This window comes from Pecten maximus, chromosome 18, assembly GCF_902652985.1.
Source record: "Pecten maximus chromosome 18, xPecMax1.1, whole genome shotgun sequence".
NCBI lineage: Eukaryota > Metazoa > Mollusca > Bivalvia > Pectinida > Pectinidae > Pecten > Pecten maximus.
The window spans coordinates 595,798-739,976 of record NC_047032.1 but is presented as its reverse complement, the minus strand read 5'-3'; the positions used below and the strand labels follow the sequence as shown (position 1 = coordinate 739,976).

The 144,179-nt window shown below is 36.7% G+C and overlaps 4 protein-coding genes across 4 annotated transcripts; 3 read left to right on the top strand and 1 right to left on the bottom strand.

Moving 5' to 3' along the window:
• Positions 1-37,606: 37,606 nt before the first annotated feature.
• On the top strand, positions 37,607-89,973 carry LOC117316940 (cadherin-23-like). The gene is made up of 18 exons (XM_033871718.1): positions 37,607-37,732; positions 55,755-55,832; positions 63,275-63,454; positions 64,417-64,498; positions 66,367-66,533; positions 67,260-67,424; positions 68,127-68,239; positions 69,243-69,411; positions 70,416-70,577; positions 70,938-71,075; positions 71,960-72,082; positions 72,809-73,000; positions 73,440-73,633; positions 83,546-83,903; positions 85,535-85,693; positions 86,345-86,567; positions 87,405-87,445; positions 88,660-89,973. Exons 1-18 carry the CDS (start codon positions 37,633-37,635, stop codon positions 88,737-88,739), a joined length of 2,724 nt encoding a protein of 907 aa, XP_033727609.1. The 5' UTR covers positions 37,607-37,632; the 3' UTR covers positions 88,740-89,973.
• On the top strand, positions 88,881-96,475 carry LOC117316939 (axoneme-associated protein mst101(2)-like). Its single transcript, XM_033871717.1, has 5 exons — positions 88,881-88,946; positions 92,264-93,024; positions 93,126-93,873; positions 94,041-94,351; positions 96,103-96,475. The coding sequence occupies exons 1-5, from the start codon at positions 88,881-88,883 to the stop codon at positions 96,473-96,475; spliced, it is 2,259 nt and encodes a 752-aa protein (XP_033727608.1).
• A 1,443-nt stretch (positions 96,476-97,918) lies between these two features.
• Positions 97,919-99,181, bottom strand: LOC117316938. Its single transcript, XM_033871716.1, has one exon. The coding sequence runs from the start codon at positions 99,179-99,181 to the stop codon at positions 97,919-97,921; it is 1,263 nt and encodes a 420-aa protein (XP_033727607.1).
• A 2,657-nt stretch (positions 99,182-101,838) lies between these two features.
• On the top strand, positions 101,839-123,160 carry LOC117317073. Its single transcript, XM_033871860.1, has 4 exons — positions 101,839-102,006; positions 108,522-108,593; positions 109,681-109,779; positions 123,011-123,160. The coding sequence occupies exons 1-4, from the start codon at positions 101,847-101,849 to the stop codon at positions 123,016-123,018; spliced, it is 339 nt and encodes a 112-aa protein (XP_033727751.1). The 5' UTR covers positions 101,839-101,846; the 3' UTR covers positions 123,019-123,160.
• The last annotated feature ends 21,019 nt before the right edge of the window (positions 123,161-144,179 follow it).

Here is a 144,179-nt window from a genome sequence, read left to right as displayed (position 1 = left end):
ATGTTAATGTATACTGTGAGGAGACGTAGAGAGTTGGTATAACTTGTACCTAATACTTGTTATAAGTTTAACAGTAAATGTGTCTTAGTAATGTTAATATTGATACTTAGATGACACGTTTTGTTAATTAATACGTTTAGAATGTTAATATTGATACTTAGATGACACGTTTTGTTAATTAATACGTTTAGAATATTAATATTTATACTTAGGTGACACGTTTTATTTCTATCTGCTGCAGTTAACAGTTTATATATGAACGCCAGACGCGGAAATGGAGTATCAACCGTTTACTGGGACGACGGCACGGAGCTTCCGATTTACCCGAAAAGCATGGTTAATCATTATTTTTTTAGACATGAACGTCGGAAATTGCATAGTTACAATTGCAAGTGGAGTCATTAGATTCAAGGACGTCCTTTGTTCAGGACTGCATTCTTCAAAATGTGAAAGACAATTGTAAAACATTCTTGAAAACATAGATATACGTTCGTGTTGTTTCATCTGTTACCGTACACCAAATGTTGTTGGGTTGTACAGATATTTCATTTTCTCCCGTTTGTTTTCATAGAATAAAACGATTTCTTTTCACTTTACTCAAGGTTTTTCCAGTTAAAGTTTCGTAACGATGCACAATCTAAGAACTTTTATCACGTGAAAAAAAAATCGTCCTTTGGTTTTAAATTGTATAGATTAACGCAATGTTGCGTCTGTCGATAGAAGAGAGTGAACGGGCTATTGTGGTATTCCAGGTCGAAGTAAAGTAACTAACGCGAGGTAGCAAGACGGTATGGCCAAAAACACACTATGTCACTTATGAAAACGTTTAACGCTACCAATTCAACATCCGACCGTCAACAGAGCGACCGACCACGAGTTTTCACTCCTCGTGACGACCGTCCAATAAGCGACCGACCACGACTTTCCACTCCTCGTGACGACCGTCCAATGAGCGACCGACTACGAGTTTCCACTCCTCGTGACGACCGTCCAATGAGCGACCGACTACGAGTTTCCACTCCTCGTGACGACCGTCCAATGAGCGACCGACCACGACTTTCCACTCCTCGTGACGACCGTCTAGTACAGTTGATCTTCGGGATCGCTTTCTCCCTACAATTGTAAGAGCAAGGAGTTTGCTTAGTCGACTGGTATTAAGTAGTCAGACCATCTGTAACAGGCTCCGACGTCACCGAATGTTTGCGTGGAGACAGCGGGTATGGCGACGTCAGAAATAACGCCTTATAGACCGCTGTATAGTCCAGTGTGGCAGATTTGTAGGATATATGTGCCCCGGACTGAGCTTAGAAAGGACAATTTCCTCTCTACGATCTTTCCGACTTGGAATTGATGTTCTATGTTTCGGTTATACTATAAAAAGTTTGTTGCTCGTCTCGAGAGACCAGCGTTGCTGCCATTTACTTTGAATGGCAGTGCAAGTGACAGGTTTGAAATCTGTTACTGGTATTTTGATATTTGTTTGCTGCAGATTAAAACATGTTGATTGCCGGTGAACAAGTTCGTTGCCTTTAATTCCGACATGGCTCGGAATCCAAAGTAATGCTAGTAATTTCAAGATATGAAATGTTCGAAAGACAAGGTTTTGCATGAGTGTATTTTTATAATCTCTTCGTAATTGTAAACTCTGAAGGACAGGCAGAGAGTCGGAACAAATGATTGTCTTTTTATGCTAAACAAACAAACTGAAGTGACAATGGGCATTGTTTAGGAACTGTTGTAAATGGACAAATGACACTTACACTTACAAAAGTATGTTTACAGCAAATGACAACTTTACATCAAGTGGCTCTCACACGTCTTTAACATATACACATGGATCCCTAACACAGACCTGGGTCCTAATTCTTCTCCATTCCATTTGTAAATTGGTTTGTCATAGGACTCCTAGATTTGACCCTCGAGAGCTACTTTTAAACAATCTACCATTGTGTATAGACTCTAAAAGAACAGTTTAAGTACTCAAAACCTAACAATCAGCTGATGATGTAAACAATACGAAAGTTCGGCAAACACCGCCACATTACATTTCCCACGTAAACACAGACAGTTCACAGTTCTGCTTTAGTTCTTCCTATACTGTACAAAAGTTCTGCAAGGCAGACACTGCACGTGATGAACTCCACAAAACCTGTCTACTGAAGTTGTCCAGCCGTCCGAGGACGAGTCATCATCTGAGCTTCCGACGAGGAATTACAAGAGAGAATACTGGAACACCGCTGGTTATCGGACGCCTTTGCCTCCCTTAGAAACTGGCGTCGAGGCTATATATTACCACGAGCCACATGACTGGATCGCCATGGCCATCTTATCGAACTAAATGAAATACAACAATAAAACCCCTTACTACTGTGTCCAGGCGAGTATATTCAGCGTGCCAGGTTCGGCACTTTTCACTGCCAACGTGGCCCGCTCAACTTTACACTTAAATTATATAGCCGGTGACATAGACTCTTTCTTATAGTCTTTCTTAAGTATATCCACTTATTTTCATTTACAAACTTTTCAAAGAGTACATAAAGATCAATTGTTTCCTACCACAGAGCATTACCGCTGCCGTCTCGCCAACTATTTATATGGAAAAATATGTATAATATGGTATTGACAACTGGAAATACTGATTTTATCATAGTCTTAAATACATGTGGATTCTCCCCTAGGAAGGTTCTATCTTGTTATTTCTTTACATATTTGCGGTTTTTGTAGCGCCCAATAACAACGGCCCTTCTGCCTCGCCGTGCCACCCTCCATGTGGCCTCTCACAAAACGACACGAGAGGTCTGATTGGTTGAGACACAGAACACTACCTAATCAGCATTGTCGATACAAGAGCTGACTATGACTTGACAGCCCTGTTACATAATATCTTTTCACGTCCGGGAATTGCTTTGATTGTCATTCGAAATGGCTGTAGAATTAAGGCCCATCACATGATTCGGTTGTTGGGCAACTTTTCGTTGGAAAGGCATGTTAACGGTTGATGATCGGTTTCTACATGAAACTCTCTTCCGACGAGATATTGTGCGAATTTGTCGATTCCCAAGACCAATGCTAAGCACTCTTTCTTCATCACAGAGTAACGACGTTCTCGTGAAAATGATTTACGGCTAGTATTGGCGATTGTATGCTGTTGATCATCAGTCTCCAGGAACAAGATGGCGCCTATTTACAGGACTGAAGCATCAGTTCGTAAAGTGAACGTCCGGTAGACGAAGAATAGGTTCTGACGTCAGGTGTTTCTCCGGCTTCATAAAAACACTCTCCTGAACATCCGTTCATTGTACGTGATATGACATCCCCTTTTTAGTCAAGTCTGTTAGGGGTACAGCTATCGTAGAAAAGTTCGGGATGAACTGCAAATAGTAATTGACTACGCCGATAAAGGATCTCACTTGTTTTATCGTAATTTGCCGTGGTGCTACTTGGTTGCCGCATTTTATTTCCCCTGTCTTCTCCGACGATGTGTCCCAAACATTTTTAACCCTGAAATTCTACAAAGCACTTTGACGGTCTCGCAGTCTTATTCGCTGTGCAGTCTATCCGGAAATCCATACTGACAGATGAACTGGTTAAACAGCGCCCTAGCAGTTGTCCGTGCTGACTGATTGCATGTTGGGATGGCCTGAGCGTACCTAATAAAAATGGTCCGTAATCAGGAGTATATTCTCGAATAGCGCCCTTCAAACGATCGACAGAGATAGGGTGAAGCGCGTGGTGGTCACATTTGACGATGAAGTGGGTGCCAGGGACATAAGAAGCACAATAAGTCACATAAACATGTTCCACTTGTTAAGTCCCTTATATCCAAAACAGATTGTTTGTGGTGTGCCGTCCTTATGAATCTGATAAAGCATGAAACCCACAACTTTACTTTAAGTGTCAACTGTAATACGGAACGATTATCAAAACGTGGAAATGCGAGGGCGTCGGAGTTCGCTAGCAAGTGCTTCAGAGTCTCAAAGGCATCACCTTGTTCGCTGGTCCACCAAAACTTTGCGTCCTTTTTTCAAAAGCGTATAGACAGGCGCGGCCATTGTGCTATAGTTTGGAATAAACTTCTTGAACCAGTTCATACATGTAAGTCCATGTCTTGTATTAAAAAAAAAAAAAAAAAACGGGTACTACAAAGTTCTAGGATAAAGATAGATAGCACGTTTGACCTCGTTGTTATTGGTAGGATGAGGGTTGTTACGGATACATTCGACTCTATCTCGAGAAGGGCGAACCCCTGCGTTTGATATCTCATGACCTAAGAATATGCATTTGTTTACAGTAAACCTACACTTTTAAGGACCAATCTTTAGGCCTGCAGTACGAAACCTGTGAAGTACCACCTGAATGTCAAGTAATTATCCAATGACGCCTCGGTTTTTCTTTGATCTTTTGTTGGCGATATATTGCATACTATGTGATATTTCAAATATCACATATGTGATATCTGAAATATCACATGGCATTTCTGATTGGTCCATGCCTCAGTCTTGAGGCGGGGCCAATTTCAAATGTGGGCGTGACAAATGAACAAAGACAGGAAATACATTTTAAACAAAATTTAAGAAATACGATTGCCGTTTAGAAATGTTCTTTGTTGTCTTCTTTCTTCACCTTGTATGAACGTACAGCCGTGCTGCGATGTTCCGTCCTGTCCATATTGAGTTGTTCATCAAAACCTGACGAAACAGAATATAAAACCCTGTTCAGTATATTTTAACAGATCAGTATAAAAAACCGCATTCCTGATTACATATAAAATTTCAGTCATTTAAAAAAAAATGGTTATACAGATTACGCCAAATATAATCATACATTTTCGTTGCACAAAAATCTTATCATAAACAAAATAGTGATGAAAATAATAACAGGACGAGTGGATAAAAATACCGATTAACCGATTCATCGATGTATTTAAACAATTTCATGGACTTTGAAAGATTCGTGACATCGTGAACGTCGAAATTTACGAAAAAATTATTTCATTTCACAATTTGTTCAAACAATATGATTTTAGACTTACCTGCTTGGTAAAGGGAAGTAGTGCAGGTCCTCTTTCCGGAGCAGTTACCGTTTGTGTAATTTCCCTCGAATCTTGCAGTCTTTCACATGTTTTTCACATTACCATTCAGTTTATTTACAATTGGTTGCATTAATTCCTTGGTATCAAATAATCCAATGTCAGTAGCTACCGTGTCACTATCTTCCAGTTCCTACTCATACTTGGTCGAGGTCGGTAAACACATCGACATCAATGATCAGTACCTGATCCTCCATGGTTGACAGTCTCACTAGAAATGAATAGGCTACTGTGACAGAATGAAACGTGTCAGAAATTGGCGGGAAACATATCACAGTGACAGGTTTTTATCAATTTTATAGCTCCACCCCTAGGCACGTGGGTGACAAAACCTCGGCTGTCATTGGATAAAACAGATACAAAATGGGTACTCGTGACGTATCGCATATATCACACTCGTGCTACGCACTCGTGTGATATATCCGATACATCACTCGTACCCATTATGTATCTATTACATATTCGTCAGAGTAAACAATTAGGCCATCATCGTGGTAACATAGTACAGATTTACAAATATATACCTTGTAACACTTTGTCCATTGATAGCTGAAAACTGTTGGGAACTGTTTTTAAACCCATAGGTAGACGTAGAAAATTGTATGTACCAAAACATGTATTAAAGACAGCATAATTTGATGATTTCTCTGATATGCCCATTTGAAATAAACCTGAACTCAAATAAATGGATGTTATAAAACTGGGCTTGGTTTCACTAAGGGACTTTGTAAGTTCCTATTAATCTGGTATATTATATCGAAAACCCCCAGTCTGAGAATTCCAGTACCTGAATTCACAGCAAAATCTATAGCTATGTAAATGACTCTCTTTTTATCTCTTCCTTCTCTACGCTTTCACTCTCGAACACAGCCACAACCAACTCCACAACTCATGTACCCAACACCTCTTTCTTTTATCTGGAGGAAGCCTTATGGCGCCTGTTGTTTACCAGGAAAATGTTTCTTTAGATGAAATTCATGTTTAACAACGGTTGTGTAACCTAAAAATAAATTCATAAGTGTAACAAGAACATCTGTGATGCCATATAGACATTTCTTAGTCTCAATTCTCTGTTTATTAGTCAAGGAAGACCAGTTGTGAAAAAAAATCACAAAAAGTAGGCTCTGTGGTACATTCAATACTCTCAGAACTTTGACATGATTTAGCAATTTTTAGAAAACAAAATACAATTAGTGGTGCTATCTGGTTTATCAGTATTCCCAGTACTGTTACATAGCTTAACATGATTACATACATTTTCATTCTTCGTTGTCGGTAATGGTATTATCTCATAGGAGCCATCAAACATTGCGAATTTAGCCAACACTATACCCTTAAGGGCATTGGCAGGGTTACATGATTTCAAAGGTATAATGCGAGGGACACTGACAACCGACTTAGCAACCAATAATTCTTAATATAACAATCTCCGATGGATGGTACAAATACCTTGGATATCAGTGAAAACAATCTTGCCCTCAATAGTGATTTCAACATTGAGAAGTAAGGTGAGGAATGACATTCATTGTACATTTGACCTTGACCTTCCCTGTCATACCCTTTACAGAGTGTACACCTGCACTAAACCCTTAGACACCTTGTAATCAATACCAACAATGAATGGTTGTGAGGTGTGTTCTAATAAATAACCCAAAAAATTATGTTTATAATTTGGTATGCACCTTTGACCTTCGCTGTGCCCATGACCTTTACATATTGATCATCTACGAACACAATAGACTTTTCTGAGGGTTTGAAACCACTTTTTACATTTTTCAGACAGCAAGTAAAAATTTCAACACCCATCACAGTAATACCAGAGCCAGTAAATCAGCAACCGTAATAGACTTAAAGTTAACAGTGTAATATATAAATTTAGTTTTCGTGGTACACTTCCAATTTATGGGAAAGTCACCACTCTCATCTGTCTTAGTAGCACTATCAACAGAAGTGTCGCTGTTAAACATAGTTTTTCTCTCCAATGTAAGTCTCTACTGATGATGACAGACAGTGAGAATGAGATGCGCGTTCACTGCTTGCCCGGAGGATGTCGCGTGAGTTTCCCGCGGATGATAGACAGCTGGCAGGAAATGGTACGATGGATAGGTAGCGTCGTAGGACTGATGCGGATGGACTGGTCCCTATTGCTTGCAAAGATACGCACACTCTGTAGATCCATGACTCATCTGAATACAGAGTTGACACTGCATAGAGGGGTTAGGTGGTGAATTAGATGTTTTAGGGTAGGTCGTCCTCACATAAAACTTCAGAGTATCAGGTAAACTGTCTATCAATTAAAGCAGCAATTTCTCATCTCCAATATCTTGGCTGTTGAGGTTCATATCAAAAACAGGGAGATAACTCAAACAGACTCATTACATGATCATACGCCTAGCCAAATCATAACCAACTTAAACACACAAGTAAATTACAAACGATCACATACAGACATAGAACATGGAACAGTTACACAGGTAAATTACAAACGATCACATACAGACATAGAACATGGAACAGTTACACAGGTAAATTACAAACGATCACATATAGACATAGAACATGGAACAGTTACACAGGTAAATTACAAACGATCACATATAGACATAGAACATGGAACAGTTACACAAGTAAATTACAAACGATCACATACAGATATAGAACATGGAACAGTCACACAAGTAAATTACAAACGATCACATATAGACATAGAACATGGAACAGTTACACAGGTAAATTACCAACGATCACATATAGACATAAAACATGGAACAGTCACACAGGTAAATAACAAACGATCACATACAGATATAGAACATGGAACAGTTACACAGGTAAATTACAAACGATCACATATAGACATAGAACATGGAACAGTCAATCAAGTAAATTACAAACGATCACATATAGACATAGAACATGGAACAGTCACACAAGTAAATTACAAACGATCACATGTAGACATAGAACATGGAACAGTCACACAAGTAAATTACAAACGATCACATATAGACATAGAACATGGAACAGTCACACAAGTAAATTACAAACGATCACATATAGACATAGAACATGGAACAGTCACACAAGAAAATTACAAACGATCACATATAGACATAGAACATGGAACAGTCACGCAGGTAAATTACAAACGATCACATATAGACATAGAACATTGAACAGTTACACAGGTAAATTACAAACGATCACATAATTATAGACAAAGAACATGAAACAGTTACACAGGTAAATTACAAACGATCAAATATAGATATAGAACATGGAACAGTTACACAGGTAAATTACAAACGATCACATATAGATATAGAACATGGAACAGTTACACAAGTAAATTACAAACGATCACATATAGACATAGAACACGGAACAGTTACACAAGTAAATTACAAACGATCACATATAGACATAGAACATGGAACAGTCACACAGGTAAATTACAAACGACCACATATAGATATAGAACATGGAACAGTCATACAGGTAAATTACAAACGATCACATATAGACATAGGACATGGAACAGTCACACAAGTAAATTACAAACGATCACATATAGACATCGAACATGGAACAGTTACACAAGTAAATTACAAACGATCACATATAGACAAAGAACATGAAACAGTTACACAGGTAAATTACAAACGATCACATACAGACATAGAACATGGAACAGTTACACAAGTAAATTACAAACGATCACGTATAGACATAGAACATGGAACAGTTACACAAGTAAATTACAAACGATCATATAATTATAGACAAAGAACATGAAACAGTTACACAGGTAAATAACAAACGATCACATACAGACATAGAACATGGAACAGTTACACAAGTAAATTACAAACGAACACGTATAGACATAGAACATGGAACAGTTACACAAGTAAATTACAAACGATCACATATAGACATAGAACATGGAACAATTACACAAGTAAATTACAAACAATCACATACAGACATAGAACATGGAACAGTTACACAAGTAAATTACAAACAATCACATACAGACATAGAACATGGAACAGTTACACAAGTAAATTACAAACGATCACATATAGACATAGAACATGGAACAGTCACGCAGGTAAATTACAAACAATCACATACAGACATAGAACATGGAACAGTCACGCAGGTAAATTACAAACGATCACATATAGACATAGAACATGGAACAGTTACACAAGTAAATTACAAACGATCACATATAGATATAGAACATGGAACAGTCACGCAGGTAAATTACAAACGATCACATACAGACATAGAACATGTAACAGTTACACAAGTAAATTACAAACGATCACATATAGATATAGAACATGGAACAGTCACACAAGTAAATTACAAACAATCACATATAGACATAGAACATGGAACAATTACACAGGTAAATTACAAACGATCACATATAGACATAGAACATGGAACAGTTACACAAGTAAATTACAAACAATCACATATAGACATAGAACATGGAACAATTACACAGGTAAATTACAAACGATCACATATAGACATAGAACATGGAACAGTCACATATAGACATAAGAACATGGAACAGTTACCAGGTAAATTACAAACGATCACATCATGACATAGAACATGGAACAGTTACACAGGTAAATTACAAAACGATCACATATAGATATAGAAATGGAACAGTTACACAAGTATAATTACAAAACGATCACATATAGACATAGAACATGGAACAGTTACACAGGTAAATTACAAACGATCACATATAGACATAGAACATGGAACAGTCACACAAGTAAATTACCAAACGATCACATATAGACATAGAACATGGAACAGTTACACAGGTAAATTACACACGATCACATATAGACATAGAACATGGAACAGTCACACAAGTAAATTACAAACGATCACATATAGACATAGAACATGGAACAGTTACACAAGTAAATTACAAACGATCACATATAGACATAGAACATGGAACAGTCACACAAGTAAATTACAAACGATCACATACAGACATAGAACATGGAACAGTTCACACAAGGTAAATTACAAACGATCACATATAGACATAGAACATGGAACAGTCACACAGGTAAATTACAAACGATCACATATAGACATAGAACATGGAACAGTTACACAGGTAAATTACAAACGATCACATATAGACATAGAACATGGAACAGTTACACAGGTAAATTACAAACGATCACATATAGACATAGAACATGGAACAGTACACAGGTAAATTACAAACGATCACATATAGACATAGAACATGGAACAGTTACACAGGTAAATTACAAACGATCACATATAGACATAGAACATGGAACAGTTACACAAGTAAATTACAAACGATCACATATAGACATAGAACATGGAACAGTTACACAAGTAAATTACAAACGATCACATATAGACATAGAACATGGAACAGTTACACAAGATCACATATATACATAGAACATGGAACAGTTACACAAGTAAATTACAACGATCACATATAGACTATAGAACATGGAACAGTTTACACAAGTAAATTACAAAACGATCACATATAGACATAGAACATGGAACAGTCACACAGGTAAATTACAAAACGATCACATATAGACATTAGAACATGGAACAGTACACAAGGTAAATTACAAACGATCACATATAGATATAGAACATGGAAACAGTCACACAAGGTAAATTACAAACGAATCACATATAGACATAGAACATGAACAGTCACACAAGGTAAATTACAAACGATCACATATAGACATAGAACATGGAACAGTTACACAAGTAAATTACAAACGATCACATATAGACATAGAACATGGAACAGTCACACAGGTAAATTACAAACGATCACATATAGACATAGAACATGGAACAGTCACACAAGTAAATTACAAACGATCACATATAGACATAGAACATGGAACAATTTACACAGGTAAATTACAAACGATCACATATAGACATAGAACATGGAACAGTTACACAGGTAAATTACAAACGATCACATATAGACATAGAACATGGAACAGTTACACAAGTAAATTACAAACGATCACATATAGACATAGAACATGGAACAGTTACACAGGTAAATTACAAACGATCACATATAGACATAGAACATGGAACAGTCACACAGGTAAATTACAAACGATCACATATAGACATAGAACATGGAACAGTCACACAGGTAAATTACAAACGATCACATATAGACATAGAACATGGAACAGTTACACAAGTAAATTACAAACGATCACATATAGACATAGAACATGGAACAGTTCACACAAGGTAAATTACAAACGATCACATATAGACATAGAACATGGAACAGTTACACAAGGTAAATTACAAACGATCACATATAGACATAGAACATGGAACAGTCACACAAGGTAAATTACAAACGATCACATATAGACATAGAACATGGAACAGTTACACAGGTAAATTACAAACGATCACATATAGACATAGAACATGGAACAGTTGCACAAGGTAAATTACAAACGATCACATATAGACATAGAACATGGAACAGTTACACAGGTAAATTACAAACGATCACATATAGACATAGAACATGGAACAGTTACACAGGTAAATTACAAACGATCACATATAGACATAGAACATGGAACAGTTACACAAGTAAATTACAAACGATCACATATAGACATAGAACATGGAACAGTCACACAGGTAAATTACAAACGATCACATATAGACATAGAACATGGAACAGTTACACAGGTAAATTACAAACGATCACATATAGACATAGAACATGGAACAGTTACACAGGTAAATTACAAACGATCACATATAGACATAGAACATGGAACAGTTACACAAGGTAAATTACAAACGATCACATATAGACATAGAACATGGAACAGTTACACAGGTAAATTACAAACGATCACATATAGACATAGAACATGGAACAGTTACACAGGTAAATTACAAACGATCACATATAGACATAGAACATGGAACAGTTACACAGGTAAATTACAAACGATCACATATAGACATAGAACATGGAACAGTCACACAGGTAAATTACAAACGATCACATATAGACATAGAACATGGAACAGTTACACAGGTAAATTACAAACGATCACATATAGACATAGAACATGGAACAGTTACACAAGTAAATTACAAACGATCACATATAGACATAGAACATGGAACAGTTACACAGGTAAATTACAAACGATCACATATAGACATAGAACATGGAACAGTTACACAAGTAAATTACAAACGATCACATATAGACATAGAACATGGAACAGTCACACAAGTAAATTACAAACGATCACATATAGATATAGAACATGGAACAGTTACACAAGTAAATTACAAACGATCACATATAAGACATAGAACACGGAACAGTACACAAGTAAATTACAAACGATCACATATAGACATAGAACATGGAACAGTTACAAAAGTAAATTACAAACAATCACATATAGACATAGAACATGGAACAGTCACGCAGGTAAATTACAAACGATCACATATAGACATAGAACATGGAACAGTTACACAGGTAAATTACAAACGATCACATATAGACATAGAACATGGAACAGTTACACAGGTAAATTACAAACGATCACATATAGACATAGAACATGGAACAGTTCACAAGGTAAATTACAAACGATCACATATAGACATAGAACATGGAACAGTTACACAGGTAAATTACAAACGATCACATATAGACATAGAACATGGAACAGTTACACAGGTAAATTACAAACGATCACATATAGACATAGAACATGGAACAGTCACACAGGTAAATTACAAACGATCACATATAGACATAGAACATGGAACAGTTACACAGGTAAATTACAAACGATCACATATAGACATAGAACATGGAAACAGTTACACAAGTAAATTACAAACGATCACATACAGACATAGAACATGGAACAGTCACACAAGGTAAATTACAAACGATCACATATAGACATAGAACATGGAACAGTTACACAAGGTAAATACAAACGATCACATATAGACATAGAACATGGAACAGTTACACAGGTAAATTACAAACGATCACATATAGCATAGAACATGGAACAGTTACAACAAGTAAATTACAAACGATCACATATAGACATAGAACATGGAACAGTCACACAGGTAAATTACAAACGATCACATAAGACATAGAACATGGAACAGTTACACAGGTAAATTACAAACGATCACATAGACATAGAACATGGAACAGTTACACGAGGTAAATTACAAACGATCACATATAGACATAGAACATGGAACAGTTACACAAGTAAATTACAAACGATCACATACTAGACATAGATACATGGAACAGTTACACACGGTAAATTACAACGATCACATATAGACATAGAACATGGAACAGTTACACAGGTAAATTACAAACGATCACATATAGACATAGAACATGGAACAGCAATAGAACATGTAACAGTCTACAGTAAATTACAAACGATCACATATAGACATAGAACATGGAACAGTACACAAGTAATTACAAACGATCACATACTAGATATAGAACATGGAACAGTCACGCAGGTAAAATTACAAACGATCACATATAGAATAGAACATGGAACAGTTACACAAGTAAATACAAAACGAATCACATATAGACATAGAACATGGAACAGTACACAGCAGGTAAATTACAACGATCACATATAGACATAGAACATGGAAACAGTTCACACAAGGTAAATTACAAACGATCACATATAGATATAGAACATGGAACAGTTACACAAGTAAATTACAAACGAATCACATATAGACATAGAACATGGAACAGTTACACAAGGTAAATTACAAACGATCACATACTAGACATAGAACATGGAACAGTTTACACAAGTAAATTACAAACGATCACATATAGGACATAGAACATGGAACAGTTCACACAAGGGTAAATTACAAACGATCACATATAGACATAGAACATGGAACAGTTACACAGGTAAATTACAAACGATCACATAATTATAGACAAAGAACATGAAACAGTTACACAGGTAAATTACAAACGATCAAATATAGACATAGAACATGGAACAGTTATACAGGTAAATAACAAACGATCACATATAGACATAGAACATGGAACAGTTACACAAGTAAATTACAAACGATCACATATAGACATAGAACATGGAACAGTCACACAGGTAAATTACAAACGATCATATATAGATATAGAACACGGAACAGTTACACAAGTAAATTACAAACGATCACATACAGACATAGAACATGGAACCGTTACACAGGTAAATTACAAACGATCACATATAGACATAGAACATGGAACAGTTTCACAAGTAAATTACAAACGATCACATACAGACATAGAACATGGAACAGTCACACAAGTAAATTACAAACGATCACATATAGACATAGAACATGGAACAGTTACACAAGTAAATTACAAACGATCACATCTAGATATAGAACATGGAACAGTCACGCAGGTAAATTGCAAACGATCACATATAGACATAGAACATGGAACAGTTACACAAGTAAATTACAAACGATCACATATAGATATAGAACATGGAACAGTCACGCAGGTAAATTACAAACGATCACATATAGACATAGAACATGGAACAGTCACACAAGTAAATTACAAACCATCACATATAGACATAGAACATGGAACAGTCACACAAGTAAATTACAAACGATCACATATAGACATAGAACATGGAACAGTCACACAAGTAAATTACAAACGATCACATACAGACATAGAACACGGAACAGTTACACAAGTAAATTACAAACGATCACATGTAGACATAGAACATGGAACAGTCATACAGGTAAATTACAAACGATCACATATAGACATAGAACATGGAACAGTTACACAAGTAAATTACAAACGATCACATATAGACATAGAACATGGAACAGTCACGCAGGTAAATTACAAACAATCACATACAGACATAGAACATGGAACAGTTACACAAGTAAATTACAAACGATCACATATAGACATAGAACATGGAACAGTCACGGAGGTAAATTACAAACAATCACATACAGACATAGAACATGGAACAGTTACACAAGTAAATTACAAACGATCACATATAGATATAGTACATGGAAAAGTTACACAGGTAAATTACAAACGATCACATATAGACATAGAACATGGAACAGTTACACAGGTAAATTACAAACAATCACATATAGACATAGAACATGGAACAGTTTCACAAGTAAATTACAAACGATCACATACAGACATAGAACATGGAACAGTCACACAAGTAAATTACAAACGATCACATATAGACATAGAACATGGAACAGTTACACAAGTAAATTACAAACGATCACATCTAGATATAGAACATGGAACAGTCACGCAGGTAAATTGCAAACGATCACATATAGACATAGAACATGGAACAGTTACACAAGTAAATTACAAACGATCACATATAGATATAGAACATGGAACAGTCACGCAGGTAAATTACAAACGATCACATATAGACATAGAACATGGAACAGTCACACAAGTAAATTACAAACCATCACATATAGACATAGAACATGGAACAGTCACACAAGTAAATTACAAACGATCACATATAGACATAGAACATGGAACAGTCACACAAGTAAATTACAAACGATCACATACAGACATAGAACACGGAACAGTTACACAAGTAAATTACAAACGATCACATGTAGACATAGAACATGGAACAGTCATACAGGTAAATTACAAACGATCACATATAGACATAGAACATGGAACAGTTACACAAGTAAATTACAAACGATCACATATAGACATAGAACATGGAACAGTCACGCAGGTAAATTACAAACAATCACATACAGACATAGAACATGGAACAGTTACACAAGTAAATTACAAACGATCACATATAGACATAGAACATGGAACAGTCACGGAGGTAAATTACAAACAATCACATACAGACATAGAACATGGAACAGTTACACAAGTAAATTACAAACGATCACATATAGATATAGTACATGGAAAAGTTACACAGGTAAATTACAAACGATCACATATAGACATAGAACATGGAACAGTTACACAGGTAAATTACAAACAATCACATATAGACATAGAACATGGAACAGTTACACAGGTAAATTACAAACGATCACATATAGACATAGAACATGGAACAGTCATACAAGTAAATTACAAACGATCACATATAGACATAGAACATGGAACAGTTACACAGGTAAATTACAAACAATCACATATAGACATAGAACATGGAACAGTTACACAGGTAAATTACAAATTATCACATATAGACATAGAACACGGAACAGTTACACAAGTAAATTACAAACGTGCACATATAGATATAGAACACGGAACAGTTACACAAGTAAATTACAAACGATCACATATAGACATAGAACATGGAACAGTCACACAAGTAAATTACAAACTATCACATATAGATATAGAACACGGAACAGTTACACAAGTAAATTACAAACGATCACATATAGACATAGAACATGGAACAGTTACACAAGTAAATTACAAACGATCAGATATAGACATAGAACATGGAACAGTCACGGAGGTAAATTACAAACAATCACATACAGACATAGAACATGGAACAGTTACACAAGTAAATTACAAACGATCACATATAGACATAGAACATGGAACAGTCACGCAGGTAAATTACAAACAATCACATATAGATATAGTACATGGAAAAGTTACACAGGTAAATTACAAACGATCACATATAGACATAGAACATGGAACAGTTACACAGGTAAATTACAAACAATCACATATAGACATAGAACATGGAACAGTTACACAGGTAAATTACAAACGATCACATATAGACATAGAACATGGAACAGTTAAACAAGTAAATTACAAACGATCACGTATAGATATACAACACGGAACAGTTACACAAGTAAATTACAAACGATCACATATAGACATAGAACATGGAACAGTCACACAAGTAAATTACAAACGTGCACATATAGATATAGAACACGGAACAGTTACACAAGTAAATTACAAACGATCACATACAGACATAGAACATGGAACCGTTACACAGGTAAATTACAAACGATCACATATAGACATAGAACATGGAACAGTTTCACAAGTAAATTCCAAACGATCACATACAGACATAGAACATGGAACAGTCACACAAGTAAATTACAAACGATCACATATAGACATAGAACATGGAACAGTTACACAAGTAAATTACAAACGATCACATATAGATATAGAACATGGAACAGTCACGCAGGTAAATTACAAACGATCACATATAGACATAGAACATGGAACAGTTACACAAGTAAATTACAAAAGATCACATATAGATATAGAACATGGAACAGTCACGTAGGTAAATTACAAACGATCACATATAGACATAGAACATGGAACAGTCACACAAGTAAATTACAAACGATCACATATAGACATAGAACATGGAACAGTCACACAAGTAAATTACAAACGATCACATACAGACATAGAACATGGAACAGTCACACAAGTAAATTACAAACGATCACATATAGACATAGAACATTGAACAGTTACACAAGTAAATTACAAACGATCACATATAGACATAGAACATGGAACAATCACACAGGTAAATTACAAACGATCACATATAGACATAGAACATGGAACAGTCACACAAGTAAATTACAAACGTGCACATATAGGTATAGAACACGGAACAGTTACACAAGTAAATTACAAACGATCACATACAGACATAGAACACGGAACAGTTACACAAGTAAATTACAAACGATCACATATAGATATAGAACATGGAACAGTTACACAAGTAAATTACAAACGATCACATACAGACATAGAACACGGAACAGTTACACAAGTAAATTACAAACGATCACATATAGACATAGAACATGGAACAGTTACACAAGTAAATTACAAACGATCACATATAGACATAGAACACGGAACAGTTACACAAGTAAATTACAAACGATCACATATAGACATAGAACATGGAACAGTCACACAAGTAAATTACAAACGATCACATATAGACATAGAACATGGAACAGTTACACAGGTAAATTACAAACGATCACATACAGACATAGAACATGGAACAGTCACACAAGTAAATTACAAACGATCACATATAGACATAGAACATGGAACAGTCACACAAGTAAATTACAAACGATCACATCATTATAGATAAAGAACATGAAACAGTTACACAGGTAAATTACAAACGATCACATATAGACATAGAACATGGAACAGTTTCACAAGTAAATTCCAAACGATCACATATAGATATAGAACATGGAACAGTCAATAAGTAAATTACAAACGATCACATATAGATATAGAACATGGAACAGTCACGTAGGTAAATTACAAACGATCACATATAGACATAGAACATGGAACAGTCACACAAGTAAATTACAAACGATCACATATAGACATAGAACATGGAACAGTCACACAAGTAAATTACAAACGATCACATACAGACATAGAACATGGAACAGTCACACAAGTAAATTACAAACGATCACATATAGACATAGAACATTGAACAGTTACACAAGTAAATTACAAACGATCACATATAGACATAGAACATGGAACAATCACACAGGTAAATTACAAACGATCACATATAGACATAGAACATGGAACAGTCACACAAGTAAATTACAAAACGTGCACATATAGGTATAGAACACGGAACAGTTACACAAGTAAATTACAAACGATCACATACAGACATAGAACACGGAACAGTTACACAAGTAAATTACAAACGATCACATATAGATATAGAACATGGAATAGTTACACAAGTAAATTACAAACGATCACATACAGACATAGAACACGGAACAGTTACACAAGTAAATTACAAACGATCACATATAGACATAGAACATGGAACAGTTACACAAGTAAATTACAAACGATCACATATAGACATAGAACACGGAACAGTTACACAAGTAAATTACAAACGATCACATATAGACATAGAACATGGAACAGTCACACAAGTAAATTACAAACGATCACATATAGACATAGAACATGGAACAGTTACACAGGTAAATTACAAACGATCACATACAGACATAGAACATGGAACAGTCACACAAGTAAATTACAAACGATCACATATAGACATAGAACATGGAACAGTTAAACAAGTAAATTACAAACGATCACATATAGACATAGAACACGGAACAGTTACACAAGTAAATTACAAACTATCACATATAGACATAGAACATGGAACAGTCACACAGGTAAATTACAAACGATCACATACAGACATAGAACATGGAACAGTTACACAAGTAAATTACAAACGATCACATATAGACATAGAACATGGAACAGTCACACAAGTAAATTACAAACGTGCACATATAGATATAGAACACGGAACAGTTACACAAGTAAATTACAAACGATCACATATAGACATAGAACACGGAACAGTTACACAAGTAAATTACAAACGATCACATCATTATAGATAAAGAACATGAAACAGTTACACAGGTAAATTACAAACGATCACATATAGACATAGAACATGGAACAGTTTCACAAGTAAATTCCAAACGATCACATATAGATATAGAATATGGAACAGTCAATAAGTAAATTACAAACGATCACATATAGATATAGAACATGGAACAGTCATACAGGTAAATTACAAACGATCACATACAGACATAGAACATGGAACAGTCACACAAGTAAATTACAAACGATCACATATAGACATAGAACACGGAACAGTTACACAAGTAAATTACAAACGATCACATATAGACATAGAACATGGAACAGTTACACAAGTAAATTACAAACGATCACATATAGATATAGAACATGGAACAGTCACGCAGGTAAATTACAAACGATCACATATAGACATAGAACATGGAACAGTTAAACAAGTAAATTACAAACGATCACATATAGACATAGAACACGGAACAGTTACACAAGTAAATTACAAACGATCACATATAGACATAGAACATGGAACAGTTACACAAGTAAATTACAAAAGATCACATATAGATATAGAACATGGAACAGTCACGTAGGTAAATTACAAACGATCACATATAGACATAGAACATGGAACAGTCACACAAGTAAATTACAAACGATCACATATAGACATAGAACATGGAACAGTCACACAAGTAAATTACAAACGATCACATACAGACATAGAACATGGAACAGTCACACAAGTAAATTACAAACGATCACATATAGACATAGAACATTGAACAGTTACACAAGTAAATTACAAACGATCACATATAGACATAGAACATGGAACAATCACACAGGTAAATTACAAACGATCACATATAGACATAGAACATGGAACAGTCACACAAGTAAATTACAAACGTGCACATATAGGTATAGAACACGGAACAGTTACACAAGTAAATTACAAACGATCACATACAGACATAGAACACGGAACAGTTACACAAGTAAATTACAAACGATCACATATAGATATAGAACATGGAATAGTTACACAAGTAAATTACAAACGATCACATACAGACATAGAACACGGAACAGTTACACAAGTAAATTACAAACGATCACATATAGACATAGAACATGGAACAGTTACACAAGTAAATTACAAACGATCACATATAGACATAGAACACGGAACAGTTACACAAGTAAATTACAAACGATCACATATAGACATAGAACATGGAACAGTCACACAAGTAAATTACAAACGATCACATATAGACATAGAACATGGAACAGTTACACAGGTAAATTACAAACGATCACATACAGACATAGAACATGGAACAGTCACACAAGTAAATTACAAACGATCACATATAGACATAGAACATGGAACAGTTAAACAAGTAAATTACAAACGATCACATATAGACATAGAACACGGAACAGTTACACAAGTAAATTACAAACTATCACATATAGACATAGAACATGGAACAGTCACACAGGTAAATTACAAACGATCACATACAGACATAGAACATGGAACAGTTACACAAGTAAATTACAAACGATCACATATAGACATAGAACATGGAACAGTCACACAAGTAAATTACAAACGTGCACATATAGATATAGAACACGGAACAGTTACACAAGTAAATTACAAACGATCACATATAGACATAGAACACGGAACAGTTACACAAGTAAATTACAAACGATCACATCATTATAGATAAAGAACATGAAACAGTTACACAGGTAAATTACAAACGATCACATATAGACATAGAACATGGAACAGTTTCACAAGTAAATTCCAAACGATCACATATAGATATAGAACATGGAACAGTCAATAAGTAAATTACAAACGATCACATATAGATATAGAACATGGAACAGTCATACAGGTAAATTACAAACGATCACATACAGACATAGAACATGGAACAGTCACACAAGTAAATTACAAACGATCACATATAGACATAGGACATGGAACAGTTACACAGGTAAATTACAAACGATCACATATAGACATAGAACATGGAACAGTCACACAAGTAAATTACAAACGATCACATATAGACATAGAACATGGAACAGTTACACAAGTAAATTACAAACGATCACATATAGATATAGAACATGGAACAGTCACGCAGGTAAATTACAAACGATCACATATAGACATAGAACATGGAACAGTTAAACAAGTAAATTACAAACGATCACATATAGACATAGAACACGGAACAGTTACACAAGTAAATTACAAACGATCACATATAGACATAGAACATGGAACAGTCACACAGGTAAATTACAAACGATCACATATAGACATAGAACATGGAACAGTTACACAAGTAAATTACAAACGATCACATATAGACATAGAACATGGAACAGTCACACGAGTAAATTACAAACGTGCACATATAGATATAGAACACGGAACAGTTACACAAGTAAATTACAAACGATCACATACAGACATAGAACACGGAACAGTTACACAAGTAAATTACAAACGATCACATATAGACATAGAACATGGAACAGTCACACAAGTAAATTACAAACGATCACATATAGACATAGAACATGGAACAGTCACACAAGTAAATTACAAACGATCACATATAGACATAGAACATGGAACAGTCACGCAGGTAAATTACAAACGATCACATATAGACATAGAACATGGAACAGTCACACAAGTAAATTACAAACGTGCACATATAGATATAGAACACGGAACAGTTACACAAGTAAATTACAAACGATCACATACAGACATAGAACATGGAACCGTTACACAGGTAAATTACAAACGATCACATATAGACATAGAACATGGAACAGTTTCACAAGTAAATTCCAAACGATCACATACAGACATAGAACATGGAACAGTCACACAAGTAAATTACAAACGATCACATATAGACATAGAACATGGAACAGTTACACAAGTAAATTACAAACGATCACATATAGATATAGAACATGGAACAGTCACGCAGGTAAATTACAAACGATCACATATAGACATAGAACATGGAACAGTTACACAAGTAAATTACAAAAGATCACATATAGATATAGAACATGGAACAGTCACGCAGGTAAATTACAAACGATCACATATAGACATAGAACATGGAACAGTCAAATAGGTAAATTACAAACGATCACATATAGATATAGAACATGGAACAGTCACACAATTTTGTCGATGGACTTCAGCTGGGAAAATTACAGGCTGTTGCCTATCATAACTACAAACTAAATTGCCGAGGTCTTAATGCAAATCATTTCAATATTGTTCGTCGCAAAAAAATCACGATCTTTTGCATGCTGCTACCCACTTTCTTAGCGTTACCCCCATTTGGCCCCATTTCGCTGGATTGATACAAATGTGATTTAAGGTGGTGAACGATACATAGTCAATCTACAATCAATACACGTAGATATCACGAAAGAAACCCTAACCATTGATTCAATCACATCATATACTTACAGATTTCAGTTAAGATAACAACAGTTCGAACGTCACAGTACGTACGTGTGTACGTTACACACTTGCCTCTCCAACAAAAACTGTGTTTTTTCCGCATGAGTTCCGATTCAATTGTTTTTTTTATGTACAATTCCAATTGTCTATGCAGTCTCCGATAGAAATAGTTCCCTTTATTCTTTCATAATCTAATTTACCCTTATTTCCTTCCTTTTCTGGAGGTGTTCATACTTGATGCCTTCCTCCCTTCTGAGTGCGATCGCCATTACTCGTTTGTGTTTGTGTTTTCGGTACATGCCAGTAAATAAACCATTCAATATGGAGGCGCAGCGAGATGGAATTTCTTCGGGACGCAATAAAGGATAACTTATATCTTTTTATCTTAAAGATAAATAAAAAATTGTCAATTACCGAGGGTGGTAAAAGTGTAAAGTCTGTATTTTGTTTTGCTGAAGAAAAATACATACGAGTCTATTCGTGTTTTTAATTGATAATAAATATTTGTCGCGGGTGTAGCACCTTTAAACAAAATAACAGCCGAGTTGAATCGATGTGATGGCAGTGCATACTGTATGTAGCGAATGTTTTTGCTTTTTGTTTATCTTCGCAGTTGGTTCATTTCGTCCCACAAAACTCTGCCCACACTGCGGGCATTGGGTGGCACTGACAATTATGGATGGCATTTCCCATATCACAGACTAAAATAGTTTGTTTAACATAAAGTGAATAGATATCTAAATAATTCAAATAAATTTATATAGAAAAGCATAACTGAAAGTGTGGTCGAAATGTCTGATCTAAGGTCACGATATCCGGCTGTGTATGCCAGGACGACTCGTCCTAAAGCGATTACTTGTACAATCAGCTCTTGTTTCGTACGGACCAATAAAGAGAGTGTGTTTCTGGGAAAAGGCGGGGATTTTCGATAACAAATTTTTTCAAACTATATATTCATCACAGTACAACTACGACAGGAAAATCAATATTTACTTCGGATCAACAACACATAGTGCATACGATACATTGTGCTGATTATTTGATATATAACATAGTAACACAATTGCCGGGCCTCGAACTCAAGATCTACGGCACCCAATCGCCTAGCCAGAAATACCCGCAGCTTATACCGCTGCGCCACACCCACGTTCTAAAAAGAACGTTTCAATGGCGCAGTGATGGTCGGTCCGATACCCTGACATGATCATTGTGGAAGTCGTCTATAAGATGATATGAATACCTGGATCGCAATGTTTTTACATACATGGATGCGAATTGTACATATATTATAAACATTCATCAAAGTACAACTACGACATGAAATTCAAATCTTCATATTCGGATCAACACACATAGTGCATATGATAAATTGTGCTAATAATTAGATGTATAAGGAACGTGGACTTTTAATCTTTTAAATAAATATAGCAAATTCCATGTTAACAGGTGAGAAAGGACGAGTTACTTTGTACTTCTCTATTTCATAATCCTTATTATTGAAGCTATTCCATTATATTTCCAAACATCAGTCTCTATTTACGAATAAATTCATCAAAATAATGTGTTCGTATCAGAATCCTTGATTAAGTCTCCTATTAAATACATACCTTTCGCATACCATTGTTTTAGAATACTGGTCTGCCACCAATAGTTAAACTGTTATTGCGCCATATAGGTGTTTGCAAGAGTGACTTCCCTTTAAGTGGTTTCATATCAGTTAAGTTATTTAGGCTATATCGAGCCCGTAGAAGATCGTTCCAGAAGTATCATTACAACATTCTTACATCACCTTACATAGTTACCTCCAATATTCATCAGTCTACTTAAGTTCATTAACTTAACCAGTATAACTTTCTATTTGACTGGAAACTGATTAAATCTCTTAATCCAACATAATTTTAAAGCATCAACAACGTTACAATATTTAACATTTTTAAACCACCATCAGCACATTCTTGAACACTAATCTCCCTTTTAACTTTATTAACCTTTCTGTGCTATGTAATTTATATATTATACAGTTTAGTACCCGAAGTTATTATTTTTCATATTCATTAATGTGTTACTAGTTTCCTCAATTGATATATGTCCTTCTAAATGTCTAGAATCAGAATCATTCAGCTGTGGAATATTTTCAAAATCAAGAAAAAAGTTTCGAGGGTAACATCTTCTAAATTGTCATATTTTCATAAAAACACTAGTTCACTAGCGAATTTGATTTTTTTTCACTTTTGAAAAAATATCACTTTTTTCTGATTTGACCAATCAGAACACTGCTTACAAACGACAATGGTGAAAATTAAGACTTGCTTAGAGTTCTCCGTCTTGTTATATGGCGTCATAATGCAAGATAGAAAACATGACGTCACGATTCTGCGTACATTTGTGAGCCGTTGACAGGGGACCGTAATGAATTCTGGGAGAGATTGAGCTGCCTCGGTATATTTTGCTATCAAATGTAATAAACGGCACATCTAACAGTATCTTCACTAATATCAAATATATTTCATTCATGTGGAAAGTATTTTGTTATTTTTCACTCGATACGCTCTCGCGAAAAATATCAAAATATTAGCCCCACTCATGAAAAATATTTGGTATTACTGAAGACACTGTTGTATATCCTCTTTATATTCTGTTTCATGTAATAAGGAATTATTAAGCTTCCATAGTTCTTTACCTTTAATTCTTAAATTCATCTAGGTATACTTATTTATCATCAGACTTTGTTTAAAAAGGATTTGACCAAATATACAGGTGTTCGGTAAATAAAGAAACATTCCCGGTGGGTGACAATGTTCGGTAAATAAAGAAACATTACCGGTGGGTGGCAATGTTCGGTAAATAAAGAAACACTACCGGTGGGTGACAATGTTCGGTAAATAAAGAAACATTACCGGTGGGTGGCAATGTTCGGTAAATAAAGAAACATTACCGGTGGGTGACAATGTTCGGTAAATAAAGAAACATTACCGGTGGGTGACAATGTTCGGTAAATAAAGAAACATTACCGGTGGGTGGCAATGTTCGGTAAATAAAGAAACACTACCGGTGGGTGACAATGTTCGGTAAATAAAGAAACATTACCGGTGGGTGACAATGTTCGGTAAATAAAGAAACATTACCGGTGGGTGACAATGTTCGGTAAATAAAGAAACATTACCGGTGGGTGACAATGTTCGGTAAATAAAGAAACATTACCGGTGGGTGACAATGTTCGGTAAATAAAGAAACACTACCGGTGGGTGACAATGTTCGGTAAATAAAGAAACACTACCGGTGGGTGACAATGTTCGGTAAATAAAGAAACATTACCGGTGGGTGACAATGTTCGGTAAATAAAGAAACATTACCGGTGGGTGACAATGTTCGGTAAATAAAGAAACATTACCGGTGGGTGACAATGTTCGGTAAATAAAGAAACATTACCGGTGGGTGACAATGTTCGGTAAATAAAGAAACACTACCGGTGGGTGACAATGTTCGGTAAATAAAGAAACATTACCGGTGGGTGGCAATGTTCGGTAAATAAAGAAACATTACCGGTGGGTGACAATGTTCGGTAAATAAAGAAACATTATGGGGACCCAAGGGGTAGAGGACTCCTAATGATAGCGTGAGTGTCTTATGGGGACCCAAGGGGTAGAGGACTCCTAATGATAGCGTGAGTGTCTTATTGTGACCCAAGGGACAGAGGACTCTTAATGATAGCGTGGGTGTCTTATTGTCACCCAAGGGGTAGAGGACTCCTTATGATAGCGTGAGTGTCTTATTGTGACCCAAGGGGTAGAGGACTCCTAATGATAGCGTGGGTGTCTTATTGTGACCCAAGGGGTAGAGGACTCCTAATGATAGCGTGGGTGTCTTATTGTCACCCAAGGGGTAGAGGACTCCTAATGATAGCGTGGGTGTCTTATTGTCACCCAAGGGGTAGAGGACTCCTAATGATACATGATACATGATATATGGAACATTCTCACCACACGTCTAAATACAGAAGGACAGTTACCAGTTACTTAAATCAAAAGTCTTAATATCATTTGTCAGCGAAATTTCTCATTTAAAAGATTTTATACCGATATCAGTTGAATTGAAACATAGAAACAATACAGTTGATACATCTCTATCAGTAAACGTTGACTCAATACATCATTTTACAACAATGATGATTCACATGGTATTCTAGACGTAGATATTTTAGTAGCTATGCTTTTAATTATGAAACATTCAGTAAAATTTTGATTGTGTTAATTGCTGTTTCAGTGATGTGCGCCAAATCATCGCTACACCAGTTATGTGCTGTGCTAAAAAGAACGCAACATTGTGTGCGTTTGTAGTAAATTGCTGAAGCATTCAAGCATGAATGATGTGTAAATTGTCGAAGCATTCAAGCATACATGATGTGTAAATTGTTGAAGCAGTCAAGAATGCATGATGTGTGGTACCATGGTTATACCATTATGAATACCTCTTGTATCAAACCGCAGCAAATGTTCCATTTATTATTTTTCCCGAAAACAACTACTAGTTCATCACCTTTAAACGGCAAGATTAAACTCTATTATATAACAACTACTATGATTTAATCACTGGTATGCGATGTATCAGCCTTAGGGGATCTAAAAATACGACAGAGGGCTGGCATTCGGAACACCTCGCCCCGATTACAGTACCTTTCATCAAAGATGACCGCAGCGAATCGGTCGAGGTGTTCCGATTGAGAGGGCTGGTAGCTTTTTCGAATTCCGAATGCTTTTCGACTGATTGAATATTAACGGGAATCTTGCCTGTCATAATGGATAACATTTCCCGCTGTTCTGCTTACTTCTGCTTTTTTGTCAATTTTATATCATTATCGAGATGATTGAAAGGGATCCTGGCACAAGAACCTCTTCCTTCAGCCCTTTCTCTTATTTTCACAGCATTTCGATACATGACCTATTCATTTCAATTGTACTAGTTATATATTACGCTTTTCATTCCCTCTGACGTCATAACGCTCGATATCAGTGTGCTTTGTCGGCCATTTTGTCCGATTTCTGGCTCAGTGTATTAGATGACTAATCGGACCCATTCAGCTTTTTGATATTGATACAAGGTTTGAATTATAACTATTTTCGGTGCTGTTCTTCAAAGAATTCGTTTTATTTCTTATATTATGTTGATGCCCAATACAAGACTGTGTACGTTTTTTTTATTATAGCAAATGCTTACTTGTTTTTGTGTAAACATTAGGCTTACAGCGTAATCTATTTAAGTATTGTCATCAACAAACTTGAGGTTTCTACAACCGTATGTTCTAGGCAAACAATTCATTATGTAGGTATTTACATGGGAAGAGTAACCAAACAATTTCGTTTATATTGTGATTCTAAATATAATCCATTAGATGATTTCTTTTAAGACTACACATATAAACTGATATTAACATTCAGTTTTGTATGTGCCTATATGTCGTAAGTAAAACAAATTGTATTCATGAGACTGTATACTATAATTTACAGTGATTCGGTCAGTGTAGGAATACTGTCGGTTAAAACAATGGCCACCATTTACTTCCGGCCGGGAGAGCTTTTGAATGCTAGAATTTATCTACATAAGCCACGCCAAAAAAAAAAGAAAAAAAAAAAGCAATTTCACAAGTAATGAAAGAAAACTTTTATAATGAAAAAAAGGAAGTCGACACAAAATTATCTTAAGCGCTATTTTTTATCTATACGAAAATCAAATTGTCAATGTCGTCACACTCACAGGGGCTCGTTTTCGAATTTTCAAATTGCTAGATACGACAACATTTAAAATCCAGCAATTATTTAAAAAAATCAGTATCGACATGGTTTCTGGTTGTGTAGGAATACTTGATTTTAGTTTTGTGGTTATTCACTGTTATCAAAGGTCTACATTACCTAACGGACGACATTCTCTTTATCTGTCACCCAAATTGTATTCATATCGACTGTATACTAGCATTTGGTAACAGTTCAATGCTTAAATATTTCACTCTTTAAGGAGTCAATTGTATTTTCATTCAATTAGAAGAATAGATAAATGCGCTTGCTAAATTCAGGTGGACCTCTGGGAGCCTTTTACCGACATTCTAACACATAAAATATGCTTCATCAGGCAGACGCTATGTTACAACCGAACACGAAATGACCGTTTTTGTGAACATGAAATTATATTTTGAATTAATCGGTTGAGACATCGATTTCACAGCACTCAACATGACCGGGCGAGTGTCTGCTATCTCGGGCGGTTTATTTGGTCCGATTTCTAGCTCAGATATTTCTTTATGGACGAATTTAAACGGCCTATTCAGCTATTGATGTTGAAGAAACTTTGATTTATTATTTACAGTAATTTGAGTTGAGTTATTGACGTCAGCAATTGATGTTAGTGGGTAAACGGCTACTTTCACGGTCATTTTTATTTTGTCCGATTTCTAGCGCATATGTTTTTAACATTTCAAGGTCGAATCAACATTCAGCTTTCTTGAACATTTTTTTTTATTTATTAATATTTTCATTACTGTCTGTTAGAAAACACGTTATGGTAATAATTGGATCAGGACTACACCCAATACAATAAATTGTTTATTATCATCAATTATTTTACCTCTTAAATAAATCATTTACTTTCCCGAATCGTTAAGCTTACAATGCAGGAAAAAAGACAATTTTCTTAAAAGTGTTCTGTTCCAAACAGGAGCGGGTGTTTGTTAAGGACTTGGTAAATATCTGAATCAATACAGATTCAATGTAAATGTGAATTAAATATCTGCTATTGTTCAAAATACAGAGATCACTTGATATAGTAGTGCGAACATAAAATACACACAAATTGCTTCTGGGTAGCGACGCCAAGACAACAAAAAGCAAATGTGACCTGTAGCCTTAATTGTTGTCAATATTTGGATGTTATGGTTCCATTCAACAAAACTATACCAGATGTCTATAACACTACACGACGCTGTTAGATAGACGTCTCCGTCGTAATATCTCTCACAAACGAACAGAATATTAAGAACAGTTACATAAAGCTCATCTTAGGGAAGTATGTTGTGTTCAAATTCGCATCTCTTACTTTCAAATGTTCCAGTTCCCAGTTTTGGTCACGGTCAAACTTTGTGGAGTATATCTATGTTTCACCTCGGAGTTGACACCTTGGAGTTGACGCCTTGGAGTTGACACCTTGGAGTTAACGCCTTAATGTTGACACCTTGGATTTGACACGGTGGAGTTGACACCTTGGAATTGACACCTTGGAGTTGCCGCCTTGGAGTTGACGCCGTGGAGTTGATACCTTAGAGTTGACAACATGGAGTCGATACCTTGGAGTAATGCCATAGAGTTGACGCCTTGGAGTTGACGATTGGAGTTGACACCTTGGAGTTGACAACATGGAGTTGATACCTTGGAATTGATGCCTTAGAGTTGACGCCTTGGAGTTGACGCATTGGAGTTGATACCTTGGGGTTGACGACATGGAGTTGATACCTTGGAGTTGATGCCTTAGAGTTGACGCCTTGGAGTTGACACATTGGATTTGACACCTTGGAGTTGACGCCGTGGAGTTGATACCTTAGAGTTGACAACATGGAGTTGATATCTTGAAGTTGATGCCTTAGAGCTGACGCCTTGGAGTTGACGCATTGGAGTTGATACCTTGGAGTTGACGACATGGAGTTGATACCTTGGAGTTGATGCCTTAGAGTTGACGCCTTGGAGTTGACACCTTGGATTTGACACCTTGGAGTTGACGCCGTGGAGTTGATACCTTAGAGTTGACAACATGGAGTTGATATCTTGAAGTTGATGCCTTAGAGCTGACGCCTTGGAGTTGACGCATTGGAGTTGACGACATGGAGTTGATACATTGGAGTTGATGCCTTAGAGTTGACGCTTTGGAGTTGACGTCTTGGAGTTGACACCTTGGAGTTGACGCCTTGGAGTTGATGCCTTAGAGCTGACACCTTGGAGTTGACACCTTGGAGATGACACCTTAGAGTTGCCGCCTTGGAGTTGACGTCTTGGAGTTGACACCTTGGGGTTGACACCTTGGAGTTGACGGCTTTGAGTTGATGCCTCAGAGTTGACGCCTTGGAGTTGACGCCTTGGAGTTGACACCTTGGAGTTGACACCTTGGAGTTGACACCTTAGTGCTGACACCTTGGAGTTGACACCTTCGAGTTGACACCTTGGAGGTGACAATTTTGAATCATGGAAGTAGCGTATACAATGTATATATATATATATATATAACAATTATCGCATCCTGTTGTTTTTGATGAAATTTTTTATCCTTCTCCAACATGATGTAAGCGTTAGATGGTCTAAGTCATGTTTGATCAGTCAGTTTTAAACGGATATCTTGTGATATAAAGAAATAGTATACAGGACATTCTGTGTGCCTGTATGCCGACGTGCCCTGATACTGCTGGGAAATGGTAATATGGCGTTAAGGTAAAACAGGTGTTATGGTCAGCCTTGTAATAAAGGATTAAACATGGACCCACGCTAATACGTTTGCTTGGCCTTCTTTTGAAATCTGATTTTGAAATTTATGAGGCCATTGTACTATAACTGCACTCTTTTCATTCATTCAAGATCCCCCTTTGAGAAAAATGAGGTTCCACCTCTCTGAAGCTGTTAATTTTGCATCGTTTACCAGTGACGTGACCTTAGTAAATGCGCGTGTGACCTACAAGCACAGTCGTAATAAAGAGGGCGACGAGTACTACAACATAGAAAACTTCGATATAAAGACAAGAAAATACTAGTGTTGTATTTAAGGTGTTTAGATTATGCTGAACATTAACAGTGGTATTTATCAATCAGTTATCATTACTATTAAATTACTCCCAACACGTCAGTAATGGTTCAATAAAATGACATAGTATCTGATACCAACCCCAACAAGGATGGATAGTATTGCAAAAGCAATACACAGTATCCTGCCTGACCTAGGAGTGCACCTATTTATTTCCCATTTTTAAAACTACGTGTTATATTGATCATGTATACCAAGTTTCGTTAAAATCGGAGTAGTACTTTAGGAGGAGTTGTCCGCACAAACCTCAACCAATGAGAAGCCGGCGGCCATGTTGAACAATGGTTTTTCGAAAAAAAAAATGTGTGATGCACAGCTACATGTTGTACTGATCATATATACCAAGTTTCGTTAAGATCGGAGTAGTACTTTAGAAGGAGTTGTCCGGACAACTATTGCGTGACAGACAGACGGACGGACGGACGGACGGACGGAGGGACAGACTGACGGACGGACGGAGGGTAAACCTATAGTCCCCCGTTTTTCAAACGGCAGGGGACTAATAACATCGGATTGCCATGGTATGTTCGTCAAATACATTGTATCCTTAATTAATTTGAAATCGCTCAATAAATATGTCGTATGTAATGTCATGTAACCTCAATACTAGTAGTTATGTATGTTCTTATGTCAAAGGTTGCATTATCCGAAAAATCTCATTTAGTGTTGTATAATATTTTTTTTTTTTTTTATATTTCAATATCTATGTTCTATTTGTACTGTTTAATTTTCAATTTGTATTCTATATTTCATATTTTACATTTCTATTCTAAAACAGCATGATTCATTTGAAATGTAATTTAACTTTAATGTTTTATCCTGTACAACGGTTTTTCATCTGCATTGTGTACCAAGGTAATTTGTTTATTGCCGACGGGACCCCTAGCTATGCCCGATTGTTTTATTTCGTCCCGAACAATGACCGTTTGTTATCTCTCTACCAGGAACACAGCTATTTTCCAAACAGATGGTGTAATCCTACCAAAGTAGGAACCCCCAACGATGGATCATAATATACTCATTTAATGAAACAAATGTAGATGAAAGTGTAGTGTTAGTACACTGTATCAACCTACATTCGTACCAGGGCAAGTATAAGTGAAGGCCGATTGGGACTTAGGGGACCTTTGATTACACGGTGGTACGTATTCGCACTTGTGTTTTTGAAAATAACAGCGCACTAATGCCTGCAAAAACCTACTAATTTAGACCAAAGAAAATCGATTTTTCCAGGTTACGTATTTTTTACGCATAATTATATATATCGCTACAAAAGATTCATGTTCAAAACACTCGAATAAAAATGTTTCAGAGTATTCTAAACATTTACATATTAATTTTGCATCAAAACAACAGTATTGAGATAATTAGTTCTTAATTTGTTCCAAGGTAAGTACAGTGTATGTAGGAGGTAACTCTTGATTCGTCCCCAGGTAGACTAAGTACAGTTCACCCCTCCCCAATACAGTTACTAATCCCTGCCCAAGTCAGTACCTCTATATACTAATCCCAATAATTATCTCCGCCGGACACTCCTGACGCCCAGGTAATCGGTGACAAATTCAAAATTCAAATTAATTTATTATCTCAACACCTGTAAAGAAGAGGTATACAGAGATAGACTACAAAATGCAATACATGTAAATTTACAATAATATGAAATTTGGTGAACATGCGTGGATATACAGAGAGATGAAAGTATCATAAAGATGTAAACTTATATTTGAATTAAAATATCTACTCAGGGGAACATACGAAATTGATTTTTTTGATAAAGTTACATAACTTTTTTATGGAAGAGAGTCTTTTGGATATCATGATATCTTGCAATGGAATTACACTATGTCGGATGGTTAATTTTTGTGGTAGAAAACTTCTCCTTTCAATATTTAAAGTAGAACATTAAAAAATATAGTGATATTCGTCTCCAATATCTCTTTCATTACATTTCTGGCAGAGACGTTCTTCCCTCGGTATACATATGTATGTCGCCAACTTCCAGTTTCAATAGGTAAATGACTATTTCTTGTTCTGAATTTACACAGTAATATAGCATCTTTTCTGGAAAGAATATTAAAATAATTTTCAAAAGTAACTTCAGATTTAAAAACTCTATAATTTATGGATTTTGGAGAGTTTCTACATGTTTCCGCCCAGCTTTGTTTAATTTGGTCGGTCAATGTTAGTTTTATTTTTAAAGGAAGCCATTTCGGGTTTACAGAATTTTGATTCAACCATATGTTGGAGAGTCCACAGTTATTCAGTATGTTTTTAATGCATTCGGTCCAGGCAATTGAACCACCATTTTCTTCATTTACTATGGCTGATGTCTTATATAATAAGTTACTTATTTTACCTTCTTTAGCTGCTATTAATCGTGTCCAAAAACTTATCATTCTGGTTTTAACTTCGATATCTAGTGGATGTCTGCCGAGCTCTCCATAACCCATAAAATCCGGAGTTGATGATTTAAGGTGAAGTAACATCTTACAAAACTTTAAATGAACTCTTTCAATTATAGTGTTTAATACTGTTATTTGAAAAACCCCACACTTCACAACTGTATAGCAGAACTGGTGACACAATTTTGTCAAATAAATCCAGTTGACACTGTATTGATAGATTATGTAATCTCCCCTTTTTTAACACTTCATACATGGCTCTAGTTCCTTTAAGTGCTTGGTTCTTTTTAGCTCTTAAGAAATTCCCCGATTTAAAAAATAGTATACCAAGGTAACTATGTCTAAGGCTTTGCCATCGAAAATGTGCTAAAATCTGCTGGTACCTTCTGTCGGCCAAAAATCTTTACTTTTGATTTTCCTATATTTACCTTCAAGTTCCACTTGTTACAATATATATCGAAATTTTATTTAACATATTTTGGAGATCATCGCGACTTTCTGCTAACAATACAGTGTCATCAGCGTATAAAAGACAGAATAACTTTAAATACACACCGAGCTTGTCTTCTAGTAATTTAGATACTGTAGTGAGACAATTAACTATCGAACTACTGTCAGCACCCTATATAGTACTGATTATTGCAATTCTTTTTACATTTTATTTCATATTAATGGAAATTTTCACATTTATCAAATTAATAAAAAATGACCAAACTTTGTCTTTAAAATAACCGACACTATATAAAAAATAACACCCGTACAAACCCTTAAAACCGACACTTTATCAAAAATAACACCCGTACAAACCTTTATAACCGACACTTTATCAAAAATATCACCCGTACAAACCCTTAAAACCGACACTATATAAAAAATAACACCCGAACAAACCCTTAAAACCGACACTTTATCAAAAATAACACCCGTGCAAACCTTTATAACCGACACTTTATCAAAAATAACACCCGTACAAACATTTATAACCGACACTTTATCAAAAATAACACCCGTACAAACATTTATAACCGACACTTTATCAAAAATAACACCCGAACAAACCCTTATAACCGACACTTTATCAAAAATAACACCCGTACAAACCTTTATAACCGACACTTTATCAAAAATAACACCCGTACAAACCCTTATAACCGACACTTTATCAAAAATATCACCCGTACAAACCCTTATAATCGACACTTTATCAAAAATAACACCCGTACAAACATTTATAACCGACACTTTATCAAAAATAACACCCGTACAAACCATTATAACCGACACTTTATCAAAAATAACACCCGTACAAACCCTTATAACCGACACTTTATCAAAAATAACACCCGTACAAACATTTATAACCGACACTTTATCAAAAATAACACCCGTACAAACCCTTATAACCGACACTTTATCAAAAATAACACCCGTACAAACCCTTATAACCGACACTTTATCAAAAATAACACCCGTACAAACCTTTATAACAGAAATATTATATTTCTTTTTTATACTTTTATTTTTTAAATACTAATATGTTTTTTGGGATCTTATAACGTTTTATATTATCATATGTATTTAAAGGGTTATTATTAACATTTAGATACAGTTTAGGAGCCAGTGACTAAAACTTTGCTTTAAAGTCACATTTCTACACTTCTCACCATTAATTTTATTATCGATCATTTGTAAACGACAGGAAATCTGTCACAGTCTGACGTTTTGTACTGGGGTCGCAATATTATGATATTTTAGGAGTGCATTTTAAGTGCGTTCTGAAAGTCTCCATATCTCAGAGTGCGTTCCGAAAGTCTCGATATCTCAGAGTGCGTTCCAAAAGTCTCAATATCTCAGAGTGCGTTCCGAAAGTCTCGATATCTCAGAGTGCGTTCCGAAAGTCTCGATATCTCAGAGTGCGTTCCGAAAGTCTCGATATCTCAGAGTGCGTTCCGAAAGTCTCGATATCTCAGAGTGCGTTCAAAAAGTCTCAATATCTCAGAGTGCGTTCTGAAAGTCTCGATATCTCAGAGTGCGTTCAAAAAGTCTCAATATCTCAGAGTGCGTTCCGAAAGTCTCGATATCTCAGAGTGCGTTCAAAAAGTCTCAATATCTCAGAGTGCGTTCAAAAAGTCTCAATATCTCAGAGTGCGTTCTGAAAGTCTCGATATCTCAGAGTGCGTTCAAAAAGTCTCGATATCTCAGAGTGCGTTCCGAAAGTCTCGATATCTCAGAGTGCGTTCCGAAAGTCTCGATATCTCAGAGTGCGTTCCGAAAGTCTCAATATCTCAGAGTGCGTTCAAAAAGTCTCAATATCTCAGAGTGCGTTCCGAAAGTCTCGATATCTCAGAGTGCGTTCAAAAAGTCTCCATATCTCAGAGTGCGTTCCGAAAGTCTTCATATCTCAGAGTGCGTTCCGAAAGTCTCGATATCTCAGAGTGCGTTCCAAAAGTCTGGATACTTTGGTCTCCCATGTCTCCCCTAGGTAATTACTCGTGGTCTAATGAATATTCATACCACAGTGACAATGTCTCCCCTAGGTAATTACTCGTGGTCTAATGAATATTCATACCACAGTGACAATGTCTCCCCTAGGTATTTACTCGTGGTCTGATGAATATTCATACCACAGTGACAGTGTCTCCCCTAGGTAATCGCACGTGATCTGATGAATATTCATACCACAGTGACAGTGTCTCCCCTAGGTAATCACACGTGATCTGATGAATATTCATACCACAGTGACAGTGTCTCCCCTAGGTAATCACACGTGATCTGATGAATATTCATACCACAGTGACAATGTCTCCCCTAGGTATTTACTCGTGGTCTGATGAATATTCATACCACAGTGACAATGTCTCCCCTAGGTAATCACACGTGATCTGATGAATATTCATACCACAGTGACAATGTCTCCCCTAGGTAACATGGTTCTCATTATCTTCATATGTATGTAGACCGGTGCTTGGGTAGTGGTACTTTAAAGGTATTCACCCAAATAGCCAGGCGCTTCTGAAACACTAACATTACCGCCACGGAACAGACTCGGCTACACCAGAGGGCAATGCCCACGGAACAGACTCGGCTACACCAGAGGGCAATGCCCACCAGACGTATTTTGTGTGTGTTTATTCTAGCTATAATGCTAAGAGAATTTGCTGAAGGTGAGTTTTTATATTCAATTTACTTTTAATAGAAACCTATTGAAAAAAATCGGTATCTGTCTTCTATGCATGTACGACGTTCCTTGTACATCATGATCATTAGTTTATTTTACTATGTTTTTTTTGTAACTATATGTAAATGTATGTCTGAAAAATTATATGATATGGTATTAAATCAAATTCAACATTTCATCGACACCAGTTGAAGATCATATTTTTCACATACGCAGTTGATGTCCCTGTAAGACATTTTATGAGGACGTGGTACGCGGCGGATCAGGCAACTAGTGTGATATTGTATGTTTTGCGGATAGATTTGTATGTCTTCAATTCTTCCATATACTTATGAGGCAGTGTAATTTAGAGATGAACAAATACAATTTATTTTCATATGATGATTCTTTATATCAAATACGTGTAACGCGTATGATCAGCTTCTCTACAAAACATTGCTACATCAGTAACACTGTGGTATGAACGATTGAAAACGAGGCTGTCGTATATTACCAGAAATGAGATACTTTACGTTACTACCACCCACCGAGAGTTTGAGCTTCTCTTTTTCTGAATTTGAAAGTGAATAGATAACTAAATGCATCCCGGAGGTATTCAATTTTGTTTTGCCCTATATTTGGTATATATGTTATGCCAGAAATGGCATTGAGATTGAAAATTGTACAATAATGTAAAACCTATATAATTGAGAAATCATTTTCAATCTCAATGCCATTTCTGGTATAACATATAGCTCTCGGGCTACACATGTAAGCGACCTTTTTTTACCACGGCTATACGAGGAGTATATACGGTCAACTACGTTATCTCTGGAATACAGTCGTCTGTAAAATAACTAAAACTCATTGTAATGATGTAAAATATTTATGGTATGACGCAACAAAATATGCGCCATTTCCTCGGTCGATTCTAATTAACAAAATATATAAACCAATGACAGATGATTAGTAGTGCAAAATTTACAAAGAAACCTACGCTATCTTTACCAGGTAAAATATCTCAATAATTCTCAAAATTAGAGTTATCCTTAAAAATTCTATAACATATAGCCTTTGAGGAATTTTGTATATCACTCTGACATTTCTGTAAGTACTGGTCCTAAAGTTTTAACTTAATAAAATGTTTTAGGCATACTGGATTACATTCAGAAGAACATTGCATATCCCATAAGTAACTCACCCCACATTCATTTAAAATACTTTTAACAAAACTTAAGTAAGGAACAGATTTGTCATCAAAGTGATGACAATAACAAAGAAGTTTATAGAGTTTAATATTAATTTTACTTAATTTAGAATGAGTCAGATGTGTCCAATATGTTTACCGTGATTTCTAATTAACAAAATATATAAACCAATGACAAGTGTAACAAAAAAAAAACAAAAAAAACCCCTGAAATTTTCAATATATTTATACAGTAGATATATTTATATAGGTACACTTCAGAACATGAGGACAGACGGTAGCGTGTTAAATTAAACTACAAGGTTACAAGGTCTGTTAATCTATATTCAAAACTTGCAATTGAATACAACTCCCAAGAATAACATATATTGAATAAAGATATTACAAATCTGAATAAAAATCACAACATATTGAATGTTTAGGAGACAGTGTATGGCAATACCACAATGATTTAACATATCTAAAATTATAAATCGCAATATCTTAAAAATAAATAACAAACATATATTTAGACACTTGAAACGACATACTATATAATAGAAAACAAAGCCTTGCTACAAAAGGAGAACAATAAGAATTGTTAGCAGCATACAGAACTTCGACAAAGAACAAAACATTTGTATTGTTTGTAGGTGATGTTCTGTATACCGGCCTACATTTGATCAGTATTTCACGACTATTTTGATATTTAGCTGTAGTTTGTAAACACTATATAGGTACCTCAGAACAACACCAGAGACAGAAGCGTGTTCAATTAAACTACTAGGGTACATAGTAGATGATATTTCAGGACTCGCTCAACACACCAGTGTTGGCTATTGTCATTAAGTGGAATTGAAAATAGATTTAAGTTGATTATAAGGGTGACGTTACTGATATCAACTGATGACGTCATATAACTTACAATATTATGTCCGACAAACGGGTTATTATTGCAATATAATAAAAAATTTCTAAAGGGTTTCGACAAAAGTCTAACATGAATAGTACCTTCATACAGTCTTCTGACTGCAAAATCCATCGACGTCGTCAGCCAGGACCACCTCTCACTGGGCGTTTCGTCTCCTATCCTGGAACGCCCTAAAGGTGGCGAGTCGACAGTGATGGGCCAAATCACTGCCCGTCGATGGATGGCTTCCAGCTCTTGTCCTCCCTTCTCCACCAAAGCCAGCTGGACGACTTCTCTGCTGTTGTTGCCAGTCGTTGTACAGCTGCCCTTCGGTCTTTCCCCCGGATGCCTACAGCAGCAAACATCCTCGACCTGGACTGTGCAGGGAAACCTCTACACCCCATCTCTACTGGCATGACCCACACACACCAACCTTTTGCTCTCACGTCATCAGCAAGGTTTGGCGTACTTCTCTCTTTTCCGTTCGTATGCCTCTTGACAACGCTCCTTCCAGGGGACAGTAAGCTCAATCATTATCGATCTCTTCCCTTGCTGTGACCAGAGTAGAATATCTGGACGAAGGTTGGTTTGGACAACATCTGGAAAAGCCAGTCTTTGTCCCAAGTCAACCCGAATCTCCCAGTTCTGAGCTCCGTCCAGTATCCCTCTCTGGTGTGCTGTTGTTTTGCTGCCTGACTCTTCAGATCTTACAAAGTTGATGTAGCTAACTCCCGCAGAACCTTGTTGTGCCTCCATGTATATCTCCCCTGGGTCAAAGCAGTGTTGCACAATGACAGTACACGGGCCAGGTTACCCGGACGATCACATAACGAGCAGTTGGGGTTTTCTGTCATTCCCCACCGATGCAATTAAGTTGGTATGTGTTGGTAGAACATCGTACACTGAACGCAGGAGGAACTGGATTCTACATGGTTCCAACTTCCAGATGTCTGACCATGTAAGACGCCTTTCAGTTGTCTCCCATCTGGTCCATGCACCCTGTGCTCCCATTTCCACCATTTTGCCTACTTTTATACTCTTCATATTTAGTCGAAACAGTTTCGAAGTATAGTCGTGACAAAATGCGCAGTGTGAATAGTGTTCTGTTATGTAATGTGATGTAGGATGTTAGGTCAACTGTCAACATCAATATCCGGATGTGATGTAAGGTCAGCCGTCAACATCAATATCCGGATGTGATGTAAGATGTAAGGTCAGCTGTCAACATCAATATCCGGATGTGATGTAAGATGTAAGGTCAGCCGTCAACATCAATATCCGGATGTGATGTAAGATGTTAGGTCAACTGTCAACATCAATATCCGGATGTGATGTAAGATGTTAGGTCAACTGTCAACATCAATATCCGGATGTGATGTAAGATGTAAGGTCAGCCGTCAACATCAATATCCGGATGTGATGTAAGATGTTAGGTCAGCAGTCAACATCAATATCAGGATGTGATGTAAGATGTTAGGTCAGCCGTCAACATCAATATCAGGATGTGATGTAAGATGTAAGGTCAGCTGTCAACATCAATATCCGGATGTGATGTAAGATGTAAGGTCAGCTGTCAACATCAATATCCGGATGTGATGTAAGATGTTAGGTCAGCCGTCAACATCAATATCCGGATGTGATGTAAGATGTTAGGTCAGCCGTCAACATCAATATCCGGATGTGATGTAAGATGTAAGGTCAGCCGTCAACATCAATATCCGGATGTGATGTAAGATGTAAGGTCAGCTGTCAACATCAATATCCGGATGTGATGTAAGGTCAGCTGTCAACATCAATATCCGGATGTGATGTAAGGTCAGCCGTCAACATCAATATCAGGATGTGATGTAAGATGTAAGGTCAGCTGTCAACATCAATATCCGGATGTGATGTAAGATGTAAGGTCAGCCGTCAACATCAATATCCGGATGTGATGTAAGGTGTTAGGTCAGCTGTCAACATCAATATCCGGATGTGATGTAAGGTCAGCCGTCAACATCAATATCAGGATGTGATGTAAGATGTAAGGTCAGCTGTCAACATCAATATCCGGATGTGATGTAAGATGTAAGGTCAGCCGTCAACATCAATATCCGGATGTGATGTAAGATGTAAGGTCAGCCGTCAACATCAATATCCGGATGTGATGTAAGATGTAAGGTCAGCCGTCAACATCAATATCCGGATGTGATGTAAGATGTAAGGTCAGCTGTCAACATCAATATCCGGATGTGATGTAAGGTCAGCTGTCAACATCAATATCCGGATGTGATGTAAGGTGTAAGGTCAGCTGTCAACATCAATATCCGGATGTGATGTAAGGTCAGCCGTCAACATCAATATCCGGATGTGATGTAAGATGTAAGGTCAGCCGTCAACATCAATATCCGGATGTGATGTAAGATGTAAGGTCAGCAGTCAACATCAATATCCGGATGTGATGTAAGATGTAAGGTCAGCCGTCAACATCAATATCCGGATGTGATGTAAGGTGTTAGGTGAGCCCGTCAACATCAATATCCGGATGTGATGTAAGGTGTTAGGTGAGCCGTCAACATCAATATCCGGATGTGATGTAAGGTCAGCTGTCAACATCAATATCCGGATGTGATGTAAGATGTAAGGTCAGCGGTCAACATCAATATCCGGATGTGATGTAAGATGTAAGGTCAGCGGTCAACATCAATATCCGGATGTGATGTAAGATGTAAGGTCAGCCGTCAACATCAATATCCGGATGTGATGTAAGGTCAGCTGTCAACATCAATATCAGGATGTGATGTAAGATGTAAGGTCAGCAGTCAACATCAATATCCGGATGTGATGTAAGATGTAAGGTCAGCCGTCAACATCAATATCCGGATGTGATGTAAGATGTTAGGTCAACTGTCAACATCAATATCCGGATGTGATGTAAGGTGTTAGGTGAGCCGTCAACATCAATATCCGGATGTGATGTAAGATGTAAGGTCAGCCGTCAACATCAATATCCGGATGTGATGTAAGATGTAAGGTCAGCCGTCAACATCAATATCCGGATGTGATGTAAGATGTAAGGTCAGCCGTCAACATCAATATCCGGATGTGATGTAAGATGTAAGGTCAACTGTCAACATCAATATCCGGATGTGATGTAAGGTCAGCCGTCAACATCAATATCCGGATGTGATGTAAGATGTAAGGTCAGCAGTCAACATCAATATCCGGATGTGATGTAAGATGTTAGGTCAGCTGTCAACATCAATATCCGGATGTGATGTAAGATGTAAGGTCAGCCGTCAACATCAATATCCGGATGTGATGTAAGATGTAAGGTCAGCCGTCAACATCAATATCCGGATGTGATGTAAGATGAAAGGTCAACTGTCAACATCAATATCCGGATGTGATGTAAGATGTAAGGTCAGCCGTCAACATCAATATCCGGATGTGATGTAAGGTCAGCTGTCAACATCAATATCCGGATGTGATGTAAGATGTAAGGTCAGCCGTCAACATCAATATCCGGATGTGATGTAAGATGTAAGGTCAGCTGTCAACATCAATATCCGGATGTGATGTAAGATGTTAGGTCAGCCGTCAACATCAATATCCGGATGTGATGTAAGGTCAGCCGTCAACATCAATATCCGGATGTGATGTAAGATGTAAGGTCAGCTGTCAACATCAATATCCGGATGTGATGTAAGATGTAAGGTCAGCCGTCAACATCAATATCCGGATGTGATGTAAGGTGTTAGGTCAACTGTCAACATCAATATCCGGATGTGATGTAAGGTGTTAGGTATAGCCAACCCGAGGATGATCCGAATGTAAACAAACTTCGTATGCTTCGTCTTGGTCTCGAAAACGTTTATAAATGCATTGTCAAATCAGAATGAACGAAGAAAAAAAAAAAAAAACACGAAAATATGTATGTGCTCATTCTCGGTAAATAGTTCTTTTGACTATAAGCTAGTTAATAATATATTTGGAGGATGTGGTTCAAATAGCATTTCTATTGTCAATTTTTTATATAGTGTAAACTAAGGAAAGGTATAACAATATATATTAAGTCCATATCATAAGACGTATGTGTAATATCATAATTATGACGTCATAAATAATTTATGACCTCACAATAACCATTTGACGTCTCATGATAGTCTATTGAGAATTCTAACTTGTATTCTCACGGCCCCTAACAAGCAATATAACTCATTTAATGTTATCTTTTAAAAAAAAAATATATATGTATGTGTGTACACATTCATGTATCACAATCCAGACAAATGTGGGCTATTTATTATGACTATATGGTTGTCATGACAACATCAGTAAATAATAATATTGAAATGAAATAAGGATACTGTAAATAAATAAACAGCCACGTCGGTCGGGCTGCAAAATTCGGGACAGGTGTATAATGGATATGTATTATAAATGTACTTAGTCCATCGATGGAATATTAAATGTCCGAAAGGTTTGATTAAAAGGCATTCGCATCCTAGATAAATCTTCATAATTTATCATGAATAAACATACGTCATTGAATATACATTAACTATTTGCATGTCATATCCAACGGCATTCGTTGTTTACATTATTAAGACTTCAATGCTAAATAGTAATATTTTTATCCTTAATTCTTTACTTGTTCAACTGACCAACTTTGTGAACGATCACAGACTTCAATATTACCGAATAGCTGTATGCTTACCCATTTATACCATTGTTATTTGTTACTAAGATTAGCCACCAGGACAGCGCGGTAATACAAGGCTATTTAAAGGAGAACACCGAGTCAATAGTAGTAAATGTTTACCTACACGTGATGTGACGTCAATTGTGAAAAATACTGCTCAACAAAAGGACATCCAATTAAGATTTCTCTACTCCACGCAGCGGTATAATTTATATGACGAGATAAACTGATTTAAAATGCAGATGGATCATATCAATGTTACTATGTATTTGTTTTAATAGTTTTAAAGAAATCAAAACATCATGTTTTTTGTTTTCTTATCCTGATGTTCAATTGGGAACTTTTCCTCATTTGACCTTAGTTGTTTTGCAGGACACAATTCTTTAAGTTGCTAAATTGCCGACAGTGTATACTTTTGGTTAGGTTTGTTTTTGTTTAACGTCATTTTAACAGCCAGGGTCATTTAAGGACGTGCCAGATTTGGAGGTGGAGGAAAGCTGGAGTACCCGGAGACCGTGCACCATAGACCAAAATATAGAGACCGTGTACCATAGACCTTAATACAGAGACCGTGTACCATAGATCAAAATACAGAGACCGTGTACCATAGACCTAAATACAGAGACCGTGTACCATAGACCTAAATACAGATACCGTGTACCATAGACCAAAATACAGAGACCGTGTACCATAGACCTTAATACAGAGACCGTGTACCATAGACCAAAATGCCGAGACCGTGTACCATAGACCAAAATATAGAGACTGTGTACCATAGACCTAAATATAGAGACCATGTACCGTAGACCTTAATACAGATACCGTGTACCATAGACCAAAATATAGAGACCATGCACCATAGACCTAAATACAGAGACCGTGCACCATAGACCTAAATACAGAGACCGTGTACCATCAACCTAAATATAGAGACCATGTACCATAGACTAAAATACAGAGGCCGTGCACCATAGACCAAAATACAGAAGACCATACACCATAGACCAAAATACAGAGACCGTGCACCATAGACCAAAATACAGAGACCATGCACCATAGACCTTAATACAGAGACCGTGTACCATAGATCTAAATACAGAGACCGTGTACCATAGACCAAAATATAGAGACCGTGCACCATAGACCTAAATATAGAGGCCATGCACCATAGACCAAAATACAGAGACCGTGTACCATAGACCTAAATACAGAGACCGTGTACCATAGACCTTAATACAGAGACCGTGTACCATAGATCTAAATACAGAGACCGTGTACCATAGACCAAAATATAGAGACCGTGCACCATAGACCTAAATACAGAGACCGTGTACCATAGACCTTAATATAGAGACCGTGCACCATAAACCTAAATATAGAGACCATGTACCATAGACTAAAATACAGAGGCCGTGCACCATAGATCAAAATACAGAAGACCGTGTACCATAGACCTTAATACAGAGACCGTGCACCATAGACCAAAATACAGAGACCGTGCACCATAGACCAAAATACAGAGACCGTGTACCATAGATCTTAATACAGAGACCGTGCACCATAGATCAAAATACAGAAGACCGTGTACCATAGACCTTAATACAGAGACCGTGTACCATAGACCAAAATACAGAGACCATGCACCATAGACCTTAATACAGAGACCGTGTACCATAGATCTAAATACAGAGACCGTATCCATAGACCAAAATATAGAGACCGTGCACCATAGACCAAAATATAGAGGCCATGCACCATAGACCAAAATACAGAGACCGTGTACCATAGACCAAAATACAGAAACCGTGTACCATAGACCAAAATACAGAGACCATGCACCATAGACCTTAATACAGAGACCGTGTACCATAGATCTTAATACAGAGACCGTGTACCATAGACCAAAATATAGAGACCGTGCACCATAGACCAAAATATAGAGGCCATGCACCATAGACCAAAATATAGAGGCCATGCACCATAGACCTAAATACAGAGACCGTGTACCATAGACCTAAATACAGAGACCGTGTACCATAGACCTTAATACAGAGACCGTGCACCATAGACCTTAATATAGAGACCATGCACCATAGACCTAAATACAGATACCGTGTACCATAGACCAAAATACAGAGACCGTGTACCATAGACCTAAATACAGATACCGTGTACCATAGACCTAAATATAGAGACCATGTACCATAGACTAAAATATAGAGACCGTGTACCATAGACCTTAATACAGAGACCGTGTACCATAGACCTTAATACAGAGACCGTGTACCATAGACCAAAATACAGAGACCGTGCACCATAGACCTTAATACAGAGACCGTGTACCATAGACCTTAATAAAGAGACCGTGTACCATAGACCTAAATACAGAGACCGCGTACCATAGACCAAAATATAGAGACCGTGTACTATAGACCTTAATACAGAGACCGTGTACCATAGACCTTAATACAGAAGACCGTGTACCATAGATCTTAATACAGAGACCGTGTACCATAGACCTTAATACAGAGACCGTGTACTATAGACCTAAATACAGAGACCGTGTACCATAGACCTTAATACAGAGACCGTGTACCATAGACCTTAATACAGAGACCGTGTACCATAGACCTTATTACAGAGACCGTGCACCATAGACCTTTATACAGAGACCGTGTACCATAGACCAAAATACAGAGACCGTGTACCATAGACCTTAATACAGAGACCGTGTACCATAGACCTTAATACAGAGACCGTGTACCATAGACCAAAATACAGAGACCGTGTACCATAGACCAAAATACAGAGACCGTGTACCATAGACCTTAATATAGAGACCATGCACCATAGACCTTAATACAGAGACCGTGTACCATAGACTTTTATACAGAGACCGTGCACCATAGACCAAAATACAGAGACCGTGTACCATAGACTACAATACAGAGACCGTGTACCATAGACCTTAATACAGAGACCGTGCACCATAGACCTTAATACAGATACCGTGTACCATAGACCTTAATAAAGAGACCGTGCACCATAGACCTAAATACAGAGACCGCGTACCATAGACCAAAATATAGAGACCGTGTACCATAGACCTAAATATAGAGACCGTGTACCATAGACCAAAATACAGAGGCCGTGCACCATAGATCAAAATACAGAAGACCGTGTACCATAGACCTTAATACAGAGACCGTGTACCATAGACCAAAATACAGAGACCGTGTACCATAGACCTTAATACAGAGACCGTGTACCATAGACCAAAATACAGAGACCGTGTACCATAGACCTTAATACAGAGACCGTGCACCATAGATCAAAATACAGAAGACCGTGTACCATAGACAAAGATACAGAGACCGTGTACCATAGACCTTAATACAGATACCGTGCACCATAGACCAAAATACAGAGACCGTGTACCATAGACCAAAATACAGAGACCGTGTACCATAGACCAAAATACAGAGACCGTGTACCATAGACCTTAATACAGAGACCGTGTACCATAGACCAAAATACAGAGACCGTGTACCATAGACCTTAATACAGAGACCGTGCACCATAGATCAAAATACAGAAGACCGTGTACCATAGACCAAGATACAGAGACCGTGTACCATAGACCTTAATACAGATACCGTGCACCATAGACCAAAATACAGAGACCGTGTACCATAGACCAAAATACAGAGACCGTGTACCATAGACCAAAATACAGAGACCGTGTACCATAGACCTTAATACAGAGACCGTGTACCATAGACCAAAATACAGAGACCGTGTACCATAGACCTTAATACAGAGACCGTGCACCATAGATCAAAATACAGAAGACCGTGTACCATAGACCAAGATACAGAGACCGTGTACCATAGACCTTAATACAGATACCGTGCACCATAGACCAAAATACAGAGACCGTGTACCATAGACCAAAATACAGAGACCGTGTACCATAGACCAAAATACAGAAACCGTGTACCATAGACCTTAATACAGACCGTGTACCATAGACCAAAATACAGAGACCGTGCACCATAGACCAAAATACAGAGACCGTGTACCATAGACCTAAATACAGAGACCGTGTACCATAGACCTTAATACAGAGACCGTGTACCATAGACCAAAATACAGGGACCGTATAGAGGAAGCAGACTGGAGTAATCAGCGGATTCGGTATTGGTTATTCGAGATTCAATTCTTTGATTGACATTTTGATGTTGGTACTCAAATTACGAATCTGCTGCTGTAGCGGATTCGTTATTCAAATCCCAACATAAAAATGTCAATAAAAAGAAATAGCAATCAAACATAAAAACTGAATCCCCATCCGCTGCTGACAGCCGATTCGTTATTCGAGCCCCCCCCCCCCCCCCCCCCCCAAAAAAAACCCAAACAATAACGAAGAGGTGGAGCGCAATAGAATTTCTAAGGTAGACAATCGATTATTTATTCACTTTAAATCTAGAAGAGAAAAATAGAAGCTCGAATTTTTGGATGGTGGAAATAGCGTCAAGTACGTAAGTTCGTACCTATATCAGCATTTTCTTGTTTCAAATCGATCATAATAACCCTTTGTCGGAAATGTAGCATCATACATATTGATATCATGGTGTTAATATATATACATTGATGTAAGAACATGTGCACCTTGTTCGGCCATGGATTTCATTTTACACATTTCCCTGTAGAGGATTCTATACAAGTTACCTTATATCAAACATGTAACATAATCATTATAATCATAGATCTATTTAACGTATTATTCCCGTTGGTCTGGTAAATACACCTGGTGACTAGCTAAATGAAAAATGACAGGTAAAGAATATGTATATATATACCAACTCATATCAATGCTAATATTTGATCTTCAAAAAAGCTTATAAATTAAACGATTACTGGTAAAAGGTAGTAATTGAAGAATTATAATGACTATTGTCCTTTATGCATATAATGCTTGTAACCTTTCATTATGTTGATATAGACCCCCATAGCTTATCCATGGATAACATGTATTTTGATAATCAGTTTATAATCATAGCAAGGTCAGCTTTGAAATAGTCATTATCCTATCGTCCACCAATTATACAAATCAAATTTGCTTCCATTTTTTACCGATGAAATTGTGAATTATATAAGTAGATGAATGCATATTTCGTATATGTGCTTTTTAATGTCATATTTTCCCTGGCAGTTGAGTAGGTTTTCATTATGTCTAATACGACCAAAGTTAATTATAAACACATGCACGGAAATTGAAGGTTGATATTAGTATGAAACAGGTTAATAGTTTTTCATCTGAACCGCATATGAAAGGGATTTCATAAAATTGTTACAGCTATGTCGTAAATAACCCGTTAAAGGGATTTCATAAAATTGTTACAGCTATGTCGTAAATAACCCGTTAAAGGGATTGAGCTACCCGAGAACATATTTGCACAGACAAAAAATTATTAACACTAAAAATGAAATAGCTTTTAAAATAAAAAATAGTTTTAGTACCAATTTAAATTAAAATAAAAACAGCACAGGTTTTAGAACCACTTCAAATCAAAATAAAATAAGCACAGGTTTTAATACCACCTAAGATAAAAATTAAGTCAGCAGGGGTTTTAATACCACTTTAAATCAAAAAAAGAGTTCCACCGAACAAAAAGTTGACGTTCGATACATAAAGGTATAATCTATACCCTACGAAAATGGGCTTACTAGAAAATATCCGTGTGCTAGATTTGCAACCTTTCTGACGGCAAGGGGCATTATGGTCACAGAGTACAGTAAGGAAAGGCCTAGGGAAATTGTCAAAGCTGTTGAAACACTGAATTTACCCGTAGATCTAGATCTAGGACAGTGTTCTTGAGGTTTTTTTTGACGGACATGTTCATATTTTAGAGTTCAACCCCGTTTCAGAAGAAAGTTCAGTTTGCTTATTTAGAGCAGAGGTTAAGCCGTCCCAAAGAGATAAACTATTTCTAAATGTTGTGGACAAGGAAAGCCGGATGTGTGATTACAGGACACTGTGAATGTATTGGAGGGTGAGAATAAGTTTTATCAAAATAAAATGAAATTCACTGAATATAAATAACCATGACAGGTAGCGTAAAAGATTGATATGGTCTGTAGATTTCAGTTTTGTGTATTGTAATGTAATTTGTAAACATAGAAATTGAACAATAGTGTACAACAATTATGTCTTCATCGTTTAAATAATATGTTGTAACATGGTTCTCTAGATTTCCTTTGATCCTCGCGCTTTTCTGTGGGCGGAGCCTAAGATTTTCAGTTGTAGTACATACACGGCTGTTTCAAACCGTACTACAACTGAAAACAGTTGTTAACAGTTGTTGGTACACTTTCAGGCTCCGTCCACGAAAAGAAAACGCGCGAATACGGGAAACTGTAGAATAGCGAGATAAAATGTGTAAGCTAAAACGGGAAGTGTTTAGATATCAAAAGAGACAAATGAAATAGCTTGAAGCGCAATTTTATTGTTTTCAAAAACCAGTATAGAAAATAGAAGCAGTTACGTATACATATTATGTTCCTTGGAACTGAAGCAAATGTCTCGAAGATGGGTCAAGTTAAAATATTTGACAAGGCATCTTTCCTACCATTAAAAAAAATAGTAAATATTCTTAATTCACAAAACAACATGCCAGAACATACCAGGTATACATTTCGAATAGGGAAATAAAAGCATAGTCTTATATCTTTTATATTTTTTTTTCTCGTTCAGCAACATTTCAGACAGTTTACACACAGGGACACGATTGAATGTCTTATGATAACTATTTGTGACACAGGATATAGTCATAAGGTGTAAACAACAAAAATAGCTATCATAAGACATTCAATCGTGACGCGTCCCTGTGCTTTACATGATAATCTGAGAAATGTAAATAAGAATGGGAACAAGGTTTGTTAGGACCCGACACATGTTACAGTCTGTATAATAATGGGAACAAGGTTTGTTAGGACCCGACACATGTTACAGTCGGTATAAGAATGGGAACAAGGTTTGTTAGCAAACAGGACCCGACACATGTTACAGTCTGTATAAGAATGGGAACAAGGTTTGTTAGCAAACAGGACCCGACACATGTTACAGTCTGTATAAGAATGGGAACAAGGTTTGTTAGCAAACAGGACCCGACACATGTTACAGTCGGTATAAGAATGGGAACAAGGTTTGTTAGCAAACAGGACCCGACACATGTTACAGTCTGTATTATCAATAAGGATTACCACAGATGCCGGACTAGTTTTATAAAAAAATAATAACATGAGTATGTTATTTTATAAAACGGGCCAGGCACCTGTGGTTTTACCTATCATATGCGATTGTCGCAGGTGAAAATGAAGTCTTTACATGTACATCGTATAACAGTAGCACTTATTTAAAATTGGCAAATATCTATTTCCGAACATGAAATATTTACACAGGTCCCGTAATGTACGTTTAAATACAAATATAGTTAAATGATATGACGCTAATTAGATACCGGGGTATGCTGGTATATGTAGGTTTCTACAGACAGAGCGATTCTTCAGCAACATTCAACACTTACCTGTTATTTCTGGTGGTATCCGTCAACGGCTTCCTGAACACATTTCCAGTAATTATGTAGAAGATCCCGGTTCTCCTCGAAAGAAAACTAGTCATTGACATGTATTCTTATAACAGACATATGTTGAACACTTCGGAAGTCACAGTTTCACTATAAATATATATATATGGTCGTTAGTTTAGTTTTAACATATTTTATTGCCAATAACAGCAAAAGGATTGGGCACAAGTTACAAGAACACTATAAACGCCCGTTCCTAATATCATTTAAGCATTGAACGGCAGCGCTTTATGTTGAATTTGCCTCTGTCCAGTTGGCATTCATATTGACTATGAATGCCAACTGAAAGCCGTTCAATTATTATATTTACCATCTGCGATTTTTTATTTGTCATGCGATTTTTGTTTTGAAATTTTCAAATTCAAATTTCCCGCGCTTACCAGTAGCAGAGATCACTTCCTGTTGGCAGTTCATAGGCTGGTGAACACGCAACTGAATTGGTAGGGTTATATAGTGGCAGTGCCATAAAATGGTAAATATTACACGTATGTACGAGCTTATACATCATAAGATGGCTATAGAAATTAATAAGTATGTACAACATTCTTGGATGAGAAAAGCGGAAAGAGTAGTTTAGTTTAAACACATTTTATTGACATATAATACTGACAGAGGGATAAGGATTAGGAGATAGGTACATATAAAGTTAAATGAACCAAACCAAAAAACCAGTAAAAAGAGTAAGAGTGAAGGAGGGAGGGATCGTGATATTAAATGGACAAAGGAAAAATAATAGATGCATGATAGTTACAATGTAATAACATCTTAATCAGAAGTTGAACATTATTTAAGTAGTACACAAACTAACATACACATACATATATATTACATTTGACTCCTATATCTACACTCAATCACACACACATATATATCATCATTATATCAGTGGTACATGTATGTCAGATCAAGTGCGGGATATTTTCCGGCAAGGACAGTACAAGTGATACAATAGACCACTTTGGTCGTTCACACATTGCGAGGACAATTTCCTCACTGGCATTCCATGATCTCACGATACATTTTACAGAAAACACGACTTTCCTTTGTGTAAAAAAAAAACCCTCTCTTTTTTTTAATTAGCGCCCCATGTGCATCCCCACAAAACACTCCCATAATCGTCATCATTGACGGAGGCGAGTTAAAAGATAAGAACTAATGAATGATTTATTTTTCCGCGTAATAAAAAAACGTGCAGCATTTGCCAGTCTCAATTAGATGTACAAATTGGTACACATGACATTTTGATTGGTCGTGAGGAAGACATTTTGGATTGACCACGTGCACATCACATCACATCACATGTTGAATGTCGGCGGGCCATGTTACAACACATTTTAAGTATTTTTTAAGTACTGCAACTGGGGTATCTGAAATGGAATCGTGGGTGGAGCTGACGTCACTCGTTCGATGCCATTTCAGATACCCCAGTTGTAGTACTTTTAAAAATACTACAAGGTATGTAAGATACACAACTAAAATGCAAGAGCATTGCAGAAATACATGTTTCATAATCTGACAAAACATCGACACTTTTGATTGCACAAATTAAAATCGGGTCCCAGTTGATTGAAAAATTCAGCACATCGTCTGCAACTCTGGATCCATCTGACTATAAGATTCATGTACAATGCATGTCATTAATTATACTGTTAATCAAATATAACCAGAACACAACAAAATAATAATGTAACAGTTTTTTTTTCTTTTTTTTAATGAAGCAAATTTTACATGAGCTGTCATCATCCATCAAAGATGCCTTGAAAATATTTCTGCCCATTCTGGATTTATTCTGGAGATCTTCAGTTAGAACTCGTGCAAATGGTCCATAGTGACATCAGTCTGAACTCCTATCTCAACCCGGCTGTGAATATTAGCTGATGATGCTGTTTGTTGGGGTTTCACTGAGTAAATCAATAATACAATCATACAACAATTAAACAAAAAATAATATGTACTGAATGGCCTATATAGTGCGAAGAGTTCGGAGTCCCCACTATTTAATCCACTCAATAATTTGTCGACGGATCGTTTCGGACCAAATGACTTCAAGTATTAAAATTCTATTTTTATTCTTATATATGTGTAGAAGCGAAAATATGCGCTGGACTAAAGCCTAGTTTCAGTTTACCGCTTCGTTTTGTTTGTCCGGTTGTTCCGGTCGCCGCTTAGGTGTTTGAAAAAAAAAAATCGCAAATATGTACGTCATTGAGAACTAGTCCAGCAAATCATCTATTGGTAAGCATGTAGTACATTTTAAGGACTACCTGTGTAAAGTGAATGCCACAATTGGTAAACATTAAGTACATTTCAAGTACTACATGTGTAAATAAAGCCAACCGATAATACCAACAACGGAATTGTAATTCTTATTATTCTTCTTATTTTAGATACTGAAATGTTAATATAGGATAAAAAATGAATTGAGGATATCAAATCCATAATGGCTTTAGAGCTCAACTGTTATCAGGATAGCTCCCATCGCAACACAGATGATTAATTTCCTGCTAATGAAGGAAGAAACCTAGGGCTGTTGTTAAATATTAAGAGGATATAATTATGTTGATCCATTTCTGTAAACGTACATGCTTTAGCGATTTTGCGCATTTGTAGCATTCCGAAACAAAATAAACACTCAAGAGAGCATGATTGATTCAATTTAGTTTAATGCCTCCGGTTGGAATCGTGTTTTTATAAAGCATTGTTTTATCGAAAATTCATCATGGCGCTAATAAATTTTTATTCGAATTTCCGTTCGAAAGCTGAATGCGCCAAAATGATTTACTTACGAGTAAAATGTTGTTTTCTCAATGATGGTGAGCAATGCAATATGACTATACACAACGTATGATAAAAACGCCTTCAATGCGATTGAGAGAAATACAACGAAGAGCATTGAATGAGACGCCTAGAGGGACTGCCTCGAGCACCTGGATATTTCAGCAACAATGGAGAAACACTCTCGTTTAACTATCATTACAAATATTGTTCGTGGGGACTACCTCCATATTATGCCTATAATGCATAAAGAAATTCATTCAGTCGTTCAGTATAAGTAGCAATTTAAAGATTTAACTATGCTTACCCCTATTTGGCCCCACCTCTCAAGCTCAAACGGGAGCCACGCCCTCCGCTTTTACAACATTGGATATGCTAGGGCTCCACACCACATTGCAGCAAAATTTATTTAGTCGTTCAAAGCTAGTAGGAACTCTTTTTTCACTACTAGCACCGCCCTTCCGCCCCCACGGGCAGCACGCCCATCGTTTATACAACTATGTATATCCTTTACCCAATAATACCCCAAACTAAATTTATCAAATTTATTCAGGCATTCAGAACTGGTAGTTATTTAAAGAATTTACTATCGGGCTTCACCTCTCTGGCTCAAGGGAGTCACATTCTTAGTTTATACAATCAGTTCTTTGCTCAATAACGGTCCAAACCATATTTCATCAACTTTCTTTCAGGCGCTCAGGACTAGTAGCGATTTAAAGGAAATGTTGATTGACGACGGACGGACGACTGGTGTCCTTTGGGCCATGCGAGTTAATGAGATGAAAATAAAATCAAAATGTTGATGTTGTGTTATGTTATTACCAGGTGCTAACTGTGCCAGTGGTAGAACCATAGGTGAAAACGATCCCAAAAAGAAGGATGATGATCTAGATGGAACAGTAGGTAAGTAGCTTGACTAACCCAGACCGGTCACATGGTACAACAAGTAAACTAGGCAACACTATCTGTCGCTCGTAACATTTTATATGTTGAAGTATTTGTACTAGAAGAATTAATTAACTTCCCAGTACAATTTATCACTAGTAAAAGTGTTTCTTTGATTTTTTCTAGTAGAACATGCTTGAAGTCTGTTTAACAAAGATATTCAATACAGATGATTATCTCTTATTGTAAATTTTTACTCCAATCCCTATTGTCATATTTTGTTCATATCATATTTCAACAAATTGTTGAAGCTCGATTATATGAAATATGTTTTCATGAATCTAATTCGACGAAGTGGCAGTTTGAATATAGGTCAACAGCTCACCTTATTTTCTGCCATTTTCGACGTGACTCGACAAGATATCTTGTATGATGACCCTATGGTTTTTTTCTCTCTTCCAGAATGCCTCATTCAAGATGGCTGCCAATGTTGGCAGCCATCTTGAATGAGGCATTCTGGAAGAGAAAAAAAACCCATAGGAGTCATCAATTCTTTCCCCTGTATCTTGATTTTCAAATACAGAAGTGACATACCTTTCTTTAGTTGTATTTTCTTCTTCTTTCAATATCTGTTGTTGATGATTCATGGCTAACCGGGTTGGATTTCACGGCGTTATTGGCTTTCGGCATGCTAGTATAGTATGTAAATGGCTAGCCGGGTTGGTTTTCACGACGTTATTGGCTTTCGGTATGCTAGTATAGCATGTAAATGGCTTGCCGGGGTTGGTTTTCGTGACGTTATTGACTTTCGGCATGCTAGTATAGTATGTAAATGGCTAGCCGGGTTGGTTTTCGTGACGTTATTGGCTTTCGGTATGCTAGTATAGTATGTAAATGGCTAGCCGGGTTGGTTTTCACGACGTTATTGGCTTTCGGTATTCTAGTATAGTATGTAAATGTCATGACGTTATTTGTCATTTTTGTCCTGTTTTTGTCCTGTTTTTGTCATATTTTGTCATATTTTCATGTTTTGTCATTTGTCATTTTTGTCATGATTTTGTCATGTTTTTGTCATTTTCGTCATATTTTATCATGTTTTGTCATGATTTTGTCATGTTTTTGTCATGTTTTGTCATGATTTTGTCATGTTTTTGTCATTTTTGTCATATTTTGTCATGATTTTGTCATGTTTTGTCATGATTTTGTCATTTTTGTCATGATTTTGTCATGATTTTGTTATTTTTGTAATGATTTTGTCATGATTTTGTCATGCTTTTGTCATGATTTTGTCATGCTTTTGTCATGATTTTGTCATTTTTGTCATTGTTTTGTCATGATTTTGTCATGTTTTGTCATGATTTTGTCATGTTTTGTCATGGTATTGTCATGATGTTGTCATTATCCTTCTGAGAGGCCTGATATTCTTCAATTTCAGTTGTCTTGGAGATTGGAATCAATTCAATAGAATTCTAATTGAAAAAAATAACATAATTCATACTTTGTTTTTTTTTTCTTTTATTATATTCACAAACGTATATACAAACAATGATTTCTTGATTAAACAATCAATATTTTTATAAGTTATGGATTGCAATACATACAGTCACTACACAAAACCTGCAATTAATAACAATGTATACTCATTACTATTATAACAAGTAACGTTCAAGATGATGAACGAAATCATCTACAATGTAAGTATTGGCATGCCATTTTGATTGAAGATATTCGGTGATGTCATTCATGGTCATTCCCATTTCTCGGTGAACCAAGTAATAGATACAATGTTGACCACACACTAGAGAGTTCAAATGTTGTACTGCAATGGGATTATAAATCCATATTTTACATTGCTGGTTTAAGAAATTGATAAAATCTAAATGAAAGGGAGACAGTTCATAAGGATCATAATATTCCCCACGTCTTTCTTCATCTATATACATAGCAATCCAATGCTGCCCTTGTTTATTATCTGGATCAGTATTACAAACCATGAGACTAGGAACACTTAAAGGACATGAAGGTAATGTATTTCTAGCATACACCCCTGCAAAATGAGGAGAAACGGCTTGTAGGATCAGTTCTATTTCTAAAGTATTCATCATGCACTATAATCAAAAAGAATTTGCCTGTTACGATCTATTTCTATGATATTGTCAAATTCAGCATACACCACAACGTTGATTGTATTGGGTAGGGCTGTTCCGAAATGCACTTCCAAAGACAAGTTTCCCTTTTTTATAAGATGAAATGTGCCCACTTCTGAAAGGTCAGGTGTCAGATCTAATCCAAACAGGGTAAAACCAGTGCCATATTCATCCTTTGAGATGTTATTACCCTCGTCACGAAACGATTTGCCGGTAGTGTTAAACAGACCCATGTAGCTTCTTACGTAATGTTTCTGAGTGAAATTTGGCTGCAAAGGCTTGGTGGGGACTTGTTTGCCATCCACGTTCAGGACAACAAAATTAATATCAAAATCTTTAAAATGAAAAGGATTCTTGGTGATGAGTCCACTATAGGCATCACTGTCTACATATCCAATAACCAATCTCTTAGGCATTTGTCCTAGGAACAGATTATCCTTTACAAAATTGTGATTTCCTCTTGGAACAGAAAATACTTTCATTGCAATTCTTCTGTTGGGTATTTGGCAGGTGATATTTCCAAGGCTTTTGCATGGGCTAGTCTCACCGATGGACTCAGTCTAACTTTTCTCACGTTTAGATAGATGTCCTTGATGACAACTTTGAATTATTTGTCTTCTCCCATCAAACAGAAAACATCTTTACTTCTGGTTAACGTTATTTTCATGTTCACATTATTGACAAGATATCTTTCCTGAGCAAATAGGTCAGAATGGAGTCTTCCCATCATTTCCACAGATCTACTGGTTGTTGTTGACAATTTCCTCTTGATGTAGCCATGATTATCGTTTCCTGCAGTGTCCATTTGCGCAGCTGTATCCTTATACCACATTCCACTGGTCAACTGAGATTCTTTGGCTGCAGGACCATAGCTGAGAAGCGTTTCCAGGTAAGCTCTGAATGGATACATATTGTTGGGTGATGAGACTAGTTTTTCATTGAGACAAACGCTGACATCCCCAAAGAGAGAATGTAACCAAAGATTAACAGGTGCAACGTTTTCATCAGTAAGGTTGGTGCTATCATTATTGAGGATATGTGCTTTCACGTAGAGGGACGTATTTGCTAGATCCAAGTAATCATCTCCAGCTCCTGATACGTCTAAGACATAAGGGCCACCATCATTGACAGATGTGATTTTCCAATTTGATGCCAGTATCCATCTTCTACACTGGTTTGAGTGGGTGGTGTATCGAATAAATCTAATTCTGACTGGACACATTCACAGGAGTTCAGATGAACTAAAGACATCTTTCAACGCCACTCTGTATAAACTACACAAACACATACACACATATATATGCCTTTTTTGGGGGGAATCATGCATCAAAGATATCTTTTGCTCTACGCTGATTGGGTGATTCTTTTCTTTTCCTTTTTCTCCTTCCAGGTGGCCTTAGATCTTGCAAAGCTTTACGTTTAAGCTGATCTCTAGCTTCGATGGCACGTTTTCTTGCTGCAGTTTTGATGTTTTCCCCCTTTAGCAAATCACTAGTCAATTTCATGCCAGAATCAATTGCTTGTTTTCCTACAAGCCTCACTCCTTTCTTCACAATTGGAGTGATGCTCTTCATTCCAGAATGAAGTAAAGGCTTAATGGTTTTAAATAAACCTCTAAACAGACCTCCTATACCATGACCTCTCTGCATTCTTGTTCCTCTGAAGACATTTCCACTACCACCTCCCCAAGCTTGATTCAAGTAATACCTATCAAATAGGTTTCTATCACATTGGTGAGCAGCTTTCATATTGATTGCTTTTCTTCAGTTTGAACCTAATAATAATTTCTTATATAGACCTTTTAGTTCTGATAAATTGAACCTAAAGAATGCCTCTTAAAATGTAAGGTGACGACAACTTTTCCTCTCTCAAATGGAATGGGTTTACCTGTATCGTCTCTCAACATTATATCTATTTCTTGAAATTGACGTTGTTGTAATGGTACATAATGAATTGGTTGGAATTCATTACTGATGACATGTCCTGGCATATCCTCAATTGGAACTATTCTGACAAGTGGAACCCTGGAATCACCCACCATCTGTGGTTCAACTAAAGGACAGTAGACATAAATGGAATAAAAACCTTGACGAACGTCAGCCATGTTTCTGCCAGTGTATTTTCCTTCAGAAAACCGTGAAAACTCAAATCCTAACAATTTTGTCCAAATAGGACTGAGATTAAAACGTAAGCCAGTAGATATAGTCAAAGTTACCCTCTAATCAATTTTATCAGTAGAAATCTTGAACATATCTCCATGTGATACCATTTTTTTGTCCCCCCCCCCCCCCCATATGTATTCTAAAATATTAAGCACATTGGGATAATAACCTGGTTTAACGTAAAGTTTTAATGCAGCTCCAGGATCAAATTCAACATTAGCAACATTGTCACTGCCACCAACGATCATCTCCAACCACAATTCTCCTTCACGTACGTTGAACCAAGAGTGAGGATATTGAATTTCAGCTAGACCCATCTCCCAAGAACCCCAAGAGATCTAGAGGTTGAGGCAAACGTGTCTTGTAAGTTGTTAATGTATTGTCTTGAAAGTACTCCATTGAACTATTACTAGGAAGGGTTATGTAAAACATCTTTCTTTTTCAGAGTAGGACTAGGTATTAGATAGCCAATACCACTGCTCAACAAAGAAACCCACAGAGACTCTAGTGGATGACCTATGCTCAGATGATAGATGCTACAGCAGATGATGATATAGGTGATGCACACTTGACAAAAGAAAACAATTTCTTCTCTTGGCAGTTTGGTACCAAACAACAACCACTTAGAGTTTACACTGGCATTGTCAGTCATTTTATTATGATTTGACTGGAGTGTTTCGATGACTTTTATACTTTTTCTGGGCTCTAATCTGTAGGCTTAAATTTTTTCCATTTCTTTGGCATGTCTGAAACTGGTTTTCTAGGTAACGTTGATCGTGAATTGGGTGTAGAAAAAGTGTTGTAGCCACTCTCATCACTGTATTCCTTCCAATCTAAAAATCATGTCAAAAATGACAAAACATGACAAAATATGACAAAAATGACAAAAACATGACAAAATCATGACAAAATCATGACAAAAATGACAAAATCATGACAAAACATGACAAAAATGACAAAATCATGACAAAAACATGACAAAAATGACTAATAACGTCATGACATTTACATACTATACTAGCATACCGAAAGCCAGTAACGTCGTGAAAACCAACCCGGCTAGCCATTTACATACTATACTAGCATACCGAAAGCCAATAACGTCATGAAAACCAACCCTGATAGCCATTTACATACTATTCTCTCATCCCTACCGGTATCATACTGGTCTGTCCAGGTAAATACACCCATGCTTGCTGTGTGTGTATTACCTCGCTTTCGGTGTAGGATAGCCACGCGCGCGCAATGATACAAAAGTAGGTCGCCGAACCGAAAGTAGATCTATCTATAGATTTGTAAACACATCGTCTGCTCCATGTTATGTAATCAGATAATATTTTTTTTATTTATGACATAAATTATGTAAAAAAAAAACACGTTCTTTTATTGTTTTTTATTAATAAAACATGGAACTATATTCTCACGCGAAAGCACGCACCAGCTTGGCCGACATCAAGTGATTTGGCTTCGCTTGCAATGACAGGGCTCCTGAAACAACGTTAGACTGTGGAAATGAATGGTTTCCTTCTTTTTTAGAACAGCAAACGCCGTTTGCATATATGGGGTATGGTAAATCGATTGGAGCTGTTCTTTTTTTATTATATGCAGTAGAAAAAAAGTTTGGATTGAGAAAAAATGGCGTCTATCTGAGAAAGCTATCGACAGATAGTGCCTATATTTGCATATTTTAGGTTGGGGAATGAGAGAAAAATACTCAATCATATGTGGTTCATGTAGGATAGGGATTTTTCACCCTCTGGGTCACAAAATGTGGTAAAACCCTCGGCGGAGCCTCGGGTTTTACCACATTTTGTGACCCAGAGGGTGGAATATCCCTATCCTACATGACCACATATGATAGAGTCTTATATACTAGCATACCGAAATTCAATAACGTCGTGAAAACCAACCCGGCTAGCCATTTACATACTATACTAGCATACCGAAAGCCAAAAACGTCGTGAAAACCAACCCGGCTAGCCATTTACATACTATACTAGCATATTGAAATTCAATAACGTCGTGAAAACCAACCCGGTTAGCCATTTACATACTATACTAGCATACCGAAAGCCAATAACGTCATGAAAACCAACCCGGTTAGCCATTTACATACTATACTAGCATACCGAAAGCCAATAACGTCATGAAAACCAACCCGGTTAGCCATTTACATACTATACTAGCATACCGAAAGCCAAAAACGTCGTGAAAACCAACCCGGCTAGCCATTTACATACTATACTAGCATACCGAAAGCCAATAACGTCATGAAAACCAACCCGGTTAGCCATTTACATACTATACTAGCATATTGAAATTCAATAACGTCGTGAAAACCAACCCGGCTAGCCATTTACATACTATACTAGCATATTGAAATTCAATAACGTCCTGAAAACCAACCCGGCTAGCCATTTACATACTATACTAGCATATTGAAATTCAATAACGTCGTGAAAACCAACCCGGCTAGCCATTACATACTATACTAGCATGCCGAAAGCCAATAACGTCGTGAAAACCAACCCGGCTAGCCATTTACATACTATACTAGCATGCCGAAAGTCAATAACGTCGTGAAATCCAACCCGGCTAGCCATGAATCATCAACAACAGATATTGAAAGAAGAAGAAAATACAACTAAAGAAAGGTATGTCACTTCTGTATTTGAAAACCAAAATACAGGGGAGAGAATTGATGACTCCTATGGGTTTTTTCTCTTTTCCAGAATGCCTCATTCAAGATGGCTGCCAACATTGGCAGCCATCTTGAATGAGGCATTCTGGGAGATAAAAAACCCCATAGAGTCAGCATATCTCTCTTTCACCATGTAATTTTATTTTGTAAGTATATAGCGTGCTACAGTCTGCTATATATAGATTAGGTATGACATATCCTTCTTTATCTAAGTTATTACAATGAATTCGTCATTTCGCCAGTATCTTCTGACAAACGGTTTTAATTCAAACCTTACAGTCTTATGGTAGGATAAGTTTCATGTTTTGATGATATATGCATTATTGATGACAATTATCCTGTATATTATATTCATTTTAATCTTGTTTTCGGTTGACATTTTCTGATAACGATCTTTAATAAAATAAAACAAACTAATTGAAACCACGGGATATATATTTATGATTTAAGGTACAAGTACGCTCATTATAAATAACGACTACAAAGTTGACTGTGATTGTGGAAATATTTACGAATGGGAATATTACGCCAAGACGAACGCCGGTCAGGTCCACCTACAGGTGTGGAGGGAAGTGTCCGGGAGTTCGAACGTATTCACGCTGGTGGGAGAAAACATCATCACTGTGACTGGTGAGTATTTCAACTACATGATAATACTGACATGTACACGAATCAATATACCACACACTACAATACGGATTCAGACCACGTGTTCCGGAAGAGTAAGGATCACCTATGATACTCGTCACATTAGTATAGGTTATACACATAAATAGAATATGTACGTTGTCATTTAGGTCCATATTAGTCAATCATTGGTTTGTTTTAGTTTAACGTCCTATTAACAGCCAGGGCCATTTAAGGACGTGCCAGGTTTTGGAGGTAGAGGAAAGCCGGAGTACCCGGAGAAAAACCACCGGCCTACGGTCAGTAACTGGCAACTGCCCCACATAAGTTTCGAACTCGCACCCCAAAGGTGGAGGGCTAGTGTTAAAGTGTCGGGACACCTTAACCACTCGGCCACCGCGGCAATCAAGTCAATCAAGCTTAATTTAACGTTTATTCCATGCTGGTGCTCGTTGATACTGCCGAGTGCTATCTGATCAACTCTATCGTCATATTACACTATTGTACTACCAGAAGGTCATCCAGGGGTCATGAGAATTTTTTTATTTTTATTATATTATCAATCCACTTTACATTTTACACACCCCAATCTGACGAATATACATGTAATAAATACGGGGAAAACAAATAGATCGTCATTACATAACACAATGTGACGCCACATATTCTGGCGATGACAACAAATTCAAATTACAAAATGATATTACGGCATGCATTAAGGTAACGAAGTGTTTCAGATGGTGGGAAATCAATTTCTGACAGCTACATCACTTATGTTTCTCGCATGACAATGACATTATATGTAACACTCCTCTCCTCTCCTCTCCTCTCCTCTCCTCGACTTTCCAATCTTATTTGTGTAATTTGTTCCTTTCTTTGTATTTATTATTTATTTTATCTTTACTGTATTTCTTTTAGAGGCGCCAAAGAAAGGATATTATGGATGAATTATTATATATTTTCAGCGGGCATGGTTAATGGGGAGCATATCGAGGCTATCCCTGCTGGACAAAGGATACAAGTACAGCAAGATGATTACCTAGGGATGTAAGTATATAGACAACATTGTAATGATTACCTAGGGATGTAAGTTATAGACAACACCGTAATGATTATCTAGGGATGTAAGTATATAGACAACGCCGTAATGATTACCTAGGGATGAAAGTATATAGACAACATCGTAATGATTACCTAGGGATGTAAGTATATAGACAACATCGTAATGATTACCTAGGGATGTAAGTATATAGACAACATTGTAATGATTACCTAGGGATGTAAGTATATAGACAACATTGTAATGATTACCTAGGGATGTAAGTATATAGACAACATCGTAATGATTACCTAGGGATGTAAGTATATAGACAACATCGTAATGATTACCTAGGGATGTAAGTATAGACAACATCGTAATGATTACCTAGGGATGTAAGTATATAGACAACATTGTAATGATTACCTAGGGATGTAAGTATATAGACAACATTGTAATGATTACCTAGGGATGTAAGTATATAGACAACATCGTAATGATTACCTAGGGATATAAGTATATAGACAACATCGTAATGATTACCTAGGGATGTAAGTATATAGACAACATCGTAATGATTACCTAGGGATGTAAGTATATAGACAACATCGTAATGATTACCTAGGGATGTAAGTATATAGACAATACCGTAATGATTACCTAGGGATGTAAGTATATAGACAACATCGTAATGATTACCTAGGGATGTAAGTATATAGACAACATTGTAATGATTACCTAGGGATGTAAGTATATAGACAACATTGTAATGATTACCTAGGGATGTAAGTATAAAGACAACATTGTAATGATTACCTAGGGATGTAAGTATATAGACAACATCGTAATGATTACCTAGGGATGTAAGTATATAGACAACATCGTAATGATTACCTAGGGATGTAAGTATATAGACAACATCGTAATGATTACCTAGGGATGTAAGTATATAGACAACATTGTAATGATTACCTAGGGATGTAAGTATATAGACAACATTGTAATGATTACCTAGGGATGTAAGTATATAGACAACATTGTAATGATTACCTAGGGATGTAAGTATATAGACAACATCGTAATGATTACCTAGGGATGTAAGTATATAGACAACATTGTAATGATTACCTAGGGATGAAAGTATATAGACAACATTGTAATGATTACCTAGGGATGTAAGTATATAGACAACATCGTAATGATTACCTAGGGATGTAAGTATATAGACAACATCGTAATGATTACCTAGGGATGTAAGTATATAGACAACATCGTAATGATTACCTAGGGATGTAAGTATATAGACAACATCGTAATGATTACCTAGGGATGTAAGTTATAGACAACATCGTAATGATTACCTAGGGATGTAAGTATATAGACAACATCGTAATGATTACCTAGGGATGTAAGTATATAGACAACATTGTAATGATTACCTAGGGATGTAAGTATATAGACAATACCGTAATGATTACCTAGGGATGTAAGTATATAGACAATACCGTAATGATTACCTAGGGATGTAAGTATATAGACAAATCTGTAATGCTAATGACTCCATTTTGATATTTATGCTGGAATGGTTTGTCATGAAAGGTATTCAATTGTACACTTTAGTCCCTTAACATCTCATAAAGCAAACATATAGAAAATATAACTATTAACGATCAGGTTCGTCTGTTTCATTACTTCTGCAATATGCATTCTTTATGGTTCAGATGACAGATAAAACTGTCCATAATTACATCCTTCAAAGTCCTTAAGACGGATAAAACCACCAATAAGTTCTAATCATCCACTCCTTTTTCTGTAAGTATTGATTTTCAGAGGTATACGAAAACGAAATTCATCTTCACTTGATTAAACCTTTCAGTTACAATCCTGGCAATCCAATCATATCCAACAAGCATGAGGGAGGAGGGAAAGATTTTAAGGAGACGGAGTCGGTCGGGAACATAGGAGTTGGAAACACATTTAACTGGGGAACCGTCACCACAGATGATGACAGGAAATACGCAATCAACGCGAAGGTAAACGCTGGTAAGTACTGAAATAGTTTACAATCATGAGCTTTCCTTGTTTGTTTTTTATCGTCTAGTTTTAAGTTTGTTAAAAAAACCCACCTAGCATCAGAACCAAGTATGTATTCCTTCAAAATTGCTAACACAAATAAAAAAAAGTTACGTTAATGACCCAGCAGGAATGCTTAGGAATCATTGTCAGGGTAGCATGGTTGAAGCCAGTACTCATTGAATCAATTAGCAAACCTTCACCTCATAGTTCACACATAGTTGTTGATAAGACTTTAATAATACTAATCCAAACCAAAAACAAAATAATCAACACCAAACTGCACCTTACCGTTTTTTTTATGTCAATCTAAGGCCCGTCACAGATGTTTTTGGCCAAAATGTGTATATCTAGAAGGAAAGCTGGGAACACATAATTTGTATAACAAATGTTGAAATGCATCAACGAAGATAAATAAGCCCCATATATGTAAGACCAAAGATGTGTAAACCCTTTGAAATCAATATATCAGCGAATGAAATGAACCCCACAACTATAGCAGTGAAGGCGAGTTACCCCCATAAATATAGCAGTGAAAGTGATTAACCCAATATGTAGTTAAAATTTTAACAATAAATGTGACTTTTGTGAATAAGAATTTACTGTTTATCATCAAATTTACATTTAAAAAAAAATGAAGCTTCCCATAAAAAGAGGTATTATTGTAATTTGTCTAACACTTCCGTGTTTACCCAGGGTCAGGCCCAACGTTTACAAACCTTGCCAGCGCCTCTGTTACTATGGTCGACGCCTCCAATATTGGCCATTATCTCTTCACTGTGTCTGCGAATGACGCCGACGGAGATACTCTTACCACTACCATGACAACGGAGACTTATTTCGACTTCGACACTTCAACGCGTAAGTCGCTCCAAAACTCATGTCAACAGGTGATGACAGTTAAGTGTTAAAGGACACAGTTTGGCACACACGAAACGTAGCTTAATTCCGATTAAATTTTTTATCGTCATGATGAATTGGCCCTTCCTCTGTGCTTGATATAATAAACGATGTATGTATAGATAGGGCAATTAGCGGAATCGTGATTTAGCGGAATGATCCCATCACGAAAATCGCTAATATCAGATTCGAACTAAGATATATCCGTTTACAGCGTTAGACTAACCCCTTTATTAATAAAATATGAAACGAGATAATATACTCCAAATATATCACTCAGTTGTAAAAACATCAATTTCTTGTTACCTGGAAATCATATGTTCCCAAATGACCAACTACTTGTGTCACTTTTAGCACGTGGTCAACTCAAGCATTTCCCGTATTACATATAGAACGTATCAGAACCTGATGTAATTCATTACCTGATTACGCATGCGTCGGAACCCGGACTTAACATCGATTGACATGACGGGTGTCGTCCCTTCCCAGAAACATATAGCCTTACTCTTGTCGTTAAAGGGTCAGCATGCAAATCTATATCTAGTTCATGCTATGTTTTGTTATTGTTTCGTGGTTTAGATATAAAATTAACATTTCAGTGCAAGTGACGGTGAAAACAAATGGAGTGCCGGCGGGATCTTACACACTGAACTTCCAAACAAGTGACGGTGAAAACAAATGGAGTGCCGGCGGGATCTTACACATTGAACTTCCAAACAAGTGATCCGTGTAGTAATTCAGATTCGGGGACCCTTTCTGTAACGGTCACAAACTCTGTAAGTAAAACAAAATTACCTCTTGTTTTTACGATAGAGTTATAAAACACCATCAGGTTGTCATCCGATTACATCCGGGCATTGTTGAACAATTGATGGTATTCGTTTGAAGAGAGACACCCGCAAAATGCCACCTCGAAATGAATCACATTTCGCTAATTACTCCAAAACCTCGTAATTAGGAAACTCGATTCATTCTGAGATTTATAAATATTTTTGCTGGTGTTGAAATAACAGGTTAGCTTTTCTATGTACCAATGGAACAATATCATGAAGTCAATGCAGTGCTACTTTCTATAAACAAAACTAAAATGGTGCTGCAGGTACGATTGTTCGGTTATTTAAATCTTTTATTTTGGAATTTAATTTTGAAACCTGTTATTTGATAATTGATATATTTGATTGATGTTTGAGATTTTGTTAGATATTAATCGCTGTAGGTATATAAGGAAGTCAGACGCGATGTCATGGCGTTTTCATATGTACAGTGTATGATCTACAAACTACACGTTTTCACCGTATATAGATATGACTGTGATGACAGTTATATATGAACGCTATCAGTTTTATATTTAGGATGATATCCATCGGTATGGTGTTGATATAATTGGAAGGCTATTTATCTGTAATTTCCGTTTAAACTGTAATGTTAACTGTTTGCTTTAAGAAATGTCTATTTCCTCTACTAAACCATAACAAAAGAAACAGACGTTTTCGAATGAAAACACAGATTTCAATATCTTTATTCAAGATAAATAACTTTCCAAACAATAAGGATATATTTAATCTTTAATCGCAATGATTCATTTAAGATGTGAGCTTTTGATGCCAACAGTCTATCTTGGTGGCTGTTGTGGTCTATATACCTGGACACGTCATTCTTATTTTGAAGTCTGGTTCCGTTACATTCTAGTTTGGTTGTCTCCAAAAAATGTTTGTGTTTAAGTTATTTGTTATGTTGATGTTGCTATGATCTAGTGTTATATATGTATGTAATATTCAGCTCCCAGTAATCCCTGTGTCAAACCTTCCCTCTCGTTGCTACATACACGAGGACACAACATCAGAGACACTACAACACAGCATCACTGTGACTGATGCCTCGCCTTCTGATACGGTTGTATGTACCGAAACTGAGGCAAAGTTTCTGTCGAAATTGACATCAGCGTCAGGTGAGAACAAAATGAGCTTATCAAGAAATGTTTGAAGTGAATTTGATGTTAGTTTGAAGAGATCTACAACATCTTGGCCACAAGCGGAAGCGTCCAATCTATACAGTATATTCATGTGTATCTCGAGATTTACAGAAAATAAGAAATAGCAGAAAACATTCAATTAATAATTTTTCATATTGTCACCACTGTGATAACACTTAAATCGTTGTATGTAATAATAGTATATCAAAATTACATGCACTGATATTTTTAAAATATGATATTTTTTTGTAATTCATATTATAGTATGATAGTTATAATTTTATGTATAGCATTGCTATAGAATTTCATAGTAACATATGTAACAGTTAATAATTAAACATGATAGAAAACTACGACATGCTAACGACATCTAACGCCTCTTTATCATGTAAGTACTTAATATATGTTCCGAAAATTTGCAACAGAAAACTTTAAAGTCAGTAGAAAAAAACAATTCTTTTGAAAAAGGGTGGATATTCATGCATTGCACTAATCCGAAGGGTTCTGGTGTTAATATGCCTTCAAAGCTGCCTTTTTGACCCATCTTCAGGCTGGCGTTTGAACCTTTCCCTCGTTTCCTACAATTTGACACATAAAAGGTATACACCGATTAAAAAATGACATAAATATTGCATTAATTGATAATCGCTCACGAAAAATATCTGTCCACATTCTTTGCAATCCTGTTTAAAATAGCTTTTGAAAATGGCCGCGCACTCCAGGAAACAAGATATCGCCAGATTTCAATGGAAACAGATATGTGAAAACCCCTTGCGGCGAGATTGTGTTCGTGTATTTTTTTTTGTATGTAAGAAGTTACTTTGAAGAAGAGTTACTTTGTACACATTTGTGGTGGCCGTTTTACTAGAACGTGCAATGTACAAAGTTATCTGGTCATGCCAATACTCATAGGAACTCACCTCCAATCAAACTACAATGATTTCATAAGAAAAACCTTTACGTAAATATTTTGATTCCAGTTTATGGAATATACTCCAAAGCGAACCCGGGATTTGTCTACAGTACTCAGAAGAAATATACTATACATGTGACGTGTACGGACTCGTCATCCGACTCCGACAGCAGCTCCCTCACCGCATACATCCTGCCTAATGTTCCGCCCACCTTCACTAATCTTCCAAGTAAGTACAAAAGATTCATGATTTTGAGAAAGAGTTGAAAAACGTCTCGCCGTTATCTCTTGATTTGTTGCTGAAATGAAATCGAAAATGATATAAATTACATCCTATATATTGTAGTATGACATTCTCAAAAAGTTAATTTTCTTTTCCTAACAAAGAAAACTCGATTATAGGCCTGTTATTGTTACAGCTACCGATCATTGATGGATCGGGAAGTGTAAAACAGATATTGATATGATGTTCATTTTTATCTATATATACATATTTATGTTTTTCTTTGTTATCAACTTCGTTTAACATCTTACTTACCTTAAGATTGATAGAAAATGGAACTTTTGTGATTTGTTATTCATTTTGTAGATTCCGTGTCCACGTCTACGTTAACGGTCAGCGGAACAAGCGTCTTTCAGGTGTCCACGTCCGACTCTGAGGGAGATGGTATTACGTTCTCCTCCACGTGCTCTGTGGCTAGCTGTCCCTTTACTCTAGATACAAGCAGTGAGTTGACTGACAAATTACGTATACAGGGTTTTGTACATAGTACATTTCAAACTACGCTGTGAATGGTTTGACTGATATGATGTCTAAGTATCCACTATCGAAATAGCTAGCTATTCATGTACTTGTTCATGTCCTTGTTGATAGCATTTTATCCAAAAGGACTTAATCGACTCAGAACTCTGAGAATTTGGCTCGCGCCACATGGCATATGACGGTTTTCTGTTTTGAATGTTTATTATGACAGTGGATCTTTTCTCTCGTAGATAAATTACGATACATAAACAACATCAATTGTGTCTTTTCCTCCTTAGTACCATTTCACTTCAACGCACTATTCTGCGCTCACGAATAAATAATGTACCAAGGCAAGCCAAGGCCACCGTCCTGGTCAAGATCTTGACCAAACGACTTTTGATTGGACTATACAACCAACAAATCGTTGGTTTGATTTCAGCCTGGGGATTCCCTCTTAATTAAAAAAGGTCACGTGTGTGAGATGAAGTAATATCATTATTTATGAGGCATTTTGCGTGGTTAAAGTATTGAAATTATTTGAACAACGTTTTATTTTCCAAATAAACAGGTTTGATATCCACAGTTAATATGTACATACCAATTGTCTTCCAAAGAAGTGCAAGTAATATTTCCGATTATTGACCATTTGATATTAGGCTAGAGAGCTGTGATTGTAAGGATTATTAATTTGTATTTCTCCATGAACACTCCAAGACGCTATTTTGAAAAGGATTATCCGTGGCCTATATAAATACTAGCCAATTGGCAGCCCTGACTAGTCGTTGTCTATCGGCAGTCTGATCTGTGGTTACGTCTACATAGTTAGACTAAAAGCGATACTTAATTACTTGATTATGTTTTTACAGCTGGCGAGATTCAAACCAATACCAACCTGAACGTTTTAACCACAGTCGGATACGACATATTGGTCAGTATCAATGACGGTCTGTCTACAGTGGGACCCCGGTCATTAACCATCTTTATAGCAGGTAAGGACCCTCCTCCAGAACATCAACACACGGTGATGGATGATAACTACAACCCATCCAAATAGGATTGATGAAATTTCAAAAGTTAATCTCTTTTAAACCATTATATATATATATATATATATATATTTCTTTAAAGTACAAATACTCTCGCCTGAAATACATGTATATCAAATAAGTCTAACTTAGTGTATCAATCAGTTTGTATTAAAGACTTAAAAGAGGTAAGATCGTAAGAAAACCCATAATTCGCATTTACGGATACCAACTACGGGCACCAATTGGTATCTCTTCTTTGTTCTATCCGGACATTTGTGTACTCGTTTTCGTATACCCGTTGGGGAAGGGGCTTTTTAAAATGTCGTACCAGGAATATCACTAAAGATACTTTTAGCTACAATACCATACCGGTGGTAAATACCATGTCCAATTTTCTGCTGTTCGTATTTTTTTTCTTCTATTTATGCAGCTTAAATTGTAAACTTCCGTGGTAATCCTGGTGAGCTGTCTTGAGAAACCGTTCACTAACGTATATACAGCAGTAATACTATACCAGCCGTTTCAAATGTTCACGGTTTTGCAGCAAGAAATTATGTGTGTTTCTAAAAGGTTTATCTAATGGACAATTCTTTCTGCAGGCGTTCAGTGACCGAAAACTCAAAACTCAAAATATATATTTACAGTAGCATTGTTAATATGTGTTAAGACTTCTGTATATGTTCGTAGGCATAAATACATCTCCGGTGATACAAAACCTTCCGCTAACCTTCACACTGTCTGTGTTGGAGTCTATTGGTCTCAACACGGCGGTATATCAAGTGAAAGCGGTTGACCCAGACACAGCCACCCAAACCCTCACGTACAGCGCAGTGTTCAGCCCGCTAGAGGGAGCTACGATACTCACAGTCGATTCGTCCAGTAAGTAAATTTCATTGTCATTTACTTCATTGTTAAACAAGACATCCCGGAGTGATTTTGTCAACCACCATTGAATGATGATTATTGATCTTTTCTCCACTCTTATGTAATAATTCATGTAGTTCAGTTGTATAGAATATCTTTACGATGGAAAACAATTTAAAATTCAGAAATCCGATGGATGTTTATTTTATTTATCTCACAAACTAAATATATAATGTATATATAAGAAGGGTCGCGTGTACCCGTGACGTCACAAGAGTAGGTCCCACTGAGAGCACGGAATTCGAATTTTGAATGCGATTTCACTATAACAGGTTGAATAAGAAAAGACTTAAATCAAAAACTGGTAATGTATTTATTAAATAATGTGTGTTATTAAATTCGGCATATATCTTGTGTGAATGCTTAAATTATACATTATCAACTCTTATTTAAGCCGGACTTCTGCATACGTCATCAACGACCAGGATTGATTACGAGGCTCTAACAGCGAAGACGTTTACAGCGACTATCAGTGTAACAGATGGTCAAGTTACGGACACACAGTCTGTCTCAGTGGCCGTGGCAGATGTCAACGAATCCCCGGCATTTGCATCAGCTACATACTACGTCATAGGAAATGAAGGCAGTGTAAGTTTCGTACCATGTATAATTACATAAACAGAATACCGATAAAATAACATAACAATAAATTTTAACTCCAATAATTAAACGACGGCAAACATGCCTAGTGTTCCGGAAGGTAGGCGTCTTCTATCGACGACACCCGTCATACCAATCTAGGTCACGACGACAACCGCCATACCGATCTAGGTCACGACAATACCCGCCATACAAATCTAGGTCACGACGACACCCGTCAAACAAATCTAGGTCGCGACGACACCCGCTATTCAAATCAAAGTCACGATGACACCCGCCATACAAATCTAGCTCACGCCGACACCCGCTATTCAAATCAAGGTCACGACGACACCCGCCATTCAAATCAAGGTCACGACGACACCCGCCATACAAATTTAGCTCAAGACGACACCCGCCATACAAATCAAGGTCACGACGACACCCGCTATTCAAATCTAGGTCACGACGACATCCGCCATACAAATCTAGGTCACGACGTCATATCTAGAGGGGAAAGCTTGTGTTGTTAAATTTTATATCAGCAGTTGATATCTTCCACGGAAATGGTGATAAATCGTGATAATAGTGATAAATCGTGATAAAGGTGATAAATCGTTATAATGGTCATATCGAATCATGTTACTACGTAGAAATGGGATATGAGCGCTGTCCCTGCTGGTTTCATATTATCATCTATATACTACAATATACCATCTACTGAATAGATGTCCAATAAAATATTTCCTCTGATAAAAATGAGATCAACTTGAGAGCGACGTTAGAACAACATGAGAAGAAATTGAGAAAAACTTCTGCCAAGTTCTGGTTGGAAACTACACGTGCTGTGACGTTTTTGCCGAAGTAAAGACAAATTTGTGTGATTGACAGCGACAGTGATAAGATTACAATATATTTAGACAATTATTTGAAGCATAAATAAATAGAATTGTAGTATGCGTATGCCATTTTCTTTTTGTAAATTTCTAGCGGACTTTGGATTGTTGATCGGCGTCATTACTATTTTCATCTTATCAGCTGTGAGCCGTTAAACACACAGCTCTACTACTGCGCCCAAAAAATAGTCCGTACTGATTTCTTTATTTTTTTTAAATTAAAAGCGCATCATTTGGAAACAGAAACATAATTTCAGTCATCGATATGCATATTTAGAGTAAAGTGACATCATGTTTATTTTGTTTGTTTGATCAAATTCACCAAACACCGTAACATTGACATTGTAAGATGGTAAACACATTAACTTCGTTGCTGTAGAAACTTGTGTAAGTTTACAATGTTATTGCTTACAATCTAAATTGACTTTCGTTCAAAAAATAAATGATGAGTAGTATATAGGTGATCAAAACACAATCACACCATTTTTTTCAGTGGTTGTCGTTCGAACAATTTGCGGTGGCCCCTCGATCTCATATACGAGCGAGCGATGAGAAAATTGTTCTCACAGCGTAATAATCTATAATTATCATATCTAATCACGGAAAATATATAATGGGGGTAAACTCATGTTATCCCTTCTTTCAAATATTTATCCAGAATTATCGGCCTTCCTGCGATACGCATATCAATATTCATTTATTTCTTATTGTTTGTTGACAAGTGGAAGCATAGAAGGAATGATAACGGTTATGTAGTTCGATTGGAGGTGAGTTCCTATGATGTAGTTTGAGGTGAGGTCCTATGATGTAAGTCGATTGGAGGTGAGTTCCTATGATGTAGTTCGATTGGAGGTGAGGTCCTATGATGTAGATTGAGGTGAGGTCCTATGATGTAAGTCGATTGGAGGTGAGTTCCTATGAGTTAGTTCGATTGGAGGCGAGTTCCTATGAGTTAGCTCGATTGGAGGTGAGGTCCTATGATGTAGTTCGATTGGAGGTGAGTTCCTTTGATGTAGTTCGAGGTGAGTTCCTTTGATGTAGTTCGATTGGAGGTGAGGTCCTATGATGTAGTTCGAGGTGAGTTCCTATCAGTTAGTTCGATTGGAGGTGAGTTCCTATGATGTAGTTTGAGGTGAGTTCCTATGATGTAGTTCGATTGGAGGTGAGTTTCTATGATGTAGTTCGCGGTGAGTTCCTATGATGTAGTTCGATTGGAGGTGAGTTCCTATGATGTAGTTTGAGGTGAGTTCCTATGATGTAGTTCGATTGGAGGTGAGTTTCTATGATGTAGTTTGATTGGAGGTGAGTTCCTATGATGTAGTTCGAGGTGAGGTCCTATGATGTAGTTCGATTGGAGGTGAGTTCCTATGATGTAGTTCGATTGGAGGTGAGTTCCTATGATGTAGTTCGATTGGAGGTGAGTTCCTATGATGTAGTTCGATTGGAGGTGAGGTCCTATGATGTAGTTTGAGGTGATTTCCTATGATGTAGTTCGATTGGAGGTGAGTTCCTATGATGTAGTTTGATTGGAGGTGAGGTCCTATGATGTAGTTCGAGGTGAGTTCCTATGATGTAGTTCGAATGGAGGTGAGTTCCTATGATGTAGTTTGAGATGAGTTCCTATGATGTAGTTTAATTGGAGGTGAGGTCCTGTGATGTAGTTCGATTGGAGGTGAGTTCCTATGATGTAGTTTGATTGGAGGTGAGGTCCTATGATGTAAGTCGATTGGAGGTGAGTTCCTATGATGTAGTTTGATTGGAGGTGAGTTCCTATGATGTAGTTTGAGGTGAGTTCCTATGATGTAGTTCTATTGGAGGTGAGGTCCTATGATGTAAGTCGATTGGAGGTGAGTTCCTATGATGTAGTTTGATTGGAGGTGAGGTCCTATGATGTAGTTCGATTGGAGGTGAGTTCCTATGATGTAGTTTGATTGGAGGTGAGTTCCTATGATGTAGTTTGATTGGAGGTGAGGTCCTATCATGTAGTTCGATTGGAGGTGAGTTCCTATGATGTGGTTTGATTTGAGGTTAGTTCCTATGATGTAGTTCGATTGGAGGTGAGTTCCTATGATGTAGTTTGATTGGAGGTGATTTCGTATGATGTAGTTCGAGGTGAGGTCCTATGATGTAGTTCGATTGGAGGTGAGTTTCTATGATGTGGGTTGATTGGAGGTGAGGTCCTATGATGTAGATCGATTGGAGGTGAGTTCCTATGATGTAGTTTGATTGGAGGTGAGGTCCTATAATGTAGTTCGATTGGAGGTGAGGTCCTATGATGTAGTTCGATTGGAGGTGAGTTCCTCTGATGTAGTTCGGTTGGAGTTGAGTTCCTATGATGTAGTTCGATTGGAAGTGAGGTCCTATGATATAGTTCGATTTGAGGTGATTTCCTATGATGTAGTTCGATTGGAGGTGAGGTCCTGTGATGTAGTTCGATTGGAGGTGAGGTCCTATGATGTAGTTCGATTGGAGGTGAGTTCTTATAATGTAATTCGATTGGAGGTGAGTTCTTATGATGTAGTTCGATTGGAGATGAGGTCCTATGATGTAGTTCGATTGGAAGTGAGTTCCTATGATGTAGTTCGAGGTGAGTTCCTATGATGTAGTTCGATTGAAGGTTAGTTCCTATGATGTAGTTCGTGGTGAGTTCCTATGATTTATTCCAATTGGAAGCGAGTTCCTATGAGTTAGTTCGATTGGAGGTGAGTTCCTATGAGTTAGTTCGATTGGAGGCGAGTTCCTATGATGTAGTTCGATTAGAGGTGAGGTCCTATGATGTAGTGATTGGAGGTGAGGTCCTATGATGTAGTTCGATTGGAGGTGAGTTTCTATGATGTGGGTTGATCGGAGGTGAGTTCCTATGATGTAGTTCGATTAGAGGTGAGGTCCTATGATGTAGTGATTGGAGGTGAAGTCCTATGATGTAGTTTGAGGTGAGTTCCTATGATGTAGTTCTATTGGAGGTGAGGTCCTATGATGTAAGTCGATTGGAGGTGAGTTCCTATGATGTAGTTTGATTGGAGGTGAGGTCCTATGATGTAGTTCGATTGGAGGTGAGTTCCTATGATGTAGTTTGATTGGAGGTGAGGTCCTATCATGTAGTTCGATTGGAGGTGAGTTCCTATGATGTGGTTTGATTTGAGGTTAGTTCCTATGATGAAGTTCGATTGGAGGTGAGTTCCTATGATGTAGTTTGATTGGAGGTGATTTCGTATGATGTAGTTCGAGGTGAGGTCCTATGATGTAGTTCGATTGGAGGTGAGTTTCTATGATGTGGGTTGATTGGAGGTGAGGTCCTATGATGTAGATCGATTGGAGGTGAGTTCCTATGATGTAGTTTGATTGGAGGTGAGGTCCTATAATGTAGTTCGATTGGAGGTGAGGTCCTATGATGTAGTTCGATTGGAGGTGAGTTCCTCTGATGTAGTTCGGTTGGAGTTGAGTTCCTATGATGTAGTTCGATTGGAAGTGAGGTCCTATGATATAGTTCGATTTGAGGTGATTTCCTATGATGTAGTTCGATTGGAGGTGAGGTCCTGTGATGTAGTTCGATTGGAGGTGAGGTCCTATGATGTAGTTCGATTGGAGGTGAGTTCTTATAATGTAATTCGATTGGAGGTGAGTTCTTATGATGTAGTTCGATTGGAGATGAGGTCCTATGATGTAGTTCGATTGGAAGTGAGTTCCTATGATGTAGTTCGAGGTGAGTTCCTATGATGTAGTTCGATTGAAGGTTAGTTCCTATGATGTAGTTCGTGGTGAGTTCCTATGATTTATTCCAATTGGAAGCGAGTTCCTATGAGTTAGTTCGATTGGAGGTGAGTTCCTATGAGTTAGTTCGATTGGAGGCGAGTTCCTATGATGTAGTTCGATTAGAGGTGAGGTCCTATGATGTAGTGATTGGAGGTGAGGTCCTATGATGTAGTTCGATTGGAGGTGAGTTTCTATGATGTGGGTTGATCGGAGGTGAGTTCCTATGATGTAGTTCGATTAGAGGTGAGGTCCTATGATGTAGTGATTGGAGGTGAAGTCCTATGATGTAGTTTGAGGTGAGTTCCTATGATGTAGTTCTATTGGAGGTGAGGTCCTATGATGTAAGTCGATTGGAGGTGAGTTCCTATGATGTAGTTTGATTGGAGGTGAGGTCCTATGATGTAGTTCGATTGGAGGTGAGTTCCTATGATGTAGTTTGATTGGAGGTGAGGTCCTATCATGTAGTTCGATTGGAGGTGAGTTCCTATGATGTGGTTTGATTTGAGGTTAGTTCCTATGATGAAGTTCGATTGGAGGTGAGTTCCTATGATGTAGTTTGATTGGAGGTGATTTCGTATGATGTAGTTCGAGGTGAGGTCCTATGATGTAGTTCGATTGGAGGTGAGTTTCTATGATGTGGGTTGATTGGAGGTGAGGTCCTATGATGTAGATCGATTGGAGGTGAGTTCCTATGATGTAGTTTGATTGGAGGTGAGGTCCTATGATGTAGTTCGATTGAAGGTGAGGTCATATGATGTAGTTCGATTGGAGGTGAGTTCCTCTGATGTAGTTCGGTTGGAGTTGAGTTCCTATGATGTAGTTCGATTGGAAGTGAGATCCTATGATGTAGTTCGATTTGAGGTGATTTCCTATGATGTAGTTCGATTAGAGTTGAGTTCCTATGATGTAGTTCGATTGGAAGTGAGGTCCTATGATGTAGTTCGATTGGAGGTGATTTCCTATGATGTAGTTCGATTGGAGGTGAGTTCCTATGAGTTAGTTCGATTGGAGGTGAGGTCCTATGAGTTAGTTCGATTGGAGGTGAGGTCCTGTGATGTAGTTCGATTGGAGGTGAGGTCCTATGATGTAGTTCGATTGGAGGTGAGTTCTTGTAATGTAATTCGATTGGAGGTGAGTTCTTATGATGTAGTTCGATTGGAGATGAAGTCCTATGATGTAGTTCGATTGGAAGTGAGTTCCTATGATGTAGTTCGAGGTGAGTTCCTATGATGTAGTTCGATTGAAGGTTAGTTCCTATGATGTAGTTCGTGGTGAGTTCCTATGATGTAGTTCTATTGGAGGTGAGGTCCTATGATGTAAGTCGATTGGAGGTGAGTTCCTATGATGTAGTTTGATTGGAGGTGAGGTCCTATCATGTAGTTCGATTGGAGGTGAGGTCCTATGATGTAAGTCGATTGGAGGTGAGTTCCTATGATGTAGTTTGATTGGAGGTGAGTTCCTATGATGTAGTTTGAGGTGAGTTCCTATGATGTAGTTCTATTGGAGGTGAGGTCCTATGATGTAAGTCGATTGGAGGTGAGTTCCTATGATGTAGTTTGATTGGAGGTGAGGTCCTATGATGTAGTTCGATTGGAGGTGAGTTCCTATGATGTAGTTTGATTGGAGGTGAGTTCCTATGATGTAGTTTGATTGGAGGTGAGGTCCTATCATGTAGTTCGATTGGAGGTGAGTTCCTATGATGTGGTTTGATTTGAGGTTAGTTCCTATGATGTAGTTCGATTGGAGGTGAGTTCCTATGATGTAGTTTGATTGGAGGTGATTTCGTATGATGTAGTTCGAGGTGAGGTCCTATGATGTAGTTCGATTGGAGGTGAGTTTCTATGATGTGGGTTGATTGGAGGTGAGGTCCTATGATGTAGATCGATTGGAGGTGAGTTCCTATGATGTAGTTTGATTGGAGGTGAGGTCCTATAATGTAGTTCGATTGGAGGTGAGGTCCTATGATGTAGTTCGATTGGAGGTGAGTTCCTCTGATGTAGTTCGGTTGGAGTTGAGTTCCTATGATGTAGTTCGATTGGAAGTGAGGTCCTATGATATAGTTCGATTTGAGGTGATTTCCTATGATGTAGTTCGATTGGAGGTGAGGTCCTGTGATGTAGTTCGATTGGAGGTGAGGTCCTATGATGTAGTTCGATTGGAGGTGAGTTCTTATAATGTAATTCGATTGGAGGTGAGTTCTTATGATGTAGTTCGATTGGAGATGAGGTCCTATGATGTAGTTCGATTGGAAGTGAGTTCCTATGATGTAGTTCGAGGTGAGTTCCTATGATGTAGTTCGATTGAAGGTTAGTTCCTATGATGTAGTTCGTGGTGAGTTCCTATGATTTATTCCAATTGGAAGCGAGTTCCTATGAGTTAGTTCGATTGGAGGTGAGTTCCTATGAGTTAGTTCGATTGGAGGCGAGTTCCTATGATGTAGTTCGATTAGAGGTGAGGTCCTATGATGTAGTGATTGGAGGTGAGGTCCTATGATGTAGTTCGATTGGAGGTGAGTTTCTATGATGTGGGTTGATTGGAGGTGAGTTCCTATGATGTAGTTCGATTAGAGGTGAGGTCCTATGATGTAGTGATTGGAGGTGAGGTCCTATGATGTAGTTTGAGGTGAGTTCCTATGATGTAGTTCGATTGGAGGTGAGGTCCTATGATGTAAGTCGATTGGAGGTGAGTTCCTATGATGTAGTTTGATTGGAGGTGAGGTCCTATGATGTAGTTCGATTGGAGGTGAGTTCCTATGATGTAGTTTGATTGGAGGTGAGGTCCTATCATGTAGTTCGATTGGAGGTGAGTTCCTATGATGTGGTTTGATTTGAGGTTAGTTCCTATGATGTAGTTCGATTGGAGGTGAGGTCCTATGATGTAGTTCGATTGGAGGTGAGTTCCTATGATGTAGTTTGATTGGAGGTGAGTTCCTATGATGTAGTTTGATTGGAGGTGAGGTCCTATCATGTAGTTCGATTGGAGGTGAGTTCCTATGATGTGGTTTGATTTGAGGTTAGTTCCTATGATGAAGTTCGATTGGAGGTGAGTTCCTATGATGTAGTTTGATTGGAGGTGATTTCGTATGATGTAGTTCGAGGTGAGGTCCTATGATGTAGTTCGATTGGAGGTGAGTTTCTATGATGTGGGTTGATTGGAGGTGAGGTCCTATGATGTAGATCGATTGGAGGTGAGTTCCTATGATGTAGTTTGATTGGAGGTGAGGTCCTATGATGTAGTTCGATTGAAGGTGAGGTCATATGATGTAGTTCGATTGGAGGTGAGTTCCTCTGATGTAGTTCAGTTGGAGTTGAGTTCCTATGATGTAGTTCGATTGGAAGTGAGGTCCTATGATGTAGTTCGATTTGAGGTGATTTCCTATGATGTAGTTCGATTAGAGTTGAGTTCCTATGATGTAGTTTGATTGGAAGTGAGGTCCTATGATGTAGTTCGATTGGAGGTGATTTCCTATGATGTAGTTCGATTGGAGGTGAGTTCCTATGAGTTAGTTCGATTGGAGGTGAGGTCCTATGAGTTAGTTCGATTGGAGGTGAGGTCCTGTGATGTAGTTCGATTGGAGGTGAGGTCCTATGATGTAGTTCGATTGGAGGTGAGTTCTTATAATGTAATTCGATTGGAGGTGAGTTCTTATGATGTAGTTCGATTGGAGATGAAGTCCTATGATGTAGTTCGATTGGAAGTGAGTTCCTATGATGTAGTTCGAGGTGAGTTCCTATGATGTAGTTCGATTGAAGGTTAGTTCCTATGATGTAGTTCGTGGTGAGTTCCTATGATTTATTCCAATTGGAAGCGAGTTCCTATGAGTTAGTTCGATTAGAGGTGAGGTCCTATGATGTAGTGATTGGAGGTGAGGTCCTATGATGTAGTTCGATTGGAGGTGAGTTTCTATGATGTGGGTTGATTGGAGGTGAGTTCCTATGATGTAGTTCGATTAGAGGTGAGGTCCTATGATGTAGTGATTGGAGGTGAGGTCCTATGATGTAGTTCGATTGGAGGTGAGGTCCTATGATGTAGTTCGATTGGAGGTGAGTTTCTATGATGTGCGTGATTGGAGGTGAGTTCGTATGATGTAGTTTGATTGGAGGTGAGTTCCTATGATGTAGATCGATTGGAGGTGAGGTCCTATGATGTAGTTCGATTGGAGGTGAGTTCCTATGATGTAGTTCGATTGGAGGTGAGTTCCTATGAGTTAGTTCGATTGCAGGTGAGGTCCTATGATGTAGTTCGATTGCAGGTGAGTTCTTATGATGTAGTTCGAGGTGAGTTCCTATGATGTAGTTCGATTGGAGGCGAGTTCCTATGAGTTAGTTCGATTGGAGGCAAGTTCCTATGATGTAGTTCGATTGGAGGTGTGTTCCTATGATGTAGTTCGATTGGAGGTGAGTTCCTATGAGTTAGTTTGATTGGAGGTGAGTTCCTATGCTGTAGTTCGATTGGAGGTGAGTTCCTATGATGTAGTTCGATTGGAGGTGAGTTCCTATGAGTTAGTTTGATTGGAGGTGATGTCCTATGATGTAGTTCGATTGGAGGTGATTTCCTATGATGTAGTTCGATTGGAGGTGAGTTCCTATGAGTTAGTTTGATTGGAGGTGAGGTCCTATGATGTAGTGTGATTGGAGGTGAGTTCCTATGATGTAGTTCGATTGGAGGTGATGTCCTATGATGTAGTTTGATTCGAGGTGAGTTCCTATGATGTAGTTCGATTGGAGGTGAGTTCCTATGAGTTAGTTTGATTGGAGGTGAGGTCCTATGATGTAGATCGATTGGAGGTGATTTCCTATGATGTAGTTCGATTGGAGGTGAGTTCTTATGATGTAGTTCGATTGGAGGTGAGTTCCTAAGAGTTAGTTCGATTGCAGGTGAGGTCCTATGATGTAGTTCGATTGGAGGTGAGTTCTTATGATGTAGTTCGATTGGAGGTGAGTTCCTATGATGTAGTTTGATTGGAGGTGAGTTCCTATGAGTTAGTTTGATTGGAGGTGAGGTCCTATGATGTAGATCGATTAGAGGTGATTTCTTATGATGGTTACAGCCTTCAGAGCCTAACGAGTATGGACATCTAAATGTTAATATGACAAGTTGGTTTAAACGTGTATATGTGTCTGTTTGGATTACGTTTGATCCGGCAATTGGTATTCTATTGTGATAAAAAATATGGCATATACTATAGTTATATATTTGTTATAAATTTCATTACATATTTGAAGTTCTGAAAAATAATTTTCATTCCTAATTTATACGTTTATAAATCTAGGCTGGTACTGTCCTGGGTGATCCGGGTCTCTCTGCGACTGACCCTGATTCTGGTGACGTCATCACATTCAGCATTAGCTGTCAGGATTTCCTCATACATTCCACGAGTGGCGTCATTTCTTTTGCAATTGACTATGACCTTGACATTGCCGGCGTTGCGTCATCAGTTTCTTGTATAGTAACTGTTTCCGATGGAGACCTTGTGGCGACATCTACCCTGTTTATAACGGTGAATGATGTAAATGACAACACACCAACCTTCCGAGCGGATTATTACACATTTTCGACAACAATTTATGTATCTGTCGGTGACGTCATAGGCACTGTGACAGCAACTGATGGAGATCTTGGAATTTATGGTTAGTGAAAATGGCGTTGGCGTTTACCCATTTTTGTAGTTGATTGATTTATCTTCTTATATTCGTACAAACATAGATATACTAAATTTATTTATCAAAACACTTAGTACATTTATTTATAAAAACACTTGGTACATTTATCTATCAAAACACTTATTACATTTATCTATCAAAACACTCAGTACATTTATTTATCAAAACACTTAGTACATTTATTTATCAAAACACTTAGTACATTTATTTATCAAAACACTTAGTACATTTATCTATCAAAACACTTATTATATGTATCTATCAAAACACTCAGTACATTAATTTATCAAAATACTCAGTGCATCTATTTATCAAAACACTTAGTACATTTATTTATCAAAATACTTAGTACATTTATTTATCAAAACACTTAGTACATTTATTTATCAAAACACTTAGTACATTTATCTATCAAAACACTTATTATATGTATCTATCAAAACACTCAGTACATTAATTTATCAAAATACTCAGTGCATCTATTTATCAAAACACTTAGTACATTTATTTATCAAAATACTTAGTACATTTATTTATCAAAAGACTTAGTACATTTATTTATCAAAACACTTAGTGCATTTATCTATCAAAACACCTATTATATTTTTCTATCAAAACACTTATTACATTTATCTATCAAAACACCTATTACATTTATTTATCAAAACACTTAGTACATTTATCTATCAAAACACTTATTATATTTATCTATCAAAACACTTATTACATTTATCTATCAAAACACTTAGTACATTTATCTATCAAAACACTCAGTACATTTATCTATCAAAATACTTAGTACATTTATTTATCAAAATACTTAGTACATTTATTTATCAAAACACTTAGTTCATTTATTTATCAAAACACTTAGTACATTTATCTATCAAAACACTTATTATATGTATCTATCAAAACACTCAGTACATTAATTTATCAAAATACTCAGTGCATCTATTTATCAAAACACTTAGTACATTTATTTATCAAAATACTTAGTACATTTATTTATCAAAACACTTAGTACATTTATTTATCAAAACACTTAGTGCATTTATCTATCAAAACACCTATTATATTTTTCTATCAAAACACCTATTACATTTATTGATAAAAACACTTAGTACATTTATCTATCAAAACACTTATTATATTTATCTATCAAAACACTTATTACATTTATCTATCAAAACACTTAGTACATTTATCTATCAAAACACTCAGCACATTTATTCATCAAAACACTTAGTGCATCTATTTATCAAAACACTTAGTACATTTATCTATCAAAACACTTATTACATTTATTTATCAAACACTTCGTACATCTATTTATCAAAACACTTACTAAATCTATTTATCAAAACACTTAGTACATTTATCTTTCAAAACACTTATTACATTTATTGATCAAAACACTTAGTACATTTATTTATCAAAATATTTATTACATTTATCTATCAAAACACTTATTACATTTATTCATCAAAACACTTATTACACTTATTTATCAAAACACTTAGTACATTTATCTATCAAAAGTTTTAACCACATCTAACGATTGAACAAACTTCAGATTGGTGATATGTATATTTTAGGATCAATGACCTATTCAATCGATCAGAGTAGCCTTACAGATACTTACTTCGGAGTAACCGGTACTGGAGGTGTGTATATCACCAAGTCGGTAGCATCCCTTGGGAAAGGAACCAGCTTTACTTTCACAGCCGTCGTTACGGATTATGGTGGACTGAATGGTAACACAATTACATCGTTACGTATTCTTTTGTATTAGCATATCGCCATCGTTTTCCTCGTAATTCATGACTTGATATATTCATACTAAAGAAACGCTAAACTCCTATGTTAGGGACTAGCTCTGAGAGGACGTAGATTTGAGTCAAACACTTGTTTCTAACTTCTATTTTTATTCTCTCCAAAACTAAACATCGAAACAACTTCCGGTGACGGACATAAATCACGTACAAAATGGCGGACTCTGGATATGCGATTGATGGTTTATAATATATATATAAATGTATATAAATCTGACACACATATATATATATATATAACTTAGCAACACAAATGACGAAGGAAGACACATTTTTGACTCGTGCCCTGACCGAGCCTCGAACTCACGATCTACGATCCCAATCGCCTAGCAAGAAATACCCGCAGCAACCGCTGCGCCACATCGGCGTTCTTAAAAAGAACGTTTCAATGGCGTAGTGATGGTCGGCCCGATACCCTAATGATCATTGTGATATATATAAATGTATATGATATATATAATAATATATATATAAAAGTATATGATATATATAAATGTACATGATATATATAACACCAATTTACGACAAAATTTCTTTAGACAAATGTTTAATATTTTGTATTTACTGCTGTAGACACTGCTTGGGTAACAGTCGTGGTCTTCTCTACTACAACGGCACCTTCAACGACAACTACCGAGAGGTACCTAGAGTTCTTTGAAGACCCCCGGAACGTTGCCTGGGTTACCAGTTTTGGTATATGTGGAATCGGAGCTATCATTCTCATAGGATATCTTATATTTAAACATGGAATTCTGACCTCGTTCGCAGCGGGGGTCAAGGCTGCATTAACAAAAAGGTAATTGTTTTCCTGTTTTGTTAGGGGCATATTGGAATCAGATTATCTATACGTCCGTAAGGAGATTGAGGATTTGTGCGACATACGTCGTACGTCCATCGTCTGAAAACAATTGAGCGGACTTTAATTAAATTTGATCCTAAAAATCATCTATATAGCAGAATAATGTTGAATTTTAAACACGAATATGTAGTTGAAGATTTGCACAAAAATATACTTCATGATTTTCTTCCATATAGTTACTTTGTGGTAAGATGAAGCATGGAATAATTCTAAGTCACGCAAATGACCAAACCTGAAAAATAGCCAAATTGTTTTGGTCACAAGTGTCTATAGCACAGGACATGAGCATTTTTTGACCAGATTTTACATTATGTACATATAAACGCTTTTTTTCACCCTGGAATGCAAATGGTGGCTGTGAATAATATTACACAAATATGGCATATAAGGAGGCATTTCAATCAACAAAAATGCTCATATATCATACTTTTAAGACATCTGATAATAGTAAGGACTTTTTAAGTCAAATTGTTAAACTGATGAGTTTGAAGCCTTTTTAAGAAATAGGCATATTCTATCCCAATATCAACGGTTGAATTTTTCTTCTAAAAACAGTCTTCTTGCCATTTCTAGAGTTCATTATCTTATCTAATAAAAGCATTTTTGATGTTTGAAATACCTACTTATATGCCATATTTGTGTGATATCATTCACAGTCACCGTTTTCATTTCAGGGTCAAAACAAAAAAGCATGTATATGTACACTTGTATTGTGTAAGCGAACAATGTGTCTCCTATTTCGAATGTCGTATACATGTACGTTATGTTTTGCAGCAGGCCAAAGAAAATGACAAAAAAGCCGAAAAAATCATTGCGTAAGTATTAAGCTGACATCTACCTTTAGACGGACAAAGGTGATTTATATCATATAGCTTAAAAAGCATATAAATTCGGAACAAATTAAGCGGGTTATTTATCTATGTCAATATATGAACTTATCTTTTTTTTTCTGTTTACAAGGAAAGAATAAGTTTGTAGAAAGCTTTTATACAGAGGTTCATGAGGTCACAACTCACCAATAATTCAACCATATTCCATTATTGAAACAAATCAGTATAAAAAAGAAAGGGTTAAAGGGAGGCAATCACTAGAGTTTCATCTTATAACCGAAGTATTCGACTACTATGTATTTAAAAGCATGTCAAAAGTTATATTTGGGTAATGTAAAACGTAGTTAAAACCATTTCTTAGAAAGTATACATAGTGATGTTGTACGTTCCAGTACTAATGATGTCATTGTCATTAGGAAGATATAAATCATTCCGACCGAGGGGCAGGGGTAAACTTTGGGGTGGTTTTCACAGACAACAAGCCTGCTACCAAGGGATATTCTTGAAAAGGGAAGTTTTTTTATCGCCTTATAAAATAAACGGAAACTTAAACATAAAAAACACTCATGCTTAATTTTGGTATTGTGATAAAAAGTTTGAAAATAAAATCTCCTATCGAAACGACAACCACGACATCGAGTGATTATAGTTGGAGGTTTGAAGCCTTCAATCTTTTTCACTTTTCCGGAATGGTATGAAGTTGGGGTTAACATTTGACCCCAATGTACATTTCTTTTATTTTCTTAGTGTGTAGAGGCATGAAATGAATCAGAATCACAAACAATATTATTCATTATTAATATATGATAGTCGTAGTAGACCTCCTGGCATAACACCACGTTGAGTGAAGAGGGTACCCTAACGAAAGGGTCAATCATTTTAACAGACTAACGTAAATTTGAAAATCAATTATAACAGTTTGAAGTTTACAGTGTATAAAGTTACTGTTATTTTGAAACCAAATATGTCATATTGACATACATGAAGTAAGTGTAGCGATAAATTTAATTATTAACAATCACAGCCGCTAATGTTTAATCCCGATAGCCGTTGGCCCTACCTTCGTCAATAGTCGAATTTCAACCATTTGCCTAGAAGCAAATATCCAGAGAAAAAAGAGCAAAATCTTAAGATTGTGCCAGAGAATCTGTAATGGTAGAAGAAATTAATGCAACCATTTGTTTAATTTTGTCGTCTAGGTCTGCGTAAGAAAAGGCGACAGATTGAGGTCGGCGGACACGCACGATATCACGACCGAACTAAAGGGACTTGGCTGTGATCAATCCATTATATGATTTTATTTATCAAATTATCTATTTAGAGTTTAAATGACTGTGCAAGTTTGGTTAGCGGTTTTTCGGAATAATATGACACGGGGAATTTGTGTGGTCGTTAAACTTAAAATGGCCCGACTGAACCAATGAGGGAAAAAGAGGTAAATGGCGGAGTATTCCGCTTACAGCTTTGTCCTCCAGAACTGAGACAGGTGCTCCACGCTAAGATAATTATATTGACTTCCTTTTCTAAGCATAAGGCAAATGCTTAGTTTAATGGGTCAATTCTCATTTAAATAGTCGGTAACCGTTTGGATTTTGTCATGATAGGATATATATAGTATTCTGGTATACCTTTTCTTCTAGGTTATTTCACCATTGGGTTTTCACACAAAACTACGTAATTGTATCCCTCCCAAAACACTTCTACAAAGGGGACATAAACCTTCAAACATGAAATTGCAGGTTAGAAATTCTATACAGTTTTCTGTTTGATAATATTTTAGTTAATACTTATCACGACATTTTTAGCATGAGATTTTCCCTTGACGAGAGAACCATTTGTTGATATATTGACTTTGTAATTTTTTCAAAGTTGCTTACAACACACAGTTTGGGGAGTAAGATACCATTGAAAGTTAACACCGGATTCATTTAAAATCGATTTTACATCAAACATTTAAATTCCTCAATATTGATTAGATAGTATCTAGACACTGATATTTTGTGTGATGATGAACGGTTAATTCCAAATGTAGCGGTACTGCCATTCTAAGTGATACATTAATCATACAATTATACTGTACGCATTGAACAACATGTATATTTTAAAGTTCGATGACAAGTTTGAACCTGCACGCGATACGGTGGCAACGAACGGCTCACCTGTAAGGTCCTTTTATTTGGAAGATACACACCCCTTATCACAATTCTCCCTGCTGTTTTGGGGTCATGAATACTTACCTTTGTGGCCCATAACATATTTGTTTCTGTTCTGATACTTCATAGCATTTGATTTATTTGCTTGTTTGTTTTTTATTCATGAAAGAGATTGCCCTAATCAAAATATGTGTCATGGAATTTCATCGATCAATTCTTATTATTTTCATGATGTACAAAAACGCCTCCATGTGAAGACGGTGGTTGTTGTTTGATGACATGAATTCTCCTCGAACTTCCCAAGGTGAAACGTTCACGTAAACCTGGATTGTTTTATGGCAACATTGATGGATCCATCACTGCAAGCTTTTGAATAAAGTTTTGTGAATAACGAGGTTTTTTATGTTTATCAAATGGATCTCGGAGTTACCATAATGTGACTGGATTTTAACTTGAGTGTCGCTTCTTAGATCAGGCGTTTTCCTGACTCCAATAAAATAGCTCGTTGCCCGTCAATTTTGTCCGGACATACATTCCAGGGGTACAGAGTATGTAAGTAACCCAGGATGAGTCGCAACCTGCTCTAGACGAATGTCATCAATAACCTACTTGGTCCAATGTCAGTTTTCCTGTAAAAGACTCGCCTATTTAAGACCTAGAGATAAATCAATAAAACTAGACTGATGTTTACAGGCTGTGTAAATCATTGTATGCTGAGGTATTGAATTGACTGACATTTATCATTACAATTAAAACTGACTTTTGAACCCTTGACATAACTCTACCTGTTTTAAGGTGTTACGTACAACATTCGTGTATCTTCTTCTTTCCTTCCACAGTTGAATTAACATTCATGGCCAATGGACTCGATTAGGAAAATTATAAATTTAACACCATGAGCATAGTAACAATTAACCAAAACACTGAAAATACTTGTTTCACAAAAAAAGAAAAAAAAAAGAAAAAGAAAAAAAAAGGGTATCGGGCAACAAGCGAATGCTTTGCCAACTCATTAATGAACTACACATCAAGCGCCACCGAAGTCAAACGCTGGAATGACTTTGATCACCTAAGACTATAGGAAGATTTCACTATTTGGCAGAGACTCACTAAGGAGCCGGAATACAGATCATATATGCATACAAAACAAAACCCTTTAACTGTCTGTTGATATTTGTCTATCAGTTATCCTCTGTCGGATTATATCTTTATCGTATACAATATGTAACGATGTGTTTTGTGTCCTTTAGCGAGACGCAATTCCCCAATCAATCTACAATACATACGACCCGGGATTTCTGATAACATGCATTCCCGCAAGTTGGCAAACATTCCTACATTTAAATAAGAGTTCCCCTATATTGTTGGTATATGTCTTTTAACAAACAATAACACGTGGCATATTCAATGTAGGCGATACTTTTTGGGAATATGCATGTCAACCTGTTAATTGATATTTCGGTGCATCGAGTACATAACGTTGTTGAGTAAAACTTGGCTGCAAAGTGATGTCTCAATATTGCATATTGTATTCAAATTATCATCAATTGATATGCTTAATTATTAATATTATAGAAACTGGTCTCTGTGTCACACGTTCAATGTGCCTAAACACACGGCTTGATTTTATTTGAATAATAAAAACAATTTATCTTGAACATTTTAGGAGGAGTTTCTATCGGGAAACATCTATCTTTTGAATGAGCGCAGTTTATTATAACTTAGCAAAATAGTATAGATAGATGTATTGTGTATGTATAGTTTACTCAGCGTTGAGACCGTAATACTGGTTTTTACTGACAGACTTATCGGAGTCTCACAGAAAACACTGTCATCATATGGTGACGATCATAACGACCTTTCAGACTACCTCTTTATACATTATACTTACTTATCAACAGCACCTGGTTGTTTTTATAGCAGGGCAGGGCGGTGTTTTCAATGAAGTGAATGTGTATTGCCCCACCGTGACAGGTACCCGTGTCTCCATTAATGATTGTGAAACGGCACGATCTATACGTCTATATGATCGAAAAACACTTTTACTTGGTAGAGTAAAAACAAGATTTTTTATTGTAACAGGATGTATGATACACGTTTAAGATGTTAAAGTAGCCCCGAAGCTTGAAGCAACAGACCACAAAATACGTCAATCATTAAAAGTATGCTGGAGATCAATGGTTTTTTTTAAAGAAAAGATCATTATCTGAAATGTTGACGTCCGCCATCATATTTGCCAAATACATCGGTATAATGGACGTGAAAGCGTGGTAGAGCATCAAAATCCGATAATGATTTTTTAATGATTTTCTTAACTAAGGAATTAAGCAGTAAGTTTTTTCGGACATTTATAGTGAATTGTCTGAATTCATGGATATTGACAAGTTATTGACTCTCTAATTTGATTAAAGTAACTGAAAGTTTGATTCGGGATCTTCACGAGTCCAGGCAGATTTCATCCTTGCAACACAGGTCTTTTGACAACAGTGAATACAAAGAAACAAAGGAGGAAAAGGCAGATTAGAGTGAAAAGGGATGAGTAATATCGAAGATAGGGTACCAGACAAATTTGGTCTCTTTAGAATAAACACTCAATACACCCACCATACCAAGAGACGTATACATCACAGAAAGGTATATACGTCGCCAGTATTACAAGTCTACGGCTCTCAAGCGTTACAAGTCTAGGGCTCTCAAGTGTTATAAGTGTAGGGCTCTCAGGCGTTATCAATCTAGGGCTCTCAAGCGTTATAAGTGTAGAGCTCTCAAGCGTTATCAGTGTAGGGCTCTCAAGTGTTATAAGTCTAGGGCTCTCAAGCGTTATAAGTCTAGGGCTCTCAAGTGTTACAAGGCTAGGGCTCTCAAGCGTTATACGTGTAGAGCTCTCAAGCCTTACAAGTCTAAGGCTCCAAAGCGTTACAAGTCTAAGGCTCCAAACCATTATAGGGCTAGGGCTCTCAAGCGTTACAAGGCTAAGGCTCTCAAGCGTTTCAAGGCTAGGGCTCTCAAGCGTTATAAGTGTAGAGCTCTCAAGAGTTATAAGTCTAGGGCTCTCAAGCGTCATAAGTGTAGAGCTCTCAAGCGCTACAAGTCTAAGACTCTCAAATGTTTCAAGTATAGGGCTCTCAAGCGTTACAAGTCTAAGGCTCTAAAGCGTTATAAGTCGAGGGCTTCCAAGCGTTATAGGGCTAGGGTTCTCAAGCGTTACAATTCTAGGGCTCTCAATCGTTATAAGTCTAATAAGTGTAGGACTCTCAAGCGTTACAAGTCTAAGGCTCCAAAGCGTTATAGGGCTAGGGTTATCAAGCGTTATAAGTGTAGAGCTCTCAAGCTATACAAGGCTAGGGCTCTCAATCGTTATAAGTCTAGGGCTCTCAAGCGTTACAAGTCTAAGGCTCCAAAGCGTTATCAGTCTAGGGCTCTCAATCGTTATAAGTGTAGAGCTCTCAAGCGTTATAAGTCTAGGCTCTCAAGTGTTTCAAGTCTAGGGCTCTCAATCGTTATAAGTGTAGGGTTCTCAAGCGTTATAAGTCTAGGGCTCTCAAGCGTTATAAGTGTAGAGCTCTCAAGCGTTATCAGTGTAGGGCTCTCAAGTGTTATAAGTCTAGGGCTCTCAAGCGTTATAAGTCTAGGGCTCTCAAGTGTTACAAGGCTAGGGCTCTCAAGCGTTATACGTGTAGAGCTCTCAAGCCTTACAAGTCTAAGGCTCCAAAGCGTTACAAGTCTAAGGCTCCAAACCGTTATAGGGCTAGGGCTCTCAAGCGTTACAAGGCTAGGGCTCTCAAGCGTTTCAAGGCTAGGGCTCTCAAGCGTTATAAGTGTAGAGCTCTCAAGCGTTATAAGTCTAGGGCTCTCAAGCGTCATAAGTGTAGAGCTCTCAAGCGTTACAAGTCTAAGACTCTCAAATGTTTCAAGTATAGGGCTCTCAAGCGTTACAAGTCTAAGGCTCTCAAGCGTTATAAGTCTAGGGCTTCCAAGCGTTATAGGGCTAGGGTTCTCAAGCGTTACAATTCTAGGGCTCTCAATCGTTATAAGTCTAATAAGTGTAGGACTCTCAAGTGTTACAAGTCTAAGGCTCCAAAGCGTTATAGGGCTAGGGTTATCAAGCGTTATAAGTCTTGGGCTATCAAGCGTTACAAGTCTAAGGCTCCAAAGCGTTATCAGTCCAGGGCTCTCAATCGTTATAAGTGTAGAGCTCTCAAGCGTTATAAGTCTAGGCTCTCAAGTGTTTCAAGTCTAGGGCTCTCAATCGTTATAAGTGTAGGGTTCTCAAGCGTTATAAGTCTAGGGCTCTCAATCGTTATAAGTGTAGAGCTCTCAAACGTTATCAGTGTAGGGCTCTCAAGCGTTATCAGTGTAGGGCTCTCAATCGTTATAAGTGTAGGGCTCTCAATCGTTATAAGTGTAGGGCTCTCAATCGTTATAAGTGTAGGGCTCTCAAGCGTTATCAGTGTAGGGCTCTCAAGCGTTACAAGGCTAGGGCTCTCAAGCGTTATAAGTGTAGGGCTCTCAAGTGTTTCAAGTCTAGGGCTCTCAAGCGTTACAAGTCTAAGGCTCCAAAGCGTTATGAGTCCGGGGCTCTCGAGCGTTATAAGTGTAGAGCTCTCAAGCGTTACAAGTCTATGGCTCTCAAGTGTTTCAAGTCTATGGCTCTCAATCGTTATAAGTTTAGGGCTCTCAAGTGTTTCAAGTCTATGGCTCTCAATCGTTATAAGTGTAGGGTTCTCAAGCGTTACAAGTCTAGGCTCTCAAGTGTTTCAAATCTAGTGCTCTCAATCGTTATAAGTGTAGGGCTCTCAAGCGTTATAAGTTCAGGTCTCTCAAGGGTTTTAAGTCTAGGAGTCTCAAGCGTTTCAAGTTTAAGGCTCTCAAGCGTTATAATTCTAGGGCTTCCAAGCGTTATAGGGCTATGGTTCTCAAGTGTTTCAAGTCCAGGGCTCTCAATCGTTATAAGTGTAGGGCTCTCAAGCGTTATCAGTCTAGGGCTCTCAAGCGTTATAAGTCTAGGGCTCTCAAGCGTTATAAGTCTAGGGCTCTCAAGCGTTATAAGTCTAGGGCTCTCAATCGTTATAAGTGTAGGGCTCTCAAGCGTTATCAGTCTAGGGCTCTCAATCGTTATAAGTCTAAGGCTCTCAAGCGTTATAAGTCTAGGGATCTCAAGCGTTACAAGTCTAAGCTCTCAAGTGTTTCATGTCTAGGGCTCTCAATTGTTATAAGTGTAGGGCTCTCAAGCGTTATAAGCGTAGGGCTCTCAATCGTTATAAGTGTAGGGCTCTCAATCGTTATAAGTGTAAGGCTCTCAAGCGTTATAAGCGTAGGGCTCTCAAGCGTTACAAGGCTAGGACTCTTAAGCGTTATAAGTCTAGGGCTCTCAATCGTTATAAGTCTAGGGCTCTCAAGCGTTATCAGTCTAGGCTCTGAAGTGTTTCATGTCTAGGGATCTCAATCGTTATAAGTGTAGGGCTCTCAATCGTTATAAGTGTAAGGCTCTCAAGCGTTATAAGCGTAGGGCTCACAAGCGTTACAAGGCTAGGGCTCTCAAGCGTTATAAGTCTAGGGCTCTCAAGCGTTACAAGTCTATGGCTCTCAAGTGTTTCAAGTCTATGGCTCTCAATCGTTATAAGTTTAGGGCTCTCAAGTGTTTCAAGTCTATGGCTCTCAATCGTTATAAGTGTAGGGTTCTCAAGCGTTACAAGTCTAGGCTCTCAAGTGTTTCAAATCTAGGGCTCTCAATCGTTATAAGTGTAGGGCTCTCAAGCGTTATAAGTTCAGGTCTCTCAAGGGTTTTAAGTCTAGGAGTCTCAAGCGTTTCAAGTCTAAGGCTCTCAAGCGTTGTAATTCTAGGGCTTCCAAGCGTTATAGGGCTATGGTTCTCAAGTGTTTCAAGTCCACGGCTCTCAATCGTTATAAGTGTAGGGCTCTCAAGCGTTATCAGTCTAGGGCTCTCAAGCGTTATAAGTCTAGGGCTCTCAAGCGTTATAAGTCTAGGGCTCTCAATCGTTATAAGTCTAGGGATCTCAAGCGTTACAAGTCTAAGCTCTCAAGTGTTTCATGTCTAGGGCTCTCAATTGTTATAAGTGTAGGGCTCTCAAGCGTTATAAGCGTAGGGCTCTCAATCGTTATAAGTGTAGGGCTCTCAATCGTTATAAGTGTAAGGCTCTCAAGCGTTATAAGCGTAGGGCTCTCAAGCGTTACAAGGCTAGGACTCTTAAGCGTTATAAGTCTAGGGCTCTCAATCGTTATAAGTCTAGGGCTCTCAAGCGTTATCAGTCTAGGGCTCTCAAGCGTTACAAGTCTAGGCTCTGAAGTGTTTCATGTCTAGGGCTCTCAATCGTTATAAGTGTAGGGCTCTCAATCGTTATAAGTGTAAGGCTCTCAAGCGTTATAAGCGTAGGGCTCACAAGCGTTACAAGGCTAGGACTCTTAAGCGTTATAAGTCTAGGGCTCTCAAGCGTTACAAGTCTAGGTTCTCAAGTGTTTCATGTCTAGGGCTCTCAATCGTTATAAGTGTAGGGCTCTCAAGCGTTATAAGTTTAGGTCTATCAAGGGTTTTAAGTCTAGGACTATCAAGCGTTACAAGTCTAAGGCTCTCAAGTGTTATAAGTCTAGGCCTTCCAAGCGTTATAGGGCTAGGGTTCTCGAGCGTTACAATTCTAGGGCTCTCATGCGTTATAAGTGTAGGGCTCTCAAGCGTTATAAGTCTAAGACCCTCAAGTGTTACAAGTCTAAGACCCTAAAGCGTTACAAATATAGGGCTTCCACGCGTAAGAGGGCTAGGGCTCTCAATCGTTATAAGTCTAAGGCTCACCAGTGGTCCAAAACACAGGGAACAAATCACCCCTACTCTGTGGTGGAATGGTGAGAGTTTAGACGATTTGTTGCAATTGATAACATGCAGTATATATTCCATCAAAACTCATCTTCGTTGTCTATTAGACCTTCATACATACGCAAAGCATTTTAAATGACAATATGAATGAATAAATAAATTCATCAATGAATCGATCTATCAATGAATTTAAGTATGAATGAATTCAATGCACCAATCAATCAATCAATCAATCAATCAATCAATCAATCAATCAATCAATCAATCAATCAATCAATCGATCAATCAATCAATCAATCAATCAATTTTCTTGCATTTTATCATCCAAAAAGGTATCATTATTGGGACAGCAGCTAAAACACTGACATAGTCAATATCGGGACAGTAGACTAAATCACTAGAATAGTCAATATCGGGACAGTAGACTAAATCACTAGCATAGTCAATATCGGGACAGTAGACTAAATCACTGACCTAGTCAATATCGGGACAGTAGACTAAATCACTAACCTAGTCAATATCGAGCCAGTAGACTAAATAACTAGCGTAGTCAATATCGGGACAGTAGACTAAATCCCTGACCTAGTCAATATCGGGACAATAGACTAAATCACTAGCATATTCAATATCGGGACAGTAGACTAAATCACTAGCATAGTCAATATCGGGACAGTAGACTAAATCACTAGCATAGTCAATATCGGGACAGTAGACTAAATCAGTAGTATAGTCAATATCGGGACAGTAGACTAAATCACTGACCTAGTCAATATCGGGACAGTAGACTAAATCACTAACCTAGTCAATATCGAGCCAGTAGACTAAATAACTAGCGTAGTCAATATCGGGACAGTAGACTAAATCCCTGACCTAGTCAATATCGGGACAATAGACTAAATCACTAGCATATTCAATATCGGGACAGTAGACTAAATCACTAGCATAGTCAATATCGGGACAGTAGACTAAATCACTAACATAGTCAATATCGGGACAGTAGATTAAATCACTAGCATAGTCAATATCGGGCTAGTAGACTAAATCACTGGCATAGTCAATATCGGGACAGTAGACTAAATCACTGGCATAGTCAATATCGGGACAGTAGACTAAATCACTGACATAGTCAATATCGGGACAGTAGATTAAATCACTAGCATAGTCAATATCGGGCTAGTAGACTAAATCACTAACATAGTCAATATCGGGCCAGTAGACTGAATCACTAACCTAGTCAATATCGGGACAGTAGACTAAATCACTAACAAAGTCAATATCGGGACAGTAGACTAAATCACTGGCATAGTCAATATATGGACAGTAGACTAAATCACTAACAAAGTCAATATCGGGACAGTAGACTAAATCACTAGCATAGTCAATATCTGGACAGTAGACTAAATCATAGTCAATATCGGGACAGTAGACTAAATCACTAGCGTAGTCAATATCGGGACAGTAGACTAAATCACTGACCTAGTCAATATCGGGACAGTAGAATAAATCACTAGCATAGTCAATATCGGGACAGTAGAATAAATCACTAGCATAGTCAATATCGAGCCAGTAGACTAAATCACTAGCATAGTCAATATCGGGACAGTAGACTAAATCACTAACATAGTCAATATCGGGACAGTAGAATAAATCACTAGCATAGTCAATATCGGGACAGTAGAATAAATCACTAGCATAGTCAATATCGAGCCAGTAGACTAAATCACTAGCATAGTCAATATCGGGACAGTAGACTAAATCACTAGCATAATCAATATCGGGACAGTAGACTAAATCACTAGCATAGTCAATATCTGGACAGTAGACTAAATCACTAGCATAGTCAATATCGGGACAGTAGAATAAATCACTAGCATAGTCAATATCGAGCCAGTAGACTAAATCACTAGCATAGTCAATATCGGGACAGTAGACTAAATCACTAGCATAGTCAATATCTGGACAGTAGACTAAATCACTAACATAGTCAATATCGGGACAGTAGACTAAATCACTAGCATAGTCAATATCTGGACAGTAGACCAAATCACGAACATAGTCAATATCGGTACAGTAGACTAAATCACTAGCATAGTCAATATCGGTACAGTAGACTAAATCACTAGCATAGTCAATATCGGGACAGTAGACTAAATCACTGGCATAGTCAATATCGGGACAGTAGACTAAATCACTGGCATAGTCAATATGGGGACAGTAGACTAAATCACTAGCATAGTCAATATCTGGACAGTAGACTAAATCACTAACATAGTCAATATCGGGACAGTAGACTAAATCACTAGCATAGTCAATATCGGGACAGTAGACTAAATCACTAGCATAGTCAATATCGGTACAGTAGACTAAATCACTAACATAGTCAATATCGGGACAGTAGACTAAATCACTAGCATAGTCAATATCGGTACAGTAGACTAAATCACTAACATAGTCAATATCGGGACAATAGATTAAATCACTAACATAGTCAATATCGGGACAGTAGAATAAATCACTAACATAGTCAATATCGGGACAGTAGACTAAATCACTAACATAGTCAATATCGGGACAGTAGACTAAATCACTAACATAGTCAATATCGGGACAGTAGACTAAATCACTAACATAGTCAATATCGGGACAGTAGACTAAATCACTAACATAGTCAATATCGGGACAGTAGACTAAATCACTAGCATAGTCAATATCGGGACAGTAGACTAAATCACTAAGCATAGTCAATATCGGGACAGTAGACTAAATCACTAACATAGTCAATATCGGGACAGTAGACTAAATCACTAGCATAGTCAATATCGGGACAGTAGACTAAATCACTAGCATAGTCAATATCGGGACAGTAGACTAAATCACTAGCATAGTCAATATCGGGACAGTAGACTAAATCACTAGCATAGTCAATATCGGGACAGTAGACTAAATCACTAGCATAGTCAATATCGGGACAGTAGACTAAATCACTAGCATAGTCAATATCGGGACAGTAGACTAAATCACTAGCATAGTCAATATCGGGACAGTAGACTAAATCACTAACATAGTCAATATCGGGACAGTAGACTAAAACACTAACATAGTCAATATCGGGACAGTAGACTAAATCACTAACATAGTCAATATCGGGACAGTAGACTAAATCACTAGCATAGTCAATATCGGGACAGTAGACTAAATCACTAACATAGTCAATATCGGGACAGTAGACTAAATCACTAACATAGTCAATATCGGGACAGTAGACTAAATCACTAGCATAGTCAATATCGGGACAGTAGATTTGAACATCGGTTAAGTCAATATTGGAACACCAGATAAAACACTGACCTTATCAATTTCTGACAGCAGATTAAAACACTTGTCAAGTCAATATCAGGACAGCAGATTGATACACTTGTCAAGTCAATATCAGGACAGCAGATTGATACACTTTACAAGTCAATATCAGGACAGCAGATTGATACACTTGTCAAGTCAATATCAGGACAGCAGATTGATACACTTGTCAAGTCAATATCAGGACAGCAGATTAAAACATTGGCCTAATATCCCTTTAACATAATACCATGCTGTTCATCTGAATGTCATGTTTTAACAAACATTAGAAATGATAACTACCTTTTCTAAGGTTATATGATAGAGAACTTTTGTAGAAGTTAAATAAAAAAGTAATTTAGTTTGTTCATAATCTGAAATAGTGAGAATATCAACTAAATGGGACAGACGTGTTGTGTGTATACTAATTTTCTGTCCGTTTTCTTTACCATCTTATACGTTCATATACTCACTTCTAACAGATTATCCCATTTTCTTTTTTAAACATAGACTTTTTTTTATCTTACAAGATATAAGTTTTGAAAGAAAAGGAAATTGAATTAAGATCTCGTTGAGAAGTGATATCCTGTACCGTATTCATTAGACGTGGTCTATGATCTGTTTGGGGATGGTACTGGGGGTACGGAGTACCTACCTGTAGCTTGTAAACAGCCTACCATTGGAACGTAAACAAACATCAGTGTGTAAGTGTTGTAATGTTTAGATACGAGTATGTTTCATATGAATACTAATTAATTTATTTTAACATAAACAATTCATAACACCGGGAATCTACGTCACAACTCTTGTGTCTATGTTTTCTTATACATCTTTTCATCTTTTTAATTTTAATTATAAGTTGTAATCAATTCGTTATTTTGCCGGTGTGATCTTTTTAAAGCATAGTGCAAAGTTATTCACAAATACCAAATCTATATTTCTAACAACAAGTTATTCACAAATACCAAATCTATATTTCTAACAACAAGTTAGAGAATGTTGCTCGAAATACACCAATATCAACCAATTACACCAACATAGATTGAAGCTGAGAATAACTTTAGTACAGTAGGTATATGTTGAGTAACGAACAACCAGCACCATACAACCAGTTTTGCCATCCTTAGTCTCAACAAAAATGACCACAAATGTGGAAATCTATTCAAACTTGAACTTAAAAGAATGTTTTTATTTATAGGCCCAGTATGACTTCAGGATATTCGATTTGAGAGATTTTACCAGTATCTTAACGACTGGAAAAATATTATGTATCTAAATATTGCAATGATGTAAACATGGATTAAATTGACTAAGAATGTGGTAACTTCAAACAAATCCTAAGTTATAGATGAGAAATGTAAACCAAATTAGAATATGTTTGATATGAATATTAATTAATTTAGTTTAACATTACCAATTCATTACACCGGAAATCATCATGAAAAGCAAACTTAGATATAAAGTTTATCAGAACAGCTTACGAACATATAACATTTGAAATTTTACATTAAGTTTGTCAGTTACAGAAATAGAATGTAACATCACTCAAAGTCTACCACACCATACCGTATCTCGACATCGGTCTTGATAGCGAGGTTAAGAAACTCGATATCTCGACATCTGTCTTGATAGCGAAGTTATAAAACTCTCGATATCTCGAGATCTGCCTTGATAGCGCAGTTATAAAACTCTCGATATCTCGAGATCTGTCTTGATAGCGAAGTTATAAAACTCTCGATATCTCGAGATCTGTCTTGATAGCGAGGTCAGGAAACTCTCGATATCTCGAGATCTGTCTTGTTAGCAAGACTAGATAACTCGATATTTGTCATATCAAAATATTAATAATCTCTCTTACAAATTACAGAATAAGTTGTAAACATAAATATCAACCAATTTTTTTATTTCTAATTATGCATTCCGTCAAGCACACATTTTTTGTAATAAACTTGGACTTTCCCCTATCAATTAATTATGTAGATTACAGTAGTTTATGGTTGATGCAGCCAACCGTGTCCTAGCTGTTTCAGTTTTTATATACAAATTAAGACATAGGCTTGGCTGTGACATGCGCACTAATGCCGTATTATTTCCGACCACTTTCGTTGTATATATTACACCTCACAAGTTACCCGGCCATATTGTTACAGCTATGGCTACTGCAGTAAGAGTTGGGTTGGTACTTCTACTTGCACTGATACTGTCGAGTTCGGCAAAGTCAGCAGACAGTGAGTAATTATGTTAATTTTCTGTTACTGTACTATTAGTTAGTAAATGTTGATTTGTAAATTTAATTGTGTATTTATTATATAATCAGAAAACAATTATTAAAGGTAAAAAACTAATCTTAAAAACAAACTTCATACATACACTTGTTTATATGTAAAAAAAAAAAATCTGTATCGAAATATATCATTGTGTTTGATGCAAATGTTTTAAAGATATAAGAAGTAAGTGTATTAAGAGGTATTATACTCAAAGTCCTAGTATGTTTAAATTTGTGCAATTAATGAAAACAGATAATAGAAAAGATTTGTCAAATTTAGCAAAATTTATCAGATTGAGCAACAAAAAGCGAGAGAGTTGAGCACAAATAGTCTTATATCGTAATAATATAAATGTAGTATCGAAGCAGTGGTTGTATTAAATATGATAATTAGATTAGATAATATAATGTAACGTCTCAATGTATTGTGAGATGGTTAATGAATGTAAGGTGAGAAACGGGTAGATGTAATGTAAGAACATTAGTGAATGTAAATTGATTAACGTTTAAATATAATGGAGTATAATAAATGAATGTATTGTAAGGAAAGTATAAATATATTGTGAGAACAATAATGAAAAATTACGTAAGTAACGTATAAATGTAAATTGAGAATATTATAACGTTGTGTGTGACATAGAAATTAAGTAAGTAACGTATAGTGTAAGGTGGGAATATTGAAACATGTGTGACATAGAAACTTAATGTGAGAACATATTGTATCGAGGATAATTATGTGAGATGTCTCTCTACACTATACAAACGTGTACGCTGCGAGTGTGTTGTGTGTCTGTACATATGGTATTGTTTTTCCTGTCTGCACTGTATATATATGCACTGTACTGATAAACCAAATGGTTTAAAGTAATAAAGAACTGAACTGAACTGGTTAAATGCTATGAATTATATTGCATCAAAATTAAATGCGCTCATTCATAATTCTCGTAGGTGCATACTGCCTTAACAGTAAATTACAAATAAATTAAGCGTCAAAGTATAGTTTTTGTTTGAGTATTCTCAAAGATATAACATTTTGTATCTACTTCAAGAAAATCTTGCCCAAGCGATTCCCGGAAACCAAACTAAAAAAAACAAAAACAAAAACAAAACAAAAACAAACAAACAAACAAAAACAAAGCAGTTGACGCCATACCATTTCACAATTGTTTGCATGATATATTATAGTATGTATTGTCATCTACTTGTTGGCATTAAAAAAGTTCTGTAAATTTAGATAATTCTATGCCATTCTCATGATAAGATTTTTTTTCATGTGAATATTAATGCTTGCTATATGTATGTGACTATTAATGCTTGCTATATGTATGTGAATAATAATGCTTGTTATATGTATGTGAATATTAATGCTTGCTATATGTATGTGGATGTTGATGCTTGCTATATGTATGTGAATATTGATGTTTGCTATATGTATGTGAATATTAATGCTTGCTATATGTATGTGAATATTGATGTTTGCTATATGTATGTGAATATTAATGTTTGCTATATGTATGTGAATATTGATGTTTGCTATATGTATGTGAATATTGATGTTTGCTATATGTATGTGAATATTAATGCTTGCTATATGTATGTGGATGTTGATGTTTGCTATATGTATGTGAATATTGATGTTTGCTATATGTATGTGAATATTGATGTTTGCTATATGTATGTGAATATTGATGTTTGCTATATGTATGTGAATATTAATGCTTGCTATATGTATGTGACTATTAATGCTTGCTATATGTATGTGAATATTGATGTTTGCTATATGTATGTGAATATTAATGTTTGCTATATGTATGTGAATATTGATGTTTGCTATATGTATGTGAATATTGATGTTTGCTATATGTATGTGAATATTAATGTTTGCTATATGTATGTGAATATTGATGTTTGCTATATGTATGTGAATAATAATGCTTGCTATATGTATGTGGATGTTGATGTTTGCTATATGTATGTGACTATTAATGTTTGCTATATGTATGTGAATATTGATGTTTGCTATATGTATGTGAATATTAATGTTTGCTATATGTATGTGAATATTAATGCTTGCTATATGTATGTGAATATTGATGTTTGCTATATGTATGTGAATATTGATGTTTGCTATATGTATGTGACTATTAATGCTTGCTATATGTATGTGAATATTGATGTTTGCTAAATGTATGTGAATAATAATGCTTGTTATATGTATGTGACTATTAATGCTTGCTATATGTATGTGAATATTAATGCTTGCTATATGTATGTGAATAATAATGCTTGTTATATGTATGTGAATATTGATGTTTGCTATATGTATGTGAATATTAATGCTTGCTAAATGTATGTGAATAATAATGCTTGTTATATGTATGTTAATATTAATGCTTGCTATATGTATGTGACTATTAATGCTTGCTATATGTATGTGAATATTGATGTTTGCTATATGTATGTGAATATTAATGCTTGCTATATGTATGTGACTATTAATGCTTGCTATATGTATGTGAATATTGATGTTTGCTATATGTATGTGAATATTGATGTTTGCTATATGTATGTGAATATTGATGTTTGCTATATGTATGTGACTATTAATGCTTGCTATATGTATGTGAATATTGATGTTTGCTATATGTATGTGAATATTAATGCTTGCTATATGTATGTGAATATTGATGCTTGCTATATGTATGTGACTATTAATGCTTGCTATATGTATGTGAATATTGATGCTTGCTATATGTATGTGAATATTGATGTTTGCTATATGTTTGTGAATATTAATGCTTGCTATATGTATGTGAATATTGATGTTTGCTATATGTATGTGGATGTTGATGTTTGCTATATGTCTGTGAATATTGATGCTTGCTATATGTATGTGAATATTAATGTTTGCTATATGTATGTGGATGTTGATGTTTGCTATATGTATGTGAATATTGATGCTTGCTATACATAATGTATGTATGTGGATGTTGATTTTTGCTATATGTATGTGAATATTGATTCTCGCTATATGTAAGTGAATATTGATTCTTGATATATTTAAGAAGAATTTTTCTTCTTGTAAACATAAAGTTAAGTCTTATCTTAAAATTAATGAAGCACATGTAATGCCATGCTTAAATATATGTATATATCTATATACATGTTTTTTTTATCATTTATTAAGCCTGTCTCAATTTTGCTAGATCCCCTTCTTTAATTCCAACTTTTGTGCCCTAATGGGTCAAAAAAGGATGCAACAGCGTATTACATTCATAATTCATTAATGTTATGCTGTGATAACTCAAAAAACGGTAGGGAATACCAGCGTGGTAACGAAATTATATCTCTACCTCAAAATCGGTAGGGAATACCAGCGTGGTAACGAAATATATCTCTACCTCAAAATCGGGAGGGAATACCAGCGTGGTAACGAAATTATATCTCTACCTCAAAATCGGGAGGGCATACCAGCGTGGTAACGAAATTATATCTCTACCTCAAAATCGGGAGGGCATACCAGCGTGGTAACGAAATTATATCTCTACCTCACAATCGGGAGGGCATACCAGCGTGGTAACGAAATTATATCTCTACCTCAAAATCGGGAGGGCATACCAGCGTGGTAACGAAATTATATCTCTACCTCAAAATCGGGAGGGCATACCAGCGTGGTAACGAAATTATATCTCTACCTCAAAATCGGGAGGGCATACCAGCGTGGTAACGAAATTATATCTCTACCTCACAATCGGGAGGGAATACCAGCGTGGTAACGAAATTATATCTCTACCTCAAAATCGATAAACCTATGACCAACTATGTACATATCTATTCCTGTAGATTAACATAGACCACCTTTGAAAATACAAGGACAATTATACCACCTGTTCTGGCCGGGTAATCGTTTTTCGTTTTGTCAATTACACCCGCCATACAATGTGTAATTACTTTGATGGCATTAACAGTTTCCAGGTGAAATCAGTGTGTACATAGACAAAAATATGGACAAATTTAAATATAACCGACAATATTTAGTTGATGACGTTTTACAACCAAGCATTATTTGCAGTGAGCATTAGCTTTAAATAGAGTTATCTTCTAAATACATTATAATTGCCATTCTTATGTATTTAATTAAAAAACATTTGCCTCAATAAAACAGCTAAGAAATTAACCATAACGACACACTTTGTTTACGGTTGAACGTATGCTTAAATGAGTTAGCCGTATCAACTACAATGAATTAATGAGGATCAACAGATTCCGAAACTGAACGAAAAAAAGTTTCTGAAATCCTTATTTGCTTGTGTACGGACTGTATCTTTAACTGGTTAATCTCTCTTCACATAACACCTGTCAACAGCAACACTATACCACATATGATGATAAACAACAAATCTTAAAGAACAACAAAAGAAATCTATCCATGGGTCCATTTACTCTTACCACGGGGCTGCCTGCTTCACCTCTCATAAACATCAGATTGGCTCTTTTGACATAAACATCAGACAATACCAACATAACGAAACTATAATTCTAACACAAAATTGATCAAAATAGATCAGCATGGAGATCAAAAGTACAAGGTGTCCAGAAAGTCAGCTTCTCCGGCTTCATCGACGACAACGGCCAAATATATCTAGATCAAATCCGAGTTACGTCATATTCTTAAACTTTAAACTAGGGTGGTGACAACGGAACCACAAGGTATACCAAACATCGAGCACGTCTCACTAATACCCGGTAGACTTGGTGATAGATTCTACCCATAGATGTGTCAAGGTATACCAAACATCGAACATGTCTCACTAATACCCAGTAGACTTGGTGATAGATTCTACCCATAGATGTGTCAAGGTATACCAAATATCGAACACGTCTCACTAATACCCGGTAGACTTGGTGATAGATTCTACCCATATATGTGTCAAGGTATACCAAACATCGAACATGTCTCACTAATACCCGGTAGACTTGGTGTTAGATTCTACCCATAGATGTGTCAAGGTATACCATACATCGAACATGTCTCACTAATACCCAGTAGACTTGGTGTTAGATTCTACCCATAGATGTGTCAAGGTATACCAAACATCGAACACGTCTCACTAATACCCAGTAGACTTGGTGTTAGATTCTACCCATATATGTGTCAAGGTATACCAAACATCGAACATGTCTCACTAATACCCGGTAGATTTGGTGTTAGATTCTACCCATATATGTGTCAAGGTATACCAAACATCGAACATGTCTCACTAATACCCAGTAGACTTGGTGTTAGATTCTACCCATAGATGTATCAAGGTATACCAAACATCGAACACGTCTCACTAATACCCAGTAGACTTGGTGTTAGATTCTACTCATAGATGTATCAAGGTATACCAAACATCGAACACGTCTCACTAATACCCGGTAGACTTGGTGATAGATTCTACCCATATATGTGTCAAGGTATAAACATCGAACATGTCTCACTAATAACCAAGTAGACTTGGTGATAGATTCTACCCATATATGTGTCAAGGTATAAACATCGAACATGTCTCACTAATAACCAAGTAGACTTGGTGTTAGATTCTACCCATAGATGTGTCAAGGTATACCAAACATCGAACATGTCTCATTATACCCAGTAGACTTGGTGATAGATTCTACCCATAGATGTGTCAAGGTATAAACATCGAACATGTCTCACTAATAACCAAGTAGACTTGGTGTTAGATTCTACCCATAGATGTGTCAAGGTATACCAAACATCGAACACGTCTCACTAATACCCAGTAGACTTGGTGTTAGATTCTACCCATAGATGTGTCAAGGTATACCAAACATCGAACATGTCTCACTAATACCCAGTAGACTTGGTGTTAGATTCTACCCATAGATGTGTCAAGGTATACCAAACATCGAACACGTCTCACTAATACCCGGTAGACTTGGTGTTAGATTCTACCCATAGATGTGTCAAGGTATACCAAACATCGAACATGTCTCACTAATACCCGGTAGACTTGGTGTTAGATTCTACCCATAGATGTGTCAAGGTATACCAAACATCGAACATGTCTCACTAATACCCAGTAGACCTGGTGTTAGATTCTACCCATAGATGTATCAAGGTATACCAAACATCGAACACGTCTCACTAATACCCAGTAGACTTGGTGTTAGATTCTACCCATAGATGTGTCAAGGTATACCAAACATCGAACACGTCTCACTAATACCCGGTAGACTTGGTGTTAGATTCTACCCATATATGTGTCAAGGTATACCAAACATCGAACATGTCTCACTAATACCCAGTAGACCTGGTGTTAGATTCTACCCATAGATGTATCAAGGTATACCAAACATCGAACACGTCTCACTAATACCCAGTAGACTTGGTGTTAGATTCTACCCATAGGTGTATCAAAAATTTAACAATTATATTTCGTAAATGATGATTCTCTGTTTGATTTTCAGATGAAAATGGAATGACCTTTGACACTGTTGATCTGACGTACAGAGTGAACGACCTGGAGCTAAAACAATCAGGTAATTTTCCCATGACGTTTTAGCGGGCTGAAGTTAGCAGCGGATTCGTTATTCGAATCCCCAATCCGCTGCTGGCAGCGGGTTCGTTATTCGATATCCCCAATCACATATAATAAGAAAAATACTTATATGTAACTGAATCTCTAATCCACGGCTGAAACGGATTTGTTATTTCAATCCAATCGTCAAAACGTCAATAAAAAGAAACATCATTTAAACATAAAAAACCGAATCCCCAATCCGCTGCTGGCAGCGGATTCGTTATTCGAATTCCCAATAACGAATAACGAATCCGCTGCTAACTTCAGCCCGCTTGACGTTAGCAATTTGTATGATACGTAAGAAATTATCCTGTAGATAGGTGTGTTAAAATCTTTTTTTTTATTTGGCATTTTAAGCATATTACGTTTATTTGTCTGTTGTTGCATACAAAAAGTGACAATTCTTACCTTTATATTTATTTATATCTGGCAATCATTAGTGGTTTCTTTAGTTCCTTACATGGATAATCAACAGGTATTTCGTTATAAAAATGACATATTTACAACCTTATTATTAATCAGATAGATTGAAACCTGCCAATTTTTCAAATCGAAGCGAAGATAGATAAATTTGTTATTTTGCTGTATTTCTGAAATATTCTTACTAGTTTTTGACAAAATACTCACATGACGTTAGCTATTAATGCACAGACTCTCCGATAACAGCAGAAAACGCTTAAATTGCGTTGATCAGTCCTTTCAAAATGGCGCCGTCAAGTTGACGGGAAGTAACGTCACAAAAAAATGTCGTCATGAATTTCGTTACTGTTTTCCGTACTTTTCGACACTATTCATTTTTCGATGTTTTTAATTTTATTTTTAGGTACATGTATATAAAATGCAATAAAAAGAAAATTGAATAACTTACCCTTTTAATATAACATATATTTTACTCGTATGACCGCATATTTCGATATTTTTCACTCGTGCGAAGAATCGATATTTTTAATACTTGTGAAATATATGTTATATCAAACGATAAGCCATTTAATATCCTCTATATATTTTATATCAAACCTAATGGTCGTTCTCTCTTATATTTACAGCTTTCCCGATTTTTCAGCCCGGTAGTTTCTCAAAACAAGAATTGACAGACCATGCCAAAAGGACACTTAGCAAAAAACCGAGCAGCAAACGGAAAAACAGTACGTATTGAGTTATAAGTTATCAAAAATTACATTTAAGTTGTTGTTTTTTGTAAACAACAAGCTATTCACTCCGAAAAACATGATTCAAATTTCCTTCTGGATGTCCTCCCTTTTATCACTCACGATTCCTGGATGGTTTTATTGATCATATCCTCACTATAAAGTAATCACTTTGTCAGAGCGTCTGCCCGGGCCTGCATCTGTCCACGATAAATCGGTGTACAAGATAGTTATTGAACCCTTCGTCAGATTTATATCATATTCACACCATACCATCACAACACAGTCTTAAAACCTATACAATTGATAAGGTTTTTGTGGTCAAAATAAAAAAAAAAAATGTTTGCTAGGTATCTCTTGACCCCCTGGACAGATTTTAGTCCATAATAATACCACAGCATCAAAACATGAATGTTTCACATTATTATATCGTGATAATCATCATAAAAAGTCTACGATCAAAGGACACACTCGACTCCATTGGCAATAAAAGGCAGTCTTTAAAACATCACACTCGCCTGAGATTGACAGCATTACATCACACCGTCAATGTCTTCATATTGACACCATTACATCACACCGTCAATGTCTTCATATTGACACCATTACTTCACACCGTCTTCATATTGACACCATTACATCACACCGTCAATGTCTTTATATTGACACCATTACATCACACCGTCAATGTCTTTATATTGACACCATTACATCACACCGTCAAAGTCTTCATATTGACACAATTATATCACACCGTCTTCATATTGACACCATTACATCACACCGTCAATGTCTTCATATTGACCCCATTACATCACACCGTCAATGTCTTTATATTGACACCATTACATCACACCGTCAATGTCTTTATATTGACACCATTACATCACACTGACAACGTCATCATATTGACACCATTACATCACACCGTCTTCATATTGACACCATTACATTACACCTTCAATGTCTTCATATTGACACCATTACATCACACTGACAACGTCATCATATTGACACCATTACATCACCCGTCAATGTCTTCATATTGACACCATTACATCACCCGTCAATGTCTTCATATTGACACCATTACATCACACCGACAACGTCTTCATATTGACAGCATTACATCACACCGTCAATGTCTTCATATTGACACCATTACATCACACCGTCAATGTCTTCATATTGACAGCATTACATCACACCGTCAATGTCTTCATATTGACAGCATTACATCACACCGTCAATGTCTTTATATTGACACCATTACATCACACCGTCAATGTCTTCATATTGACACCATTACATCACACCGTCAATGTCTTCATATTGACAGCATTACATCACACCGTCAATGTCTTCATATTGACAGCATTACATCACACCGTCAATGTCTTTATATTGACACCATTACATCACACCGTCAATGTCTTCATATTGACAGCATTAGATCACACCGTCAATGTCTTCATATTGACACCATTACATCACACCGTCAATGTCTTCATATTGACACCATTACATCACACCGTCAATGTCTTCATATTGACAGCATTACATCACACCGACAACGTCTTCATATTGACACCATTACATCACACCGTCAATGTCTTCATATTGACACCATTACTTCACACCGTCTTCATATTGACACCATTACATTACACCTTCAATGTCTTCATATTGACACCATTACATCACACTGACAACGTCATCATATTGACACCATTACATCACCCGTCAATGTCTTTATATTGACACCATTACATTACACCGTCAATGTCTTCATATTGACCCCATTACATCACACCGTCAATGTCTTTATATTGACACCATTACATCATACCGTCAATGTCTTTATATTGACACCATTACATCACACCGTCAATGTCTTTATATTGACACCATTACATCACACCGTCAAAGTCTTCATATTGACACCATTACATTACACCGTCAATGTCTTCATATTGACAGCATTACATTACACCGTCAATGTCTTCATATTGACACCATTACATCACACCGTCAATGTCTTCATATTGACAGCATTACATTACACCGTCAATGTCTTCATATTGACAGCATTACATTACACCGTCAATGTCTTCATATTGACACCATTACGTCACCCGTCAATGTCTTTATATTGACAGCATTACATCACACCGTCTTCATATTGACAACATTACATCACACCGTCAATGTCTTCATATTGACAGCATTACATTACACCGTCAATGTCTTCATATTGACACCATTACGTCACCCGTCAATGTCTTTATATTGACAGCATTACATCACACCGTCTTCATATTGACACCATTACATCACACCGTCAATGTCTTCATATTGACACCATTACATCACACCGTCAATGTCTTCATATTGACACCATTACGTCACCCGTCAATGTCTTTATATTGACAGCATTACATCACACCGTCTTTATATTGACAGCATTACATCACACCGTCAATGTCTTTATATTGACAGCATTACATCACACCGTCAATGTCTTCATATTGACACCATTACGTTACACCGTCAATGTCCTCATGTTGACACCATTACATCACCCGTCAATGTCTTCATATTGAAAGCATTACATCACACCGTCAATATCTTCATATTGAAAGCATTACATCACACCGTCAATGTCTTCATATTGACACCATTACATCACACCGTCAATGTCTTTATATTGACACCATTACATCACACCGTCAATGTCTTCATATTGACACCATTACGTCACCCGTCAATGTCTTTATATTGACACCATTACATCACACCGTCAATGTCTTCATATTGACACCATTACGTCACCCGTCAATGTCTTCATATTGACACCATTACATCACACCGACAACGTCTTCATATTGACACCATTACATCACACCGTCAATGTCTTCATATTGACACCATTACTTCACACCGTCTTCATATTGACACCATTACATCACACCGTCAATGTCTTCATATTGACACCATTACATCACATCGTCAATGTCTTTATATTGACAGCATTACATCACACCGACAACGTCTTCATATTGACACCATTACATCACACCGACAACGTCTTCATATTGACACCATTACATCATACCGTCAATGTCTTTATATTGACACCATTACATCACACCGACAACGTCTTCATATTGACACCATTACATCACACCGTCAATGTCTTCATATTGACAGGATTACATCACACCGTCAATGTCTTCATATTGACATCATTACGTCACCCGTCAATGTCTTCATATTGACACCATTACATCACACCGTCTTCATATTGACACCATTACATCACACCGTCAATGTCTTTATATTGACAGCATTACATCACACGGTCAATGTCTTTATATTGACAGCATTACATCACACCGTCAATGTCTTTATATTGACACCATTACATCACACCGACAACGTCTTCATATTGACACCATTACATCACACCGTCAATGTCTTCATATTGACATCATTACGTCACCCGTCAATGTCTTCATATTGACACCATTACATCACACCGTCTTCATATTGACACCATTACATCACACCGTCAATGTCTTTATATTGACAGCATTACATCACACCGTCAATGTCTTCATATTGACACCATTACATCACACCGTCAATGTCTTTATATTGACACCATTACATCACCCGTCAATGTCTTTATATTGACACCATTACATAACACCGACAACGTCTTCATATTGACACCATTACATCACACCGTCTTCATATTGACACCATTACATTACACCTTCAATGTCTTCATATTGACACCATTACATCACACCGACAACGTCATCATATTGACACAATTACATCACACCGTCAATGTCTTCATATTGACACCATTACATCACACCGTCAATGTCTTCATATTGACACCATTACATCACACCGTCAATGTCTTCATATTGACACAATTATATCACACGGTCAATGTCTTCATATTGACACCATTACATCACACCGTCAATGTCTTCATATTGACCCCATTACATCACACCGTCTTCATATTGACACAATTACATCACACCGTCAATGCCTTCATATTGACACCATTACATCACACCGTCAATGTCTTCATAATGACACCATTACATTACACCTTCAATGTCTTTATATTGACACCATTACATCACACCGTCAATGTCTTCATATTGACAGCATTACATCACACCGTCAATGTCTTCATATTGACAGCATTACATCACACCGTCAATGTCTTCATATTGACCCCATTACATCACACCGTCTTCATATTGACACAATTACATCACACCGTCAATGCCTTCATATTGACACCATTACATCACACCGTCAATGTCTTCATAATGACACCATTACATTACACCTTCAATGTCTTTATATTGACACCATTACATCACACCGTCAATGTCTTCATATTGACACCATTACATCACACCGTCAATGTCTTCATATTGACACCATTACATCACACCGTCAATGTCTTCATATTGACACAATTACATCACACCGTCAATGTCTTTATATTGACACCATTACATCACACCGTCTTTATATTGACATCATTACATCACACCGTCAACGTCTTTATATTGACACCATTACATCACACCGTTTTCATATTGACACCATTACATCACACCGTCAATGTCTTTATATTGACACCATTACATCACACCGTCAATGTCTTCATATTGACACAATTACATCACACCGTCCTCATATTGACACCATTACATTACACCTTCAATGTCTTCATATTGACACCATTACATCACACCGACAACGTCATCATATTGACACCATTACATCACCCGTCAATGTCTTTATATTGACAGCATTACATCACACCGTCAATGTCTTCATATTGACACCATTACATTACACCGACAACGTCTTCATATTGACACCATTACATTACACCTTCAATGTCTTCATATTGACACCATTACATCACACCGACAACGTCATCATATTGACACCATTACATCACCCGTCAATGCCTTGTTATTGAGACCATTACATCACACCGTCAAAGTCTTCATATTGACCCCATTACATTACACCGTCAATGTCTTTATATTGACACATTTCGTCACACCTTCAATGTCTTTATATTGACACCATTACATCACACCGTCAATGTCTTCATATTGACAGCATTACATCACACCGTCAATGTCTTCATATTGACACCATTACATCACACCGTCAATGTCTTCATATTGACAGCATTACATCACATCGTCAACGTCTTCATATTGACACCATTACATCACACCGTCTTCATATTGACACCATTACATCACACCGTCAATGTCTTCATATTGACACCATTACATCACACCGTCTTCATATTGACACCATTACATCACACCGTCTTCATATTGACAGGATTACATCACATCGTCTTCATATTGACAGCATTACGTCACACCGTCAATGTCTTTATATTGACACCATTACATCACACCGTCAATGTCTTCATATTGACACAATTATATCACACCGTCTTCATATTGACACCATTACATTACACCTTCAATGCCTTCGTATTGACACCATCACACCGTCAATGTCTTCCTATTGACAGCATTACATCACACCGTCAATGTCTTCATATTGACACCATTACATCACACCGTCAATGTCTTTATATTGACAGCATTACATCACACAGTCAATGTCTTTATATTGACAGCATTACATCACACCGTCAACGTCTTTATATTGACACCATTACATCACACCGTCAATGTCATCATATTGACACCATTACATCACACAGTCAATGTCTTTATATTGACACCATTACGTCACACCGTCAATGTCTTCATATTGACACCATTACATCACACCGTCTTCATATTGACACCATTACATCACACCGTCAATGTCTTCATATTGACACCATTACATCACACCGTCTTCATATTGACACCATTACATCACACCGTCTTCATATTGACAGGATTACATCACATCGTCTTCATATTGACAGCATTACGTCACACCGTCAATGTCTTTATATTGACACCATTACATCACACCGTCAATGTCTTCATATTGACACAATTATATCACACCGTCTTCATATTGACACCATTACATTACACCGTCAATGCCTTCGTATTGACACCATCACACCGTCAATGTCTTCATATTGACAGCATTACATCACACCGTCAATGTCTTCATATTGACACCATTACATCACACCGTCAATGTCTTTATATTGACAGCATTACATCACACAGTCAATGTCTTTATATTGACAGCATTACATCACACCGTCAACGTCTTTATATTGACACCATTACATCACACCGTCAATGTCATCATATTGACACCATTACATCACACAGTCAATGTCTTTATATTGACACCATTACGTCACACCGTCAATGTCTTCATATTGACACCATTACATCACACCGTCTTCATATTGACACCATTACATGACACCTTCAATGTCTTTATATTGACACCATTACGTCACACCGACAACGTCTTCATATTGACACCATTACATCACACAGTCAATGTCTTTATATTGACACCATTACATCACACCGTCAATGTCTTCATATTGACACCATTACGTCACCCGTCAATCTCTTCATATTGACACCATTACGTCACACCGACAACGTCTTCATATTGACACCATTACATCACACCGTCAATGTCTTTATATTGACACCATTACATCACACCGTCAAAGTCTTCATATTGACCCCATTACATCACACCGTCAATGTCTTTATATTGACACCATTACATCACACCGACAACGTCTTCATATTGACACCATTACATCACACCGTCAATGTCTTTATATTGACACCATTACATCACACCGTCAAAGTCTTCATATTGACCCCATTACATCACACCGTCTTCATATTGACACCATTACATTACATCGTCAATGTCTTCATATTAACACCATTACATTACATCATCAATGTCTTCATATTGACACCATTACATCACATCGTCAATGTTTTCATATTGACACCATTACATCACACCGTCAATGTTTTCATATTGACACCATTACATCACACCGTCAATGTCTTCATATTGACACCATTACATCACACCGTCAATGTCTTCATATTGACACAATTACATCACACCGTCAATGTCTTCATATTGACACCATTACTTCACACCGTCTTCATATTGACACCATTACATCACACCGTCAATGTCTTCATATTGACACCATTACATCACACCGTCTTCATATTGACACCATTACATCACACCGTCTTCATATTGACAGGATTACATCACATCGTCTTCATATTGACAGCATTACGTCACACCGTCAATGTCTTTATATTGACACCATTACATCACACCGTCAATGTCTTTATATTGACACAATTATATCACACCGTCTTCATATTGACACCATTACATTACACCTTCAATGCCTTCGTATTGACACCATCACACCGTCAATGTCTTCATATTGACAGCATTACATCACACCGTCAATGTCTTCATATTGACACCATTACATCACACCGTCAATGTCTTCATATTGACAGCATTACATCACACCGTCGATGTCTTCATATTGACAGGATTACATCACATCGTCTTCATATTGACACCATTACATCACACCGTCAATGTCTTTATATTGACACCATTACATCACACCGTCAATGTCTTTATATTGACACCATTACATCACACCGTCAATTTCTTCATATTGACACCATTACATCACACCGTCAATGTCTTCATATTGACACCATTACACCGTCAATGTCTTCATATTGACACCATTACATCACACCGTCAATGTCTTCATATTGACACAATTACATCACACCGTCAATATCTTCATATTGACCCCATTACATCACACCGTCAATGTCTTCATATTGACAAAATTATATCACAGCGTCTTCATATTGACACCATTACATTACACCTTCAATGCCTTCGTATTGACACCATCACACCGTCAATGTCTTCATATTGACAGCATTACATCACACCGTCAATGTCTTCATATTGACACCATTACATGACACCGTCAATGTCTTCATATTGACACCATTACTTCACACCGTCTTCATATTGACACCATTACATCACACCGTCAATGTCTTCATATTGACACCATTACATCACACCGTCAATGTCTTCAAATTGACACCATTACATCACACCGACAACGTCTTCATATTGACACCATTACATCACACCGTCTTCATATTGACACCATTACATCACTCCGTCAATGTCTTCATATTGACACCATTACATCACACCGTCAATGTCTTTATATTGACACCATTACATCACACCGTCTTCATATTGACACCATTACATTACACCTTCAATGCCTTCGTATTGACACCATCACACCGTCAATGTCTTCATATTGACAGCATTACATCACACCGTCAATGTCTTTATATTGACACCATTACATCACACCGTCAATGTCATCATATTGACAGCATTACATCACACAGTCAATGTCTTTATATTGACACCATTACATCACACCGTCAACGTCTTTATATTGACACCATTACATCACACCGTCAATGTCATCATATTGACACCATTACATCACACAGTCAATGTCTTTATATTGACACCATTACGTCACACCGTCAATGTCTTCATATTGACACCATTACATCACACCGTCTTCATATTGACACCATTACATGACACCTTCAATGTCTTTATATTGACACCATTACGTCACACGGACAACGTCTTCATATTGACAGCATTACATTACACCGTCAATGTCTTCATATTGACACCATTACATCACACCGTCAATGTCTTTATATTGACACCATTACATCACACCGTCAAAGTCTTCATATTGACCCCATTACATCACACCGTCTTCATATTGACACCATTACATCACACCGTCAATGTCTTCATATTGACACCATTACATCACACCGTCAATGTCTTCATATTGACACCATTACATCACACCGTCAAAGTCTTCATATTGACCCCATTACATCACACCGTCTTCATATTGACACCATTACATTACATCGTCAATGTCTTCATATTAACACCATTACATTACATCATCAATGTCTTCATATTGACACCATTACTCAGCAAGTCTTCATATTGACACCATTACATACACGTCAGTTTCATATTGACAAACCCTTACATCACCCGGGGAGATGTTCATATTGACACCATTACATCACACCTCAATGTCCCTTTATTAAAAAGACAACGCAATTTCAATCACACCGTCCCAAAGTCTATATTGACACCATTTCTCACCCAAAACCCACCAATACACCTACTAAGAAACCTCAATGTCTTCTATTGACACCATTACACATCACACCGTCTTCATATTGACCATTACAAAAACAAATCATACACAACACACACAACCCGTCAAGTTCTTCATATTTACACATTACAAACACACTCGTCCTTCATATTGACACCCTTACTCACAACCCGTCCCTTTATATTGACAAATTACATCACAACGTCATTCAATTGACCATTAAATACACGTCAAGTCTTTATATTGAACCATTACTTACCCTCAATGCTTATATTGCAAAACCCCATACATCACCCCGTCTTCAATGACACCATTACTACACCTTTAATCCTTCTATTGACCCCTTACTCAAGTCAATCTCATATTGACAGCATTACCTCAAAAACGCGTCATAGCTTCCCTATTGACACCATTAAATCACAATCAAGTCCTTCAATTTGCACCATTACAACCCAAACCAAACCGCAAAAATTTCCCTTTATATTTGACAATTACCCTCACACACCGTCTGTCTTTATTGACACCATTACATCACAACGTCAATGTCCTTTATATTGACACCATTACCAATCCAACCCCTCAATGTCTTCATATTGACACCCCCTTACCATCACACGTCATTCCATATTGACCCAATACATCACACCGTTCAATGTCTTCAATTTTACACCATCTCACACGTCATATGCTTCAAACCCCCATTACAAAAAAACCCAAAAACCGTCAATGTCTTCATATTTTACACAATTCACACAACCTTTTTCAATTACTCACCTTTATATTACCCCTTTCCAGCCCATTACCCAATTCCAGCAAACAGCAAGAACCGTCAAAGTCCCATCATGGGGTTGACACCATACAAGCTTCAAAATTTCAAGTCTTCATATTGCACCAATTCCATTGACGAAATCCACCCTCATTCTTCATATTGACACCCTATTATCACACCGTCTTCATATTGACACCCAATTACAACACCTTCACTGCTTCTATTGACACCATTCCAACCCGTAATGTCTCAAATGACACATTACCTCCCCAATTTCCCCCATTCCCTTTATATTGACACTTACATCACACCGCAGTTTTTCATATTGACCCATTACATCACCCGTCCCTTTATATTGACACCATTACATCACCACAAAAACACCCCGTCAATGTCCTTATATTGACCAGTACATCAACATTTAATACACCATACAACCGTCCAATGTTTTCAATTGGGCACCATTACCTCACCCGACAACGTCTTCAATTGCCCATTACATCACACCTCAAGTCTTCATATTGACACCATTACATCACACCGTCATGTCTTCATATTGACACCATTACATCACACAGTCAATGTCTTTATATTGACACCATTACGTCACACCGTCAATGTCTTCATATTGACACCATTACATCACAACCGTCTTCATATTGACACCATTACATGACACCTTCAATGTCTTCATATTGACACCATTACGTCACACGTACAACATCTTATATTGACAGCATTACATTACACCGTCAATGTCTTCATATTGACACCATTACATCACACCGTCAATGTCTTTATATTGACACCATTACATCACACCGTCAATGTCTTCATATTGACCCCATTACATCACACCGTCATCTTCATATTGACACCATTACATCACACCGTCAATGTCTTTATATTGACACCATTACATCACCACCGTCAATGTCTTCATATTGACACATTACATCACACCGTCAATGTCTTCATATTGACACCATTACTTCACACCGTCTTCATATTGACACCATTACATCACACCTCAATCTTTTATAATTTACACCCTTACTCCCAAAGTCAATCTTTCATATTGACACAATAAACACCGTCAATTCTTCATATTGACACCCTTACATACACACCGTCTTTTTTATATTGACACCATTACATCACAAACCCTCAAGTCTTCAATATTGAACCATACATCAACCGTCTTCATATTGACAAAACCCTTACATCACAAACCCTCATTTTTAAAATTACACCATTACATCACATAAAACCGTCAATGTCTTCATATTGAAACCATTACATCACACCGTCTGTCCATATTGACACCATTACTCACACCGTCTTCATATTGACACCTTACTCACAGTTTCATATTCCGCATTACTCACATGGTCAAGTCTTCATTTTACTAAATCACACTTTTTCATATTGACACCATTACTCACACCGCTTCAATTTACAGATTTCCCCTTTAATTAAGATTATCCCCCCATGTCTTTAATGCAAATTTCACACTACACGTTCAATGACCATTTAACCTCCAGACAACCCTTAATTCCCCCAAGACAATTATCCCATTTACACCAATGTTTTTTGAAATTCTCCAAACCTTTTTCTATTAAATCCTCAAAGTCTTAATTGGCCTTACTCAAGGCTTTATATTGAAAAATTTAACCTCACAAAAAAAAAAAAAAAAAAAAAAAAAAAAAAAAAAAAAAAAAAAAAAAAAAAAAAAAAAAAAAAAAAAAAAAAAAAAAAAAAAAAAAAAAAAAAAAAAAAAAAAAAAAAAAAAAAAAAAAAAAAAAAAAAAAAAAAAAAAAAAAAAAAAAAAAAAAAAAAAAAAAAAAAAAAAAAAAAAAAAAAAAAAAAAAAAAAAAAAAAAAAAAAAAAAAAAAAAAAAAAAAAAAAAAAAAAAAAAAAAAAAAAAAAAAAAAAAAAAAATTTTTTTTTTTTTTTTTTTTTTTTTTTTTTTTTTTTTTTTTTTTTTTTTTTTTTTTTTTTTTTTTTTTTTTTTTTTTTTTTTTTTTTTTTTTTTTTTTTTTTTTTTTTTTTTTTTTTTTTTTTTTTTTTTTTTTTTTTTTTTTTTTTTTTTTTTTTTTTTTTTTTTTTTTTTTTTTTTTTTTTTTTTTTTTTTTTTTTTTTTTTTTTTTTTTTTTTTTTTTTTTTTTTTTTTTTTTTTTTTTTTTTTTTTTTTTTTTTTTTTTTTTTTTTTTTTTTTTTTTTTTTTTTTTTTTTTTTTTTTTTTTTTTTTTTTTTTTTTTTTTTCTCACCCCCAAAAAAAAAAAACCGTTTTTCCCTTCTAAATTGGGGCCCCAAAAACCCCCCCCAAAAAATTTTTTTTACAAATTTCACCCCCCAAAACCCCGGGGCCAATTGTCTTTTCCCCAAAAAATTTTTTAAAAAAAAAAACCAAAATTTAAACATTTAAAAAAACCGGGGGGGTTTTTTTTTTTTTTTTTTTTCCCCCCCCCCATTGTTTTTTTTTTCCCCCCCGTACAACAAAGTTAAATTTTATATTGACACCATTACATCACCCGTCAATGTCTTCATATTGACACCATTACATTACACCGTCAATGTCTTCATATTGACAGCATTACATCACACCGTCAATGTCTTCATATTGACAGCATTACATCACACCGTCAATGTCTTCATATTGACACCATTACATCACACCGTCAATGTCTTCATATTGACACCATTACTTCACACCGTCTTCATATTGACACCATTACATCACACCGTCAATGTCTTCATATTGACACCATTACATCACACCGTCATTGTCTGTACAACAAAGTTAAATGTTAAAGGTTCCCCTTGACAACATTTCAGGACAGATCGCCTTTTTTTATTGTTGATCGGACGCAGATCAAATAGAAATGAGATCCACTTCATTGCTGACGTCAGCATGTCATATAGATATCATTACACTATTATAACAGAATCAGACATATGTTTAAAGAGAGCAAGAACATACGAGATACATGCCATTCGAAATACATACTTTTTCTATTTTGGAAATTCTGCTGTAAACAAAAACATGTTATAGAATGTAATAATTCAAAGATAGGGAACCACTCTAAAAATGAAAGTTGAAGAAGATATTCGTTTTTTAACAGTGTTTTAAGATGCTCCTGTTCCGGTAAGATCACGTGATCTATTCTGCTGCCCACGCCCACATTTACTCTGCTGCCTCACAAGGACTATATGATGTCGTTTATCCTCACAAGGACTGTATGATGTCGTTTATCCCCACAAGGACTATACGATGTCGTTTATCCTCACAAGGACTGTATGATGTCGTTTATCCTCACAAGGACTATACGCTGTCGTTTATCCTCACAAGGACTATATGATGTCGTTTATCCTCACAAAGACTATATGATGTCGTTTATCCTCACAAGGACTGTATGATGTCGTTTATCCTCACAAGGACTATACGCTGTCGTTTATCCTCACAAGGACTATATGATGTGGTTTATCCTCACAAAGACTATATGATGTCGTTTATCCTCACAAAGACTATATGATGTCGTTTATCCTCACAAGGACTGTATGATGTCGTTTATCCTCACAAGGTCTGTATGATGTCGTTTATCCTCACAAGGACTATATGATGTGGTTGATCCTCACAAGGACTATACGATGTCGTTTATCCTCACAAGGTCTGTATGATGTCGTTTATCCTCACAAGGACTGTATGATGTCGTTTATCCTCACAAGGTCTGTATGATGTCGTTTATCCTCACAAGGACTATACGCTGTCGTTTATCCTCACAAGGACTGCATGGTGTCGTTTATCCTCACAAGGACTATACGATGTCGTTTATCCTCACAATGACTATATGATGTCGTTTATCCTCACAAGGTCTGTATGATGTCGTTTATCCTCACATGGACTATACGCTGTCGTTTATCCTCACAAGGACTGTATGATGTCGTTTATCCTCACAAGGACTATACGCTGTCGTTTATCCTCACAAGGACTGTATGATGTCGTTTATCCCCACAAGGACTATACGATGTCGTTTATCCTCACAAGGACTGTATGATGTCGTTTATCCTCACAAGGACTATACGCTGTCGTTTATCCTCACAAGGACTATATGATGTCGTTTATCCTCACAAAGACTATATGATGTCGTTTATCCTCACAAGGACTGTATGATGTCGTTTATCCTCACAAGGACTATACGCTGTCGTTTATCCTCACAAGGACTATATGATGTGGTTTATCCTCACAAAGACTATATGATGTCGTTTATCCTCACAAAGACTATATGATGTCGTTTATCCTCACAAGGACTGTATGATGTCGTTTATCCTCACAAGGTCTGTATGATGTCGTTTATCCTCACAAGGACTATATGATGTGGTTTATCCTCACAAGGACTATACGATGTCGTTTATCCTCACAAGGTCTGTATGATGTCGTTTATCCTCACAAGGACTGTATGATGTCGTTTATCCTCACAAGGTCTGTATGATGTCGTTTATCCTCACAAGGACTATACGCTGTCGTTTATCCTCACAAGGACTGCATGGTGTCGTTTATCCTCACAAGGACTATACGATGTCGTTTATCCTCACAAAGACTATATGATGTCGTTTATCCTCACAAGGTCTGTATGATGTCGTTTATCCTCACAAGGACTATACGCTGTCGTTTATCCTCACAAGGACTGTATGATGTCCTTTATCCTCACAAGGACTATACGATGTGGTTTATCCTCACAAGGACTGTACGATGTCGTTTATCCCCACAAAGACTGTATGATGTCGTTTATCCTCACAAAGACTATATGATGTGGTTTATCCTCACAAGGACTGTATGATGTCGTTTATCCTCACAAGGACTGTATGGTGTCGTTTATCCTCACAAAGACTATACGATGTCGTTTATCCTCACAAGGACTGTATGATGTCGTTTATCCTCACAAGGACTGTATGATGTCGTTTATCCTCACAAAGACTATATGATGTCGTTTATCCTCACGAAGACTATATGATGTCGTTTATCCTCACAAGGACTGTATGATGTCGTTTATCCTCACAAGGACTATACGCTGTCGTTTATCCTCACAAGGACTATACGCTGTCGTTTATCCTCACAAGGACTGTATGATGTCGTTTATCCTCACAAGGACTATACGCTGTCGTTTATCCTCACAAGGACTGTATGGTGTCGTTTATCCTCACAAGGACTATAAGATGTCGTTGATCCTCACAAAGACTATATGATGTCGTTTATCCCCACAAGGACTGTACGATGTCGTTGATCCTCACAAGGACTGTATGATGTGGTTTATCCTCACAAGGACTGTATGATGTCGTTTATCCTCACAAGGACTATACGCTGTCGTTTATCCTCACAAGGACTGTATGGTGTCGTTTATCCTCACAAGGACTATAAGATGTCGTTGATCCTCACAAAGACTATATGATGTCGTTTATCCTCACAAAGACTATATGATGTCGTTTATCCTCACAAGGACTGTATGATGTCGTTTATCCTCACAAGGTCTGTATGATGTCGTTTATCCTCACAAGGACTATATGATGTGGTTTATCCTCACAAGGACTATACGCTGTCGTTTATCCTCACAAGGACTATATGATGTCGTTTATCCTCACAAAGACTATATGATGTCGTTTATCCTCACAAGGACTGTATGATGTCGTTTATCCTCACAAGGACTATACGCTGTCGTTTATCCTCACAAGGACTATATGATGTGGTTTATCCTCACAAAGACTATATGATGTCGTTTATCCTCACAAAGACTATATGATGTCGTTTATCCTCACAAGGACTGTATGATGTCGTTTATCCTCACAAGGTCTGTATGATGTCGTTTATCCTCACAAGGACTATATGATGTGGTTTATCCTCACAAGGACTATACGATGTCGTTTATCCTCACAAGGTCTGTATGATGTCGTTTATCCTCACAAGGACTGTATGATGTCGTTTATCCTCACAAGGTCTGTATGATGTCGTTTATCCTCACAAGGACTATACGCTGTCGTTCATCCTCACAAGGACTGCATGGTGTCGTTTATCCTCACAAGGACTATACGATGTCGTTTATCCTCACAAAGACTATATGATGTCGTTTATCCTCACAAGGTCTGTATGATGTCGTTTATCCTCACATGGACTATACGCTGTCGTTTATCCTCACAAGGACTGTATGATGTCGTTTATCCTCACAAGGACTATACGCTGTCGTTTATCCTCACAAGGACTGTATGATGTCGTTTATCCCCACAAGGACTATACGATGTCGTTTATCCTCACAAGGACTGTATGATGTCGTTTATCCTCACAAGGACTATACGCTGTCGTTTATCCTCACAAGGACTATATGATGTCGTTTATCCTCACAAAGACTATATGATGTCGTTTATCCTCACAAGGACTGTATGATGTCGTTTATCCTCACAAGGACTATACGCTGTCGTTTATCCTCACAAGGACTATATGATGTGGTTTATCCTCACAAAGACTATATGATGTCGTTTATCCTCACAAAGACTATATGATGTCGTTTATCCTCACAAGGACTGTATGATGTCGTTTATCCTCACAAGGTCTGTATGATGTCGTTTATCCTCACAAGGACTATATGATGTGGTTTATCCTCACAAGGACTATACGATGTCGTTTATCCTCACAAGGTCTGTATGATGTCGTTTATCCTCACAAGGACTGTATGATGTCGTTTATCCTCACAAGGTCTGTATGATGTCGTTTATCCTCACAAGGACTATACGCTGTCGTTTATCCTCACAAGGACTGCATGGTGTCGTTTATCCTCACAAGGACTATACGATGTCGTTTATCCTCACAAAGACTATATGATGTCGTTTATCCTCACAAGGTCTGTATGATGTCGTTTATCCTCACAAGGACTATACGCTGTCGTTTATCCTCACAAGGACTGTATGATGTCCTTTATCCTCACAAGGACTATACGATGTCGTTTATCCTCACAAGGACTGTACGATGTCGTTTATCCCCACAAAGACTGTATGATGTCGTTTATCCTCACAAAGACTATATGATGTGGTTTATCCTCACAAGGACTGTATGATGTCGTTTATCCTCACAAGGACTGTACGGTGTCGTTTATCCTCACAAAGACTATACGATGTCGTTTATCCTCACAAGGACTGTATGATGTCGTTTATCCTCACAAGGACTGTATGATGTCGTTTATCCTCACAAAGACTATATGATGTCGTTTATCCTCACGAAGACTATATGATGTCGTTTATCCTCACAAGGACTGTATGATGTCGTTTATCCTCACAAGGACTATACGCTGTCGTTTATCCTCACAAGGACTGTATGATGTCGTTTATCCTCACAAGGACTATACGCTGTCGTTTATCCTCACAAGGACTGTATGGTGTCGTTGATCCTCACAAGGACTATAAGATGTCGTTGATCCTCACAAAGACTATATGATGTCGTTTATCCCCACAAGGACTGTACGATGTCGTTGATCCTCACAAGGACTGTATGATGTGGTTTATCCTCACAAGGACTGTATGATGTCGTTTATCCTCACAAGGACTATACGCTGTCGTTTATCCTCACAAGGACTGTATGGTGTCGTTTATCCTCACAAGGACTATAAGATGTCGTTGATCCTCACAAAGACTATATGATGTCGTTTATCCCCACAAGGACTGTACGATGTCGTTGATCCTCACAAGGACTGTATGATGTGGTTTATCCTCACAAGGACTGTATGATGTCGTTTATCCTCACAAAGACTATATGATGTCGTTTATCCTCACAAGGACTGTATGATGTCGTTTATCCTCACAAAGACTATATGATGTCGTTTATCCTCACAAGGACTATATGATGTGGTTTATCCTCACAAAGACTATATGATGTCGTTTATCCTCACGAAGACTATATGATGTCGTTTATCCTCACAAGGCCTGTATGATGTCGTTTATCCTCACAAGGACTATACGCTGTCGTTTATCCTTACAAGGACTGTATGGTGTCGTTTATCCTCACAAGGACTATACGATGTCGTTTATCCTCACAAAGACTATATGATGTCGTTTATCCCCACAAGGACTGTACGATGTCGTTTATCCTCACAAGGACTGTATGATGTCGTTTATCCTCACAAGGACTGTATGATGTCGTTTATCCTCACAAAGACTATATGATGTCGTTTATCCTCACAAGGACTGTATGATGTCGTTTATCCTCACAAAGACTATATGATGTCGTTTATCCTCACAAGGACTGTATGATGTCGTTTATCCTCACAAAGACTATATGATGTCGTTTATCCTCACGAAGACTATATGATGTCGTTTATCCTCAAAAGGACTGTATGATGTCGTTTATCCTCACAAGGACTATACGCTGTCGTTTATCCTCACAAGGACTGTATGATGTCGTTTATCCTCACAAGGACTATACGCTGTCGTTTATCCTCACAAGGACTGTATGGTGTCGTTTATCCTCACAAGGACTATACGATGTCGTTGATCCTCACAAAGACTATATGATGTCGTTTATCCCCACAAGGACTGTACGATGTCGTTGATCCTCACAAGGACTGTATGATGTGGTTTATCCTCACAAGGACTGTATGATGTCGTTTATCCTCACAAAGACTATATGATGTCGTTTATCCTCACAAGGACTGTATGATGTCGTTTATCCTCACAAAGACTATATGATGTCGTTTATCCTCACAAGGACTATATGATGTGGTTTATCCTCACAAAGACTATATGATGTCGTTTATCCTCACGAAGACTATATGATGTCGTTTATCCTCACAAGGCCTGTATGATGTCGTTTATCCTCACAAGGACTATACGCTGTCGTTTATCCTTACAAGGACTGTATGGTGTCGTTTATCCTCACAAGGACTATACGATGTCGTTTATCCTCACAAGGACTGTATGATGTCGTTTATCCTCACAAGGTCTGTATGATGTCGTTTATCCTCACAAGGACTATACGCTGTCGTTTATCCTCACAAGGACTGCATGGTGTCGTTTATCCTCACAAGGACTATACGATGTCGTTTATCCTCACAAAGACTATATGATGTCGTTTATCCTCACAAGGTCTGTATGATGTCGTTTATCCTCACATGGACTATACGCTGTCGTTTATCCTCACAAGGACTGTATGATGTCGTTTATCCTCACAAGGACTATACGCTGTCGTTTATCCTCACAAGGACTGTATGATGTCGTTTATCCCCACAAGGACTATACGATGTCGTTTATCCTCACAAGGACTGTATGATGTCGTTTATCCTCACAAGGACTATACGCTGTCGTTTATCCTCACAAGGACTATATGATGTCGTTTATCCTCACAAAGACTATATGATGTCGTTTATCGTCACAAGGACTGTATGATGTCGTTTATCCTCACAAGGACTATACGCTGTCGTTTATCCTCACAAGGACTATATGATGTGGTTTATCCTCACAAAGACTATATGATGTCGTTTATCCTCACAAAGACTATATGATGTCGTTTATCCTCACAAGGACTGTATGATGTCGTTTATCCTCACAAGGTCTGTATGATGTCGTTTATCCTCACAAGGACTATATGATGTGGTTTATCCTCACAAGGACTATACGATGTCGTTTATCCTCACAAGGTCTGTATGATGTCGTTTATCCTCACAAGGACTGTATGATGTCGTTTATCCTCACAAGGTCTGTATGATGTCGTTTATCCTCACAAGGACTATACGCTGTCGTTTATCCTCACAAGGACTGCATGGTGTCGTTTATCCTCACAAGGACTATACGATGTCGTTTATCCTCACAAAGACTATATGATGTCGTTTATCCTCACAAGGTCTGTATGATGTCGTTTATCCTCACAAGGACTATACGCTGTCGTTTATCCTCACAAGGACTGTATGATGTCCTTTATCCTCACAAGGACTATACGATGTCGTTTATCCTCACAAGGACTGTACGATGTCGTTTATCCCCACAAAGACTGTATGATGTCGTTTATCCTCACAAAGACTATATGATGTGGTTTATCCTCACAAGGACTGTATGATGTCGTTTATCCTCACAAGGACTGTATGGTGTCGTTTATCCTCACAAAGACTATACGATGTCGTTTATCCTCACAAGGACTGTATGATGTCGTTTATCCTCACAAGGACTGTATGATGTCGTTTATTCTCACAAAGACTATATGATGTCGTTGATCCTCACAAGGACTATACGATGTCGTTTATCCTCACAAAGACTATATGATGTCGTTTATCCCCACAAGGACTGTACGATGTCGTTTATCCTCACAAGGACTGTATGATGTCGTTTATCCTCACAAGGACTGTATGAAGTCGTTTATCCTCACAAAGACTATATGATGTCGTTTATCCTCACGAAGACTATATGATGTCGTTTATCCTCACAAGGACTGTATGATGTCGTTTATCCTCACAAGGACTATACGCTGTCGTTTATCCTCACAAGGACTGTATGATGTCGTTTATCCTCACAAGGACTATACGCTGTCGTTTATCCTCACAAGGACTGTATGGTGTCGTTTATCCTCACAAGGACTATAAGATGTCGTTGATCCTCACAAAGACTATATGATGTCGTTTATCCCCACAAGGACTGTACGATGTCGTTGATCCTCACAAGGACTGTATGATGTGGTTTATCCTCACAAGGACTGTATGATGTCGTTTATCCTCACAAAGACTATATGATGTCGTTTATCCTCACAAGGACTGTATGATGTCGTTTATCCTCACAAAGACTATATGATGTCGTTTATCCTCACAAGGACTATATGATGTGGTTTATCCTCACAAAGACTATATGATGTCGTTTATCCTCACGAAGACTATATGATGTCGTTTATCCTCACAAGGCCTGTATGATGTCGTTTATCCTCACAAGGACTATACGCTGTCGTTTATCCTTACAAGGACTGTATGGTGTCGTTTATCCTCACAAGGACTATACGATGTCGTTTATCCTCACAAAGACTATATGATGTCGTTTATCCCCACAAGGACTGTACGATGTCGTTTATCCTCACAAGGACTGTATGATGTCGTTTATCCTCACAAGGACTGTATGATGTCGTTTATCCTCACAAAGACTATATGATGTCGTTTATCCTCACGAAGACTATATGATGTCGTTTATCCTCACAAGGACTGTATGATGTCGTTTATCCTCACAAGGACTATACGCTGTCGTTGATCCTCACAAGGACTGTATGATGTCGTTTATCCTCACAAGGACTATACGCTGTCGTTTATCCTCACAAGGACTGTATGGTGTCGTTTATCCTCACAAGGACTATACGATGTCGTTGATCCTCACAAAGACTATATGATGTCGTTTATCCCCACAAGGACTGTACGATGTCGTTGATCCTCACAAGGACTGTATGATGTGGTTTATCCGCACAAGGACTGTATGATGTCGTTTATCCTCACAAAGACTATATGATGTCGTTTATCCTCACAAGGACTGTATGATGTCGTTTATCCTCACAAAGACTATATGATGTCGTTTATCCTCACAAGGACTATATGATGTGGTTTATCCTCACAAAGACTATATGATGTCGTTTATCCTCACGAAGACTATATGATGTCGTTGATCCTCACAAGGCCTGTATGATGTCGTTTATCCTCACAAGGACTATACGCTGTCGTTTATCCTTACAAGGACTGTATGGTGTCGTTTATCCTCACAAGGACTATACGATGTCGTTTATCCTCACAAAGACTATATGATGTCGTTTATCCCCACAAGGACTGTACGATGTCGTTTATCCTCACAAGGACTGTATGATGTCGTTTATCCTCACAAGGACTGTATGATGTCGTTTATCCTCACAAAGACTATATGATGTCGTTTATCCTCACAAGGACTGTATGATGTCGTTTATCCTCACAAAGACTATATGATGTCGTTTATCCTCACAAGGACTGTATGATGTCGTTTATCCTCACAAAGACTATATGATGTCGTTTATCCTCACGAAGACTATATGATGTCGTTTATCCTCACAAGGCCTGTATGATGTCGTTTATCCTCACAAGGACTATACGCTGTCGTTTATCCTTACAAGGACTGTATGGTGTCGTTTATCCTCACAAGGACTATACGATGTCGTTTATCCTCACAAAGACTATATGATGTCGTTTATCCCCACAAGGACTGTACGATGTCGTTTATCCTCACAAGGACTGTATGATGTCGTTTATCCTCACAAGGACTGTATGATGTCGTTTATCCTCACAAAGACTATATGATGTCGTTGATCCTCACAAGGACTGTATGATGTCGTTTATCCTCACAAAGACTATATGATGTCGTTTATCCATACAAGGACTATATGATGTGGTTTATCCTCACAAAGACTATATGATGTCGTTTATCCTCACGAAGACTATATGATGTCGTTTATCCTCACGAGGACTGTATGATGTCGTTTATCCTCACAAGGACTATACGCTGTCGTTTATCCTCACAAGGACTGTATGATGTCGTTTATCCTCACAAGGACTATACGCTGTCGTTTATCCTCACAAGGACTGTATGGTGTCGTTGATCCTCACAAGGACTATACGATTTCGTTTATCCTCACAAAGACTATATGATGTCGTTTATCCTCACAAGGTCTGTATGATGTCGTTTATCCTCACAAGGACTATACGCTGTCGTTTATCCTCACAAGGACTGTATGATGTCGTTTATCCTCACAAGGACTGTATGATGTCGTTTATCCTCACAAAGACTATATGATGTCGTTTATCCTCACAAGGACTGTATGATGTCGTTTATCCTCACAAAGACTATATGATGTCGTTTATCCTCACAAGGACTATATGATGTGGTTTATCCTCACAAAGACTATATGATGTCGTTTATCCTCACGAAGACTATATGATGTCGTTTATCCTCACAAGGACTGTATGATGTCGTTTATCCTCACAAGGACTATACGCTGTCGTTTATCCTCACAATGACTATATGATGTCGTTTATCCTCACAAGGACTATACGCTGTCGTTTATCCTCACAAGGACTGTATGGTGTCGTTTATCCTCACAAGGACTATACGATGTCGTTTATCCTCACAAGGACTGTACGATGTCGTTTATCCCCACAAAGACTGTATGATGTCGTTTATCCTCACAAAGACTATATGATGTGGTTGATCCTCACAAGGACTGTATGATGTCGTTTATCCTCACAAAGACTATATGATGTGGTTTATCCTCACAAGGACTGTATGATGTCGTTTATCCTCACAAGGACTGTATGGTGTCGTTTATCCTCACAAAGACTATACGATGTCGTTTATCCTCACAAGGACTGTATGATGTCGTTTATCCTCACAAGGACTATATGATGTCGTTTATCCTCACAAGGACTATACGATGTCGTTTATCCTCACAAGGACTGTATGATGTCGTTTATCCCCACAAAGACTATATGATGTGGTTTATCCTCACAAAGACTATATCATGTCGTTGATCCTCACAACGACTGTATGATGTCGTTTATCCTCACAAGGACTATACGATGTCGTTTATCCTCACAAAGACTATATGATATCGTTTATCCTCACAACGACTGTATGATGTCGTTTATCCTCACAAAGACTATATGATGTCGTTTATCCTCACAACGACTGTATGATGTGGTTTATCCTCACAAGGACTATATATGATGTGGTTTATCCTCACAAGGACTGTATGGTGTCGTTTATCCTCACAAGGACTATCTGATGTCGTTGATCCTCACAAGGACTGTACGATGTCTATACTCACAAAGACTATATGATTTGGTTGATCCTCACAAGGACTGTATGGTGTCGTTTATCCTCACAAGGACTATACGATGTCGTTTATCCTCACAAAGACTATATGATGTCGTTTATCCTCACAAAGACTATATGATGTCGTTTATCCTCACGAAGACTATATGATGTCGTTTATCCTCACAAGGACTGTACGATGTTGTTCATCCTCACAAGGACTGTATGGTGTCGTTTATCCTCACAAGGACTATACGATGTCGTTGATCCTCACAAAGACTGTATGATGTCGTTTATCCTTACAAGGACTGTACGATGTCGTTTATCCTCACAAGGACTGTATGATGTCGTTTATCCTCACAAGGACTATACGATGTCGTTTATCCTCACAAGGACTATACGATGTCGTTTATCCCCACAAGGACTGTACGATGTCGTTTATCCTCACAAGGACTATACGATGTCGTTTATCCTCACAAGGACTATACGATGTCGTTTATCCCCACAAGGACTGTACGATGTCGTTTACCCGGAAAACTTCCCACTCAAAGAAAACGTTGCGTGTTCTGATTTACATGATAACACAACCATTAAAATTTTTATAATATATTTTCGTTAGTACCACACTCAGAATTAAAACGTTAATCGTTCAAAATAAAAACAATAACATCTTACCGTATACTTATATGCGTTATTAGTTTTTTGTTCGACAACACTTTGGCGATAAAATCTTAGATATTGAGATTATTTCTATCAAAACAATAGGGAATATCATCATAATAATCGTAATTATATCGCAAAGTAAATTAAAATGAGAAGTTTCATTCAATGACAAATGTACATCATATACTGACAAATGTACATTACATAATGACAAATGTACATCACATGACAAATGTACATCACATAATGACAAATGTACATCACATAATGACAAATGTACATCATATACTGACAAATGTATATTACATAATGACAAATGTACATTACATACTGACAAATGTACATCACATAATGACAAATGTACTTTACATGATTACAAATGTACATTACATAATGACAAATGTACATCACATAATGACAAATGTACTTTACATGATGACAAATGTACATTACATAATGACAAATGCACATCATTCAATGACAAATGTACATCATACGATGTCGTTTATCCTCACAAGGACTGTATGATGTCGTTTATCCTCACAGGGACTATACGCTTTCGTTTATCCTCACAAGGACTATACGATGTCGTTTATCCTCACAAGGACTATACGCTGTCGTTTATCCTCACAATGACTGTATGATGTCGTTTATCCTCACAAGGACTATACGATGTCGTTTATCCTCACAAAGACTATATGATGTCGTTTTTCCTCACAAGGTCTGTATGATGTCGTTTATCCTCACAAGGACTATACCCTGTCGTTTATCCTCACAAGGACTGTATGGTGTCGTTTATCCTCACAAGGACTATACGATGTCGTTTATCCTCACAAAGACTATATGATGTCGTTTATCCTCACAAGGTCTGTATGATGTCGTTTATCCTCACAAGGACTATACGCTGTCGTTTATCCTCACAAGGACTGTATGATGTCGTTTATCCTCACAAGGACTATACGCTGTCGTTTATCCTCACAAGGACTGTATGATGCCGTTTATCCTCACAAGGACTATACGATGTCGTTTATCCTCACAAGGACTGTACGATGTCGTTGATCCTCACAACGACTGTATGATGTCGTTTATCCTCACAAAGACTATATGATGTCGTTTATCCTCACAAGGACTGTATGATGTCGTTTATCCTCACAAGGACTATATGATGTCGTTTATCCTCACAAGGACTATACGATGTCGTTTATCCTCACAAGGACTGTATGATGTCGTTTATCCCCACAAAGACTATATGATGTGGTTTATCCTCACAAAGACTATATCATGTCGTTGATCCTCACAACGACTGTATGATGTCGTTTATCCTCACAAGGACTATACGATGTCGTTTATCCTCACAAAGACTATATGATGTCGTTTATCCTCACAACGACTGTATGATGTCGTTTATCCTCACAAAGACTATATGATGTCGTTTATCCTCACAAGGTCTGTATGATGTCGTTTATCCTCACAAGGACTATACGCTGTCGTTTATCCTCACAAGGACTGTATGATGTCGTTTATCCTCACAAGGACTATACGCTGTCGTTTATCCTCACAAGGACTGTATGATGCCGTTTATCCTCACAAGGACTATACGATGTCGTTTATCCTCACAAGGACTGTACGATGTCGTTGATCCTCACAACGACTGTATGATGTCGTTTATCCTCACAAAGACTATATGATGTCGTTTATCCTCACAAGGACTGTATGATGTCGTTTATCCTCACAAGGACTATATGATGTCGTTTATCCTCACAAGGACTATACGATGTCGTTTATCCTCACAAGGACTGTATGATGTCGTTTATCCCCACAAAGACTATATGATGTGGTTTATCCTCACAAAGACTATATCATGTCGTTGATCCTCACAACGACTGTATGATGTCGTTTATCCTCACAAGGACTATACGATGTCGTTTATCCTCACAAAGACTATATGATGTCGTTTATCCTCACAACGACTGTATGATGTCGTTTATCCTCACAAAGACTATATGATGTCGTTTATCCTCACAACGACTGTATGATGTGGTTTATCCTCACAAGGACTATATATGATGTGGTTTATCCTCACAAGGACTGTATGGTGTCGTTTATCCTCACAAGGACTATATGATGTCGTTGATCCTCACAAGGACTGTACGATGTCTATACTCACAAAGACTATATGATGTGGTTTATCCTCACAAGGACTGTATGGTGTCGTTTATCCTCACAAGGACTATACGATGTCGTTTATCCTCACAAAGACTATATGATGTCGTTTATCCTCACAAAGACTATATGATGTCGTTTATCCTCACGAAGGACTGTACGATGTTGATCATCCTCACAAGGACTGTATGGTGTCGTTTATCCTCACAAGGACTATACGATGTCGTTTATCCTCACAAGGACTATACGATGTCGTTTATCCTCACAAGGACTATACGATGTCGTTTATCCTCACAAGGACTATACGATGTCGTTTATCCCCACAAGGACTGTACGATGTCGTTTACCCGGAAAACTTCCCACTCAAAGAAAACGTTGCGTGTTCTGATTTACATGATAACACAACCATTAAAATTTTTATAATATATTTTCGTAAGTACCACACTCAGAATTAAAACGTTAATCGTTCAAAATTAAAACAATAACATCTTACCGTATACTTATATGCGTTATTAGTTTTTTGTTCGACAACACTTTGGCGATAAAATCTTAGATATTGAGATTATTTCTATCAAAACAATAGGGAATATCATCATAATAATCGTAATTATATCGCAAAGTAAATTAAAATGAGAAGTTTCATTCAATGACAAATGTACATCATATACTGACAAATGTACATTACATAATGACAAATGTACATCACATGACAAATGTACATCACATAATGACAAATGTACATCACATAATGACAAATGTACATCACATGACAAATGTACATCACATAATGACAAATGTACATCACATGACAAATGTACATCACATAATGAAAAATGTACATCACATAATGACAAATGTACATCACATGACAAATGTACATTACATAATGACAAATGTACAGCACATAATGACAAATGTACATCATATCAATACAAATGTACATCACATGACAAATGTACATCACATGACAAATGTACATCACATGACAAATGTACATCACATGACAAATGTACAGCACATAATGACAAATGTACATCATATCAATACAAATGTACATCACATGACAAATGTACATCACATAATGAAAAATGTACATCACATAATGACAAATGTACATCACATGACAAATGTACATTACATAATGACAAATGTACAGCACATAATGACAAATGTACTTTACATGATGACAAATGTACATTACATAATGACAAATGCACATCATTCAATGACAAATGTACATCATCTACTGACAAATGTACATCATTCAATGACAAATGTACATCATCTACTGACAAATGTACATCATATACTGACAAATGTACATCATTCAATGACAAATGTACATCTTAAAATGACAAATGTACATTACATAATGACAAATGTACATCACATAATGACAAATGTACATCATATACTGACAAATGTACATTACATCATGACAAATGTACATCACATAATGAAAAATGTACATCACATAATGACAAATGTACATCACATAATGACAAATGTACATCACATGACAAATGTACATCACATAATGAAAAATGTACATCACATAATGACAAATGTACATCACATGACAAATGTACATTACATAATGACAAATGTACAGCACATAATGACAAATGTACTTTAAATGATGACAAATGTACATTACATAATGACAAATGTACATCACATGACAAATGTACATCACATAATGACAAATGTAGCATCACATAAATGACAAATGTACATCACATAATGACAAATGTACATCACATGACAATGTACATCACATAATGAAAAATGTACATCACATAATGACAAATGTACATCACATGACAAATGTACATTACATAATGACCAATGTACATCACATAATGACAAATGTACTTTACATGATGACAAATGTACATTACATAATGACAAATGTACATCACATAATGACAATGTACTTTACATATGACAAATGTACATTACATATGACAAATGCACATCATTCAATGACAAATGTACATCATACGATGTCGTTTATCTCACAAGGACCGTATGATGTCGTTTTATCCTCACAAAGACTATATGATGTCGTTTATCCTCACAAGGACTATACATGGTCGTTTATCCTCACAAGGGACTATACGATGTCGTTTATCCTCACAAGGACTGTATGATGTTCGGTTTATCCTCACAGGGACTATACGCTTTCGTTTATCCTCACAAGGACTATACGATTCGTTTATCCTCACAAGGACGATACCGCTGTCGTTATCCTCACAAGGACTGTATGATGTCGTTTATCCTCACAAGGACTATACGCTGTCGTTTATCCTCACAAGGACTGTATGATGTCGTTTATCCTCACAAGGACTATACGATGTCGTTTATCCTCACAAGGACTATACGCTGTCGTTTATCCTCACAAGGACTGTATGATGTCGTTTATCCTCACAAGGACTATACGATGTCGTTTATCCTCACAAGGACTGTATGATGTCGTTTATCCTCACAAGGACTATATGATGTCGTTTATCCTCACAAGGACTATACGATGTCGTTTATCCTCACAAGGTCTGTATGATGTCGTTTATCCTCACAAGGACTATACGCTGTCGTTTATATCCTCACAAGGACTGTATGATGTCCGTTTATCCTCACAAGGACTATACCGATGTCGTTTATATCCTCACAAGGACTGTATGATGTCCGTTGATCCTCCACAAAGGACTGTACCTGATGTCGTTTATTCCTCACAAAGACATGTACTGATGTCGTTTGATCCTCACAAGGACCTGTTATGAATGTCGTTTATCCTCACAAAGGACTATATGAGTAATTTATCGCAATAATAAAAGAATTTCATTCAAGAAAATTCTATCTGATTTATTACATAATAAAATTAAAAATTATACATACACATGAATAATATTAAAATACAAAAAAAAATAACATCAAATGTACATATAATGAAAATTATATATGACAAAACTCGAAAAGTAATACTATAATGAATATAATGCATTCTACAAGAACAAATGACATTATAATGAAAGACACATAATAAAATTAATGAAAGTTTCATTCAAATCAATCATATAATGACAAATTACATCAAATGAAATAATCATTACTACAATGACATCATCAAGACAAATGTACATATGACAATGTATCCTAAGACATGTCATCCAATAAACTATGAATTACTCACAAGCAAGTATTATACAAAGGACTATAGAATGTTACTCACAAATGAATGTTATCTCACAGAAATTCTTTACTACAAGATACATAGTACATAAGAATGAGTTTACCTACAATGACATGAAGTCGTTTATCCTCACAAGGACTATACGATGTCGTTTATCCTCACAGGACTGTATGATGTCGTTTATCCCCTCACAAGACTCATATGATGTGGTTTATCCTCACAAAGACTATATCATGTCGTTGATCCTCCAACGACTGTATGATGTCCGTTGAATCCTCACAAGGACTATACGATGTCGTTTATCTCTCACAAAGACTATATGATGTCGTTTATCCTCACAACGACTGTATGATGTCGTTTATCCTCACAAAGACTATATGATGTCGTTTATCCTCACAACGACTGTATGATGTGGTTTATCCTCACAAGGACTATATATGATGTTGTTTATCCTCACAAGGACTGTACGATGTCTATACTCACAAAGACTATATGATGTGGTTTATCCTCACAAGGACTGTATGGTGTCGTTTATCCTCACAAGGACTATACGATGTCGTTTATCCTCACAAAGACTATATGATGTCGTTTATCCTCACAAAGACTATATGATGTCGTTTATCCTCACGAAGACTATATGATGTCGTTTATCCTCACAAGGACTGTACGATGTTGATCATCCTCACAAGGACTGTATGGTGTCGTTTATCCTCACAAGGACTATACGATGTCGTTTATCCTCACAAGGACTATACGATGTCGTTTATCCCCACAAGGACTGTACGATGTCGTTTATCCTCACAAGGACTATACGATGTCGTTTATCCTCACAAGGACTATACGATGTCGTTTATCCCCACAAGGACTGTACGATGTCGTTTACCCGGAAAACTTCCCACTCAAAGAAAACGTTGCGTGTTCTGATTTACATGATAACACAACCATTAAAATTTTTATAATATATTTTCGTTAGTACCACACTCAGAATTAAAACGTTAATCGTTCAAAATAAAAACAATAACATCTTACCGTATACATATATGCGTTATTAGTTTTTTGTTCGACAACACTTTGGCGATAAAATCTTAGATATTGAGATTATTTCTATCAAAACAATAGGGAATATCATCATAATAATCGTAATTATATCGAGAAGTAAATTAAAATGAGAAGTTTCATTCAATGACAAATGTACATCATATACTGACAAATGTACATTACATAATGACAAATGTACATCACATGACAAATGTACATCACATAATGACAAATGTACATCACATAATGACAAATGTACATCATATACTGACAAATGTATATTACATAATGACAAATGTACATTACATACTGACAAATGTACATCACATAATGACAAATGTACATGATATAATGACAAATGTACATCACATGACAAATGTACATTACATAATGACAAATGTACATCACATAATGACAAATGTACATCATATAATGACAAGTGTACATCACATAATGACAAATGTACATCACATGACAAATGTACATCACATAATGAAAAATGTACATTACATATGACAAATGTACATTACATGATGACAAATGTACATTACATAATGACAAATGCACATCACATAATGACAAATGTACATCACATGACAAATGTACATCACATAATGACAAATGTACATCACATATGACAAATGTACATCACATAATGACAAATGTACATCACATAATGACAAATGTACATCACATGACAAATGTACATCACATAATGAAAAATGTACATCACATAATGACAAATGTACATCACATGACAAATGTACATTACATAATGACAAATGTACAGCACATAATGACAAATGTACATCATATCAATACAAATGTACATCACATGACAAATGTACATCACATAATGAAAAATGTACATCACATAATGACAAATGTACATCACATGACAAATGTACATTACATAATGACAAATGTACAGCACATAATGACAAATGTACTTTACATGATGACAAATGTACATTACATAATGACAAATGCACATCATTCAATGACAAATGTACATCATCTACTGACAAATGTACATCATATACTGACAAATGTACATCATTCAATGACAAATGTACATCTTAAAATGACAAATGTACATTACATAATGACAAATGTACATCACATAATGACAAATGTACATCATATACTGACAAATGTACATTACATCATGACAAATGTACATCACATAATGAAAAATGTACATCACATAATGACAAATGTACATCACATAATGACAAATGTACATCACATGACAAATGTACATTACATAATGACAAATGTACAGCACATAATGACAAATGTACTTTACATGATGACAAATGTACATTACATAATGACAAATGTACATCACATGACAAATGTACATCACATAATGACAAATGTACATCACATAATGACAAATGTACATCACATAATGACAAATGTATATCACATAATGACAAATGTACATCACATGACAAATGTACATCACATAATGAAAAATGTACATCACATAATGACAAATGTACATCACATGACAAATGTACATTACATAATGACAAATGTACATCACATAATGACAAATGTACTTTACATGATGACAAATGTACATTACATAATGACAAATGTACATAACATAATGACAAATGTACTTTACATGATGACAAATGTACATTACATAATGACAAATGCACATCATTCAATGACAAATGTACATCATATACTGACAAATGTACATCATATACTGACAAATGTACATCATACGATGTCGTTTATCCTCACAAGGACTATACGATGTCGTTTATCCTCACAAGGACTATACGCTGTCGTTTATCCTCACAAGGACTGTACGCTGTCGTTTATCCTCACAAGGACTGTACGATGTCGTTTATCCCCACAAAGACTGTATGATGTCGTTTATCCTCACAAAGACTATATGATGTGGTTGATCCTCACAAGGACTAATGTACAAATGTACATCACATAATGACAAATGTACTTTACATGATGACAAATGTACATTACATAATGACAAATGCACATCATTCAATGACAAATGTACATCATATACTGACAAATGTTCATCATATACTGACAAATGTACATCATATACTGACAAATGTACATCATTCAATGACAAATGTACATCACATAATGACAAATGTACATCACATAATGACAAATGTACATCATATACTGACAAATGTATATTACATGACAAATGTACATCACATAATGACAATGTACATCACATAATGACAATGTACATCACATAATGACAAATGTACATCACATGATGACAAATGTACATCATCTAATGAAAAATGTACATCACATAATGACAAATGTACATCACATAATGACAAATGTACATTACATAATGACAAATGTACATCACATAATGACAAATGTACATTACATAATGACAAATGTACATCATATAAATACAAATGTACATCATATACTGACAAATGTACATTACATAATGACAAATGCATATCACATAATGACAAATGTACATCACATAATGACAAATGTACATCACATAATGACAAATGTACATCATATGACAAATATACATCACATGACAAATGTACATCACATAATGACAAATGTACATCAGATAATGACAAATATACATCATATAATGACAAATGTACATCATATAATGAAAAATGTACATCATATAATGAAAAATGTACATCACATAATGACAAATGTACATTACATGATGACAAATGTACATTACATACTGACAAATGTACATTACATAATGACAAATGAACATCATATAAATACAAATGTACATCATATACTGACAAATGTACATTACATAATGACAAATGCACATTACATTATGACAAATGTACATAACATAATGACAAATGTACATCACATAATGACAAATGTACATTACATAATGACAAATGTACATTACAAAATGACAAATGTACATCACATAATGACAAATGACATCACATAATGACAAATGTACATCACATAATGACAAATGTACATCACATGATGACAAATGTACATCATATGATGACAAATGTACATCACATAATGACAAATGTATATCACATAATGACAAATGTACATCACATAATGACCAAAGTACATCATATAATGACAAATGTACATCACATAATGACAAATGTACATCACATAATGACAAATGTATATTACATGACAAATGTACTTCATATACGGACAAATGTACATCACATAATGAAAAATGTACATCACATAATTGCAAATGTACATCACATAATGACAAATGTACATCACATAATGACAAATGTACATTATATACTGACAAATGTACATCACATGACAAATGTACATCACATAATGAAAATGTACAGTACATAATGACAAATGTACATTACATAATGACAAATGTACATCACATGACAAATTGTACA

Bases quoted from the DNA above. Each gene is read 5' to 3' on its own strand.
- LOC117316940 (XM_033871718.1), top strand. From the start codon at position 37,633: ATGCCCACGGAACAGACTCGGCTACACCAGAGGGCAATGCCCACCAGA. The intron at 71,076-71,959 runs GTGAGTTGACTG...ATGTTTTTACAG, and splicing joins CTTTACTCTAGATACAAGCA to CTGGCGAGATTCAAACCAAT. The intron at 86,568-87,404 runs GTAATTGTTTTC...TATGTTTTGCAG, and splicing joins AAGGCTGCATTAACAAAAAG to CAGGCCAAAGAAAATGACAA.
- LOC117316939 (XM_033871717.1), top strand. From the start codon at position 88,881: ATGAGGGAAAAAGAGGTAAATGGCGGAGTATTCCGCTTACAGCTTTGT. The intron at 88,947-92,263 runs GTGCTCCACGCT...ATACGTCGCCAG, and splicing joins GTCCTCCAGAACTGAGACAG to TATTACAAGTCTACGGCTCT. The intron at 93,025-93,125 runs GTCTAGGGCTCT...TTATAAGTGTAG, and splicing joins AAGGCTCCAAAGCGTTATCA to GGTTCTCAAGCGTTATAAGT.
- LOC117316938 (XM_033871716.1), bottom strand. From the start codon at position 99,181: ATGCTTAGTGATTTAGTCTACTGTCCCGATATTGACTATGCTAGTGAT.
- LOC117317073 (XM_033871860.1), top strand. From the start codon at position 101,847: ATGCGCACTAATGCCGTATTATTTCCGACCACTTTCGTTGTATATATT. The intron at 102,007-108,521 runs GTGAGTAATTAT...TTTGATTTTCAG, and splicing joins TTCGGCAAAGTCAGCAGACA to ATGAAAATGGAATGACCTTT. The intron at 108,594-109,680 runs GTAATTTTCCCA...TTATATTTACAG, and splicing joins CCTGGAGCTAAAACAATCAG to CTTTCCCGATTTTTCAGCCC.